The sequence below is a fragment of the Pogona vitticeps genome, chromosome 15 (genome assembly GCF_051106095.1).
Source record: "Pogona vitticeps strain Pit_001003342236 chromosome 15, PviZW2.1, whole genome shotgun sequence".
NCBI classification, from domain to species: Eukaryota; Metazoa; Chordata; class Lepidosauria; order Squamata; family Agamidae; genus Pogona; species Pogona vitticeps.
In genome coordinates this window covers 6,065,001-6,194,227 of record NC_135797.1, presented here as the reverse complement: position 1 = coordinate 6,194,227, position 129,227 = coordinate 6,065,001, and the positions used below count along the sequence as shown (strand labels likewise).

Below are 129,227 nucleotides of genomic sequence, written 5' to 3'. Positions count from 1 at the left end.
TACCTCACCTATTGGCTCAAGTCAGTGCTCCTGATAGCGGAGATTCTTCCTCTCCACCCACCTCAGCAGCCTGTAATTTCAGCCCTCAGCCTCCACCCGAATGGATCTGTGATTCAGAGGGAGCTGCCTCCGTCTTGCTGTTCCTTCCAGGAGCAGCCTTGGATGCAAAAGGGACACTGTTTGGTTTGCATCACTGTTCTCTTCCTGCTGGCAGGTCGTGGGCAGCGGATGCATGCGAGCTGCAGAGGCTGTGGTCTCTGCTCCACTTCCTCTGGAGCTCATTAATGTGAGGTGCTACCTGGGGAAGCGGTGACGTAGACCTGGCTGCCTGTCATTCCCTTGGGCTTGGTGCAATTCTTCCTAGGGAGAGGCAGAAGGGCAGCGTGTACCTAACACAGAAATCCACATAGTGGATTGTGCCTGTATGCTCTGTGAGCTTCTGCGGCTACTTGCAGGCGTCTTGATCATGGAGCTTTGTAGCTTTTGAACAAAAAGCCTCGGATCTTGTGGACAAACAAATGCTCCCCAAGACTGCAGGTTCTGCTGTGGTTTTTTTTTATTTTTGCTGTGTTTTTTTTAAAGACTGGCTGGACATCTGGGTTGTACAGTTAGCGGGTATAAACCAGACCACTGTGCAGCTGGAGGATTGTGCTCAGCCATCCAGCCCTTCAGATGCAGTCCTTTTTGAGACGTCATATATTCTAGTGGTTGAGACTGAGATATGAAACAAAAAAAGTCACAGGTTTGTTCATCACATCAGCACTCGACTCACCTGGTGACGTTACTACAAGCCTCGGTTTTTCCTCCTGCTGTATGGGGAAGATAGTAGTATTAACGTATTTAGACTAGGGACAAGCAACTTGCTGCCCTTCAGATATTATCGACTACAACTCTGCCCACCTGATAAACTAGCTGAGGTAGCACAGAAGATGACTCCCAAGCTTGTAAAGGATAATAATAAGCGACCTTCCCGTACTTTAGCATGTGCTTATTATCATGTAAAGTGGATAAAAATCAATGATTTTTTTAAAATCTAATTGATTTAAATCACAATTATAATTTTAAAATTGACTTTTAAAATTTAAATGGTAAAATAATGTGGTTTTTAAAATTTAAATCAAATCCGGCCTGTTACAATATATTTTGAATATCAAATAGAAGTGTGAGTGGTAGTTTTTCATACTTCCTTGTATATTGAGGAAACTATTATAGAGACTTGTGTGACCAAGGCATGGAAGCTAAAACCTGATATCTATCTATCTATCTATCTATCTATCTATCTATCTATCTATCTATCTATCTATCTATCTATCTATCTATCTATCTATCTATTTATTTATTTATTGCATTTATATCCTGCCTATCTAGTCAACGACCACTCTAGGTGGCTTCAAACACACAAAACAACAATCTAACAAAATTACAATATAACAAAGTTTATAGACATCGTTATAAACGAATCATCCAAAAATAAAGGGGGGAAAAAAGAAAAACAACAAAAAAACACCAGGTATTCACTGGAGGGAAGGCATGCGTAAAAATCCAAGTTTTCAGTTGTTTTTTAAAAATGCCCCAAACGCTGCGACAAACATTCTGTGCTGGGAAAGAGACCATTCCTCTTTCTGACGGATTCAAATTTTAAAGCACAATGTTCTGATTTGGTGACAGCATACTCGGCCTATTCGCTTTGAGTTTACAGTGGCAGCGTATAAAACACGCAGTATAATACCCCACAGGGAGTTGCTCCTCTAGGACACTTTGTGTGTGGCAAGTAGTTCAGTAGAGAAATAGGTTATTTTATTGGGTTACTAGCACATGGAATCCTCAGCAATATTTTTTTTTTTTAAATCTTCCCCAGGTGAATGAATTGAAGGAGAAAGGGAACAAGGCCCTGAGCTCAGGGAACACTGCTGAAGCTATCAAGCACTACTCGGAGGCCATCAAATTGGATTCCAACAATCACGTGCTCTATAGCAATCGCTCTGCTGCTTATGCCAAGAAGGGGGAATATCTGAAAGCCCTGGAAGATGCTTGCAAGACCATTGAGCTGAAGCCAGAGTGGGGCAAGGTGAGATCATCCATCTGGTCCTGTTGGGGGAGTCCTTATGTGCTGAGAGGCTGAGAACTCCCCATTCCTTTTACCGTTTCTGCTCCTCATTGACAAACTCCTGGTTCCGAATGTGAACCTGTTACCTTTGTCTTATACAGTGTCCAGAAGAAATTTACAGTCCTGTGTCTTACAGAGAACTAACCACATCCCAGGCAGAGTGAACAGCCCCCTATTTGATATTTATGCCTGTGGAACTCCTGATTGTGCACAGCCCAGCAACTTAGTAGGTCACCCCCGTGGCTTCCAAATACACGTGGAAACGATACTGAGCAGTGCCGTCCTCTCCATGGGTTCATTTGAATCTTGGGGAAGGACCTTTGTGTTGCAGTCTGTGTTTCGCACGTGGAAGGCCAGAGAGTCAGTCTGCTAAATAGAGCACGCGAAGAGCCGTGCCTGAATCCCTAGGGAGCCATTACTGATATTGAACTGTATGGATCAATGTTCTAATGTGATATAAAGCCTTCCCCCCCCCCCAAGTGCTCCTGATGTGTTTTTATTCTCCAGGGAATTCAGACAGCACATATGTCCCCCAACCAGACGTGCCCCATAATGCTGTGTGGTCAGCCTGGTTGAGAGACAGCAACCATTATCTAGGAGGTGGTTGGTGGTAAAGATTCCAGCTCACAGAAATGGTTCCCTTATCAAACTGTAATCTCTTCCAACCCCCATAGTCAACTGTAGGAGGTGCTTGTCGGGAGGCTTGCAAAAGCTGATGTATAGTTGTGGCCATTGATTTCAGTGGCCACAGAAGACAGGCCTGTAGTCTCCTTGCCTTGTCTCTCAGTCTGCTCACTGGCTTGGCCCTTTCGTCGTTCTGCCTAGGGCTACTCCCGAAAGGCGGCCGCTCTGGAATTCCTGAACCGCTTTGAGGAGGCCAAGAAGACATACGAAGCGGGGTTGAAACACGAACCGGGCAATCCACAGTTGAAAGAAGGGCTGCAAAACATGGAGTCGAGGCTGGCAGGTAAGGACGGGGGAGCTAAAACCTGGTCTGCTGTCTCCTTTGCCAGCTCTTGAGTTACGTCAGTGTCAGAAGGAAGATCCAGGCCAATTTCTGTCCTGCACCTCTGAAGCTCTGTTTGCAGTGGTGTCCCCCATAGGCAGCAGAAACACAGATGATCCTGTTCAGGGTCTGTAAACACACAATGCAGGAAGGATACACAAGATAACACAGGCCAGTCCTACCATTAGGCAAGGGGAGATAGCAGTCTTTGGCAACAGATATAGTGGTGAGATACTATAAGGTGGAACTTGGAATGCAGCATGCTTTGCAATCGTTATGCAAGCTTTCTGTTCTTGGAAAGTGTCCTGCATAGTGTTCAGAATATACTTGCATTTCCACTCCATTCTGCTTCTATATGTGGAATGGTGTTTTTGTTGTTGTTGTTTGCCATTTGTTGTAAGCCAACAGATAACTGGGTCCAAGACTGATACAGCTGACTGAGGTTTTTTTTTTCAGTCTGGGATGTAACTTCCCTCATCTTTTTCCCCCCCAGCAAGAATTCTCCATGGTAGCTTGTCAGTTTGATGATTTCGCTACCAGAACAGCACTCAAGTTGTGTCTCAGAGTGTGTGATTAACTGACTGAAAAAAAGGTGTCCCAATTAATGAGGAAGTGGATTAGATCTCTTCGGTTCAAGTAATTAAAGGGAACATTGCAGATGGCAATCATTATTGGCGTTCATTCTTTTCCATCACATAAAAGAGAATGGCTTTTGTACGTGATTCTGTTACTGTAGCATGGACAAAGTAGTCTCCTTGCTCCAAATTATTAGATTAGCCATCAGCAGATTTAATTGGTAGATTGATTCAAATTCATGTGATTAATTGGGCTGAGCAGAAAAAAGCAAGGGTTAGGGATGTACTATTGTTCCTCACAACAAGCATGCAGTTTCAGGTGTAAAATGTTTCTCGTTCAAATCCTCTCAGGAAAAGGGCCTCAAAATCCCAGTGGAGCGTTGCTTCTCTGAAGCATGTGGCATTATGACTACTCTTTGGGTGCTGAACAATGGGAAAGCCGTTAGTTATATACTCCAGTGGGGCGAACCCACAGCTCACCCATGGCAAGGGAAGATGTTCATACTTCCTTTAGGCGCTGTCCCTATCTTGGGAAGGTTTCCCTGGCTTTAGTAAGAGAAATGCTAAAGGCAGCAAGTCTCTGGGAAGACCAAAAATGAATTGTTATAGCAGAAGCAAGCAGACAAGCAAGCAATGGCTGCTTTTCATTTTGCCTGGCAGGGATGGTCACAAGCTTACATCAGGTCCTGTTGCTAGTGCAGACGCTTTGTTGAATAAGGGGAGATCCTGCAAACGAGTTAGCTGTCAGCCTTGATTGTTGGTCTTGAGTCAGACAAATATTTTTGGGCAACAGTTCTATGTGCATTTGGCAGATTTTGTCTTTCAGGAGACCAAAAGACGTCAGCAGTGCAGGCAGGTAGTGGCAGGAGCTACATACCTTCCATGATGTCATTTCCCTTAAAACGTTTCTCTAGAACTTGCAGTAGTAGATGACATAAGGGGAGCCTCTTGTAAAGATGTGTGCTTTGTTGTCACTGAAAATAATGATTATTCATGTATCCCCTGGTCATCCTTCCAGAAAGGAATCTCATGAACCCTTTCAACATGCCCAACCTCTACCAGAAGTTGGAGAGCGACCCCCGGACGAGGAACCTACTCAGCGATCCAAGTTACCGGGAACTGATTGAGCAACTCCGCAGCAAGCCATCCGAATTGGGGGCGTAAGTATCTGAGGAGAAAGAAATGGTGGGGGTGGGGAAGGAGAATCTGAATTAGGATGAAGCTATTTGCTTAGTCAGGTCAGAAAATCCTTCAATCCTGGAAGTTTGCCTCGTTTGGGGGGGGAGCAGCCACTCAAATCTCCATGGAACCTCCCAAATGACGTCTTCACCTTTTAATTTGTTTGTTTCCAAATATTTTTCCCTATATCTATGCATTTTGAAAGTCCTCAAGCATTTCTTAAAAGGTTACAAATCAACATATCATATGTTTTAAATTTCTCTGAATTCTGCATCATTTTAATACGAGTCATTTAGTTGTGTGTTTTGTACAGTTGAGTTATTTCACTTTTTAAACTGTGTCTGTTTTTTTAACTTTACCCTGGCAGCTGCCTTGGGTCCTGCAAAGAATGAAAGGCAGGATGTCCATTAAAACAGAGAGCTGCGTTAGAAAACTGACAGTAATAAATTTTCTGGACTGGACAAAATGAATTGTGCCTCGTGAAATTTCATAATGTCATTTTTAAAAATGTTTTACATAGTTGTGGGCACAGTGCCTTAATCTGTTAGTAGATCAAGGTCTTAGAAACCTCTGTGAAGTTTGAAGTCAGGAGGGAAAGATTTCTGTCCCCCAGCTGTTCAAAAAAGCAGGGGTGGAAACTGTGAGAAAGACACGTGAACATGTTTCTGTGGCTCGCCACAAACCCCTGGGCTCAGCATGTGCTGGAAACCCCTTGTTTCCCATGTTCGTAATGTGTGTTTTTGTTTTGTTTTGGGTTTTTTTTTCCTTTTCTTTTGTTGGGAGCCGAGCTTGAAAGCCTTCCTTCCTTCACGTGCTACAGGACTTAAGTCATTTGCCAGAAAATAACAAGTAGCGCTGTCGCTAAGGCACTGGCAAGCATCTGCTGGCTTTACAGACGGGGAGGGAAGGCTGCAGATGATTTGGTGATTTGACTCAGTGGATTTATGCCAGAGAGAGACTTTGATCCTGGCTCTCTACGTCTCTGGGTGCCGTTGACCCACCAAATGGCCCAAATGGCCTGTGGGTGAGTGTTGGTTGTCACTCTTGCTTCATGACAGGAAGCTGAAGGACCCGCGGGTAATGACCACCCTAGGAGTGCTGCTTGGCGTAGACTTAGCCGCTGCCGATGATGATGATGAAGCCATGTCTCCACCCCCACCTCCGCCCCCCAAGAAAGAACCCAAGCCAGAGCCCATGGAGGAAGACCTCCCAGAGAATAAGAAGCAGGTATTTGTTTTGTCAAACTGTGCGTATACCTTCCGTCGCACAAAGTCCTATCCTGGCTATTGGTAGCTTTCAGCCCGTCTTGTCACATTGTAGGGCTCCCTGTGCTCTTGCACCCTCTTTCCCGCTGACAGACCGAGAGGCATCGGAGCAAAATGATCTAAAACTCACCAAGTAAGGTCCATGAAAAACTCATCACAAATCGGGTTTTGGCAGTTTCCAAAATAGCCTTGCTAAGCCTCCCCCAGGGGCTCAAGGGAACAAAAGCAGTTTTTGCCTGATGTCTGAAAGGGGCTGAGACTTTCTCAGAAATTCCTAGAGGGGTTCTGTCCACTGCTGGAAATTGATCATCCAGACATCCTGTTTCAAGTAGCCATCCATCTTAACCTGTAAAGATATTTACCGTGTTTCCCCAAAAAATAAGACAGGGTCTTATATTAATTTTTGCTTAAAAATGCATTAAAATCTACATTTATTCAATTACCATCATTTATTTTATTTATTATTATTCATTTATTCCTGCTCTCCTTCCCCTTCTTTGAACATACCTGGTGCCGCTGCCAGAAGGCGCCACGGCGGTGGCTCGGGTTCCTCCCATGGCGGTGCCTGGGTTGAGGCTCCCGTTGGGGCTGTTGGGCGCTGGGTTTGTTTTGGGAAAAACAACGGCAGCTGTGAAGGGGGAGGCGTTAGTGTGGAAGGGGGCATTCATGTGCATTGTGTAGCCATACATATACAGTGGTGCCCTGCTTAACGATTACCCCACTTCATGACGATGTTTTTGCAATCGCAAAATGATGTTTTATTCGGCAAAACCCGCTTTGCAATGACTGGTTCCCTGCTTCGGGAACCGATTTTTCGCATTACGACGATCAAACAGCTGATTGTCGGGTTTTCAGAATGGCCGCCGGCTGTTCAAAATGGCTCCCCGCTGTATTCAGGACGGATTTTTCACTGCATGGGCATCGGAAAATGGCCGCCCTATGGAGGATCTTCGCTGGACACTGAGGTATTTCGCCCATTGGAACACATTGAACCAGTATTCAATGGACTTTTTAATTTTGCTTGACGAGGATTTCGCTCTACAGCGATTTCGCTGGAACGGATTATCCTCGTCAAGCGAGGCACCACTGTATATGTATATTTCTTTGAGTGTATACATTTTCAAAATAATTCGCCTGTATTACTGTTCAGGCTCTTAAGGAAAAAGAACTGGGCAATGAAGCTTACAAGAAGAAAGACTTTGAAGCAGCATTGAAGCATTATGATAAAGCACGGGAGCTGGACCCAACCAATATGACTTACCTCACCAATCAAGCAGGTAAGACGGGAGACAGAGATTTTCCACTTCACATTGTACCCTATCAGGTCTTTCTTTCTGTAAAATAAAATTAAGCTTGCACTAGAAGCCAAAACCTGATGTCGGCAAGTGGGCCTTTATAGAATTTCTAACCAGGCCGTATGAAAAAAAGGAGCAGCCTTCAAGTATCAGAATTTGACTACAGGGTTTCTGTGCCATCCGCTAGGCGGGGAAAGAGTTTCCTGAACTATTCCTGAAAACAAATGCTATTTGTAAAATAAAAATTTGAAAAAACAGAAGCAGAAACAAACGCAGCATCTGAATCTAGTGGAAACAGCATAGCAGAGGGAAAAAACAGTGCAGTCATGCCAGGGACCAGAAGAACTGCGGGATAGATCCGTGGTGGAGGTCTTTGGATGCGGAGCCAGAGGTTGGGAGCTCGATTCTCCCACGGGGCCTCCTTGGCAGGGGGGTGGACTCGATGGCTCATAGGGGCCCCTTCCAGCTCTGCAGCTCTAAGGTTGTTTTTATTTTATAACGCTGTAAGCATGGGAGAATACAACAGTCGTCTTCTCTTAGTATTTGAAAGGCCATGACTTAAGGGCACAGCAGACCTATTTGGAGTGAGTCTTTTGTGGCCTAGATTGAAAAGCTGCTGTCTCTCGTCGCTGCCTGTCTCGTCCCCTTTAGCAAAGGCACATAGAAATTGGAATCTAGGCAGGTTATGGATGGGAGGAGACCAAGGGGGTCTATCGGTGTGTTGTTCCCCTCTTCTTCTTCTTCCAGCGGTGTATTTTGAGAAGGGAGACTACAACAAGTGCCGAGAGCTTTGTGAGCAGGCCATCGAGGTCGGGCGAGAGAACCGGGAGGATTACCGCCAGATTGCCAAGTAAGTAGCCATGCCTGCCACAGCGCCAGATCTCTCTTTGGAAACTCCTTTCTGAGTTTCCTGGCTCCGTTTGTGGTGGGGTTTGGAGGAATTTGCTGAAGGTTCAGCTTTTTCCATCTTCTCTGAACCGAGGGAGTGAGAGGCAGTACCCCCTGAGGGTGCCTTGCGTAGTCCACCTTACTGTTAACGCATATGCAGTGTCAAGGGCACTGTGTTTTAGATCACTGGTTCTTAACCTTGGGTTACTCAGGAGTTTTGGACTGCAACTCCCAGAAGCCTTCACCACCAACTGTGCTGGCTGGGGTTTCTGGGAGTTGCAGTTCAAAAACATCCGAGTAACAAAGGTTAAGAACCACTGTTTTAGATCCATCCGCTGATTTATGTCCATAGGCAGTAGTGCATAGTTCACCTAACACATAGTTGCTGATAACCTTATTCTCCATGTATGCAAGACTCATTTAAACAGGTGGCTGCCTCAAGTCACATCGTGGGGCAGCTAATTCCATAGTTAAACTTTATGCTATATGAAGCAGCGTTTCTTTTGTCTGTCTTGAATCAGCATCATTTTCCTTTTCAGTCCTAATGTTTGCGTGTTTTAAACTATGATTATTTGTACTGTATTACCTTTTCCCAGCACTATAATAGCCGTAAACATTGACATTTTATTTCCAGTCCCTTTCCTAATGATTTTTAGAATGAAGTCTTTTGCGAAATCAAATCTCCTGAGATTTGTGGGTCAGAGTTTCCCCCTTATTATAGGCACTCATTCTTGATATATTCTTGTTCATCTAGAGCGTACGCACGGATTGGCAATTCCTATTTCAAGGAAGAAAAGCACAAGGAAGCTATTCAGTTTTACAACAAATCGCTGGCTGAGCACCGGACTCCAGAGGTGTTGAAAAAGTGTCAGCAAGTAAGATCTTTTAGTTTGACGAACGCATCTGAGTGCACTAACGCAGCATGGAGTGATGTTTAGCGAGATGATGATTAACCTGCCCCCTTTCTAAGTGCTTCTGGAAATCAGTGGGATATAAAATGTGTAACTCTGTTTCTTTCCTTAGGCTGAGAAAATCTTGAAAGAGCAGGAAAAGTTAGCCTATATCAATCCTGAACTGGCTTTGGAGGAAAAGAATAAGGGGAATGAGTGTTTCCAGAAAGGTAAGCGTTCTGTATGTCTGTGTTCATTATCACTCTGCAGTGAGAGAGAGAGGTAAGTGAAATGTTTGAGTAGTTTTACAGTTCCACTCTTGCAGTCAATTTCCGTGGCAATTCGAATCCTGTTCTCCTGAGTCCTAGTCTGTCACTCTATCCAATTCACCTCACTGGGAATCAAGTGTATCTGTTCATTTTCGCTGTGGACTGAGTTACCACTGCTGCTAAAAGAAGCGGTGTGGCGGGATGTCTCCTTGTTAGCTCCTGAGCTCCATTTTGGAAATGTTGAGGGAGTAACTATATTGATCCGCCGCTGAAATATTGCTGTGATACTTGAAGTCTGCAGGTCTTTCTGCTAGGGTTGTTATTAATCTGACTGGCTGCTCCTAATTGGCATATTAGCTGAAGTAATCAATACCGTCTGATCAGAGGCTCGTCTAATGGGACTAGTTTAGCCACTCTTTAGCCTGCAGAATAGCATGGATAGTGCTGGCGAACCAAACGGGTTCATTGACTTAAAATCTCTGCTGAATGAGATAAGAGTCTCGACATTTTATTTCCCCACAGTATCCCACCTGTGAAGCCTGTGACCGGGCAGGAAGGGGACGTGTGTTGTCAAACACGGCTCTTCAACCACTGGTATTCAGTGATACCCTGCCTCTGACCAAGGAGGTTCTATTTCCTTCTCATCCCTGTTGGCTTCCATCTTGCTAGCTTAGTCAGCCTTTGTAAAGATGACCCAACATGACATGTGTAAAACGTGTTGAATTTTTGAAAATGGGAGTATGCACGCTGTTAAATGCCTTCAAAAGTTTGCCTGTGTATAAAGGTATGTGTATATGCAGGTATATTTACATCTTGTCAACCAAGGTGTTCTTTCCCTAAGGGGATTATCCACAAGCGATGAAACACTACACGGAAGCCATCAAACGTAACCCAGAGGATGCCAAACTGTACAGCAACAGAGCCGCCTGCTACACCAAATTGCTGGAATTCCAGTTGGCACTAAAGGCAAGTGTTGTAATTAAAGACTTGGCTCATTAGGCAGGCCTTCCCTCCTGTTAATACTTGACTCTTACTTTTACTTAGTTTTTTGTTCTATTTTCCATCTCGATCAATACTAACATTGTTGATTTAATTCATGGTTTTAATTGTTTTATGAATACTTTTATTGTGAGCCGCCCTGAGTAGACATAGTCTAGAAGGGCAGGATAAAAATCGAATAAATAAATAAATAATTTTTGTGGAAAAAAAATAAAATATAACTTCCCCAAAAAATCTAATAAATAAATTGTAGGCCCATGTTTTTAAGGCTGCAGAGGGAAGGCCTTGCAGCTCCCCAGACATTTCTCAGACATTCCTGAGCCGAGTCTGTTGGGGTGGGAGGCAAAGTTTCTGAAAAAGAGCTTTCCTCCTCGACCACTTTCTCCCTTTGCTGTACTGTGCAACGCTGCAGAAGAGTTACGTCCATGTTTTTTTGTTTGTTTGGTGTTGTGTGTTTTCTTAAATTTTGTTTGGTTTTGGTGGAATTCACAAAAAGGCCTGGGATCCTTGGCGGGTGGTCTGTGTGAATGAAGCATGCCCTTTGAAATGTCCCTCTAGGAGAGGGTGCAGTGGCAGACAAGAGAGGGTTTCTGCGTGAAAGTGAAACAGATTTGTCTGTCACTCTGTTCCTCCTGGTTCCATTCATAGGTCTTAGAAGGTGATCTTGCACTTAGCAGGGGATGTGCTGTGGCAGGAATGTTGCATGTGAAATAATTTCAGGTTGTTCACGTTGCATTTCAAGAAAATGGAGTGCAGACTGAATCCATGCTGAACAGGGCAGTTTAACCCTTTGCCTTTTGGCAGGAGTTTTGGAGGCTTGGTCTACTTCAAGCATTGAGCAGGTAGATGGTCCTCTATGTTTCCTAGCCTCCAAACCACCTTCCTTCAGTAGAGTGGGCTTCTGTGAAGCACCATAAAATGGCCACCTAAAATGCATGTTGTAGCAAATCAGCACTATACAGGACTGCATTATGTAGGGCATTACAGTACTGTATCTGCATGCCATGGCTGTATCTCTGCCCAGGTTCCCATACCCGGGCATGGTGAGGGGCAGAGAGGCACCCAGAATGGTAAACCAGTGGCTCAGCTCGGCTATCAGAGGAGACTGGAAAACAGCCCACTGGAAATGAGAAAGTTGAGCGCGCTGATCTTTCCCTGAACAAACAATCTCTTAAGAAGTTATTTCTTTTGCATTTTCAGGACTGTGAAGAATGTATTCGCCTAGAACCTGCATTCAGTAAGTACACCGTTAGGTTTCTTAACTCTGAAGGACTAAAGCCACAAAAAAATAGAAGGTTGTGTCTGTAGTGTAAAAAAAAAAGCATGACAGGCAGAAATCAGGGTTGACGAAAGACAGATTAAGATGTACCAACTAGTTACCTGGAAGTTCCTGGACAGTTTCGCCCTGGGGCTGCATTTGTCCAGAGATGCTGGAGCTCATTATCTTATACAGTGGTGCCTTGCATAGTGACGATAATCCATTCCGAAAAAATCGTCGCTATCTGGATTCGTCGCTATGCGGGGGAAAAACCCATAGGAACGCATTAAAACACGTTTAATGTGTTCCTATGGGGGGAAAACTCACTGCTATGCGGAAATCCGCCATCTAGCCGCCATTTTCGCTGCCCAGTAAGCAAGGAAAGGGCGCGAAAATGGAGCGGGTGGCCATTTTTTTAACCCGGCGGCCTGATCAGCTGTTTTCTAAACATCACAATGCGAAAATCGGTAAGCGAAACGCTTACTGATCATCGCAATGCGATGTTTAGCCATTTAAAACATCGCAATGTGATTGCTTTTGCGATCGCAAAAAACGTGTCGCTATGCGGATTTGTCGTTAAACGGGGCCCTCGTTATGCGGGGCACCACTGTATATCCCATATCAGCCTGTCAGCTTTGGTCTGGGGACTGCAAAGATGCAGGTTCTAGTTGATTCTAAGCCATGGGAATCACTGGGTCGCTCTGCCATTATGGCTTTTTCAGCCTTACATCTGTTTCACTGTCTTACAGTATGGTGTGGACAAGGTGTTTTCCTTATTGCAGGAAAGGCAGGATAGCAATGTAGCTAATAAGAAGTAAGGGTTGATTTGAAGGGAGCCGGGTGGTGCGTCCCTGGCTCTAGACTGCATCTTTCGGAGCACTAACAGCTTGTTCTTGGCTTCCAGTCAAGGGCTACACTCGCAAGGCAGCCGCGCTGGAAGCGATGAAAGACTACACCAAAGCGATGGATGTCTATCAGAAAGCCCTTGAGCTGGAATCCGGCTGCAAGGTGAGAATGGGCGAGATTTGTTAGCTTTGTTAGGAGGAAGATATAAGGGGAGGATTGCAAGCCACAAAGAGCGATGAGTTCCTTCCATTCCTCCCTCCTTGAAGTCAAAATTGGGTCCTTCCCTCGGAAGCCCTGCCCTCGGTCCCTTTCCTAGGTTGTGGTCCCCCCTCCCCTCTTTCTAGGAAAGGATTTGTAAATACTAAGTGCCTATGCAAACATTGTGCTGTTGTCTATCTTCTCGCATTCATGTCCAGCCATACAGACTTCCCTGTATACGTATGCTAGGCATAAACAATGAGCTGTGCTGGATCAGACCAGACGCCTGTGTTTCCCAGCCTCCAAACCACTGTTTCATGGAGATGTGGAAAAAAAAATCAGACGGGGGCAGCCCATTACTGCTTTATTTTCCCCAGTGTTCTCCTCACCCTAAAGAGTAACTGTTCCTCCAGCTGTTCCAGTTATGGAAATAAAACAGCAAAAAGAACCAGTACGTCTAAAAAAGCTGATTGTGTAGGAGAAACCACAGTCTTTGAGATGTAAGGAAACACACTGTGATCTGTACCCCTCTCTTGGAGATCTGTTGGAGTGGAGGGGGGAAAAGGGAAGAAGTTAACAACCCTGAAGGAGGGTTGCAGCCGAATTGCATTGGACAAGTTTAGAGCTGAGATAAAGTGTTATGTGTTTTCTTACCTCCTGAGAGTGGGGGTTTCTCTTACACAACCAGTTATAGGAAATAAACTAATGCAGAGAAATGCGGTGTTCTCCTGTCTGTGCTACTCTTGCCCAAAACCGCCAGGCGCCTCCCAGCTGTCTCACAATGCTCTCTGTTAATCTGCAGGAAGCCGCGGAGGGTTACCAGCGCTGTCTTATGGCTCAGTACAACCGCAACGACAACCCAGAGGAGGTGAAGCGCCGTGCCATGGCTGACCCAGAGGTCCAGCAGATCATGAGTGACCCGGCCATGAGACTGATCCTTGAACAGATGCAGAAGGACCCTCAAGCGCTAAGCGAGTGAGTGATGGCCGGAAGGCGCCGGGAGGGCTGGGCTCATGTCGTCACTTTCAGGAAGTTGTGGAAGGGCCCATCTTAACAGAGCTGAACTTAAAGGATTCCCCATTGTACTTACGTATATTCACAAGAAGGCAAAATGTCAGCATCCAATAGAACAATTTGCTTATTAAGACGCAGGATGGTGCCATAGCATGCTCTTCATTCAAGAAAATATAGATCAGCACTTGCATAGAGTCAATGGTTCACCAGTCATTGGCATTATTTTGAGCTGCAATTTTCCATTTGTGGACTCAGCTCTTGCATTCTTAAGCATTCGAGAGTGCTATATTTCTGAATTTTGGGGTGTGAGAAGCCTATGGCTCCCTCCAGCTTTGGCATAGCGGGTCATCGGTATTCCTAAGTTTGTGACAAGAGACAGGATGTGACAGCTGTTCTCCCATTTACACTAACATTCAGCCAATAAGGAAGGGAATGGGACGAGGGGTGGTGGAATCCCCATTTTCACTTAATGATTATTTTATGTTCAGTCTGCCAAATAAGAATAATTCTCTCGGCGGATTACACAGTACAAATAGACTATCACAACACAAAAAGGAACTCGTGTCAAGCAGGCTTTTCTCCTCTCCCCATCCAAAAGAACGGGAGACTTGTGTAAGCTTGACAGCTGATACATCTGAATGGGGGAGTTTGTTCAGTAGGTTTATTTGAAGGCCCTCCTCTCAGCACATGGGAAAAAAATTCTCATGGTTGGTGTGTTTGGAAGGCTAGGCCATCGCTGCGTTTTGTTTGACGGGTGAGGTAGGAAAAAGTCCTGATCAAGCCCTCCTCCCTCCTTTTCCAGACACTTGAAGAATCCGGTCATTGCTCAGAAAATCCAGAAGCTCATGGATGTCGGTTTGATTGCAATCCGGTGATGATTCTGACTCTGCGCCCTCCTTCCTCCTTCCCTGTTGAGAAGGGCAGCTGGGACTCCTGGAGACGCTGGCAACGCGGTTTAAGGGCGCGCGCCCCCCCCCCTCTGTTAGAGGCAGAGACTTGTACAGTCGAGTGGGTGTGCCTGTTCCCCACACACACACACGTGCGCACCCACACAGTTGTGCTCACGCCGATCCACCCCGCCAGCTCCAGAGCTGGCCCCTCGATGATCATTGTGGCCTGTCGTTCTGTCTCTCTCAGCAGTTGTTCCCATTTGTGAGCTGCCCTCCTCTCTCTTTTTTTTTTCTTTCCTCTCTCCTCCCCAACCAGCTCCTTGCAGTTTTAAATTCTCTTGGCCAGCGGCTGTGGCGCGGAGAAGTTCACCAGTCATTGGTTGTCTGAATCGGTTCAGCTGTGAAGCTGTGTTTTTTCTTTTTTCTTTTTTTTTTTTTTCTTGTCTGCCGCACATGCAATAAAAGAGCAAAGTTAGTGGCCTTGGCTTTCTGAGTCGCCTCCCTTCCTATTTGTATGTTTGGCTGTGTCTGATTCTGCGTGTACGTGTTCTGGTGCTTCCCCAGACGAACAGGCAAATGAAATTGACTTCTGTCATCATGGCTGGGTGAACCTTTCCGTTTTCAGAGCATGAGGTGGCCTCTCTTTGACCACAAAAACTCCTGATGTCTCGGATCTTCTAAAAGGGGTGCCACCCACCTCTCTTACCTGCGCTGAGGTGGCCGTCTGTACCCCTGGGCTATCTTGACCCGGTTGCATTCAGTCCTGAGGTGGCCATCTGTACCCCTGGGCTATCTTGACCCAGTTGCATTCAGTCCTGAGGTGGCCGTCTGTACCCCTGGGCTATCTTGACCCGGTTGCATTCAGTCCTGAGGTGGCCGTCTGTACCCCTGGGCTATCTTGACCCAGTTGCATTCAGTCCTGCGGTGGACCAAATACTACATGTCTGTTCCACGGAGTGGCCTTTTGTCCATTGCCTGGAATGACAGGGGTTTTGGTCTGGGGTACCAGGAGTGTTCTAGGTTCTGGAAGGGCCACCATGTATTTGTGAATTTGATGATGGTTTTTATGTAGCCAAACGGCCATCATCCCAGTGTGAGAGTAGAATAATTAGCAGACTCGAAGGAACCATTGGTTACCAAAAGTGGAAGGCTGGAGGGAAGACTGTCTGCGGAGTGAGTGTATTCAGTGGCCACAGAGCGCTTCTTATGTTCGGGAGAGGGGAACAGCGTAGCGTGACACAGCTGATTGACTGGAGCACTGAAAAGGAGCAATTTTTAAAATATAACTTTTTGTCTAGCTGAAGATGAACTAGTGTACTGCCTTCACTCTGATCTATTCTGCTTTTTAGTATTATTTAGCCAGGGGGAGAGGAAGTATTTTGACAGGACAGTGAAACATCTCTTTTCCACCCAATTCTGGGAAACCTTACTTGGCAGTGCTTCCAAGATGGTGCCAGTGCATTGCCCCAATACTTTCAAGCCTTGGAAGTCTAGATGCAGGCACAAATGTTATTTCTAAGTGGAAGTGGAATTGTGAAATCTGTGCTGTGGTTGCTGTTTATGCAGGGCCATAATGCACATCAAGGCTAGCCTACCGTAGGCTGTAGTGCAAAATGCTGTGGCTATTTCTCCAGGAGGTGGGAGTAGAGCAGCATTAGTTGTATGTGAAGAAGGCTGTGATTCTTCCTCCCAGTTTCTGTGTGGAAAGGTCTTGTAAAATGCTGTGTCTTTCTGATAGTGTTGAATTAGCTGAAATGTCCAGTGTCGAAGCTTAGAAATGAGAGGATTCCACTGAATTGCATTGAACGGGCCAAATAATGGCACAGATCTCCTTCTATGGCCATGACAGGCTATTTGGTGCTCAGTTTATTCTCGCCACTCGTCCTTCCATGGTTTTAGGTGAAGGCAGAAATAATTGTCACTGATTTCGCTTTGCAGCGGGATGCTGCTTCACTGGTTTGACAAAGCACATTCAGAATGCAGTGTGAAATGCTTCGACAAAGCCACTTCAGAGTGAAGGCGTCACTAGCATTATTCTCTTTTAAGTTGTCTACATTGCCACTCAATATAGTATCAAAATGGTAAACAAAGGCAAAGATATAAAATATTTCTTATAACTACTCTAGAAGGGAAGGGAAGTAAAGTAGAACATTGAGATCAGTTCTGTAAGTCAAGGAAAAAGGCAAACAAAGATTTTAAGCTTGTACAAAGTGCATTTTCTGCAATTTTTGAGATTATAAACAGCTAACAAGAACAGTGGGAGGAATCAGTTTTGATTAAGCCCTTCCACAACATTCACAAACCCTGCATCATTTAAGCAAAATACGATGTATCTGATATGACCGGAGACAGGAAAGACTTCTAAGGGATTCTTGTGCTTTCACTCTGATTTGACTTTGCAAATAGCACCAGTGATTTCCGTGACGGATGGTCCCGCCTGTTCAGGCGACGGGCTCAACCACTGCTGCTCAAAAGGAGGACGAGGATGCACTTGTCATCAGCAAAACACTGGTGAGGGCAAGCAGGCTGCTGTGTCAGGAGAGGGAGTAATTCTGCTGGCGGCACCATTGGTCCATGCGTTCCAGGCCCTAAATGATTCAGAGAGAAGATCTGCCAGTTGTTTTTTCTTAGCACTTCCCGTTTTAAACCTCCTCCTCCTCCCCCCTCTCCATTTTCCATTCAGAACGAGAAGGTCTTGCAACAGTATAGGGTGGGAGTGTTCCTTTAACGTGCAAAAGGGCAGAGACACACAGTTCCATCCTTTTCCCTTGAAGGGAAGTGAAGGCAGTCCTAAAGCCATAACAAGTCACAGAAACCCTTAGATTAGGGGGAGGAACGTGCAGTGTGTGGCTTGTTTGCAAGACCGCTAGGTTGCCACCCACCCTGGTGGCATGAGCCGAAGTGGCTAATAAACCACTGGGTGGTGGAATCAAGCCAAGACCAAAATCCAAAGGCCTGGAGGATGCCAGGTTTTGTTTTCCAACCCCCCCACCCCCCCAGTGTCTTCAGCAGCTGGACTTAAAATAGCGCCCGCTAAGGAAAGAGAACCAGCTTTGTCTGCCACTTTCACTTGCTCACTTCCTGAGATCCTGAAGCACAATTCAAGCACATGAGCAAGAGCTGGCTCTGTGTGTTCATCATGAGCCAGAGTGTGTGTGTGTGGGGGGGAGAAAAAGTTACTTCACACACGCACACCCGATCACCTCCCACAACTTTCTCCATCTTAGGACAAAAGTCCTCTTTTTTTCTATATGACTTACTTGAACGGTTGTGTGTAGAGTGTGCTTTAAAATACAAGAAAAACTGCATCTAGCCTCTGATCGTGGTTTTGGTTAATGAACAATTTGATTTTTCAGACGAATTGAGTGGTTGCGACACCACCATTCTGTTTATCCGAAGACGCGTGCTCACTCAAAAGCTTATGGAAAATAAAAACTTACTGTTTCATCGTTAAGTCGTGTCTGACTCTTCGTGACCCCACGGACCAGAGCATGCTAGCCCTCCTGTCTTCCACTGCCTCCCAGAGTTGGGTCAAATTCATGTTGGCAGCTTCAATGACACTGTCCAACCATCTCGTCCTCTGTCATCCCCTTCTCCTCTTGCTTTCACACTTTCCTAACATCATGGTCTTTTCCAAGGAGTCTTCTCTTCTCGTGAGATGGCCAAAGGACTGGAGCCTCAGCTTCAGGATCTGTCCTTCCAGGGAGCACTCAGGGTTGATTTCCTTCAGAATTGATAGGTTTGATCTCCTTGCAGTCCAGGGGACTCTCGAGAGTCTCCTCCAGCAGATATGGTAATCATCTGAATTGAATCCGCCCATTCCCGTCCATTTTAGTTCACTGACGCCCAGGATGTCAATGTTTATTCTTGCCATCTCCTGTTTGACCACCTCCAGCTTCCGAAGGTTCACAGATCTTCCATTCCAGGTTCCTATGCAGTATTTTTCTTTGCAGCATCGGGCTTTCCTTTCACTTCCAGGCGCGTCCACGGCTGAGTGTCCTTTCGGCTTTGGCCCAACCACTTCATTAGCTCTGGAGCTACTTGGACTTGTCCTCCGCTCTTCCTCAGTAGCATGTTGGACGCCTTCCCACCTGAGGGGTCCATCTTCCAGCGTCATATCTTTTAGCCTTTTGTTTCTCTTCATGGGGTTTTCTTGGCAAAGATACTGGAGTGGCTTGCCAATTGCTCCTCCAGGTGGATCACATTTAGTCGAAACTCTCCACTATGACCTGTCCGTCTTGGGTGTCCCTGCACGGCATCTCCCAGAGTTTCTCTGAGTTACCTTTGTCAGAGGTGGTTTTCCAACATCACACATTGATGTCAGTCTGACACCTTTTTTGGCCGTGGGAAAAGCACACCCAGGTATAGGCAGTGCTGTAACCTAGAACAAGGTGACTGGGGCTTTGACCCAGGGAGCTGAAATATTATAATAATAATAATAATAATAATAATAATAATAATAATAATAATAATAATAATAATAATAATAATAATAATAATAATAATAATAATAATAATAATAATAATAATAATAATAATGAGGAGGAGGAGGAGGAGGAGGAGGAGGAGGAGGAGGAGGAGGAGGAGGAGGAGGAGGAGGAGCCAATTCTGACGTACAGTATGTTGACCATTTTCAAGGTTTTCCTGGCAGAGGGTACTCAGAAGTGCTTGCCCCTTCCCTTCCTCTAGGGGGAGCCCTGGGACTGTGCAGCTTGCCCAAGGCTACACAGGCTGACTCTTCTCCTAGCAGGCCTGGTGGGGGGAATCAAACTCCTGACTTCTGGCTCTTCAAACAAATACATAAACTGGTCTGGTTAGCTGCTGAAATTAATGGGGTGCAAAAATTTGCTGGTAGAAGGGAGTGAACCCATCTGCCTTGATGCATCTTTCACCTCCAGCTCCTCCTTCCTTGAGAGAAGGAAACCTGGAATGTGGGGCTTCAGGGTGGAACTTGCAGAACTTTCTCGTGCTCAAACCCAGGAGTGGTACCCATTTTCTTCACTCTCTGCTCATAAATGTGGGCCTCGTGCGATCAAAGCTTGATATGGAACTTGAAACCCCCCGGCATCAAAATGGCTAGTTACGGAATCTGGTTATACCTAACGCCCAGGTTCTATAAGATTACTGGGAAACTTCTGCAGTTTCTGAAAGATTACTGGGCCTTTCCTGTGCCCTTCTGAGCACATTTCGGTGATCATGAGGCCTAGAAACTTGTTTTTTAAAAAAAAAATAATATTCAGCCCGCGAACCATAGTACTCAAAATAACAATACCAAAAAAGGTTGGAGGCCTTTGGAGTCTTGAAGGAGGCCTTCTTTCGAACCGTATGAAGCTCAGTGGGTTTAAAATCGCCACTGTGAGTTGTGTATGAAGCAGCTAGTGAGCCAGAGTAGATGCCATAGGACGAGACTGACAAGTCAGAGTTTTCATTCATTTATTGTTTGCAAGACGGGAACGCGTCCCTTTGAAAACAGGATTATTTATTTATTAATAAATACTTCTCTGATTCACTCCAGTCTTCTGCAGAATTTCTCTGCAGCTCACCCTACTTTTCTTTCCCCCCAAACTTTTATTTATGTAGGCCAGATCCCCTTAGGCAGAAACGGCAGGATCTGACCCCTGCCCGGCTGTGTGTGTTTGAGTCAGAAGCAATGCGCCCACGGGCCAGGCTGCAAAGAGGGAGGGGTATGTGTGTGTGCGTGTGTGTCTTAGACAAGCCATAAACTTTGCAACAAGTGTGTGCGCTTCCGCTCTCTCTCTCGAGCAAACACGAGGTTGCACAAAAAAGGAGTTCCACATTTAAGCGCCTTGCAGTTCCGGCGAATGTGTATGTGTCACCCACAAGGAGGAAACTGATAAGGTGGGGGAGAGCGGGCAGGAGCGCCTAAACTGGGAGCAGGACGAGGGTGCCTGGTAGGCGTCGGGGAGACAACAAGTCCCATCAGGGAGGCCAAAGGAGGCTGATTGTACTTCACTCTGGTGTTCAGAAAGATCTTTTGACTCTGGGGACCTCCTGAAGGTACGTCCTCTCTTTGTCTGGGGCCGTCTGAATGCTTCCTCCCAACCTGGGGACAGAGAACGTGTGGGAGAGCAGAAGTTGATGGATCACAACTCCCATCACCCCAACCCCTGGAGCTGCTGGCTGGGCAGATGGGCCCGGTAGTCCCTCTATACCTGGAAGGCCACCGGTTTTCCTGCCCGATAGTAATCAGTAATCGTCACCATCATCTTAGAAAAGCAGAGCTGGACCGGATTGCTCCTTGAGTTTGAGGATTTTCATGGTTCTCCTTACTTGGAGGGATGAGACACCCCCCCCCCCAAAAAAAAAACCTGAAGGGGAGCTAGTAGAAACTTCAAGACTTATTTCTGGGCTGGCGTGTTTCTCCTGGGGGCATCTGGCTGACTATTCTGGGAATTTGGGTTCCTGAGATCTCAGATGGCTTAAAAATGCTAATAATTTAGACAGAATTACTGTAAATTTCCACTTAATGGGAGAGGCCGTGATCTCACTTCTTTTGGTTATTTATGTTTAAATCCAACGTGGACTGGACCAGCTTTTCGAAGATAGGAGATATTTCCAGTGATTGGTTTCTTTTTGATAGACCTTCAAATAGAGGACCATGGTGCCTCGCTAGACAGTTACCCCACATGACAGCTTTTTTGCTAGACATTGACTTTTTGTGATCGCTATAGCGATTCGCAAAACAGTGATTCCTATGGGGGAATTTTGCTGGACAATGTTTGGTCCCTGCTTCGCAAACCAATTTTCGCTAGACGACGATTTTGACAGCTCCCTCCGCGTGCGCAAAATGGGTGTTTTCGGGACCTAAGCTTCGCAAGACAGAGATTTAAACAGCTGATCGGTGGCTCGCAAAGCAGCTTTCCTATGGCCAATCTTCACTAAACAGCGACGATTCTTTCCCATTGGAACGCATTAAACAAGTTTCAATGCATTCCAATGGGGAAATGCTTTTCGCTAGACAATGATTTTGCTAAACAGCGATTTCAGTGGAACGGATTATAATTCACTGGCTGTACATCTTCAGCCAGTGAAGTGTGCCAGGGGGGAATAGTGGAAGAGAATTCCACAGGTAAGGGGTAACCGCCAGAAGGCTCTGCCTTGTGCAAATCGCTGAATTTTTTTTATTTATTTATTTATTTATTTTGGTCCTCCGGATATTCTGGATGTCAGCTCCATAGAAATGGACTGGCAGCGTTGCAGTAGAAAGCATCGGAAAAGCCAAAGATTCTTTTACCTCTGAAGAGAAATCCGGTTAGACATTTAGGATTTGAGAAAAGAACGTGCCGTGTCTATAGGAGGTGTTGCATTTTTTCTGGATACTGAAACTCCGGGGTTCCCTGATTCAGATGTCTGGCATCTCACTTTTCAGCAGATTTAATTCTAGACAAGAAATAACTTTTCCCTCTAGCTTTAGATTTCCAGTTAGGTTCTGTTTGTATACTTTGCAATAGAGTAAATATACCCCAGACATTGTTAAGGTTCTAACTTTCTCATCCACAGAAAACAAAAAGTCAACCCTCAATGGTTTTTCATTCAGTACATGAGGTTGGAACCCTCAACTGTATTTCAAAAACCTGATTCCTTGTTGACGTCACTACCACGAGCAGCAGAGAATTAACATTTGTTGTGTCTTCCTTTAGAACAGTGGTCCCCAACCTTGGGCCTCCAGATGTTCTTGGTCATCAACTCCCAGAAATCCTGGCCAGCAGATGTAGCGGTGAGGGCTTCTGGGAGTTGTAGTCCAAGAACATCTGGAGGCCCCAAGGTTGAGGACCACTGCTTTAGAAGATAAGGAGCAGGGAGATCGAAAGGGGAAGATGGTCACAGGAGGACAAAAACAGGCCGGGTTATCCCGGACTGATGCTTCCGGCCACCATGATTCAGAGTGACATGAGCAGGATGACAAATTTAGCAGGATCAGCTGGGGGGGGGAGGCGAAGCCGCTCTGCTATGCCGAGAATGGAAGAATGACACAAAAGTGGAATTACAGTTGTCTAGACAACTAAGATTTGGCAGGAAATGAAGACAGGAGGAGTTGCCAACCTATCGCTCTCTGCCCAGTTCCCTTGCTCGTTTTCAGGGCCGGCTCTGTCATTAGGCAAAGTGAGGGGAGCTGCCTTTAGGTGTGAGATGTCATAAAAGGGAAGCAACCTGTTAATGCTATTTACATCAGGGTTGCGTTGCAAGTTCCTTCGGCCTCATAGACTAAAATAAGCTTGGCCGGTTTTTGAGGCCATGCACCGTGATGAGGGTGGGCATCACTGGCCACTGTGCCTCAGGCGGCAATGCTTTGTGGGCTGGCCATGCCCATTCAATTAACAGGAGTAAGGTCTTCACAGCTCTCAAATAGCCAACTTATGTTTAGGCACCACGGCAAAGACCATACAGAGTGAAAGCAGGAAGTGTTGCCTTCACTGTGATTTGGCTTTATGGTGACGATTGAGTTATCCAACGAAGACTTTTTCCCTATGGGTTTTCTAAGGACATCTGTTTGATCAATATTAGAAAGAAATGGTTGTTGTGGGTTTCTCGGGCTCTTTGGCTGTGTTCTGAAGGTTGTTCTTCCTGATGTTTCACCAGTCTCTGTGGCCGGCATCTTCAGAGGAACAGGAGTACCAACTCAGCCCATGCTCTGTTGCTGTTTGTTGGATAGTTGGGTATTTATAGCTGTGGGAGCAGCTTTTGTCCTTTTCAGGAGATAGGGTGATTATGGTGATCAGCGTGTTTTTGTTGTGGATGTATTGTTGTGATAAGGGGGAGAGATTATCTGACAGATAATCACAATCACAATCACAATGACAGATAATTTCTCCCCCTTATCACAACAATAACACGCTGATCACCATAATCACCCTATTTCCTGAAAAGGACAAAAGCTGTTCCCACAGCTATAAATACCCAACTATCCAACAAACAGCAACAGAGCATAGACAGAGTTCCTACTCCTGTTCCTCTGAAGATGCCGGCCACAGAGACTGGCGAGACGTTAGGAAGAACAATCTTCAGAACACGGCCAAAGAGCCTGAAAAACCCACAACAACCATTAGATCCTGGCCTTGAAAGCCTTTGAGAATACATTAGAAAGAAAAAATCAGACCTTGCAAGCAGCGACCATGTGTGATTAGGGCAGTGGGATGTTCCACCCCAAATCATGGTCTTTACTTGGAAGTAACCCTTTGCAATACAAGTAGCTTCTTGATGCTAATCCAGTGGCTGAAATCTTGACGCAGAGCTAAGCCTACATCATGCGAATGCTGTAGAAGCAGTGGGGAAGAAGTGCTATTCTTGAAGTACTTCCACGTGTGCATCATGCAACTGCTGTGATGTGAAACGTTCACCTAATTGCGCCACCGAATTGCACAGGGATGGCCGCTAGGGTGTAACAGCTGGCACGCTTACACAGGTGTGAACAGGATTTCAGGCCAAAAAAGTATAACTGTTGTACTGTATTACCAGTGGAAGCAACGAAGTGGACCTTCAGCCTTTCTGCAGTAATTACTATAATTGTAACAAAGTGTTCATTCAGTTACTTTTTAGAAAGGATGTTACTTTAAAATACTTAATTACTTTTTAGGAAATGTGGCCATAGCAATAACTAGCTAACTTTGTGATCAGATGGAGCAGGGGAACATTTATGGGATGTCCTTATTCTTGGCTTATAATGGAAGCAAATTGCTTTTTTAAAAAAGTAGTATTTCAAGCTGTAAAGGGAAAGGAGTTTCAGTCCCATCAGTCAAGGCTCCTTTTAACCCCTTGTATTCATTCCCTCCCATTTCTTTAGGGCTCATTATGGCTGGTCTGAAAACAGCCAGTGGGGAATACATTGACGACTCCTGGGAGCTCAATGTCTTTGTGGAAGATTTGGGACCCGAGGCGGATCCAGTCACACTCCGGATCTCTGGCAGTATGCACATCGGAGGCATCATGCTGCAGATTGTGGACAAATTAAGTAAGTCTGCCAAGGTCTTTTCCTTGACGGCTTTTTGGTATATTTGATACGTGTCCATGTATGCATGCAGATGGCTGACATTCCTTTTTAAATGTCACATAGGGCATTCAGCTGGCCCTATAAAAAGAGGACACGTTAGCTACCCCTGCTAAAATGTCTGCCATCCTACTATTCAAGAAAGGTGGTGGAGCCTTACCCTCCTTTTTATGTGGCTGCCAAGCTTCCCAGGAACAGTGCAGTCTATCTCACCTTTGGGGCTTTGGTCTCTCTAAGCTCACATATCTGGATGTTCAGTTGTCGCAATGCAAACTGTGTCCAAAAATCCTGGATTGTACTAGAGCAAGCCCCAATTCCCCAATCAATGGGGATTTACTGAGCCAACGCTATAAAGTCCCACTGATTCGCATGGGCCTGCTTTATTTACGACTTACTTTAGTGTATTAAATTGCCGCTAGAGTAGGCTCATGTGAATCAGTGGAATTTATGAAGCAGCCGACTCTCTAAATCCCCATGGATTCTATGGACCTGCCCCAGGACCATTGATTATGTTTAAGCAGCAGGATTTTGGCCACTGTAACATAAAGTTTAGAGAGGTAGCTAGGACTGGAAGAATTCGGGTCCCAATCCCCATTCGCCCATTATGTTTGCTGTTGGCCTCAAATCTGCCTTCCAGGATGAGCCACACACAGGTGGGTGGACGATCTAGTAAAGCTGCTTTGATTTCTCTTTGGATGAAAAAGTGGAATAAAAAAGGGAATGATATCAACAATTTTAACTCTCCATTTTAAACAAGTTTTGATTATTCATTAGCTCAGAGCAGGGAGTCAATAGCAATTCGCCCGCAGGCTGCATTAAACTCCTTCCCAGTTGACCATTCTGGAAACCCGGGGGGGTTCTGGAAGCTATCTAGTCCCCCTATTTGTTTTAAAACCAATAAATAAGGATCACACTTTCTCGAAACCTCCCCAAAGAGCAACCGCTCATTAAAACAAGGTGTACAGTCTTAGCATACCTTGTTTTAAGCCAAAAAAAAGAAAGCGAGAGAGACAGAGACTTTTTTTCTCTCTCCTTTGAGTGGAAATAGACTTTGTCACTCCTGCCAAAAAAATTTCAGTAGTGCACTGAGGTGTGTGGAAACTTTTGCAATGTTTTGAATGTTTGGTCCCGCTCCTCTAGCTGTGCAGCAGAAGCACCGGGATCCACAGAGCAGAATAGCTTCACGTTCCCTGGATTAGTCCACCCCTCCTTCTCATCAACTAGCACTTATGGTCTCAATAAGTCACTTTGAGGCACTAGTACAGTAGGAGAAAGAATAAAAAGGTTTAATTACTTACAGTTCTAAGCGGATCAGCAGTAAGCTGACAAGGACTGCTTACAGCAGATTTCAACAGCTTCTTGAGAAGGAAAGAGGACACTTGGCAGAAGGATGGGGGCTCTCTTTGACTTCTGAGGCAGGAGAGAACTTTTGGTTAGAACTGGATTTGATAGTCGCCCAGAAAGGCCCACCCCCAGCCACACCTACTAAAGGCGCCTTGCGAGGTTGTAAAAAGTCCAACAGAAACTCACCCCCACACCTAAAAGCTGAACCACCCCCCCAGTGGCTCAAAGGATAATATTTTGCCTTTAATAAGCTTGACGCACGAGTATGTCTTTTGCCTGAAACATCCAGTCCCTTTTCTCTCTGCTCATGAAGATCAAAACACTTTAATTAGCTCTGAGTTCCCATTTTGTAAGGACTGGAACTGCAGTTACCAGCTTTGGAACAAGCTAATATTCTTGGAAATTGTTGGAAAAAAAAGAGAGCTCTCCCAGCCAAAAAGAGAGAGAGGTCATGCTGGTATGAAAGCATATTCGAATATTTGCTCTGGTTTCCCCTACTGCCATTTGAATAGAATAGATGTACTGTAGTATTTTATGAAGGCTATATCATTTGATTCTACGAACAAGCCCTCTCCCAAATGTCCTGTCCTTTAACGGCCCTGCTCAGGTCTTGCAAACACAAGCCTGTGGCTTCCTTTATTGATGCAGTCCATCTCATGTCCGGTCTTCCTCTTTTCCTGCTGGCTTCAACTTTTCCCAGCATTATTATTTTCCAACAAGCTGTGTCTTCTCGTGATGTAGCCCCTGTTTTTTCCCCCCATTTTCGCTTCTGCAGAGAGTCCAGTCTTGATTTGATCTCGGATCCACTTCTTCTTCTTCTTTTCTGGTGTGGTGGTAGTCGTGTGTGTGTCTGTGTGTCTGTGTGTCTGTGTGTGTTTGTGTACTAACCCTAGGCACCCAAAAGGGGCCAAAGGGCAGAGGAGAAAGTAGGAAAACACACAGTACAAGGAACATCTTGAGGTCATGGGGCAAAATTCTCCGGGTCCTATGCATCCTGTATCCCTCTCCATACTGGCCCCTGGTTTCAAACTGAAAAGAAGCTGCGCCACTGCCGTGGATTTGTTCCCCAACATCCCATTTTCCAGGCGATTCACATGTCCTGCCCTATATGGGAGCCGGGCCTGTATCTGAGCCCCCTCATTGCCCCTTCTGCTGGTTTGTTCCCCTTCTGAGCCCCTTGTTCCTGATGCGTAGATGTCTTCAGGATAGGACCTGAGCAACAGTTATAATTTTTTTAAAAAATGCGCCATCAAGTTGCTTCCAAGTTATGGCCACCGAATGAATTTGTGGCCTCCAAAAAAAGGTATTTTCATTAAGATCCCCCTTCAGGTCTTGAAAACTCAAGGCCTTTACGGAGTTCATCCCTCTCTCCTCCTTTCTCCCGCTTCCACTTTCCCCCCTACTAGCTCTGCAGTCTTTCCCAGCTCAGGATGAGACCCTCTAAAATGAAGGAAGAGAAGAAGACGCAAAGGGCGGGCCCTGGATGTCGGTTGCTAATCAGCGGGCTGCCTGGAACCCACAAAAGGAAGGGGGCCTGACCACAAAGCCCATGCGGAGTCACCCATCATCTCCGACAGGCGTGGCTGCTGGACGTGGGGGTGGGGTGGGGTGGGGGGCCTTCCTGAAGCTCTCCCTTGGTTTTCGACCTGCTTTGGAGGGAAAAAAGGGGCCACAGGATGGAGGAGAAAGGAGGAAGACGCACGGGGTGCCTGGAAACCAAGCCCTGGGAGGAAACGAGGGAGACGAACCCGGGGGGGGGCATGCTTAGCCTTGGGAAAAGAGGACTGTGGGGAGATCGGACCAGGGACGTCGGCAAGCCTTCGAGTCCCGTGTGCGAGTCTTTGGTACAGAGTCCCAAGACCCAAGTCCTTATGAAAAGCAAGCACTTTAAACCCCAGAGAAAAAGGAGGGTTCTGAATATAAGGGGGAAAAATTCTTAACTGTTAGAGCAGTACGACAAGGGGAAACATGACCTCGGAATAGTAGTAAGCACTCCAACACTGGAGGCGTTCAAGGGGAAACTGGACAATCTTCTGTCAGAATCTGCTTTGATTTGGATTCGAATAAGGGGTTGGAGTCGATGGCCGTATAGGGCCCCTTCCAGCTCCATTATTCTTATTTGTTTGTTTGTTTGTTTGTTTGTTTGTTTGTTTGTTTGTTTACTGACTGACTGACTGACTGACTGACTGATTGATTGATTGATTGATTTGATTTATTTGATTTATTTATTTATTTATACCCCACCCATCTGGCCTGTAAGACCACTAAACTGAGAAGGGAATGAATCTGTCAGGGTGCGAAGTTTTTCTTCCTTTATGGGCTACATTCCCTCCTGGCCGTCCTAATAGCGGAGGAGGCCGAAGCTGTATTTCGACACACACACCCCATTTAATCGCACACATAGATAAGATACGGTGGGTGGGTTTGAGAGACAGAAAACGTTTGCATGGTGGCGTTAGAGCTTTAGAATTCGCTCCCTGGTAAAGTCTACGCAGCACTTCCTCTTTGAGAACCTTTTTTTTTTCCTTTCAATTTTGCTCACACTTTAAATGAGTTTGCAAAACTTTCGAAGCCAAGCTTCTAGGGCCTACGATCTTCAGTTCCAGCTGCCTTTCTGTTTGGCCATGAGGGAGCCTCGTTTCTTGTGGAACTCATCCAGAACTTGGAAACCTAATTTTTCTTCTGACTACGAGTCCCAGAATCCTTCAGCCGCCCATGCCCTGCGCCCACCTTCTGTCATGCTCTCCTTCCACCGTCAATCAATTTGCAAAGCTGTTCTGTTTTTACATGTTTATTACGAAATATGTTTGCCTCCCTTTCCTCTAAAAAACCATGAGCCATTTGGAAAACATTTCTATGTGGGCATTTTCAAAGAAGGAGCCATGTCTCACCAGAACTAAATAAGTTTAAAAAAAGATATTTGAAAAAACAAACAAAACAAACCTGATTAGTTTGGATGAAGCAATAGAACTGGAGGATTTCGCCTGCTCTGTTCCCCAGCTATCTAGCAGCAGCCGTTCCATCTAGCTACCCACAAAAAGAGAGATATGAGACAAAGCCTATTCCACTGGATCTACAGAGGGATCAGTTCTTTAAAATCTCTTCTCTTCCTCAGCTAATTGTGTTTTACCTGAACATTATAACAATTGCTGTGTCATTTTAGGAACCAGTGCTGGAGTTTGCTTGTTTTCCTCTTCTCTCCTCAGCCTCCTTTCCTTTTGTGCTATGTCTTTTTATATTGCAATTTTTCAGGAACGGGCAGGTACTTTCTTGCTTCTTATTGATCTCTTGCAAGCCACCCTTGGAGTCTTTTTAGCTAAAGCACAAGGGGTAAATGCTTTAAATAAACCGAGAGATTGCATTACTATTATTATTATTATTAATACACCTCATTGCCATCAACCTGCAATTTTGCATGATGATGTTGGATCCTCCTTCATTCTTTCCTTCAGAGCTGCAGAAAGATTGGTCGGATCATGCCCTGTGGTGGGAGCAGAAGAAACTTTGGCTGCTGAAGACAAGCTGGAGCCTGGATAAATACGGGATTTTGGCCGATGCCAAACTCCACTACACTCCGCAGCACAAACCGGTTCTCCTTTCATTGCCCAATCGCCGCAGCGTTCGAGTCCGGGCTAATTTTGCCCAACCGGTCTTCCGCACAGTGGCGGACATTTGCAAAGTTCTTGGTGAGTAACGAGTAACTATACAAGATTTGGCATTGTTATCAAAGTGTCAGCTCATCACATTAGTCAATGGTCCAAGAGCAAATGAAACTAAGGAGGTAAGAAGATGTTCAGGGCATGGATAGAACGTTTCCCCTCCCCCAGAGCCTCTTCCTTGCAAAGAAGGGGGTGTTGAGACTCATCAGCCCATAGACGGGAGGATTCCTTTTCAGTGGTACCTATTCTCTTCCCTGAAACCAGGAGACTACAGTGGTGCCTCGCTAGATGATGATAATCCGTTCCACTGAAATCGCTGTTTAGCGAAATCATTGGCTAGCGAAAAGCATTTCCCCATTGGAATGCATTGAAACCTGTTTAATGCGTTCCAATGGGGAAGAATCATCGTTGTCTAGCAAAGATCAGCCATAGGAAAGCCACTTTGTGAACCACTAATCAGCTGTTTAAATCACTGTCTTGCGAAGCTTAGGTCCCAAAAATACCTGTTTGTCAGCATGGAGGGAGCTGTCAAAATCGTTGTCTAGCGAAAATCGGTTTGCGAAGCAGGGACCAAACGTTGTCCAGCGAAATTCCCCCATAGGAATCACTATTTTGCGAATCGCTATAGTGATCGCAAAAAGACAATGTCTAGAGAAAAACTGTCATGCGGGGTAACTGTCTAGCGAGGCACCTCTGTAAATGTTTTTTAAAAGCCCAAAGCTTAAAATTTTCCCTCCTTTTTACTAGCCAAGGAGATTTCTTAAATGAGTGTGGAACGCCTAAGGTCCTGGGCAGGATGGACTTTATCTAGGAAAAAAGGGTTCAGCCTTATCCCCTATTAAAGAACCAGAAGTATAAAACATTCCGGAAAAGGATCATACAAAGGCAGAGCAATAACACAGGGCTCCTTTCCTTGGGTATAAATGAAACATGTGCCAGCGTTTCTGAAGAAGTGGTTTTTGATCCATGAAAGCTCGTATATTGTATGATGATTTTTTAAAGTGATCTATAAAGGTATTGCCTGCGAATTCCACGTCCTCCAACAGAAGTTCTAGGAAAGAAGAAATGGAAGGACAGATGTGTAAATAAAACATTGGCTCTCAGTAACTCCTATTCCTTAGCTAGTTGTCCAGGTAACTCAAATCTCAGGAGGACTTGGGGACGCCTATTTTAAAGAGTTGTATACATACAATCCTGTCCAGAAATTATGAAAGCTGGAACTGCTGAAATGTCTTCCTCTATGTAGTTCCCCATTCCTTGAAAATAATCAGTTACAAGTGACATAAATAACAGTAACTAGTTACTTTTGGAGGTTATATGGACATAACTACGATGGGTAGTTACGGGGCTAGTTTTGGCATATTACATACATACTTTCAAAAGCTGCTTTTAAAGGTCTTTTTAGAAGTGCCTTGCTATCGGTTTTCCAAGTTTTAGGCCACTGTCCGTCCCAAGGGAGAAAGGAGGCTCCATGTTGGTGTTAAATATTCTCAAGATGCAATATCGAAATTGGCCACTAGAGAGAACCAAAGAGCATTTCTTTGACTGGCTAGAAGCCAGCCTGTCTCCTAGCCATCTCTGCTACAGGAGGCAGTTGTTATGCTCAGTCAGCAGCAGGGCCGGCCCTGCTTTTGAGCTAAGATTTAGCCTGAATGAAACCGTGAGGGGGAATTAACTTGAGCTCCTTTTTTTTCCCCTGCCGTAGGGATTCGCCATTTTGAAGAGCTGTCCTTGTTGAGAGCCCCTGAGGAAAAGGAGAAGCGGAAGCAGAAGGAGAAAGAGACGAATACAGTAGAAAGCTATGACTTGACGGCCGTGCGGCTGCCAGCAAGTGAGTCCCTGGGAGGAGTAGGGGGGGCTGAGTCAGAAGGAATGACTCTCTGTTGTTTTTTTGTAAATGATGTGATGTTTGGATTCTTTGAACTACAAATCTCATCGTTCCTCATTTCTGGGAGTTCTACCTGACTCTCACACACTGCACAGACCCCTGTTGCTCACCTGGGAGAATAAGGTGTCTCTGAAGACAGGTAGAACTTCTGGAATGGAGAACGATGGGGTTTGTAGTCCATGAAATCCAAAATTCCTATCGCTCATGAGCGTACATGTGATGTGTACATGCACAAAATTGTGCCCCGTCTCCAGGGGTAGGCTTACAGAAAAATGTCAGTGGTCAGTTTTAAGCTAAGACAGAAACGTACACTACGGAGAAACAAAATGGTAGACGCTGGTAAAATCAGTGGTACGTCAATTCAGAGCGGCTGTAACCAATGGTAAGCAAGCTCATTGCCCAAAATACTCTGGTCTCCTCTCTGTTTTCCTCCCTAACTATATCAGGCATTATCCTCTTCACCAGATCAACACACATACCGTTGTTTGCAGTGTGCAGAGCAAGTGATTTCTGTGCTCAGACCAAGAGAGACCGGCTGAAATCCTGTTGCTCCACTCCGCGTATGGAATAGGAAATTGCGTAGGTAGAAGGAAGCACTGCATGGAGAGCCTCCCTAAGTGTGCGCCACAATCCTTGTGCCACAAATTGTGCGATCCGTTGCATCATCTGCTTGCATGGTGCGGGACTGCATGGGTGCCAAGCTGTGTGCCGTTCCACAGACGGTCATTGTGCCTTATGCCAACTTCAACAGGATTTCAGCTGCCCTGTGAACGCTCTGTTCTGCTCCTTTATACTGTAGGACCCCCTTATCCGCAGGATCAGTATCTCCTGGGGAGGCTCTCTGAGTTGGGAATCGGTGGCCAGGCATTCTCAGGTAGGGCCTTCTCCACAGTGGCCCCTTGCCTTTGGAACAACTTGCCACTGGAGATCCACCTGGCTCCCTCTCTGGGTGTCTTCTGGAATAAACTTAAAACCTGGCTATTTGGGCAGGCTTTCCCTCCTGCCATATCTTAATTACTTATACTTCGCCATCTTGGATTTATAATATATGTTTTTGGTTTTATTGTTTTTAAATTTGTAAACCGCCCAGAGTAGACCCTTGGTCTAGATGGGCGGGATAGAAATTTAATGAATGAATGAATGAATGAATGAATGAATGAATGAATGAATGAATGAATGAATGAATGAATGCTTTGTGGAGAGCATTTGGTATTATAATAATGTTCACTATAATCTATGTTTTCCAGCATCCGTGGGGGGTGGGGAGCTTGCAACCGTTCCCCCATGGATACAGGGGTCCTACTGTACACACAAAGAATCAGGGACCGTTTTGGGAGGGGAGGGATGAAAAGCATCTCCTCCCCCCCCCGGCATGGCCATTACCCTTTGTCCACTTTGCTTGGACGCCAGGCGCAGAGCAGCAGCTGTTCCGCGGGATGCCCGCTCACTTCTCGGACAGCGCCGAGACGGAGGCGTGCTTCCGGATGCTGTCCATCAGCCAGACGGGGATCACACCCGAGCAGATCATGAGGATGCAGCGGCCGGGATCCGTGATAGAGAAGGCGCAGATCAACAGCAGGTGAGGAGGGGAAAAGAAGCAGGCGGCGTCATTTGGGCAGCTGCAGAACCTAGACGGAAAGTCATAGGTCTGAATCCATGACTCTAATTCCAATTAGAGTAGGCCCATTGAATCAAACACTAATTGATATGTCATCTCTTTTACATCAGTCCCAGGAATTCAGTGGTCTTACTCTAGCTTAGATTAGCTGTTGGATTTAGGACACAGAATCATAAAGTTGAACGCGTGGTAGTCCCCTCCAGCCTCTGATGACATGGGAAATATCCTGCACCCTTGATAAATTTGTTGGCAGGATCGAATGCAGATCAGCCAGCTCTTGTGAGTGCCAAACTGTTCTTCCGTTCAGTGAGACCCAATTTTATCTAAGTCTTCTGTCTCCAATACTAGCTAATTGGTTGATGTAATGTAGCCAAGAAGGAGATGCCATTTCCTGTATTGTTTGCCTCTTGTTGTTGATAGCTAAAGATATATTGCTCTTAGATATGGAGGTTCTGTTTTTTTAAAAAAACTACTTCATTTGAATCTTCTTTCTCTCTCTCTTCATTTTGCTCCTTTCACCCTTTTCTAGGTGGCTGGATTCATCACGGACATTGTTGCAACAGGGAGTGAAGGAAAATGACCGTTTATGGCTACGTTTCAAGTATTACTCTTTCTTTGATCTGGAGCCCAAGGTCAGTGCTGCTTCATGGATCGGGGCCCCCTGGGTACCAGTCTTTTGTTTGAGGGTATGCTTTCAAAGAAGTTTCTAGTCCTCAGGACTGAGGAACAGGACTCTGAAAAAAACCTCCTTCTGTAAGGAGGATAATTTTATGCAGGATGTAAGACAGCTGCCTATTATTCATGTGATAATATTTAGCATTTGGTGTTTCGAAACATGTATACCTTTTCCAGGTACAGTATATATATATTTGTAAAGGGTTTCTTAAAGAACTGATATATATTAGTTATTTGTAAAGGGTTTCTTAAAGAACTCATAGATATCAGTTCTTTAAGAAACCCTTTACAAATCTGAGTTTTATACAGGATTCAGCTCAGACTTAATCCATGGCTGTGCTTGTTTTCCTCTGAAACGGAAGCTGTCATGCTCTCAAGTCACATCGTTCAAAACCTCCCACCCTTTACTCTCCAGGAAAAGGAAACGAGATTGAAGAATAAAATCATTTAAAAATACAAACAGCAACTCTTAAAACCACTTGGTCTGCTGTGATGATGTTGCATGGTGTAATTTTTAAAGGGAAGAGGCTCTGTGTGAGAATCTCTGTGGGTCCAAAATGCTGGATTGATTTCATATTAATAAACCAGTTCCAGAGGTTCTCCTCTCCACCTCTCCACCTTTTGTAAACATAAGGGATCTTGATTGCTCATTCAAGACCCAGCCAAAGCAAATGCTTAAAACTCACAACAGTAAACGGATGTGGGCAGACTCCCTCCCTCCCTCATCCTGATGCTGCCACTACTGTGACGATGGCAGCTAAGCTCACACACGGACTGGTTTGCTTGGCTGTGCAAGGGACAGGCGACATCACTGCTGCTCGGTCTGCGCAGCTTGCCCAAGGCTTCACAGGCTGGCTTTTCCCCTCCAACTCCTTATCCCTGTACTCCAACTCCCTGAGCTATCCGGCCAGCCCAGGAATGTTTTCGCCGACTTCCTTGTATTGTGAGGGACTTGGACCAAATGACCCTTGGATCCCACTCCAGTTTTGCAATTTGACGCCTTTTTGAACTTTGGAAGCAGAAAAATGATACAAAAGTAAAAATAAACCCACTAAATAAAGTCTACACTAACCAGATAGCTCAATGAGTTAAGTTTCTGGCTGCAGAGACAGACGTTGGGAATTCGATTTCCTCGCATGGGACCTCCTGGGAGAAGAGCCAGCCTGTGTAGCCTTGGGCAAGCTGCACAGTCCCAGGGCTCCCTCTAGAGGAAGGGAAGGGTAAACCTACTTTTTCTCTACCTAAAAAGGCTGCTGTGAGTCAGAATGAACTTGATGGCATCTAATTATTATTAAATAAATTCTACCGTAGAAGTGAGAATCTAATCTGGATCTGTTACTCAGTTTCTCACATTGTGACTCCGTTTCTCTCTCCGCGTAGTATGACACCGTGAGGATCAACCAGCTGTATGAGCAGGCCCGCTGGGCTGTGCTTTTGGAAGAGACGGATTGCACCGAGGAAGAAATGATTGTGTTCGCAGCTCTGCAGGTAACCTTTTCTGCCCCGTTAAGCACGCCTAATGGCTTGGCTGGGTCTTGTGAAGGTCTCTGGCAGCCTTTCCCCACCTGGACTCTGGTTCCTATCATGCTGGGCCTAGCTGTCTGGGATAGAGGTGGCATGCACTCCAATTCCCATCCGGTCCAGACAAGGGCCGGTTTATGGGATCTGCTACTTCTAGAGCTAATTATGAGCGTTCGGAGAATTGACTTAAGACCTCCACATGACTCTCACTTTCTGTCCCGAACACATGAGCCAATGACACCTTGTTTGTCTGGTGCTTCCTTCCAGTACCGCATCAACCAGCTGTCTTTAAACACCAGCCCTGCAGAGCAGTCTGCTGAGTCTGGCCTCGACGACTTAGACAAGGCTCTCGCCAGCCTGGAGGTTAAGCTAGAAGGGACGTCATCGCCTCCGAATGTCCTGGTAGGTGCCTGAGAGGGGCAGCGTTTCTCCTTGGCGAAGCTGACCCCGGTGTTTTTCTGATGGGGCTTGTTCTCTGAAGACATGTTGTCTTCCACTGGTTTTGAAGGCAATTCAACTCCGAAGGCTCCATTTTTATTTATTTATTTATTTTTGGTGGTGGCCACAGCCAGTTGGGTCAGCCTTCTTTTTCTTACTTGTTCTATTAAGTTTTTTATTTTTAAACTCCTCTTTTAACTGTATTTTTTTTAATATTCTGTATTTCATTTTTGGGAACTCTCGGTGCCTGTCTAATAGTTTGTAAATACAGTAATTAAAGTTGCTTTTCTTCCTCCCTCCCTGCTCCATAGGAAAGCCTCACAGCCATCCCAGAACTGAAGGACTATCTTCGAATATTCAGGTGAGCTCCGAAACTTTCATCTTCTGTAAGATTGTGCACCTTTTGCTATGCCATTTCAAAAGACACCAGGACTGCAGCTTTTGAGTCCAGACCCCTGCTTGGCAACATGGCAGTAGAAATTTAGCATTTTGCTAAAATAGCCTTCTCAAACTGGCGTCATTCAGATGTATTGGGCTTCAGAGCCCATCGTCCCCAGTTGATATGGGGATCATTGCCTGGAGAGTGACAGGCTCTGGAAAGCTGCCTTGAAGGGAGGGACAGAGTTTCTCGCTGCTGTTTCCTAATAATATAGTGGATTTTTTTTTTTTTGGTAGCTGTTTATATCGTTGGGCCAGGATTAATAATTTAGTGGATCTGTCCCTGCTAAGATAATTGGTTTGTCCATGGTCTGTCAGCCTCTCTTACAAATTTGTTGTAAGGAGGATATGTATCCTCTTGAAGAATTGCAATTTTATTTAGTTCATTGTGTGGGCCCTTTTAAAGGGCAGACGTTTTCAGCCTCAGATCTGGAATTTTACCAGGGTTTTTGATGTTTTGCATTTATAATCCTGCAATGTTTCATAGTGCTTGTGTGTTTTCTTATACAGTGGTGCCTCGCATAGCAACGATAATCCGTGCAGCAAAAATCGCTGCAAAGCGATTTCATCACTATGCGATATTAAAAAGCCCATAGGAATGCATTGAAACCCCTTCAATGCATTCCTATGGGCTTCAGACTCACCTTTAAGCGAAAATCCTCCATACGGTGGCCATTTTCGCTGCCTGGTAAGCGAGGAATCCGTCCCAGAAAACAGCGGGCGGCCATTTTTTTTACCCGGCGGCCATTTTGGAACCGCCGATCAGCTGTTAAAAAACTAATCGCTTTGCGATGATCAGTAAGCGAAACGGGGTACCAATCATCGCAAAGCAATTTTTCCCCATAGGGAACATTGCAAAGCGATCGCAAAAGCGATCGCAAAAAGTTAATCGCTATGCGATTTCATCGTTAAACGGGGTGCCCGTTAAGCGAGGCACCACTGTACATACCGCACACATACAGAGAGGGAGAAAGAGAGAGAAAGGGAAAAGGGATAAAAGAGTTACCTTATGCTTCAGCATCTGTCCAGAAACACCCCCCAGTGAACTTTTGGGGAGAGTCCAGTTTTCATTTTTTTGACCTTTAAAGGCAAGGATACCCTATGGTTTTAGAGAGATCTGGAAGGAGACACCTGGCAGTGTGTCTAGAGAGGTGGGGTCGGATGTAAGAGTCTTTTTTTTTTAATGTGAATCCCTACACAGGCCTCGCAAGCTGACCTTGAAAGGTTACAAGCAATACTGGGTGACCTTCAAGGAGACCACCGTCTCCTACTATAAGACGGCTGAGGATTCCCTCGGAGAGCCTGTGCAGCAGCTGAACCTCAAAGGTGAGTCCAGCAGCCTCCCTGCTATCTGGAACTGGTAGGGTTGGCTGGGGGGTTGTGGGAACTGTGGTTGAAAAAGCCACCTGTCTAAGGTCTGGGCTTAGGGATACTTGACATATTCCCAGCTAGGCACTGCATCTCCAACCGGGTTGGCCACATGCTCTCTTCTATCGAGGGCAGTCTTTTTTTTTTTTAATAGATTTGGAGGGGGAATCTTGGCAGACGGTAAGAAATTAGGCAGATAAAAGTTCTGGGACCTATAGAGCAGAATTAGCTTAAAGTAGACCACCCTTTATTGCATAGTTCTCAACTGGCACTTATTCTTCGATAATTCATTCAGAGACACTGGTAAGAAAAAATAATAATGAAAATGTTCCATTTTACTCACAGTTCTTCATAGATCTAAAACAAACAGCATTCTATAGAAAAATAGTGACTAGCTACATGAACAAGACTTAACTGGTTAATAGTTTCATCCTGACTAACAGTATGGCTGACTGACTCTAACTGACTACTTTACCTGTCTTCAGACTGTCTGACTAAAAAGTAATGTGGAGGGGGGGAAGACTTGAGTGGAGAGATGTCGCTCTCTTCAAAATTCTGAGGCAGAAAAAGAACAAATGGTTGCTGTTAGACTGATTGACATTCACCCCACTCCAGGAAAAAAAAATCTCCCAGACAAAACATCTTAAAGGCAATGTCTGAGGGGTGCAATAATTTCAACAGAAATCACTCTCCACTCTCAGAGAGAGGAACCACTCCTGCTGTCTGGAGAAGACACCCTGGGCTAGAATCCTTAGAATTACAGTCCCCATGTTTCTCGCCAGACAGCAGGATTTAGTGGTCAAGGATGGGAGAATCTTGAAAGATCAGAATTGGAAGAATACAGTGGTGCCTCGCATAGCGACGATAATTGTTGCAGCAAAAATCACTGCAAAGCGATTTCATCACTATGCAATATTAAAAAGCCCATAGGAATGCATTGAAACCCCCTTCAGACTCACCTTTAAGCGAAAATCCTCCATACAGTGGCCATTTTTGCTGCCTGGTAAGCGAGGAATCCATCCCAGAAAACAGCGGGCAGCCATTTTTTTTACCCGGCGGCCATTTTGGAACCGCCGATCAGCTGTTAAAAAACTAATCGCTTTGCGATGATCGGTAAGCGAAACAGGGTACCGATCATCGCAAAGCAATTTTTCCCCATAGGGAACATCGCAAAGCGATCGCAAAAGCGATCGCAAAAAGTTAATTGCTATGCGCTTTCATCATTAAACGGGGTGCCCGTTAAGCGAGGCACCACTGTAATGGCAGAGTTTCCAATTTTAGCCTTTTGGGGACTACAACTCCCATAATCCCCCAGCCAGCATTCAGGGGGTTCTGGGACTTGTGGTCCAAAACCAGCCCCCTTTCTAAGCCCTGATGAACGGGCAATCTCTCCCCCACCCCTGTCAGGCCATGCGATAACATTGGGGTTTCCCCATTTCTCACCCTCTTATCTGCTCCGCTGCAGGCTGTGAGGTGGTCCCCGATGTCAACATCTCCGGCCAGAAGTTCTGCATCAAGTTGTTGGTGCCATCACCCGAGGGGATGAGCGAAGTGTACTTGCGCTGCACGGATGTGAGTCGGGCATCAGGATGGGGGTCAGCTTAGAATCATAGAGTGAAGTGGGACCCTTAGAGGTCATCCGACCCAACCTCGACATAGGGCAAGGGTTTTGTAGCTGCCACGTTTCCCCCCCCCCCGATGACTGTCGAGTCCCTGCTTTTAAACACCTGCATGGAAGGCAATCAAACCCCTCCTCTATTCAGAAGCAACAGGAAGTTCATCCCAGTAGGAAATTTTTCCTAAAGTCTAGCCCAAAAGCTACATCCTATCATCTTTGGTCTGCTGCTACTTAGCTTCGTCCTTTATTCCACCTTCTACCTCTTCCAATATTTCCAGGCTGCTATCAAACCCTAGATTAATTGCCCACCTCTCTCATCCGTTTCTCAGAAGTGGGATGGGGGAGAAATCTTGTGACCCTCCAGTTGTTGGAAAATCATAGCTCCCATCGGCCTTGGCCAGAAGGACCAGGCAGGGAGGACGATAGGCATTGTTGTCCAGCGACCTCTGCAGGAATGCCTCCTTTCCCCAACCCCTCTTACGGGCAGCTTTCCTGCCCTTTTTGCTCTCCTCTAAATATTTATAGATTTATATAAAATATGTTTAACCCCACCTTGCTCCTTTTTAAAAAGGACCGAAGGTCAGTTGCATGATCAGAATCCCAGGTTTAAAGCAAAAAAGATCATGTCTACAAATTATTAAAAGGATCAATCAAAGATGGTAAACAAAAGCAAACGCCAAAACACATTCCAAGCAGCAAGGCACAACCCTCCATTTGAAAAACCCCACTCATGGAGGCAGTCATTCAGGGAAAGCCTGCCTAGAGAGAAACGTCTTGGCTTGCTTGTAGAAGAACAGCCAAGATGGGGCCAGCCTGGCCTCCAGTGGCAAGGAGTTCCAGAGTCTTGCTTTCAGGGAAGGGTAGAGCCAGCCTGTGTCTTCATGCTATTTGCCTCCCTTCTCTGCCCAGGAGCAGCAGTATGCCCGCTGGATGGCCGCTTGCAGGCTGGCGGCGAGGGGCAAGACCATGGCTGACGCATCATATCAAGCTGAAGTGGAGAACATCCTTTCCTTCCTGAAACTCCAGAGGACCAACCCGGATGCGCCCCTCGCCCCGGAGGCAGAAGGGGCTCAGTGGCTTGTCTCTCCACGCTACCAGAAGAAATTCAAGCCTAAGCAGGTAAGATTTGGCCATTATTTTCCCCCATCCACGGGTTCACATTTCTGTTGGTGCTTACCTGGCAGGAAGGGGGAAAAGACCATTGTTGTTGTTGTTTAGTCGTTTAGTCGTGTCCGACTCTTCATGACCCCATGGACCAGAGCACGCCAGGCCCTCCTGTCTTCCACTGCCTCCCGGAGTTGGGTCAGATTCATGTTGGTCACTTCAGTGACCCTGTCCAGCCATCTCGTCCTCTGTTGTCCCCTTCTCCTCTTGCCTTCACACTTTCCCAACATCAGGGTCTTTTCCAGGGAGTCTTCTCTTCTCATGAGATGGTCAAATTATTGGAGCCTCAGCTTCAGGATCTGTCCTTCCAGGGAGCACTCAGAGCTGATTTCTTTCAGAACGGATAGGTTTGATCTCCTTGCAGGCCAGGGGACTCTCAAGACTCTCCTCCAGCACCACAATTCAAAAGCATCAATTCTTCAGCGGTCAGCCTTCTTGATGGTCCAGCTCTCACTTCCGTACATCACTACAGGGAAAACCATAGCTTTGACTATTCGGACTTTTGTTGGCAAGGTGATGTCTCTGCTTTTTAAGATGCTATCGAGGTTTGTCATTGCTTTCCTTCCAAGAAGCAGGTGTCTTTTAATTTCGTGGCTGCTGTCACCATCTGCAGTGATCATGGAGCCCAAGAAAGTAAAATCTGTCACTGCCTCCATATCTTCCCCTTCTGCCATGAGGTGATGGGACCAGTGGCCATGATCTTAGATTTTTTGATGTTGAGATTCAGACCTTTTTGGCACTCTCCTCTTTCACTCTCATTAAGAGGTTCTTTAATTCCTCCTCACTTTCTGCCATCAGAGTGGTATCATCTGCATATCTGAGGTTGTTGATAATTCTTCCGGCAATCTTAATTCCGGCTTGGGATTCATCCAGTCCAGCCTTTCACATGATGTATTCTGCATATAAGTTAAATAAGCCGGGGGACAATATACAGCCTTGTCGTACTCCTTTCTCAATTTTGAACCAATCAGTGTTTCCATATCCAGTTTTAATTATTGCTTCCTGTCTCACATGTAGATTTTTCAGGAGATGGATAAGGTGGTCAGGCACTCCCATTTCTTTAAGAACTTGCTATAGTTAGCTTTGGTCCACACAGTCAAAGGCTTTTGCGTAGTCAATGAAACAGAATTGATTGTAGGATTTTGAGATTTGCCCCAACCACTTCATCAGCACTGGTGCTACTTGGCCTTGTCCTCCGCTCTTCCTCAGTAGCATGTTGGACGCCTTCCAACCTGAGGGGCCCATCTTCCAGCATCATATCACCCCTTCACGGATTGCTGCCTTGTTGTGGCAAAGGGGCTTGAGTCACTCAGAGAAGCTATGGGCTATGCCGCGCAGGGACACCCAAGACGGACAGGTCATAGTGGAGAGTTCTGACGAAACGCGATCCACCGGGAGCAGGAACTGGCAAGCCACCCCAGTATCTTTGCCAAGAAAACTCAATGAAGAGAAACAAAAGGCTTAAAAAGACCATACCTGGTGGGAAAACCATTAAATGGTTGCAGGATGTACAAATTTCTTCTCTGATCAGGGTGGCGTATTATGACCATTCTCGGATAAAACTGGTTTCGGAACCATCGGTTTGAATGTTCCGGATGTGACGTGCGCTTTCTATCTGTGTCCGCGGCTCCCACTAGGCAGAGGACATGACCTTCGTGAAACAGTGGCTGAAATCCTGCTGTTTCGTGCATGGGGGGGTCCCATTGAATCAGTGGGGAGTCAGCTCCATAAATCCCATGGATTCATTGTGCCTACTTCACTCCCGACTTACTGTGCGAAGCAGCAGGATTTCAGCCAATGTGTCAATGTAGTTTCTACAACAGAAGTCTTGATTTGTCCTTCAGCAGTCGATTCAATGCTGGCTGGATAGCTCAGTCAGTTGGAGCGGCTGGCTTCAGAGCAGGCGCTTGGGCGTTTGAATCCCCACCGTGTAGCCTTCGGCAAGCTACTGTATGTGGTCCCAAGAGGGAAAAAATGGTTATACACCTTCTGGATATTTTATACCTAGGACGGCCCTGCAGGGACTCACTGTAGCTCAGAATCAACTTGATGCTGCAAAGTTAATTACTAATATGTAATTGCTTCAGTGGGCCTCCTTTAGTTTGGGATGAGCCAGTTCATCTGGGCATAGACATCCCTCTTCCCATGCCTGTTTAGGGCTGGGGTGAGGACGTGACCCACTCAATGCTGTTGAATATCATGTCCTTTAAGTTCCCACTCATACAGACAAAGGCTAGCTATGATAGCAACTGTAATACAACATCTGGAATACTATAATAGGTTCTTTATGCCTTTCAAGGCATTGGAAGCTGAAACCCACCAACTCACGCCATGCACTCTTAACATTTTGAGTGTAAAGGAATGTGTTTTAAATGCATTTTCTAATTAACAATACCTCTCTCTGCAGTTCTGGAGGTAGCTCAGTCATGGTGGGAAACCCTTCACCTTCCAGATGTTTTGGCCTATGGTTTGGTCAGGAATGGTGGGAGTTGTGGTCTAAAACATCTGGAATATCAGAGGTTCACCCCTTGATGTAACGGGATCTAATCCCTCCACCTTTTTCTGAATACAGTGGTGCCCTGCATAATGAGTGCCCCGTTTAGCGACGAATCCGCACAGCTATGGCTTCTCTGCGATCGCAAAAGCAATCGCATTGCAATGTTTTAAATGGTAAAACATCGCTTTGTGACGATCGGTAAGCTGTTTCGCTTACCGATTTTCGCATAGCGATGTCTTTTCTAACAGCTGATCAGCAGTTCCAAAATGGCCACCGGGTTAAAAAAATGGCCGCCCACAGTGTTTTCGCGCCCTTTCCTCACCTACTGGGCAGCGAAAATGGCGGCCATATGGAGGATTTTCGCATAACGGTGAGTTTTTTGCCCATAGGAACGCATTAAACGTGTTTTAATGCATTCCTATGGGCTTTTTTGTTCCGCATAGCGACGAATCCGTATAGCGACGATTTTTCCTGAACGGATTATCGTCGCTATGCGGGGCACCACTGTACCTGCAGAAGGAGCTCAATCTGTGCTTTTCTTTCCATTCTGTCCCCAGTTGACTCCACGCATTTTGGAAGCCTATCAAAACATGGCCCAGCTGTCTCTCGTGGAAGCCAAAATGAAATTTATTCAGGCCTGGCAGTCCCTCCCAGATTTTGGCATCTCTTACTTTGTGGTCAGGTGAGAAACTATAATAGTTGCTGGTTGGATAACTCAGTGGTTGACGTCTCTGGCTGTGGAGCCAGAAGGTTGGGGGTTTGATTGCCCTTTGTGCCTTCTACAAGGAGAGCCAGCCTGGGTGGCCTTGGGCAAGCTGCACCGTCCCAGGGCTCCCCCTAGAGGAAGGGAAGAGCAAAACACTTTAGAGTACTACCTCCTTGAAAAACTCTGAAAACTTCAATCAGCCTTTTGCACCCACGGGCAAACAAACAGGAGGGCAGGAACTGGTTTATTTCTCGAACAGATTGAGTAGCAACGCCGGGTCTCTGCCATCTTAAGCTCTTAAGAGGACTAGTGTTCATGTATTGATTTAAAATATTCTACTCTGCCTCTCTCCTTAAAAAGAGCGGCTTATTTTCTTTTTGAGATGGGCATATCATTTGGGGAAGATGATACGGTTCCTTTAGCTCCTTAAGTCAGTTTCTGTCACCTGATTAAAAGGGACTCCGGTGTTTACACCAAAAACCTGCCATCTTTGCACAGATTCAAAGGCAGCCGGAAGGATGAAATCTTGGGCATTGCCAATAACCGCTTGATCCGCATCGACCTGGCGGTTGGGGACGTGGTGAAGACCTGGAGGTTCAGCAACATGCGCCAGTGGAACGTCAACTGGGATATACGACAGGTTGGCCTGGGGAGCAGGAGGGTGGGGATTCTGGCCATTGGACGTCTCAGCCGCTCTCCCGGGAAAGGGGGGGGGCTCGCTCAACTCCTTTGGCAGGCTGTGATTAACCTCTAGATGGCAAGAAAACCACACTTTTCCTTGCTCCCATCCGTAACGAGAACTACCCTGAGGTTTCTCTGCGTGCTCGCCTGTAAGCCACAAACGTGCACCCCAGGGGGACCCCCCTAGGAGGGGACACGCTCAAAAGCCTGCTTCTGCGTCTCTTCCCACAGGTGGCCATAGAGTTCGATGAGCACATTAATGTTGCCTTCAGCTGCGTCTCCGCCGGTTGCAAGATCGTGCACGAATACATCGGTGGCTACATTTTCCTCTCTACCCGCTCGGCCGACAAAAGTCAAAAGCTGGACGAAGAGCTTTTTCATAAGCTGACGGGGGGCCACGAAGCCCTCTGATCTTCCACCTTCAAAAGGTGACCCTTTCCCCTTGAAATCCGCACACAGGCCTTTTCTGGCCTCCTTAAGGGACCTGTCTGGCCATTATCATTGCACCCAGATCTGAGTTGGAATCTGGAGCAAAGCTTTAGAATGTTACTTTTAAAAGGAACTTTTTGTGTGATTCATTACTTCTGGACGTCTGGGATGTAGCGATTGCGACTTCGGTTTGTGCAAATAATTCTTTTTTTCTTACAAGTTGTGGTAGTGATCCACAAGAGGCCAGAACAATACAAGAAAATACTTCTTGGTCCCCTCTCGTGGCCAATTCTAATGTTACGCCTTGCAGACATTTGAAAAATGTACAACATGAATACTTCCCTCACCACCTTGGAGTTATAAGAGAATGGCATTAAGCCTAAAAATGCCTTTAAATATAACTTTGGAACATAAATAGAAACCATTAGTTATTGTACCTAAAAGTATTTTTTTCCTAGTTGCTAGTTATAGTACATTCACTGTAATTTTAATAGCTTGTCACCCAAATGTAACTAGTTATGGCTAAATGTTACTTGTAACTAATTACTTCCCAAGTTGCTGCTGTTCGCAAAGTGCCGTGTAAAGGTTTGCAAAGGGCCATAGAGAGGTTTGCAAAGGAACCAAGAAGGGTAGGTGAAGAAGTAAACCTTTCCTAGCCCAGGCCGGCGGGCCAAGGGAAGCCTTGGGACCGATCCCTCGCGGATATGGGGATTCTACCGTATTTGCGCCTTTTCCACCATCTTGGAATAACAGTTAATTTGCAACACATTCCCCGTTCCTGAGTTGGCTATTAGGGCAAGTTGGCTTTACTTACTTGCCGTTGCATTTTGATGAAGGTTGTGTCTGCTTCTTAATTTTTGTTACAATAAAAAGAATAATTTAAAAAATGCATTGTAAAGGAACTCCTTTTCTTAAATTGACCTCCCCTGTGTTTGCTCATCATGATTTGGACAAAAATACCAGGTTGTGCCATTGTGGTTCCTTACCTCCAAGAGATTTTTTTTTTTAACAGATGTACGCAAGTACTTTTAGAATGAAGTTCTCCCTTGCACGACAGCTGATGGACACAACACTCCCTCTTTCAGAGGTGCAGGGTTGTTTGAAAACAGAAAAACACCATGCACACAACACCCAGATGAGTCAGCGCTCAGAGAGGAGGTTAAGGCTTGGGTTCGAATTCTCGTTCTGCCACGGAAACTCAAGGATGGAGGTGGAACTGGTAAAACCACTCCTTAATATCCCGTTTAGCTTGAAAACCCTGTTAGGGTTGCTTTAAGTTGGTTTCGACGTGATGGCACACAAAGGATTATGAAAGTAACATCTGGAGAGCCACATGTTCTCAAACATGGTTTAGGCAAGGGGGAAATGATGATGATAATCATGTGCCATCTGACTTTATGGCAATCCTTTTCAGGGTTTTTCTCCATGGAGAGAATACTCAAAAGCAGTTTCCCGTTTCCTTCTTCTTGGGGGTATTTCTGGGGCTGTACAGCTTAGCTGGCCCAAGGCCACCCAGGCTGGCTCTTCTCTTGGGGGGAACATTGGGGGGAATCAAACTCCCAACCTCTGGCTCCGCAGTTGGGTACCTAAACCACTCAGCTATCCAGCCAGCCTGTGGATAAAAGCTGCACAGATAAAGTATAACTGCAAATACATGGGAAGATTTGGAAATATGCCTTTTAAAAATGCACAGTGAGGGAAGAAAACACAAGATCTCACAATCCAATGCAAAGCAAGAAAGAGAAGGAAAGACAAGTGTATTTTGGAAAGATACAAAAAGTTGGAATGGATTGGTTTTCATAGTGTGGCACTCATATAAATGCCACCTCAACCAGCAGATGACAGACATTAACAAAGATCGGAAAACTTGTTAATTTATTCCGACAAGGAGCTGGAGATATATAGTGTCGGTGCTCGTCGTGGTAGCCCCTTGTAGCCCCCTTGCCCCATAAGGAGAGTCCTAAAGTCTAGGCAGCTGGATCGGACCAGATCAACACATGAGAAGCAGGTCTTTTGTAAGATTACTGGCTCTTAACAACCAATTGTATTTTATTGTATTTTAATTGTTGTAAGCCAGCCAGAGACGTTTGGGTAGAGTGGGTGGCATATAAGTTAAATAAATAAATTGAAGACGGAGCTGCCCTGAAATAGTTTGCATTACAATAGAGACACTTTGCAAGAATTTACTGCTCTTGAAAGCTCCTGAGGCTTTCGCCCTCCTTGTTCCATTACTCCACTTAGGCAGAAGACACGGGGGGGTTATTTCAAAAGCAAGGTTTCTTGTTTGGCAACAAATAGTCCATGCAAGCCATAAATTCTTCTCTCAGGAGGCACGGAGGTGACGTAGGCGCAATGAGATTCCGTGGCTGGAGACCAGATCACTCGGGAGGCAGCCGACAGCCTGAATGGGCAGGGGAAAAGGCAAACGGTGAGAATGATCTTCAGAGGGGTTTACAGATCTCAGTGCCCTCCTGAGCATGTACAGAGCTCCATGTGGTGCAGCGCAAGAGGTGGGCAGAAGAGAGATCAGGGTCTTCTAGCTGATTGGGAGGGGGCGCAGCATGTCAGCAAGGGGGAGCCGCCAGCAGAAAACTTACGCGTAGGTCGAAGCTGCAGGACTTCCTGGAAGTAACAGGGGGGGAGGAGTCCGTTTTCGTTGCCTGGCGTGAGGATGACGCCGTTCGCCGAGCGGAAAAACGTGATTCCATCTGTGTGAGCACAGAGGGAACGGTAAGTGAAATACAAGGCATGAGAGGAGTGAACTGTAAAATGGGACACGGCAGAAGGGCCTGATCCCCCCCTCCTCACTGTGGATCAGTCCTTCCCTCTCTTAGCTTGACTTCTTATACTTATTCAACTGAAAAGTGGAATATAAAGGATTAAGCCATCAGCCAGGCCTGCTCTGGCCCAGCTTGGCGATCTGGCTTTCTCCCTTTCTTGATTCCCTGACAGTGTGGCCAGGAAAGGCCCCTGGTGAAGAGACAGGGCAAGAGAGGCAGCCAAGCCCACATCGGCAACCTCAGCAGGCACGGCTGTCTTTCCGTGGCGGAATCCATGGTGGGGCGAAAAGCGCTGGGCTGCAGCCGGTGTTCACGAATGATGCTGCTCACCTGCCAGAGCTTTGGCGATGTTGATGACTACAGCCACCTCGCAGTTCTTCCGCATTCCTGCAAAGCAAATAACCAGGAAAAGGTGGCCCTCGGCCTTTCTCCTTAGTGCAAACATTCCCGATTACAGCTCTCTGCCTGCAGAGCGAGAGTTTGGGAGTTTGATCCCCCCGCTCGGCCTCCTGGTAGAAGGGCCAGCCTGGGTGGCCTTGGGCAAGCTGCACCATCCCAGGATGCCCCCCCCCCCCGGAAGAAGGGAAGGGTAAGTCCCTTCTGAGTTTTCTCTACGTGGATGGGAAGCAAAAAGGGATGGTCTACTGGGGGGGGGGGCTTGCAGGAACTTGAAGCTACTGTAATTCTGCTCTGTAAATCCCTGCAGTTCTTTAGCTAAAATTCAACACTCAGCCCAGAGAATACAGGCCAGGATGCTGGATAAATGTTGGATATAAGCAGATAGAAGAGGGAACACACGGCAGAGGAAAAGGCCTACTCACCGCTCAAGACCGTTGTATCCCCGGGCAAACCCGGAGCTAAGTGGATGTGAGCTCTCCCCATCCGGGAGAGGCCACTCCGGCGAATTGCTGGCCAGTGGCGCAGGTAAGTGCCATGGGCCACCACCTCTGGGAAATCTGACAGGTGCAGCAGTGGGATCAGCTCCAGTTCAGAGACCTGGCAGGGGCACAAAGTGGAGTCATAGGAGAGATCTTGCCCCCATTAAAGAGGGATTCCTATTTATCCCAGTTCACATTTTAGGCCAGCCTATTTACACATTTATAACAGGTTGATCCCCCTTTAATTGTCATCGTCCCATTCCATCCCACGGAATCCTGGGATTGGTCTTTGGAATTCTAGCGCTATTGCTATGATTCCTGGAAAGGCACAGCCATTGCCTAGCAGTCACGGTGAGGCGCCTCTCTAGATTACCAGTCCCATAAGGTGGAGTCGCGACACCTTTGCAGTATAGACACACCTTTAAAAAAACAAAAAAAACAACAGAATCACAAAGACATTTCCCTGTCTCAAACGGATGCTCAGGTGAACTGAACTTCAATCCACAGCAGGATTTGCCGTCCCTCCTGGTGCGGATGAGCACAATGACAAGAGGAACATACGGAAAATAGGCAATATCCTCAGTGATGGAGAAGGTACCGTACTTCCATTGGTATCTAATCTCACACGGAGTATTTAACTGGGGAGAACAGACAATCTTCTGCATCAAATGTTTAAGCTGCTAGTCCTCTTGATGCAAACCTGCCCCCTGTTCACCATCCCGAGTGCTACGTCTCCTCCCCTGTCTTCACTCCCTTCTCCCTCACCTCCAGCGAGTGCCCCTGATTGGCCCGGATTTGGAGGTGCCCACTGGAAGAGTGCGGGCGCAGGGAGAAACGTTGCTTGTCGTTTGTTTCTACAACCCGCTGGACGTCTTCCAGGGACCACGGCCTAAACTGGGGCAAGCGGAGGACCTCGGCCACGTCCACAAAGCCATCTGAGATGCAGGAAAAGCAAGACAGTGAGAGACTCCCTCCCACCCACCCCTTGACAGCTCCATTAACCAAACAAAATGACAGTTAAGCTGTGTGATACTGTAGGCAATGCTAACGATGCAACTTTGACAATGTACTCTAATTGCCTGAATAGCTCAGTTGCTTAGGTATCTGGCAGTAGAGCCAGAGGTGTGGAATTCGAATCCCCACTGTGCCTCCTATGAGTAGAGCCAGCCTGGGTGGCCTTGGGCAAGCTGCACAGTCCCACAGCGCCCCTAGAGGGAGGGAAGGGTAAAACCACTTCTGGATACTCTCTACTCGGAACACCATGAAAAGGGGCGCCCTAAGTTAGAATTGACTGGACGGCACTCTACTAGAGCAAGAGCAGTTTTAATGTGCTAGAAGGCTATGTCTGGGATCCATTTAAGAAATCAAAAGTAAACCCATCAGTCTGCAGAGATCCTCTTGCTGACATCTTATTTTGTGGTTTGCTCTGTAAACATGACTGGTTTTCCACTCTTCGCTCTGCAGGTGATCTCTTGCAAAGCTCTCCCTCTCTGATTAGGATATATCAAGGCCTGGGTCTGCCCGAGGGGACTCCCACTGGACTATTGAATATCTCCCCAAAGTAAGGCAGCATCTCCTTTGCTGGACAGCACCATAGCCTAGATCTGATTTATAACCCACTCCCTTTCCACCAGTTCATCATGGAAGGCGTTTGATTCCACTTTAAATGCTACGTCTCCATCCGGTGGAATCCTGCTATTTGCCATTTGGAAAATATACAGAATTCTCCGCTAGGGAACTCTGATATACCTTGAAGCGCAGAGGAAAAGACTATGTTCATCGCTAAACCACAGCTCCTTAGGATTCTTCCAGGTGGACCCATAGATGCTGCAATGCTGGATAGCTCAGTGGTTTAGGTCAGAGGTTGGGAGTTCGAAGACATTTGCCATTTGGAAAATATACAGAATTCTCCACTAGGGAACTCTGATATACCTTGAAGCGCAGAGGAAAAGACTATGTTCATCGCTAAACCACAGTTCCTTAGGATTCTTCCAGGTGGACCCATAGATGCTGCAATGCTGGATAGCTCAGTGGTTTAGGTCAGAGGTTGGGAGTTCGAAGACATTTGCCATTTGGAAAATATACAGAATTCTCCACTAGGGAGCTCTGATATACCTTGAAGCGCAGAGGCATGACAGGGGTTGGATTTGCTGATCCATGGGGTCCCTTCCAGCCCTGCAGTTCTAAGATGACGACGACGCTATCTATATCAAACTGATTTAATTGTGGTGTAGAGACACTCTTACAAGACAAAAATAACATATGGTTGCCATCTCTTTTTCTTTGATTTCCAGTGCCCCAAAATGCCCCAGGCAGAGGACATGCTGGCAAAGTTTCTATTTTCCAATTATGGGGGGGAGAGGGGAAAGGATAGATAATGGCTACTACACTCACCAGGTCCCATGCCTAAACCCAACTTGTCTGCACCGTGACGCAGGGCATAAGAGAGGGCTTTGGACAAGCGGACGTCTGGATCCTGGGAAAAAAAAAACATTTGGAAAAAAATGACAGCAAAATGGTCAGGATGTCTGATGCATTTCTATCTCCTCTTTTATTTTGTTCTAGTCAGAAATACAGTGGTGCCTCGCTTAACGATTGCTTCGTATAACGAAAAATTCACTTAACGATGGCTTTTTCAGAGTGATCTTGTGCTTCACTTAACGATTTTCCCTATGGGCGATTTTCACTTAACGATTTTGGGACCATGCTTCACTTAACGATGACAGTTTTAGGTCCCCTTGTTTCGCTTAACGTTTTTTTTTTACAGCCCCGTTTTTGCTATTTTTAAAATATTCTAAAATGTTTAAAAATGTTTAAAATGCTTGGAATCGTTAGTGCACCTAATAAAACCTTCATTAACTTAATTTGGCTTTGTTCTGAGTCTTTTTGATTTTTTTGTGAATTTTTTTCCCCCATTGAAATAGGCTTCAATGCATTTCAATGGGTTTCGCTTAACATTTTTTCCTATGGGGATTTTCGCTTAAGGATGGTAATCCGTTCCAATTGGAACGGATTATCCGGTTTTCAATGCATCTCTATGGGAAATGGTGTTTCGCTTAACAATGTTTTCACATAGCAATGTTTTTTTTGGAACCAATTAAAATCGTTAAGCGAGGCACCACTGTAGTCTAATTAACATTTTAATTTGTCTTTAATTTTACCTATATTTCATATACGTCTGTAATTTTATATTGTGTAACCCTTTGATATGAATACAGAAAGAAAGATCTGCCGTTTTCCCCCAAGATCATCATTGCAGGGTACGTTCCAACCCCACCATCTATGTCTCGATCAGCACAAACTGGGAGGTAGCAGTGAAGAGTTGGAGGTCTGCGGTATGGATACTTAAGGCTTATCTTGAACCTCCTGAAAAATTAAACTGCTGCCCTTGGGTACAGAAGAGAACACTATCCCATCACAAGTGTTTAAGAAAAAGTCAGCCTGCCTATCAAGTAAGCTTTTCTGAAATATTCATGCAGGAAAAGGCAGGATATGCTGCTATTTTATTGATTTGATTTGATTTATATCCCGCCCATCTGGTATATTCTACCACTCTGGGCGGTATTTAAGAGTGCTTAAAATGGAAAACTGCACATGATGGCAGATTTTCCAACACATGCTGGAAAATTAAAAGGTTGTTATTTTGCCCTTTCAACTTGGAACTAACGGCAATGGCATAAAACTCAGAATGATGCTGGCAGGGATGATGTACGGAGACAAGAAATATACGGTGTGTGCTCTGCAGATGAAGTGATATTAACCGCCCCTTAAACCCACTATCAGTCCCAAAAGACCATTAAAGTTAGAGCCTAAAATGATCTAGTACCATCCTTCATAGGCAGCAGACCAGTAACAACTTGTCATCCGTTAGACCTTTTTTAAAAACTGAAACTCAGGCTAAAATGCAAGAAAGAATATAAACTTCAACCCCCCAAGTCATGTTGGCTCTGTCCCCCCCCTTCAGAAAAAACCTTCCTCCATCTCATCAAGCACTCCTTTTAGATGCTGTAGTAGTAGAACAGGGAGCTGTGTTAATCTGTGCAAGTGTTATGGGGGAAAATATAAAATAAATAATAATTTGCAAAACAACCAATAAAAAAGACAAAAATGTGATGGTACCTTAAAGACTAACTGTTGTATTTTTTAACGTGAGCTTTTGTGAACATGTCCATCAGACAAAAGAGAAAGAAACATAACATGGCAACAATTTATACCTGGCATCAAAATATAGGTATCAGATTCATGTTACTCTACCACTGTTATTTTATGGCACAGGTTTTCACATCTTTTTTACAGCACAAGCTTCAGTGAAATAGCTGCATATCAAGACACTATTATCACCCCAAACACTGACTTTCTTACCAACCAACCACAATCTCTGCATTTTGATGCCAAGTATGAATATCTGCCACGTGAGATCTCTTTCTATTAATAGCTGACGAAGGGGACTTGACCACAAAAGATCATATTAAAAATATATAAAAATTCGGATTAGGCCGAGCAGATTGGGGGGGGGGGGGGCGGACACAAGGCAAAACGGGACGTGGAGGGGGGGGGGAATGGGTGTTCCTCCTAACCTGATCTCTGTGTCTTCTCCTGCTTGGCTGCTTTTTGCCTTTTTTGGAAAGGTTTTGCGGAGCCCCCGCGAATCCGGATCCTTCTGGATCCATTGCAACCACAGGACAGGGAAAAGACTCAGGCAGGAGCCCCCGGGGGGGGGCACTTGCTTGATCTGGCCCCTCCGGTTCGCTCTCGCTACCCACTAGGGGTTTCCGAATTAAGTCTCCTGCCTCCCCTTCCCCTTCCCCACCGCTCGGGGGGGGGGCTCCCCTTGGCCACCCAGCCCCACCACCCTCCCAGCCCCAGGAGAAGAACCGACTTGCAGCCCAAAGGCAAGACTGGCTCTTGAAGTCCTGGCTGTCAGCTGACCAAGCGGGAGCCACGCCCTCCCGCGAAGGCTTCTGGGAGTTGTATTTCTCTCCACTAGACACCGCCTCCTTCCTCCAGCCGAGGCCTGGGGCAGCCCAGCGGCCTTGACTACCCCACACCCCTTACCCCTGGCCCTTCGGGGTGGGGCTGCTGGGAGTTGTGATCTGAGGGGGGGGGCGCTGCCCGGTGCCCTCGGAGGGCCCAACTCAAGGGCCCATACTCCCCTTATGGCCATTGTCCCTGGTTAAAGAGCATGTGCAGAGTGCCTTTCGCTTAGTAACTCTGTGGAGGCTGCCTTTGCCAGGGGCCAGATTTCCAGGCAATAAAATTGACATGAACATGAAAGAAAAACGTACATACATATCCCATGAAAAACCCTGCCCTTCTCAGATTGCGAGTTGTGGGAAGGAACTCCTCTTACATTTAGTGCACAGTATTTGTGTGTTTGAATGTGAGTGTGTGTATACACATACAGTATATGGGTTGCAGCAGTTGCATTTGCCTATTTATGGCACTCCCCGAGGTGTGGTAACCCAGTTTGTTGTGGTGACTCAGATTAAATAAAAGTCCACAAAAAGATAAAAAGTCCCCAAAGAAGTAAAGTCTACAGAAAACTAAAAACCCAGAACAAATTCTGAGGTAAAATTAAAAAGATCTCAGTCAGGAAAGCAGAGCCGAAGCTATAATCTGAGGTTAAATTCTCAGGAAAGTCAGTCCGAGGAAATTTGTGAGGTGAAATAGGAACTAAAAAGTGTAACTAAGGCGGTTTTAACTCTTCCTTGTAAATGAAGTGTGGCCAGCCTATATGAAAGAAAAATTTAAAATGGATTTAATTCAGAAAAAGGGAATTCTGTGGCAAACTTTGAGAATTAACAAAGATGAATTATAAACAGTTGACCAATAGACGACCGATCATTAGAAATAGGTGTACAGTACAAAGTAAAGGCTTGTAATTAAGAGTGTTAAAAGGGGAACAAAATTACAGAATGGACTGTCATATATCACAGTCTCCCAGATATTCAGTTACGTGAGGAATTCAGAGACAGTGAGACAAATGCTTCCCAATTTAAAATATTTTTATGGTATTTCTATTCAAACATCCATCATGAATCTTTTTAGGCCATTAGGCCAATTTTAATATTTCACTTATTGTGTGTTTTAAACTGTGTGAATTTTATTGTTGTGAGACGCTTTGGGTCCCTTGTTGGGAGAAATATGGCATCATCATCATAAGGCAAGTTAAGTTCAAATAAGAACTGTGAGCAACATATAAATAAGTATTTAAGCATTACAGACAGTTTACAAAAAGCAGGTTTTGAAATGACAGATGAATTAAAGGGTTTCTTCTGTCATCACTTGGAGACAGTTCTGAGGTGTTTATATCTTCAAACATAGCTAAAAACTCAACCTTTCCATGCGACGATGTTCACAGATTATTCACAAGGTGGCACTGTCTGTCGCATTTTTGTGCCTTTTTTGCATTGTTCTTGGTTCAGCTGCCTCAGAGTCTTTGGAAGGTCCTGCAATTTCAAGGGCAAATGTGTGGGAAAGTGGGTGAAGGAAAACAGGAGCGATTGTCCCCAAGATTCAGGAAACAGGCTGGAAAGTAGGGTACATGAACCACGTCAATTTAAGGCAAGGGGCAGCATTGTCAAGGCAACTGAGGTTTTTTTTCTATCTTGTATATTTGAATGTATATTTCTCCACCTAACCAACACAGTTGAATGCTATTATTTAGCACAGTCTACATGTTTTATAAAAGGTTCTTGATGTAAAAGAAAAATAATTTAACCAGATTCTCTCATGGAATAATTTTGGACTTTACACTTCAAGCTGTTTGGAGAAGGAACCATTTTTCTGTGCAGAGTGCATTGGTGATACCATAGGTATATAGGAAATGCAATGTGTTGAGCTGTTCCAATCTGTGTTCTAATACTTCAAGAATTATATGAATCTGAGGTTGCCAGCCTTTGGAACTGGCCTCATTACCTGTGCAGTTCAACCCCAATTTGAGCTACAAGCCCAGGCCAGGTGACAGAATGGGCTAAATGCTGCAACAATTTTTAACCTGCCAGGCCTTGCAGATTAATTTCTTTGTACACATGCAGGATCAAGCAGGGACATTTCCTTTGCATCCCGTTGGCGACCTTTCATGGCTGAGAGCTGCATCTGTCATGTCAAGAGGCGGGTAGGTGAGTTGTTCCCTTGTCAAGTAGACATGAGCACGTCAATGCAGCAGCTGAGCCGCTCGGGTCCCAGCTCAGACGCTAATCTGCTCAGGTGATGAGCGGAAGGCGAGGGGAACCTGGATCCCTGCTCATTAATTGCCTCCAAGCTGCCAATAATCCAGATAATCTCAGCTCTGGGCCAAGATCAACAAAATCCTTGACATTCAGCTCCTCTCATGCCAGCTTTGCTCCACCTCCTCCCCATTTCTCAGCCTTAGGGGGTGTCTATTACTCTGAGGTATGCTAATCAGCTGTAGCTGGGGAATGGGAACCTAAGGATCATCAAGTCCTGCCTCTGGCTCCACAGTCAGAGACCTAAACCACTGAGCTTTCCCAGAAGTTGTCAAACATTCAGTACTGAAGGCACTGCCCTGAGAGACATCCCAGGCAGTGGGAAGCTCACACAGAAGCCAACCTGATTTGCAGATGCAAAGAGGAAATGCAGACACATTCAAGAGCCTCCATACACGCTTAGAGTCTGATTCTCTACAGGCACCCACCAGTGAGGAAGTATTTCAAAAATACACATTCTTTATTGAGAAATGGGTTAACAATAGGTCCACTGCTGGCAAAGAGTTAAAGCGGGTGTCTACTGATTTGTTGTTTGAGGGTGGTGTGTGGGCAGAGAACCCTCTCTTTGTACTTCTGGTGGAACTTCCCCGCTTTTCCCAAAGAACAGCTGGTGACTGGGGGGCAGCTGGTGCTTTGTGTAGCCGTTTGCCACCGTATAGAGCCTTACGGCTCCCTTGGCTGATGGGCAGAGTTCTTTCCATAGCTCCCCATTCTGCTCCAGAGTCAGGACATCCTGGAACACAAATAGCAAGTTAAATCATGCATTTGAAGAGATGTGTAAATGGCAGAATGTGTGTGCATTTGGGGGCTTAGGGGATGTTCATGCCCTGCTCTTAAAAGGAATTGTGATGGAAGGGATTTTCCAAGAAATTTTGAATGACTGTAGCAGCCCACTCCACTTGGCTCTTCATAGACACACAAAGGAAAGCTTCTTTCTCTTATAACAAATATTATTTTGGCTACTGTGGCTTCCCTTGAACACCTGATTTATATTAGCAATTGCATGTTAAAGAAAATTAAATGTAAGGTACTTCAGTGCAGTTTAATGAATTCTGAAGTCAGCCAGGACTATGTGTTAACTTTAGAGAAAGCATATAGATACTACGATCTCATTGTGAACAGCAAGATGGAGAGCCATGAATTCCATCCATGGTTAAATTTCTGCTAGTTAGGTAAAGGTTCCCCTTGACATTTAGTCCAGTCGTGTCTGACTCTAGGGCGCGGTGCTCATCTCCGTCTCCAAGCCATAGAGCCAGCGTTTGTCTGAAGACAATCTTCCGTGGTCACATGGCCAGCGTGACTAGACACAGAACACCGTTACCTTCCCACCAAGGTGGTACCTACTTATCTACTCACGTTTGCATGCTTTCGAACTGCTAGGTTAGCAAGAGCTGGGACAAGCAATGGGAGTTCACTCTGTCGTGTGGATTTGATCTTACTGTCTAACTCAGGCTCTTTAACCCAAGCAACTTTCTGGAGGGAGGCTATCCCTACATTTTCAAAAGTTTCAGATGTACCTCTCTTTTGATAAAGATGATGCTGGTGGATTCGTGAGCTTCAGGACCTCCAATAGCGTAGCAGTGCTTTGCTTGTTCACACGTCAGGCTGCACCTGAAGGACAGAGTTGAGACAGAATCAATCAGAAACCTTTTTGATTTACTTTCGTTGTTATTTTTACAATTCAGAACCTGAAGAATACATCACACTAGTAGAGTTCATTCGGCGGATCAAATAAAGAGAAACTGGGATCATAACCTGACAAGCAGCAAATCAGAATAGAGGAGAAAATACTGGACAGATTATGGAGAGAAGGCTTTGGTGTGCTGGATGTAAATCCTCACAATGGCTAGACAAACTTTGACCACACCTGACAGGGCTTATATACTGTATAGGACTCTCAATCAATCACAAAAGACTTAAGACTTCTAACCCATCACAAAAGGCTCACCAGGATGCGCCTGAGGTCTGCGGAGGAAAGATCTGAGATATCATAAGGTCCTTCAGACCTTGAGGCTTCTGCCTCAAGATATGGAAATATTTGCTACTAGCTGTCGGAATGTCAAAGTATTGTAAATTTTATAGGCCTGAACAGGTCCAGACTGTGGTATTGATGAACTGCCATAATGAACACCTGTGTAACTGCTGAGTCACAGTGACTATGAAGAAGATGATGCAACATTTGTGCAACACCCATGTAAAGGAAGATGATGCAACACTTGAAGTGATTGGACAGAAGGAGCTGTTCAACTGTATATAAGTGAACACTGTAGACATTAATGTATCTCTTTCTTTCCTCTTATGCTATCCTCTATATGCTGCTTTGCTTATATTTTTGCCTGCCATGCGGAAGGTCTGCTACTTTGTACATTTGTATATATTTGTTAGTACACGTGTCTTTTTGCAGAAGAAGTGTGTGTGCGTTTTTCTTCAATCAGAGAACTCTGCACATTAAACAGCAAGAAGGTGACACGGAAGGCTAGGGCTTCTCAAGAGGCCTGAGGCAGCCTAGAATGCTAGAAGTGACAAAATAAAGCATGCACTTTGCCTTCAGATAAAGTCTGATTTATTTATTACTCCTTTGTTACATTGTATCCCATTTCCCATCAAATGGCCACAGAACCAGCCTCATGCATCCATACATAAAGCCAAGCTGGAGATCTGAACTGCAGGAAAAAGGAAGACCCATTCCCTTCCGAAGCTGGAGAAGTTCCATTTTTTGGGAGGTGTATTCCCACCCAGTATGCCCAGTGGCCATGCAGCATCCAGCTTTGCTCCTTCTCTTTTCAGAACAGGATTCAAAGTATTACCTGACATAGAATTCCACGCTACAGCGGCCGGCGCTGGTCTCGTTCCGAGCTATCCCGAGCAACACCGGCCTGCTCAGTGAAGACGCGGGAAGGTTCACCTGGGAAGCATCAGAAAAGCTGCTTCAGCAATGGGCAGCGGCTGGCAACCAAAAATCCACTCCTGCCTCCATCGCTTGTGACCCGCCTCACCTCATCCTGGATCTCTCGCAGCACAGCAGAGAACAACTCCTGGACCACCAATTCTCCCCGAAGGTCTTGGTGGCAGATGGGTCCCTCTGAGGCAGTTTGGTCCTTCACTACCTGCAAAGCAGGGGGGGGCAGGGATGGAAAGGCTGTTTTTATTCCCAGGGACCTAGATGTGTCACAGATCTAACTGAATGGCCACAGAATCATAGAGCAAATGAGTTGGAACAGCTCTATCAGGCCATCAAGTCCAACTTCCCTGCTCAACGTAGGAACTGAAATCAAAGCAGATCTGACAGATGGCTGCCCAATTTTCTATTGGATGCCTCCAGCGCTGGAGCACTCACCACCTCCCAAAGTAATGGGTTCTATTGTCGTACTGCTCTAAAAGTCAAGAAGTTTTTTCCCCTGATCATCAGACGAAATCTAACTTCCTGTAGCTTGAGTCTATTATTACATGTCCCGCACTCTGGGATGATCAAGAGCAGATCCTGCCTTTCCTCTTTATGACTACCACGATGACTCAGGCATGCTAGTCACAACAGGACCTCTGCAAAGTTAAGAGCTGTGTCGGCATTGCAGTTACTGTGGACTGCAGAGACCCAGGTTCAAGATCATGCAAGGCTGTGAAATTCATGGGGTGATCTTGGGCCACACACTGCTAACCTCACTTAATTGTTATAGGAATAACAGTGTGAAAGTACAGTAGATCGTATCTATGTCCTTGGAAGAAACATGAGGCATACCTTTAACAAACAGGTAGCAAAACATCAAGTATGGACCATGAGGATATTTTGTAGAAATAACCCTCAAAAATCAGGTACTGACCTCTCAGAAATTTAGCTCATAGCCTGTCTTGTACCTTTTTCATAGGCGTATAATTTCCCCCTTTCCTTCCACTTGTCCAGCCTCTGATTCCTCAAGCCCCATTTTCCAACATTTTTTCTACAGCTTAAACATTTGGCCATGTATTTCGATTTGACGTCCTTGCCCTTTTTTTGGCATTCTTTTTTTTAACCCTCCAACTGTAGGAAAAGTTCTGTTGAACTCAAAAGCTTACATATTTTCTGTATTTGCAATTAATCCTAGTAGAGGTATTAGCCAGCAGTGGATTTGGGATTTTTCTCCTTATCAGAAGGCATTTATGCAGAGGTTGGGTAGCCATCTGTTAGAGAGGCTTTAGCTGTAGATTTTGAATGGGGGGGGGGGTCAGACTAGCTGCCCTTTGGGTGTACTTGCAACTGTACGATTCTATGATACAAATAGATATGAACTACAGAAGACCTACCTGTGGTTCAGGATGACCCCCTGGAATATCCATCTTCCCAGGTGCCTCGGCAACACACAGGCTCCGCCGCAAGAAGACAAACTGATCATCTGCCATGTGCAACATGGCGCCAACCCCCAGTGGATGGGCAAGATAGGCCTGGCTGTCTCCGAAATCTTGGCGCCCTTGTTCCTGGAGTTGCCCTGCTGTCTCGGACAGGTTGGTACCCACAAAGTCCTTGTAGCAGGTGAGCCCAAGGCAGAAAGTCACAATACCCTCGTCGATTCTCAAGGAATTGAGGCGGAATTTGGATCCATCAAAGAGCCAGGGGCTTTCCTGGCGACGGGCCTCCCAAGCGGTCTCAATCTGGAGCTGGTCCCCAGGGAGCAACCGCCGGTCGTAGAGAGGGGAGACCTCAGCTCGGACCTGAGATTCCGTGATTCCGTTGGGAGATGGGCACTGGAACAAGATGGAGATTTCTGGATCCATCCTTCCCCTGCTTTATCCATCGAAGGGTACCTGGAAAACAATCCACACAAACCAAATTACGTCCAAGTCTGTTGTCTCCAGATCTCTCAGGTGGGGGCATTTTTCTGATCCTTAATGCACAGCTGCCAGGCATGCAAACATTCATAAGAATTAACAAACAGTTCGGTTGCCACCTTTATATGGGCCTGACCCCAATCTCTATGAAAAGCAGCTAGACGGAGTGAAATTAAAGAATATTTCTCCGACATGGAAATGTAAAGAGCGGGTGCATGCTGACAGCACTTTCTGAGTCTTAGATTCCTGTCAAAAGGTCACAACCAGTAAAGCTGGTAGTCTGATTTGTTTGCAAATTTAAAACAAATAAACATTCTAGTTGAAAGCACCAAATAAATATATCTCTGCAAAATTTGGTTGGCGATTCTAACTCTCAAAGGAAGTAGTGATTCTGGGTCAGAGTAAGGGCCTGTTGCATCTCTTGGGAACTCTTCCCAAAAAACTTCGCAGCTCTTAGTCTTTAACAGTGTGATTTCTTTTTCCACAAAGCCAGTATAACTAATTAATCCCGGCCAAACTGACATGTATCTGTCAAAACAGAAGCTGGAGGCTGAGCTTTTCCTTGAGCAGTTGGAATTATCATGAAGATTCTTTAACTTTTCTAGAGCTCAGCCAATAACAGTTGTGGAGGCGGAGCTCTATTCGACTTCCTGAATTCCAATTTCTGTTGTGCCACACCAGCAGGAAGGTCTACCTTAGCTAAGGTTTTCCAAAGCCTGCAAGAGGAAGACAAATCTGAAATCGTTACTTAAGTCTCAAGGAATCAAAGATAGGCTACTCTTATATACAGAGGCTCTCTTGTAACTACCATTCTAAAACAGCCCACGACTCTTAGCTGCACTCTGGATCCAAGCAGCATGTGTGGCTTTTAAATGATGTTGCATCTTGCCTTTTTGTAATAAAACCTTATTTTCCCCTCCGTTCCTCGAGTAAAATCGCAGAAAGGGACGAAAAAAATAAGGTTTTCTGTATCTCTGCCCTTTTCCAGTTTAATCTAGCGAGCTGGATAAATTAATGACTTGATTTAAAAAAAAACACCGCTTTTTTGTCTCCTATCTACGCGGCCCACCAGCAGCCGCGATGATTGTCGCTTGGGATTACTAATTGTTATGTTCATTATCGCCCTGATTGCCCTCTTTATTCACGCGCCGGGAAGCGCCTGCCTCGCCCCGGACAATCAGGCCATTTAGTCGGGCAGGTTTCTGGGCTGTAGCCCTGGCTCTCACAAATGAACATTTCCATAATAGCTATGCTAATGACGCCAAGGCTGGGGAGGGAGCTGAGGCTCATTTTCGGGGCGGCTGAAAAGAGGGGCCGACGAACACGTGTCGCCGCTGTCCTTTCCCACGACCGCTGTGCGCGCGCCTCCAAAGAGATCGGGGTCGGGGGAGAAGGAAACTTAAGGGGGAAAAGCCGGGCAGATCCTTTTGGGGTGGCCGGCTTCTTACCTCCTGGATGCCTGCAGCTGCTGCCACCTCCCGGAAGGAAGTCTCCGGCTTTTGGTTTGTTTTTCCCCCCGTGTTTTTAAAGCTCCGGGCAGGAGCACCGCCAGCTGTTTTTCCGTGGTTCTTACCACCCCCCTGGCTTCGCTCTGCTGTTTCGTGCCCAGGACCCAGGTTCCCCCCCCTCGCCAGGATGAGAGTGGCCAGAAATAGACCGCCCCACAGTTTATTCCGACGAAGGCTATCACTTATTTGTTTGTTTGTTTGTTTGTTTGTTTATTTATACCCCCCACCTTTGTCCTAAAAGATGACGTTCAGGGTGGCATATAAACTTTTTAAATTACAGTAATCACAACAGAGAAAACAACAACAGCAATAACAGCAGCAGCAGCAGCAGCAGCAACAACAACAACAAGAACAACAACAACAACAACAATGCGCCCCCAGTAGACATTGTCCAGAGGGGCGGGGTAAAAATTGAATGAATGAATGAATAAAAACGACGCCGACAACGACGACGACGACGACGACGATAATAACAATAACAATAACAATAACAATAACAATAACAATAACAATAACAATAACAATAATAATAATAATAATAATAATAATAATAATAATAATAATAATAATAATAATAATAATAATAATAATAATAATAATAATAATAATGTCCCAATGTGGCTTCTCCATTTTACCCAGATACTCTTGGAGAAATCAGGCCACAAGTGAGTTTCCTTGAAGCCATTGGCCCCCAAACTTGGGCCTCCAGATGTTCTTGGACTTCAACGCCCAGAAATCCTGGCCAGCACAGTTGGTAGTGAAGGCTTCTGGGAGTCGTAGTCCAAGAACATCTGGTTTACAATTCCTGGCTTGTTCTGAAGTAACAAGCGAAGAAACTCAATTTAGATGACATGCTAAACATTCCTGGTTTGCTTAATGATTGTGTTATTAAAACCAATGTAGAATTATTTCACAAGAAGCCAGGATTCACATGAATTCTACCTAATTGTGTCTTCTGGACCCCAATCTCTTTCAGACAGGGGTGTCTTGCCCTTCTTTGCTGACAAAGGACTTCCCAAACCTCCGTGAAACACTCTAAAAAACTATACTATGCTGGATCTCAGTACTTTGCTTCATCACCAAGATGTTCTGGAGAATTCACACTGGGAAATGCACAATTCCTGCAATTAGCCTTTTCTTTCTGTGACAACACATTTTCATCAGAGGGAAATCAGACATGCAAATCAGGCCTGTGTTCATCTTCCAGTGGCCAATCACAAAACAAAGTTTGCTGGACTGACTAAGAGTACATGATTGACAATCATATGTCTTTCAATTATTAAATTCGACACCAATGCCATGCTAACTGTACCATCAATGATTTCAATACAAATGATGTGCTAACTGTCTCATCTAATTTGAGCCTCTGTTATGATAAAAGGAGGAAAGATAAGGACAACCAACCCCATTTCTATATCCAAATTGGCCTTCACTGTGTTGTCTAAAAAAATATTAAAAAATCTTGTTTTTCCTCTTCAGATGCATCTGTCTCATATTGTAATGAAATTATAATGACATGTAGGCACAAGTGATTAAAAATCATGCATTTCGTTGAAATCAGGTTGTTAAATTTATTTTCTTTCCGATCGAGCGACTTGCCCTAGTTTTCTTAGTGGCTGCTGCTCCTGCAGAAGGACATTAGGCTTGCCATAATCTTGTTCTCAAATCCTAGGATAAAAAATAAAAAAAGAAAGAAAGTGACAGGCAGCTTTGCCTGGCCATAACTGCAAAGTTATGTCACATAAAAAAAATAGAGAGAAGAAAATTGATGCTGAAAATAATTCATTTGGGATTCCAAGGAAGAGGAGAAAACAAGACATATGCATCTGATTAGGATGTAGAGAACATTAACAAGGAAATGGATGACGCTATCAAAAGGGACCGAGAAAGAGATCCTTGCAGACAATCCACCCAGCTAGCTAGATGGCTTGAGGCCTTATGTGCCCCGCTAGATGATTACCTCGCAAAACGACGAATACACATGACAATGCGTTGTTGCGATCGCTATAGTGCTTTGCAAAACAGTGTTTCCTATGGGCAATTTTCACTATATGATGTTTCAGACCGTGCTTTGCAAGACTTTTTTTTTCGGGACCGGTTTTCGCAAGACGACGATTTTGACAGCTAGGTCTGCGACTCGCAAAACGGGTGTTTTCGGGACCGATTTTCGCAAGACAGCGATTTTAACAGCTGATCCGCGCTTTGCAAAGTGGTTTTCCTATGGGCGATTTTCGCAAAACGACAACAATTTGTCCCCATTTGAACGCATTAAACGGATTTCAGTGCATTCCAATGGGGAACCGCATTTCGCAAGACAATGTTTTTTCAAAACAGCGATTTTCACGGAACGAATTAACATCGTCTTGCAGGGCACCACTGTACTAGCAAAAGCTTTATCCTTTTAAAGTCCCTGGCTTGCTTTGTGCCAGATTCTATAAAAACACCCCATTTCCCCTTTGTTCTTTTTACTGTTGTCTGCTCTGAAGCAGCCTTTTCCAACCAGAGAGCCTCCAGATGTGTTCCGCTCCATGGCCAGGATGCCCACATCTGGAGAGTGACTAGATGGAGTAGGAAGCTGCTTCGGAAGCATCTATATTTCTCCCGGTGGATTCCCCAGTTTTATCACACCTCAAATAAGAAGTAACAGATAACTCAGGAGGGATGCAGTTGTGAACAACATATGTAGATGGGGGGGGGGAATATGCCTTTGGAAACCGATAGCCAAACCATGTTCCTTCACTACTGGAACTATCCTATTTCTTCTGCGTTGATCTCTATCTGATTTTTGCAGTTTATTTTTCCTGAGTTGCTCATTTTGTGTCCAATTGTACTCTTAAAAAAAAATACAAAGAGTTAATTATTTACAACTAGTGGGCCCCCAAACGCTGAGCTGGGGATGTCGTGAGTGCCAGATTTAATTCCTCAATTAATTTCTCATGTCAAAGGAAGGGATTAGGATAGTTTGGAATGTGTGGAAATTAAGAGAGCTTTGCCATTGGTTTGTGCTAAACCCGTTAGCCCTAGTTGCAATAGCTCCATTCAGTAAGAGATTTGATCCCGTCGAGGGGATGTATATAATCTGATTTGTAATTGGCACTAATTAATTTTAACCTTTGAAGGGGAACATATAATAACTGGGGAACTAGGGGAGAAAGGGAGAGAGGGTGCACAATCAGTTCCTCAACATCTGCTTTTTTTCAGCCCAAAAAACGGAGGTGGCCAAGCCAGCCGGCCTCTGCTCCTCTGCCTTGTAGCTAAATCTGCAGGCATCGACAAGTGATAATGGTGTGCAAAAAAAATTGCATGTTGTGAGAAGATCTTCTTCTTTTAATTCACGTCAGCGCAAAAGTGCTGTTAGAAGCCGGGGCTTTTTCCTGAGGAGTTGGCAGCCTTAAAACCAACTGGGGTGGAAAAATTTCCCTATTCCCCTAAAATGCTTGGATCAGACACAATTTGCATCAGAAGGGGTTGGCCACTTTAACGATGCTGGGTTTTTTGGCACAAAAGTATGGAAAACAGTGAGAGGCAGCTTGGAAGAATTATCTGTTTACGTGCATCTTCCAGGACAGGAGGAAGCGTTATGGGTGCTGTGACCAATAATAATTATAATTATGTAGAAGTGCTGGATAGCTCAGTGGTTAAGGGATCTGGCCGCAGAACCAGAGGTTGGGCATTCCATTTCTTACTGTGCCTCCTCGTCATAGGCCGGACTTGATGATCCAGAGTCCCTTCCAGCTCTGCAAGGTGATGATGATCTGCCTTCCTGTCGATTTTGATTTATGGCAACCCATAAAGCACTCAGAAGTGGTTTTGCATTCCCTTCTTCTGAGAGAGGGGTGTGACTCTTGTACAACCAGCCACATCCGTACTCTAACTCAGCAAACTCAGATCTGGCCTGCCGAACTGATAACCCCAAAGAACACACACACTTCACTTCTCAGATAAGAACGGTGTCTTTGCCTAAGATGTCACAATTAATCTGAAAAGGGAAACAAAAGGAAAATGAAGGTGGATTTCTCTCATTAGGATGCTACTTCATTTTGTTACCTGCGACATCCCGCACTGTGGGGAAAACATTCAGGCTACATGTTTGTTTTCCTCCTATAGATGCCAACACAATTTCTGGGCTGAATTAATTTTTTTTTTCTGTGGCGCTGAAGGGGTATTTCCTTGATATCCTATTTCAGAGGACAGCATGGAAAATATGGTGCCAGCAAGTCACCAGACGGCCCTCGCCACTACTAAGAAATAAAAGACAGCGATGCAGAATCAGGCCGACGTGTCTTGCTAATTAAGATTCTCTTCATTATTGGGCTGTGGTCAAAGCCCTCAGTGATCAGCCCTAATTTTGGCTCTAGCGAGTGGGCCGGCTGGGTGGCCGCCCGCCCGAAGCAAGGGCGACAGGAACTGGGGTGGCGGAGCAGTGGGAGAGGAGCGTGGCAGCAGCGCACCTGAAATGGTCAAGCCGGCTGTCTAAATCACACAAGCCCTTCGGCCTTCCTCTGCTGACACCAAGGCAAGGCCATTTTGATGGGACCGGGCACGTGGTCGCAGGCTTTTGCTGGTGCCACGGGGACCACGTGAGGGAGGGCTGAGCGGCAAGCTGGCTGTGGTGACAAACGTGTCATGATGATCCTCTTTAGGCTGAAGCTTGGGTTCTGAGGTGGAATATGGAGCCTGAGGTCCGATGGGTGTGTGTGTCTCCACTTGCCTCTTAAGACCTATATTTGAAAATAAATCCAATATTATAAAAAATGCTAACAAAGGTTGGAGGAAATGCAAATTTGAGTTGTGGCGCTCCTGGATCTTCTCGCTGCTCTCCAAGAGACGGGGCGGGGGGGGGGAGAGAGACAATCATCACAACAAGCGTTACTTCCTCTTTCAAAGAATTCTTTTAGCCTTCCTTTCACACCATAGGGGGGGAGAATCCTGCCCCTCCTAAACCAGGCCGCTGGTGACCCTGGAAACACCATTTCCGTTCATTGTAGGAGGGAAGCATCTCATGAGAAAAAGGCGCAATTTTCTTCCCTGCATCGTTTAGCGAGTGGGTGAAATCTCCCGTAGCAACTTTCACAAATCGGCTTTTGTTGGCGAAACCCCTTCTCTCCCTGGGCTCCCGGGCACCCTTCCCACAACCTCTTCTTGTTTCTGGGCCTTTGTGCCTCGCCAATTCCCCGCTCTGTCTGTCCGGGTTCCTCTCTTGCGTCGCTCCTTCTCCAGTCAAGAGAGGAACCCCTTCCAATTCCATCCTTTTGCCGGCCTTTGATCGGAAAGCAAAGCATCCCCAGCAGAGTTGGGTGTCTTGTGTGGATGCATCCACACATCTGGATCGGACCAGGGTGTTGTTGACCTGAGACCTCTCAGGACGTTTTTTTGATCCAGAGGGGCCGTTACAGGTCAAGAGACCTGCCTCCTGCCCCTGGCCTTGGGTTGCCAACTTTCCCGCGAGCCCCTGCTCTTCTGCCTGTAACCAGTTGTATTTACAACATTTTTTTTTGCTCGGAGGTTGACCTTGCTCTCTTTGCATCCCTAGCTGTGGGGCAGCTTTGCAGAGCGAGGCAGGCAGAGCAAGGTCAGCCTCCCAGCGACTCCCTCCTCTAGAGGAAGCCAATCCTAGAGTCCTGGTTGTGGCTCAGAATTTATTTCTTTATTTATTTCTTTCTTTCTTTATAGTATTGTAATATACAATAAAAAGACAAAAGAATTAAAATGCAATTAATTTTAATTAATTTTAATTCCTGTTCCAAATGGCTTTTAACTGAAATAATATCACCTGTAGGTCTGATGGCAATTTTTAGAATATATATTTTAATTGCATTTTAATTATTTTGCCCTTTTATTTTGCCTTTTTATTGTATTTTAAATGCTGTAAGCCGCCCAGAGACCTTCGGGTAGTGTGGGCGGCATATAAGTTAAATAAATAAATAAAATAAAATAAATAAAATATGTACTCTAAAATTGCCATTAGAGGCCCCACAGCTGATATTACAGTACATATGGCCCCATATATGGTATATGCTAAGAGAGCCCTGGCGAAGAGCCCGGATGTCGCTCCCTCCCTCTCTCCCTCCTCCCGTCCAGAAGGGGGCGGGGCTAAACACCCCTGGGGGCGGAGCTGAGGGAGAGAGCGGACCTCAAAATGGCGCCTGCGAGCCGCGAGGGGGGAACTGTAAGTTTCCATAGTAACCTCTCTGTGTTCCCCCCTCTCCATAGCCCCTCCCCTTTTCCCTCCCGGGAGCCGCTTTCTTCGGCCGCTGAGACTGGATTCGCCTTTTCAGTTCTTCCTCCCAATTGACCCGGCTCGAAACTTGGGTTCCCCTTCCCCCCCGGTGTGGCGTTTGCCCCGCCATTGCTGTGCGTCTTTGTTTAACCTTCCCCCCCACCTTCTCTCGACCCCGGTGTTGGGAATGGGTGTCACCCCCTATTTCGTACCCCTGGAATCCGCTGCCCGCCGTATTATAGTTCCGCCCTGGAAATCGTATTGATCTTTCTCTCCATACGTAGGTCGTGATCCTGCAGCTTTGGGGGAAGCTCGATCCGTAACAAAAAAAATATATAAATGCACGATGGATATAGTGTGAAATCCAGACGTAGTTATGCTCCGTGAGGATTGGGGCAGCTCCAAAATGCCCTGTCTTTGACAGCCCTGCTCAGTTTCTATTGATTTCAGTGCATCTCATATTTTGACTTCTTTTCCTGCTGCTTCAACTTTTTAAACCACCATCATCAGCATCTTAGAACTGCAGAGCTGGAAGGGGCTGTATGGACCATTGAGTTCAGCCCTTCTCAAGGAAGGCACAGGGGAATAGAACTTCTATCTTCCTAAACCACTGAGCTATCAAACAGTTCTTCAACATTGTTGTCTTTCCTAGTAAGTCTTATGTTCTAATGATGTTCCCCCAAAATATGACAGCCTCAGTTCTATAATTTTTGCTTCCATAGAAAGTTCAGGCTTGATTTGCTCTAGGACCGGCTTTTTTTGTCTTTCTGACAGTCCAGGGTGTTAGCAAAGCTCTCTTCCAGAACCATATTTCAAACAAATCAGTTTTCCCCCTACCACTGTCTAGCTTTTGCACCAATATGTAGCAGCTGGGAATTCAAAAGGGCGGGTGATCATGCTTAGTAATGGTTATGTTATTATGTACCATATAATCAAGTCACTTGTGAGTCATGGCAACCCTGTTAATTAAGGATCATTAACAGCCCTGCTCAGATCTTGCAAACTGAAGTTTATGCATCTTTTCTTAATACCATTAATTACTTTGATATCAGTTATATTTCCTATTTTCTTCCAGTTGCGCTAACTGCAGCAATCAATCTTTATGAGCAATGTTCTTTGCAGGAATAGGTCCCATGATGGATTGAAAGTGAGAATATAAACCTTTGGTTGGAATTACAAACAAACTTTGTAATTGTGGTACACTTTCCTGCCAGCTCACCTCCTCATTTCCCCTCCTTCTCCATTACTCAACCTAAAACATTTGATTAATCTGCCCGTTTAAATTGTTCAACTTAGGTTTAAATCCATGGTCTACCTATTGTAGTTTTTGGAAGGAGATAAGTGGTTATTTTGAACCCTAAAATTTTTATTTGTATGTCTTGCTTTTCATCTGTTTGTCTGGCTTTCTCTCCATTGCTTGCACACTATTTACTGTAGAGTATTTGAGATTTCTGTTACTTCTTCTGTTGGTTGTAAGTTTTGCTGTGAAAACACTTGGTTTTCTAGATCAGCCATTCTCAAGGGGCAGCATCCTGTCACATTTGGAGGGGCCACAGACTGAAAAATGTGAGAAGGGGGCTTTCTATTCACCTGATTGTATTGTATCATTGTTTGGCAAGCAGCTGTGGAACCTGAGAAGCGTTCCTAAAAGGGCTGTGGCCAAAGAAAGCCGTTGAAAATGGCTGTTCTAGATGTTTTGGATGTCAGTTCTGGGCAGACCCAACCAGGATGACCAATAGTTCGGAGAGTATGGAAGTTCTTGTGGAAGAAAGGAGAGAGGAATAATATGCTGAATCTTAAAAATTATTTAACTGAATTACTTCATCTTGAACCCATCAGTATATACTAAGACTGCTTGATAGCTCAGTGGTTGAGGTCTCTGGCTGTGGAGCCAGAAGTTGGGGGTTAAATTCCTGACTGTGCCTCCCTGACATAGAATCATAGACTCATAGAAAAGTGAAGTTGGAAAGGGCCTACAAGGCCATCAAGTCCAGCCCTCTGTTCAGTGCAGGAATAGAATCAAAGCAGATCTTTGAGGTGATTATCTAAGTTTTTCTTGAATGCCTCCAGTGTTGGAGCACTCACCAACTCCCGAGGTCAATAGTTCTACTGTCATACTGCTCTAGTACGGCCATAGGCTGGACTCAATGATCTATGGGACCCTTCCAATCGTGGTGGCGCTGCGGGCTAAACCGCAGAAGCCTGTGCTGCAGGGTCAGAAGACCAGCAGTCGTAAGTTCGAATCCACGCGACGGAATGAGCACCCGTTGCCTGTCCCAGCTCCCGCCAACCTAGCGGTTTGAAAGCATGCAAATGCGAGTAGATAAATAGGTACCATCTCGGTGGGAAGGTAAACAGCGTTCCGTGTCTAAATCACACTGGCCATGTGACCACGGAAAGATTGTCTTCGGACAAACGCTGGCTGTATGGCTTGAAGAGCGGGATGAGCGCCGCCCCCTAGAGTCGGACACGACTGGACAAAAATTGTCAAGGGGAATCTTTACCTTTAAGATTATGATTATAGGTTCCTGAGTGGCTAGCAATTCAAATCAGCTGTGTAAAAAAAATGCTGTTGTCTCATTAGAACAGCAGGGCGTGATAAAGTATGAACAAGGTGGATGAAGATTTACATTCAGTGATCAAAATCCTGTTATGACTTATGCAAAAGGCATATATTTTGAAGCGAAGTTCGCTAGATTAAGAAATCTGTAGGCATGTTCTGTTGCTTACTGAGTTGTGTGACTCAGTGGGCAGTAGAGCATGCCTACAAAGATTTCTTAACTGATGGCAATTCACTGCTAAAAGCTACACCTTTTGTATTTATTTATTTGTTTGTCTATTTGTTTGTTTGATTGATTTATATCCCGCCCATCTGGTCTGATCGGCCACTTGTATAACTCTGCAACAGGATTTTGGCCAGTGTAATGTTGGCCTTTATTTGTGCTTTTATTTTTGAAGTTGCATTTTGTGAACTGTCTTGCCTAAACATGGCTCAGAAAGTGTCAGTTACATACGGTATGTAAACACATAATAAAATCTAGGCAAGGGCAAACCAAGATAGTGGCTCAGCATTGCAAAAATAACAGATTTACCTTTGTGAAGGGAATTCCAAAGATAGGGTGCCATCACTGAGATGGTCCTATCACTACCCTCTACCCGCCTTATCTCAGGTAGCAAAATCCTAGAAAGGTAGTTTCTGTTTATAGTTTTGTTAATGTGCTGTTCGACTAATACATCATCATGTCAACTTCTGCAGGATCTTAACGAAGACTGTCTGTGCAGTTAACCTCTGTGATTTTTCTGTTCTCTGGATGGAAGGCGCAGAAGAATCTTACCATTCCTGAAATAAGTTAGGTGAGTTATTACTTATTATTTCCAAATCATCACCCAGCAAAAATCCCCCATAGGAAACACTGTTTTGCGAATCACTATAATGATCGCAAAAAGTCATCGTCTAGCAAAAAAACGTACTGCGGAGTAATCGTCTAGTGAGGTACCACTGTATGTTATGGAGAATTTTGGAAAACTGTCCCTCTTTCCTGGCACTCTGCAACACTTTAAGGAACTCGCCAGCTTTACAGTAAATCATAAAAGGAGAACCAGAGATCAGCAAAAGGTGGGATCAAGGGAAGGGGGAGGCTGTGGTGTAGATCAGACTGCATCAGATTGAGAGGCTGGTGTGGACGCTGGCCCTGAAATAACCCAGTCTCTGTGATCCAAACGGAAGTTTAAAATAGGCTGCCAGTCAAGCCTCGGGAAAGCCGAAATACTCTGATTCAGCCTCAGTCTCCTTAATTTTTTACGTTTCTAGATTAAAAGTAATAAATAAATTATATCAGAATTAGCCACTAGAGGGTACTGGAGATACAGTACTGTATTTTGCTTCTTTTTTTTGGTCTGCTGATCATAACAGTACAATACGGTGTTGCTTTTGCAAATGAGTCAACTATAATATTAATGATGTTCTTGACGTCTCAAAGTAACACAACGATGTCCTTAAAAAAACCAACAATGCTCAAAGTGCTGATGGAGCAGCATCCTAACCGTTTCCATGCTTTTGCCCTTTTATCCTTGAAGGAGGAAGGGTGTGTGAATCCAGTATACCAAGTTAAACAATATGATTGCCCTGTTGGCTGCTTTGATAACCAAACGGTGACTGGGCTTACTAAACGGCAGTATCCCTCTGGTGACTTCTCTCAAGTAGGGCTGCACAAACAGATAAGCGCTGAAACCAAAGCTGCAGAAGACTACACTGGGAGGAAGTGGGTCATCCATGGGTGGGTGGGTGCCACCCTTGCCCCTTTGGGTGGGTTGCGTTAATTCTTCCCTTATAAATTCCTGTTTCTGGTGATAAGGGAGCTTATAATGGAACTGTGCCACACCTGGGTGTAGCCTGATGGTTACCCCTCCTAGGTTTTCACATAGGAAGCCAGCTGCCTGCCCAAAAACCTCCTATTTCAAACCAGGAAGCCACCACCAGGTTGGGGGAAAGTTGACCTCTGTGCAGTTTGCGGAGTGTTATATGCAAAAGTCGCAGGCCTGATTCTTGGGCATCTCTCAGTAAGAGCCGGTAGGTTTTCTGCCTTGAACACTGCAGGCCAGCTGCCGGTCGCCGAGGGATCTAGCTGTAGTTTTCCCTGGCCCTAGCAGGCCATATTGGAACTTGAACTTGGGATCTTTTGCATGGAAAACAAACGCAGTGTGTGGAATTTGGTGGCATGGGGGAGAACATGATTCATGGAGCATGCTATGCTTGTAGGCTGCCTGTTGTGAGTGCCCGGTACACAGGAGAGGCCCTTCTCTGTGGCTGCTCCTAGACTTTGGAACTCCCTCCCACAAGACGCCCAGCTGGCTCCACCTTTTCAGTCCTTCCGCAAGCAGGCCAAGACCTTTGTTTTCAGGCAAGCTTTCCAGGAGTGACTGGCTTGCCTGAGTGGGGTTTTTAAAACAAATTGTTCTACCTTACTGCTTTGAATGTATTCTGGTGTTGTTTAAAGATTTTTTTTAATTACAGTAGTTGTTTGATCCTTTTTCGTTTCCCTGTTGGTAGCTTTATATTGTCTTTTAAAGAGGTAAGTGGGTTTGGTTCCTTTTAAGGAGAAAGGCGGGGGGTAAAAATATTTTAAATAGATAAATAAATAAAAATGACTGCAGGTTGTGGTTCTTCTTGAGCATCCCCTGGGTTGGGCATTCCAGGCCTATCCGGTTGTCACTTGCTTACATGCCAGGTGGAAAGGCAGCTACTTATATGGTATGAATCCGTCAGCACATGCCCTGAGGGGCCTGAGCATCTCTGCCTTTTTAAACAGCAGCCACAAGCTTGGAATATTATTTCCCTTTTCACACACACCTCCCCACTGTTTTTGCATTTCCCTTTTGTTTAAATTAAGGTTGCTTAAGCTTATGGGGTTTGTGATTCTTGCATTCTGCTAAGCTGCAGAAGCTCTCCCTAGGGCAGGCCTAACCCTGGCCTAGTTTAATAGATGGCGGTTTTCTTGTAAGTGATACGGCTGCTGTGAAAACGGGCCGCCTGCTGCCGCAGCTGCTTGCAAAAGGGTTCCAGCGGTAAAAACTACAGATGAGCTGGTTGTCCTTTGCTCTACCGAGCCAAAGGGAATGGTACTGTTCTAATTAGTGTCGGTTTTCACCCATGGTGGGAAAGTTGTATGTTCCAATCTGCTTGTGAGATGCCCTTGGATTTGAAATTTCTCCTTGGAAAAATGGGGCATGAATTGTTCCGGACTTTTAGATGTTATTTTATTTATTTATTCTTATATACTGTGGTGCCTCGCATTATGATTGCTTCGTTTAACGACAAAATCGCATTACGATGAACTTTTTGTGATCGCTTTTGCGATCGCAAAACGATGTTTCCTATGGTGGAATTTCGCTTTGCGATGATCGATTCCCTGCTTCAGGAACCGATTCTTTGCAAAACAACAATTTTCCAACAGCTGATCGGTGGTTTCAAAATAGCCGCCGGGTAAATAACATGGCTCCCCGCTGTGTTTAGGGATGGATTCCTCGCAAGACAGGCAGCGAAAATGGCTGCCCTATGGAGGAGCTTCGCTGGACGGTGAGTTTTAAGCCCCTTGGAACGCATTAAACGGGTTTTAATGCGTTTCTATGGGCTTTATAATTTTGCTTTACGATGCTTTCGTTCTACAGTGATTTCGCTGGAACGAATTAACATCGTAATGCGAGGCACCACTGTACTTATATACGCCACCCAATAGTATGTGATACGCACTCTCTGAACAGTTAACAACCAACATATATAGGCTACAAATAATGCCGCAATTGTAAACATCAACAAACAATAAATGGTAACGTAACATGCCAAATCCTATTTAATCAGATTTAAACCACAGTTGGACACCAGAATGGCACACAGTTAATAAGAGGCAGCTTTAAATAGTTCCGTTTTAAGTATCTACTTAAAAAAATGAGAGGGAGGTCACTTGGCAAACCTCTGCTGCTAGTTTGGGCTCCCAGCCTGGCAACCTTTTATCCTTCAATTTATTTCATTTTTGCTCCCCTGCTTAACGGTGTAAAAATGATTTAGTGGACTATGAGCAGTAATGAGCCAGATGGTGTTTGTGCGAACGCCAAAACGAGAACAAATAAACACCTAATAGTGCTGAGTTGACAGGACGGGTGGAAGAAAGAAGCAAGGTGATGGGGGATGCGGATGTATGGAGAGAGGAGGGGGTAGGATCTGGCCCTTCAGAGATTAGTGACACATGCCCTGGCTACAAACTGGCCGGATTACTGTAATGCACTCTATGTGGGTCTGCGTTGAAAAGTGTCCAGAAACTTCAGCAGGTCCAAAACCCGGGAGCCAGAATGCTAACGGGCTGGATACAGGGATCACATAATCCCTCTGTTACAGCAGCTTCATTTCTGAGCATAATTCACAATGCTGGTTCTCATCGATACAGCCCTCAATGACTGGGGTCCAAGCAAACTCAAGGACCGTGTCCCCCTTGATGAGCCTGATTGAGTGTCGATCATCAGGGAGGCCTTTCCCTTAGCCATTTTCACAGGTGCCCTTGATGGAGACCCAGGAGAGGGCCTTCTGAGAGTGGCTGCTCCCAGACTTTGGAACTCCCTGCCACTGGAGGCTAGACTGACCCCATATTTGCTATCCTTTGGCAGGCAGGCAGAGACCTGTCTCTTCAGGCAGGCTTTCCCTGGGTGAATGGCTACAGAGTGAAGTTTTTAAAATGGATCGTTGTGCCTTGCAGCTTTGAATGCGTTTTGATGTTGCGTATGTGTATTGTATCGTACAGTGGTGCCCTGCATAGCGACGTTAATCCGTTCCGGATTAATCGTCGCTACGCAAAACATCGCTAAATGGATAAAAAAACCCCATAGGAACGAAGTTTAATGCGTTCCTATGGGGCCCAAACTCACCGTTCAGCGAAGTTCCTCCATAGCGCTGCCATTTTCGTGCCCTCGGTAAGCGAGGGCAGGGCACGAAAATGGTTGCGGTGGCCATTTTACGCGTCCAGCGGCCATTTTGGAACCGCCAATCAGCTGTTTTAAAAAACATCGCAGTGCGAAGATCGGTAAGCGAAACGCTTACCGATCATCGCAGTGCGATGTTTTACCCATTAAAACATCGCAATGTGGTTGCATTAGCGATCTGAAAAAACAGATAGCTATGCAGATTCGTTGTTAAACGTGCGCTCATTAAGCGAGGCACCACTGTATTTGCTTGATACTCACTGTTGTTAGTTTTAATATTGACTTTTAATGATGTAAGCCACCCTGGATCCCTTTTCAGGAGAAAGGTGGGGGTAAAATATTTTAAATACATACATAAATAAAAATTACTGCAGGTTCTGCTTCCTGAGCATCCCCTGGGTTAGGCATTCCAAGTGAGTGAGTGAGTAAATAGTGGGCTTTGAGGGGTTGGCTGGTTGAAAATCATGGAAGTAATCTGTGTTATTAGCAAAACATTTACTTTCCCCATAAATTCCATCAATGAACGGCTTTCCTGCTGTTATCTTCCAACACACTTAGCCACCTCTGCACGCTGTATGCTCTTGATGCTTCTTTGTGGCCTTTATAATTCACACAGACGTTCTTGAAATTTCTTTGCTAAAGTGCTAATTAGCGGAGTGGAATCTAATCAGGCCAACAGGCAAATGTCTTCCTGGAACAAAAGCTACATAAAGCCTTGTGGCAGCTTAATGATGAACATGTTTTGCTTGGCGTAAGCTTTCGTTTCCTGTAGCCTGATTTTTCAATTACGTGGCCTCAGTAGGCAGACATTTATACCCATTTGGAAATCAAGGGAACGCAAAATACAATAGAAATGTAAAAAGACTGGGATGGTGGCCGTCTTTCTGTCTTTGTGTCAGGAGCATCACAATCCAATTAATAAATGTCACGGTTCCTTTCCATAGCCAATTAGCCACACGACTCTGCACTCTCAAGGTGGGGGAGTCCAAGGAGAGTCTGTTATGATGATGACTATAACCCCTGCTTGGCACCACAGACCTCCCAACATAGCAGTCTTCCAGATTTGGCCACTCTCAGAGCTTATCACTTTAATCTAACTTATATCTATCACCCACGGTGGTTTTGAGGATAAAAGAGGTGCATGATTTGAGTCACGAACTTGAAGTCTTGGGTGGAACATGTGACCTATAGATAGGACAAAAAAACCCACAAAATACTTGATATGTTGAAAGGATTTTAACAATGGCGAGAAGGCGAACCAGGGGGTCCCGAGGTCAAATCAAGTTTGAACGGTTCCTAGAAGCCAAAATGGTGAAGCTGAGGCTGTCCTATTTCGGGCACATCCTGAGAAAGCAGGATTCTCCGGAAGAGTCGATCACGCTGGGGAAGTCGGAAGGCAGCAGGAAAAGAGGAAAGCCCAATACGAGATGGATGGACTCCTCTAAAGGAAAACACAGGGTCCAGTTTACAGGAGCTGAATAGGGATGTCAAGGACAGATTTTGGATATTTTGTTATGTGCGGTCAAGGCAAGTCGAGGGCACCTCCACCGCCCGTAACAACGACAGGCTAGTTTTGCATCAAACCTCTTCCATGCATTCTTGTGCGAAAGGGCTGTTGCCCAAGGACTCAAAACGAGTTGCTAAAAATATACCGACCGTGGCATCCGGGCAGTCGGCCGGTGCCCTTTCTTTCCAGGTACTTAGTAGAAACAGGCCATTAGTTGGTGCCCTTGATTTAAAAGCGTCCCCTGTCATCTGAGCTCTGCGCTGTGAACTGTTCTCCCCAACTTTACAGCATCCGGGCAAGTAGGAAGGAAGGAGGATGGTCTGGAAAGGCAGGGGGAATAGAAGGTGGCCCCTCTTTCCAGACAGCCCTCCTCCTGCCGTCGCCTTGAGCGTTTTCTTCCTCCCTGAACTGTCATGTTGCATTTCTGACTTCAAAAAGGCCAGGCACAAGGGAATTGTGCAAAAAATGGCAGAGAAAATGACAGCGATCCGTGACCGCCTTTCCCCTCTTCTTTCTCTTGACAGTCCTGCTTCAGAGGGGAGACGGTTCCCCTCCGCCTTGTTCGTTCCGTGTGCTCGGGCCCCGTCGCGGTGAAAGCCGGCCGTGCATATTGATCTCGAGACCCATCCACATGGCTCCCCGTCCCGTCAGCTCAGGGACATGTGGGGCGGCCGGCTAGCCTGAAGGAGGCTGGCAGGGATCTTATGGGATGTGACAGGAAAAAAAGAGGGTCACAGGTGGTTCCCTTGGCAACCGATAGGCTGACTGGCGGGGATGCAGATGGAAAATTGCGTCCGTCTAATTTGGGGCTCTTGATTAAAGTCGCGCCTGACTGAAGACGGCAGCCCGTCTGCTCTGGGTGCTTCAAGGTCGGTGTGCGATGCAGCCGTATCCCCTCCATTAAAAAAACAACAACAACCCTCCTTCATTGTGGTCCTCGTGACACACGCCCATGTAACGCTGAACGAGCCTCGTGACGCAGTGGTTAAAACTGCAGTACTGCAGTGAAGATTCTGCTCATCACTTGGATTGAATCCTGGACCCAGGTCACCGGCTGGCTCAAGGCTGGCTCAACCTTCCATCCTTCCGAGGGGCCAGTTCGCCATCGGTGCAGGCAATGTATGTCCTGCATCATTATATTGCAAAACTGCCCAGAGAGAGCTTTAAGCACTATGGAGCAGTATATAAGCAGCACACTTTTTGCTTTTAAAGCTTAATATCCTATTTGGGGCTGGCTGCGTCGCTCGGTGGTTTAGGTACTTGGCTACGGAGCCAGAGCGTGGGAGCTCAATTCCCCTCTGTGCCTCAGGAGAGAAGAGCCAGCCTGGGTAGCCTTGGGCAAGCTGCAAAATCCCTGGTTCCCCCTAGAACAGTGGTCCTCAACCTTGGGCCTCCAGATGTTCTTGGACTTACAACTCCCAGAAATCCAGGCCAGCAGAGGTGGTAGTGAAGGCTTCTGGGAGTTGTAGTCCAAGAACATCTGGAGGCCCAAGGTTGGGGACCTCGAAGAAGGGAATGGGGAATCACTTCTGAGTACTCCCGAGGTAGGAAACCCTGAAAAGGGTCATCAGTCAGAATCAACATGATGGCACATGATGATGATGATGATTAGCAGAGTGTGGGGCAGGTGTGCCCACTGGAGAAGGCTTCAGTCGCCATTGTTTTCTGCCTGCCTTGTTGCTTTTTTTATTTTCCGGGAGTGGAGGCGCATTTTCCTCCGCCACTTATATTGCACATTCAAACCCAAAAGCCCAGCTGTCACAGGCAGAAATGAGGGTACACAGCACGGCCCGCATCCATCAGCTGCCCAATAAGCCAGTTTTCCTAGGCTGTCATCTTAGAGTTTGCCACCTTCCTTTCCTCTTTCTCTAACAAACACCTCTTTAGCTCCAACGGGAACTGAGAGGTGAACCGAGAGCTCTCCACAGGTTTGGGATTCTGGCAGGGGTCATCTGTAAGAGACGGATTTGCTGAGCTGGGTTTGCAAAGTTCTTAAGATCCGGGGAAAGGTGCTGCTGTTGCTCAGTGGTGGATTTGAGGTCCTGCCTTTTGAACGGCCAGCAGGAGAAGCCCGTCTGCCCCTTATTCCCCTTTCTCTAGCTGGGTGCTGAAAACTGTTGTGTTAATCTTGGCTCCCTTCGCTTTCATTGTTGGCGGAGTTGTCTTTCCTCTTATTTGTTTTATAAGCCACCTTTCTCCCAGTAAGGGAGACCCGAGGCAGCTGGCAGTACTAAGAAAAAGAACAAAATAAAAAGCATACTAAGTCCAACATTTAAAAAATAAAACACATTTAACTGTACACTTATTTAAAAACAATCAAATCATTAAAAGCAAGGACACCTTTTAAATAATCTTTAAAAAGGCATTGAGGGAACTCAATGTCAAAAGCCTGCCTGAAAAGGAGGGTCTTTAGCTTTCGATGGAAGGATAAAGGGGAGGGCGGCCAGGCTGATCTCCTGAGGGAGAGCCTTCCAAACCGGGGAACTGCCCCAGAGAAAGCCGTCTCCCCGTGTCCCCATCAGCCGTGCCTGCACTGCCCTTGGGACTGAGAGGAGGGCCTCCTCTGCGGATCTTAATGGCTGAGATGGTTCCTGCGGGGCAATACGGTCCTTCCCGTAGCCTGGCCCCAAGCTGTATGGGACTTTATAGGTACAGTGGTGCCTCACTTAATAATTGCCTCACTTAACGAGGAAATCGCTGTACGATTGGGTTTTTGCAATCACGTTTGTAATCACAAAACAATGGTTTAAATGGGGTTTTTCCGCTTTGCAATGATCGGTTCCCTGCTTCGGGAACTGATTTTCGCTTTACAATGATCAGCAAACAGCTGATTGTCGGGTTTCAAAAATGGCCGCTGGCTGAAGAAAATGCCCCCCCCGCTGTTTTTAGGAAGGCTTTTTCACTTAACAGGCGCCAGAAAATGGCCGCCGTATGGAGGATCTTCGCTGGACGAGCAAGTATTCAGCCCATTGGAATGCATTGAACGGTTTTCAATGCGTTTCAATGGTGTGTTTTTTCGTTTGACGATGTTTTCGCTCTACAGCGATTTTGCTGGAACGAATTAACGTCGTTAAGCGAGGCACCGCTGTAATCAGCAGCACTTTGAATTGGGCCTGGAAGCAGACTGGTAGCCAACACTCTTGTTGTAACAGGGGCGTTATATACTCCCTATAGCTGGCCCCGGACAGTAGTCTGGCATTTTGAACCAGCATTTTGAACCAGCTGCAATTTCCGCCCCGTCCTCAAAGGCAGCCGCCCCGGTGGAGCCTCTTGCAGCGACCCAAGGGAGACAGGATGGAGGCCTGTCCTCCTGAAACCAAGTCTGGTGTCTCAAGGAACAGGCTCTTCTCTCCCGAGGGCAGGTGTGTGAGAGACCGCGAAGGGTGAATTCATACAGACTGAAGACGACTGGATTTTTCTCCTGGCGGGGTGGTTTCCAGAGATGAAGCTGCCTTCGCCCGATTCGTTCAGGACAAGCCGTCTCCCGGAGTGGGGCTCTAAATCAAGAGAGCCTGTGTCACAGTCAAAGCGGTTCTTTTCCCCTTTAGGGGTAAGTTTGGTCGTGACCTGGACAGGAGGGATCCGCTTAATAAAGCTACTGTACATGCCTGGGAATTTGGGACCGATTTTCCCAGCTCTTAGCCTGACACTTCCGCTGCAGTGCAAACCGTGAGGTCTCCCCCAATTCAAAGACTCTCAAAACTCTCCTGCTGGCCTTAGCCACTCTGCTTTTATTTTTAGTCTCACCTTCTCCGCCAGCGCCGTGGAAGTTTTGGATCGTGCCTAGTGAGAATGGTTGTGATGATCATGGAAGGCAATGCGTGCAAAACCTTTTGAAAGTCTCTGAAACAGGGGTTTCCAAGCTTGGATCCTTAGGTGTTCTTGGACTACAACTCCCAGAAATCCTGGCCAGCCCAGCAAGAAGTGAAAAGGCTTCTGGGAGTTGTAGTCTAAGAACATCTGGGGACCCAAGCGTGGGTCCTGACGCGTTAAACAGAGCAAAAGCAGCCGCCACCAAATGAAATAGCAAGTACTGTATTCCAATCTCACCAACCTCCTCGTTTTCTTCTTTGTAGGCCAGTGTTTTCCTAAAAGCAGGACGCTGGGCTCCCCGGAAGCCATCTGGACATGACTTTAGCTGTTCCTTATTTCATCTGCCGCTGTTGCAAACAGTGTCAGAGTGCCAGATACCGTCACCGAGCATTTTCAACCACCCCGTACACTTGGTGAGTGCTCTCCTTGGGGCTTATTTAAGATGTCAGGGGGGTCAGAAGAAGGAGCTACGGAGCCATGAAACGGGACTGGAGCCTAGTATTGCCACTTGTGGCTTGTACAGCTTCCTGAACCCTAGATCTGTCTTGGGCTTCAGAAAAGGGATAAGTAGCATCTCAGAACTGCAGAGCTAGAAGGGACCTTATGTGTCATCAGGTCCCGTCCCTATCCAGGAGGCTCAGTGGGGGAATCGAACTCCCGGCCTCTCGCTCTGGAGCCAGAGACCCAAACCACCAAGCTATCCAGATTAAGTATGTTTGTGCAACATTGCATCTTAAGGCATAGTCGCTGTCTGGGCCTGGCACAATAGCTAGGAATGTATCTGCATTTATTATTATGCATTTATTACAGTCGTGCCCCGCTTAACTATTACCCCGTATAATGACGAATCTGCTTCACGACAATGTTTTTGCAATTGTGATCGCAAAACAATGTTTTAAAGGGGTCTTTTTGCTTTGCAAAGATCGGTTCCCTGTTTCGGGAACCGATTCTTCGCATTACGACAATCAAAACAGCTGATTGTCGGGTTTTCAAAATGGCCATCGGGTGCTCAAAATGGCTCCCCACTGTGTTTTTGGACGGATTCCTTCTCTTCAGGCACCGAAAATGGCCGCCCCTATGGAGGATCTTCGCTCGACGGTGAGTTTTTCAGCCCATTAGAACGCATTATGCGTTTCAGTGGGATTTTTTATTTCACTTTACGATGTTTCCACTCTACAGCAATTTTAATGGAATGAATTAACGTCATTAAGCAAGGCACCACTGTATTTTCAGTTACATGCCATTTGTCTGTCTGAACACACCCAGAACGGAACCCACACAATAGAGACGGTCCTTATTCCATAGTGCGGCAGTCAAGTAATAAATAATAAAAATGCAAATAAAATTTTAACAGCAACCTGACGCCCACCAGACAATTTATTCTGGTATCCATTACCATTTAAGTGGCAAAGCAGCCATTTCCTAACATCCAGGGGCCCGCTGAAGCCATCCTACCTTACCTCTGTATAGTACCATCTAGGCCAGCGATGGCGAACCTATGGCACGCGTGCCACAGCGGGCACACAGAGCCCTTTCTGCGGGCATGCGAGCCATAAGTCGCCAGATTGCTATTCCCCCCCCCCTTGCAGCCAAAGCTGAGGAGGTGGCTGCAGCCATGGTATTAGCGCTTTGACAGGGCAGCGGGCCAGGATCCGGAGCATCTGGTGCGGGCAGTGAATCCGGAATGGGGTCTCAAGGCACCTCCGTGCCCGGGATTCCCCCTTTCTCCACCACTTCCGGTTCTGCCACTGTCTGCTGTTTTGTTTTGTTTTCCCCCAGTTTGGGCACTTGGGCCCAACAAGGTTTGCCGCCACGGATCTAGGCCGCACAGTTCTGTCTAATGAATGCTGCTTTAACGGTCAAGGCATCCTGGGCTTTGTAGTTTGAAGAGGGACTTAGAATTCATCACTATAGAACCGTTGCGGATGCCCTAGACACGACAGCAGAGGATTTTAATCCTCGTCATCATCAGCTTAGAACTGCAAGTACCATACACCAAACTACAAATCCTGTAGGATGAAGACGGTGACAACAGAGTCAAACTGTGACAACTGCTCATTCTGGATATACAGCAAGACCCTGGATCTGTGCAATCAGTGTCCTCTGATTCACTTATCCACGGTCTGAAAATATTACAAATGTCAAAAGAAAAATCTCCCCCCAAAATACATATATTTTTAACGATGAAGGCTTCAGAACTGGCCACTAGAGGGAGCCAGAGACCATGCTATGGACCGCTTTTGCTATTAAGATAGTATTCCGTGTTTTTTCAGCATCCGTGGAAAGGGTGTGTGTGTCTTGGAACCAATCACCCACAGATATGGGGTGTGTGTGTGTGTGTGTCCTACTGTATAGCGTTCTCTATAACCCATGTTTTTCGGCTGACGTCCCAGGGTACTGGGAGTAGCTGAAAAACAGGATTTGGGTATAGATGCTCGGGGTGGGCTCCTAGTCCCCCCCCCCGCTGTAGGTTCTCCCATCTTGTTTTTCCAGGGTCCTAAGACTGTGTCCCCCCATCCTGGCTTGTCTTCAGCTGCAGCAAAGGCTGTGGAGCATGACAGGGCTCATTCAGAGGAGCTGCACCTGTTTCCACTTTCCCCCAGAAATATATTCTGCTTGCATTTGCGGGATGTATTCCCCAAACAGGAGTGAAGTGCAGGAGGGTGGGGGTGGGGAAGGAGGAAAAACCTGTCTTCTTCCCCACCCGGTTCCTCCATTCAGAGTGTTTCTGACAATAGAGGCAGTCTCTGGTTAGTGATTTTTCGGGGACGTTACACGCACAGCTGGTGGATGCTATGCCTGCACTTTCAGCCCCGCTCCTCCTCTTGAGTTTGCAACAAGCCTCCCGTTCCTTTAGTTTTAGAGGAAGAGAGATGTGTTCTCACACACATGGCTTAGCCAGCATTCTAGATATTTGGGGTTTTTATTTCTGCGTCTTGTCTAGCAGGAGGCAAGAATGGAACAACCATCCTGTGTGGCATCTCCCATTCCTCCCCCCCCCCCAATTTATCTCTCAGGGCATATGGACTGCAAATTACTCAGAATGGCACCTCAAATTTGGTATGTGGGAATTGACCAGAATTGTTGTCCCAAACTGGCCGGTCGGGTATCTGTGAGAAGCTTGCTCAGCCCTCTTGTTGTTTTATTTGCTACTTGTATTCTGCTTTGTATCTCTCAGATGCTAAAGCTGCTTACAGAGAGTCATCAGATCTCGCCGAAAGTTAGTACAGGAGCATAAATTGTATTGTGTCTGTAAAAATGGCCCAGGGTGGCCCTACTTGCCTTCTCTCTTTCTTTCCCAGCCTGCAAGAATGGCTAGTGAGTGACCTTCCCCTGTTATTTATCTTCTTTGTCTCTGACTCAGGTAGACTGCCCCTGTATATAGAGGATTATATGTGTATCACGTATCTGCACGCCTTAAGTAACCACATCGCTGTAGAGTGGGCTGCTGGCTTCAAGGTGACTTAAGTTTAAAAGTCCCATTACTCTTTAAGCCAGCCAGCTCCAGCTGTTGGGGCCAGTTGCCCGGAACGATGGTACTTGTAGTCCAAAACATCTGAAGGTCATTGGGCTGGAGAAGGCCTCTTAATACATCACATATATGCCAGGGTAAAGAGTGTTTGGCCCTCCAGGTATTTTTAACTCACGGGAGCCCTCCTTAGCATCGTTGGTGGTAAAGGTTTATTGGAATTGTAGGCCAAAATCTCTGCATAGCCAAAAATTCCCTACTTCTGAAAATACAAGAAAATTAAAGAGTGGGTAATGCATTTCAATGCACTTGCAGTGGGTGAAAAAATTACTCAAAACTCAACTCTTGTGTTCGCTTTCTTGTTTTAAATCTAAGTTGCAACAGTGTTGAGTTCTTCGGGAAACAAGAATATCAAGTTAAATTCCTGTTTATTGTTTATAAATGTTTGTTACAGGAATTTTTACAGTATGTATTCAATGCGATGCTCAGTGTGGTATAAATAGATAGAGTGACGGGCTAGGTCTCAGGAGTCCTGGGTTCAAATCCTCGCTCTGCCATGGCAGTTCACTGGGGGCTCAGAACTGGCAAAACGACTCCTCAACATCTCACCTTCCTTGAAAGCCCTATTAGGGTCCCTATAAGTCGGTTCCGACTTGACAGCCCTCGACAGCAACATTCAGTGTACATCTTAGCTAGCCATGTTCATGCACCATAGTAAAGCAGAATAGGGACAGATGGAGACAAAATTATCGGGTGTGGGGCTAGGAGAGATTGTGGGTCACCAAGCAAAGCCTACGCTTGCAATGCAGAACGTCCCCATTGTGTTCCCCCCCCCCAATCTCCAGCCTGAAGCCTTGGAGAGCTATAGTTCCAAGAATTCACAGTACAGTATTAGGGTAGGTGGACTAGTGGTTTGATACAATGCAGAATAAGTTTCTCGTCCACAGTTTCCCACTCTGCTTCTTCCTAATGGGGCCGCTGCTAAACGAAGCAGGAAAGCATGTGACCCATGTTGGGGGGGGGGGGTTTCCTTGCTTGTTGCTTTCAAATGTCAGAAATTGCAAGCGGCGCCGAGAGTGTGAGAGAGGTTTGTGATTTTCATTTAGGAAGGGAAAAGTCTGTCTCTCCTCAGTGTCAGAGGGCAAAAGCAAACTCGATGAGTGCTAAATTTCCATGAAGGGTACATTTTGGTTGAATATCCAAAGAATTTTCTTGAATAATATAAACAGTTAAGTGGCAGGTCCATTTATCCAGGGGGTTGGTTAGGGTCTCTCCACCCCTGGAGAATATTTATTTTTTAATTTTATTTAATTTTATTTTATTTTATTTTATTTATATCCCGCCTATCTGGTCGGTTAAGACCACTCTAGCAAGAGGGTAGGAGCTTTCATGGTGGATCTCCTGCCTGATTGATTGATTGATTGATTGATTGATTGATTGATTGATCGATCGATCGATCGATCGATCGATCGATCGATCGATTGATTGATTGATTGATTGATTGAGCTTATATGCCGCCCATTTAGACATAGTCTACTCTGGGCAGCTCACAAAACGCAGAATAAAAACAATAAATATGAAATTACAATTTACAACATTTACACAAAACAAAGTACCCTATTTGCTGGCATATAAGACTACTTTTTTGCCCTGAAAAACATGCCTCCAAGTGGGGGGGGATCTTATACGCCGGGTGCACTTCAGTTGGGATAGACATAGCTCTGTGTGTGTGTGTGTGTGTATATACACACAAACTCTATATTTTGAGTGGAAATGTTGGGGTCGTCTTATACGCCCAGTTATCTTATATGCCGGCAAATACGGTAGTTAAAGATAGAGAAAAAGAGAAAGTTACGTAGTGGCTGGAAGGAAGGCCTGTCTACATAACCAGGTCTTGAGTTGGTTTTTAAAAGTGCCCAGCGAGGGGAGGCAGACGAATCCTTAAAATCAAAGGGTTGGACTTGATGACCTTCAAGGATCCCTTGCCAGCCTCGTGCCAGAGTAATGACAGTTGTACCTGCTTCTTTATAGGTCACAAGCCAGGAACAGCAGCTACTATGACTTGCTGGGGATCAAGAAGGATGCTACCCAAGAGGAGATTAAGCGGGCCTTCTTCTGCAAGTCCAAGAAGGTACGTTACAGTGTTGGGTTGGGGTGGGGGGAGCATTCACCTGAGCCAAGGCTAAGGTAGGAATACCTGTAAAAGGAAATGGCAACCCCTGTAGGTGAGGAGGAGAGCAAACACAGGGATAAGTGGATCGGCACGCAATGTTGCCAAGGGTTTCTGCCTGCAGCTGCATCCTCGTGAGGGCTAAGTGGGGCTTAGCAAGTGTAGGGGGAAAGGGATCAAAGCGCTGCAGGATCGCTTTGATCCCTGCTTTCCCTTCCATTTGTTTTTGTATTCTCCTCACCTTCCTTCTGTGTATAAGACGACCCTCAATTTTCAGTCTAAAGCTTTTAGACAAAAGTATAGTCTTATACACGGAAAAATATGGTAACGACATCTGACCGGAAATCCAGAACCCCCATTGACTGTAAAAACAAATAGTTTGAGGTGGCCACAGCTAAAGCCAAATTTCAAAGAGCCGGTTTAGGGAAAGCGGACTCCAGGAAGCCCATCTTAAAAAGTGGACAGGATCCTCCGGGAGAGCAGATGATCACTTGCCTGTTATGAGACTTCAAGGATTAAAACCATCGCTTCAGATGGAACTTGGAAAGAGAAAAGCAGCCACAGGGACACTCAAAATATATATTCCGCTCTCTGCATAACAGGTACTAATCTGGTGCATAGTTTAATTCCTAGATAAAATGCCGGGCTGTCAGGTGGAAAGATGACATTCATAAAAATTGCAGCGAAAAGGGCTATTTTGAGATCTCGCACGCTTAGAGACAGGACAGACTGCCTGGCTTCTCTTTGATATTATAATTCCTCGACGGATATGCCTCGAGTCCCGTAGCTTTGGGTGGCTTCCCAGAATGAGCCCTCTGAAACGGTCCTCAGTTTCCCATCCATCACTCCTGGTCCCCTTCCTCTCCGATCACCGCAGATTGCAGTCCCAAGTTTTGAACCATGTGGGGTTGGGGGAAACAATTTGGGGCAGAGACTCTGGAAGGACGACGGAGACTCGACATCAGCCCCCGTGCTGCCTCTTGTTGCAAGAAATACAAGAAGTAAATCGCAAGGCGCTAGTCCTCCGTTGTCTCCCAACCCAGCAAATCCACATCCTTGGAATAAGGATTCTTAACACCCTGCCTCTGATTCCTGCCCCCTCCCCTGGCACTTTTCCCTTATCTCATGCTAGGAACAAAGGCACCTCGGGCGTTTGCAGCTGAGACACCATCATAAGGTAAATGTTCCCCTTGACATTGAGTCCAGTCGTGTCTGACTCTAGGGCGCGGTGCTCATCCCCGTCTCCAAGCCGTATAGCAAGCGTTTGTCCGTAGACAGTTTCCGTGGTCACGTGGCCAGCGCGGCTATACACAGAATGTGGTTTACCTTCCCACCGAGGTGGTACCTATTTGCATGCTTTCGAACTGCTAGGTTGGCAGGAGCTGGGACAAGTGATGGGAGCTCACTCTGTCACGTGGATTCAATCTTACGACTGCAGGTCTTCTGACCTTGCAGCACGGAGGCTTCTGCCGTTTAACCTGCAGCGCCACCCACGTCCCTTTTAATTCCTACGGCCTCTCCCGTCGTTCAAACTCCAGCACAGAGCAGGGGCTTGATCTAGCACAAACCTTTTCCCGCTCAAGCCCTCCCTTCACCTCCGGGATGAGCTTTCCCCAGACAGATCGGAGAGGAGCTGATACAATAGTGGGCCAGGAACATTGGGGGGGGGAAGGAGGAGGAAACGTTGGACAGGAGGAGGGCAATGAAGTTTTGGGCGTGTTTGTACCAAGGGACCCATCCGAGCCAAACTGAATTTATCCCTGGCATCCTGGAGAGTTTTCTTCTTCCTTTTTTCTCCTGAAGAGGGCAGTGTTGGGCCAACAGAGTGCAGGATGGCCTTCCCTATGGAAAACGGGGTGGTGGCTGTGCTCATTTGAAACACCACTCCCACCCACCCCACCTCTGTTTGGTTTAGATTTTCACGCCTTCATGTATCGGAGATGGGGCGGGGGCATTCATTCGATCGCATCAAACACCTAGGAATGTTATTGCTAGAATTATGATGTGGCCAAAATCATAGAGTTGAGTGGGAACCTCAAAGATCATCTAGTATAACCCCCCATTGTTCTCCCAGTGCTTGACTTCTGTAGTCATGAAGTTGTCTTGTGTTCAAAGTGTCCAAAGCTGGCTAATGTTATTCACTGGTTTCTGAAACCTGTCTAGTTTAGGAGCAATGAACCCAGAGCCATTGGTTCTGGGTGCAGAGTTAGAGGTTGGGAGTTCGATTCACTCACTGGGCGGGTTGAGAGGAGAGCCAGCCTGGGTGGCCTTGGGCAAGCTGCACAGTCCCAGGGCTCCCCCTAGAGGATGGAAAAGGTAAAGCACTTCTGAGTACTCTCTACCCGGAAAACCCTGAAAAAGGGTCACCATCCGTCAGAATTGACTCCACGGCACATCATTTTTATTACGGGTTCTGGTAGTGTCTGCTCAGCTACCGTTTCTTGGTTTATTGACTTGGTTCCAAAGATGGAGAAGCAAAACCTCTGCCTGGTTTAATAAGCAGGGAGCCGTGGGCTTATACACAGCGATGTGCGGATGCGGCCAGAGAGGGGAAACGATTTATATCAAGCAGTTAGAACTGTCTCGCAGCCTTTCACCGTAGAGGCCGCTTTGGCTGCTGATCAAGGCACCATGCTGGGGGGAAAAAAAGAATGAAGTTCTGAGGTTTGACAGGCAGCGCTGGAGCAAATTCAGGCACGGCAGGGTCAAAAGCTCAGAGTCTTTTGCTTCAACGGGAAAATGACATCATCTGGGACCTCTCCGTTCCCTCTGAATGAAGCCCGCATCCCCCATGGCAGCCAGGATAGGAATATGGGCTGGAGATGTATTTCCACAGCAAGACAGTATCATTGGAAGCTGTTGCCGTGCAGTCGTTGAAGGATGGCTTGATCTTGAATGGACAGTTAAGGCTTATTAACTATACAAAAGATCCGTCTCAGGTGGAGATGAAAAAGGCAAGAACTGGTTTGTTGCTATGGATGAACACAGAATCCTTGCATTTTTTGGATTTCTCTGAGGCCGAGGCTGTGATGCACAACTGTCATGTCAACATCTAGCGCTATGTCACTCCTGATCATCTGCTCTTTGTTTTTGTCCAGCTGAAATGAGAGGGTGTTCTAGCATCATGCTACAGATCATCCTTTGGAGTGAAGGAGACACTTGCAGTGCAGGTAGTCGGTGAATTCCATAGAGGTGTTGGAAACTTCTAGGGTCGGAGTTGCCAATCTTGGCCCCCCAGGTGTTTTTGATCTAAAACTCCCAGAAGCCTTTTCAACTCTAGCTGTGCTGGCCAGGATTTCTGGGAACACCTGGGGACCCAAGATTGGGAACCACTGTTCTAGGGTATCTAAAACTTCACTCTTGTTCCAGGCCCTTAGATTGTTCTGTGAAGGGTGTCCTTTCTTCATTCAGGAAGATTCATAGAATCCTAGAATACTGGAGTTGGAAGGGCCCTATATGGATTCAAGGCAGGAATCCAAATCAAAGCACATCTGGCAGATGGTTCTCTAATGTCCTTTCGAATTCCTCCAGCGTTGAAGCGCTCAACACCTTCCAAAGTAATTCGTTCCGTTGTCGTACTGCTCTAACAGTTGAGACGTTTTTCTTGATATTCAGCCTAAATCTGGCTTCCTGTAGCTTGAGCCCATGATTATGTGTCCTGCACTCTGGGAAGATGGAGGACAGATCCTGCCCCTCTGCTGTAGGGCTGGCTCCCTTTCAAGTATCGTATCTCCCGTCCGTCGTCTTTTCTCAAGACCAAAAAAGCCCAGTTCTTGCCGTCTTTCTGCCTAGGGGCTTGGTTCTTCATAGCTCCAAGGCAGAGCATTTACTTTGCCTCTAGAAGGCCCCATGTTCTGGCCCTGAAACTCTTGGCCGTTCCAGGCTACATTGACCTGTATTGACAAATACAGTCGTGCCCTGCTGGACGGTTACCCCGTTTAACGACGAATCCGCTTAACGTTGAAATTTTTGCAATCGCAAAAGCGATTGCAAAACTATGTTTAGATTGGGTTTTTTCGCTTCACGATCGGTTCCCTGTTTTGGGAACTGATTTTTCGCTTTACGACGATCAGCAAACAGCTGATCGTCGGGTTTCCAAATGGCCGCCCGCTGTTTTCTAGGATGGATTCCTTGCTAGACAGACACTGAAAATGGCCGCCGTATGGAGGATCTTTGCTGGATGAGCAGGTATTCAGCCCATTGGAACTCATTGAACAGTTTTCAGTGCATTTCAGTGGGTTTTTTAAATTTCGTTTGACGACGTTTTCGCTCTACAGTGATTTCGCTGGAACGAATTAACGTCGTCAAGCGAGGCACCACTGTACGGTGTCCCCATCAGATATTTCTCCCAGCTTGTCCGAGCTGCGTCAAGAAGGAAGCTGTCCCTGTTCAGTTCTGGGATGTGGGGGAGAGAGAGACAGAGAGAGGCTCCGTCAGACCCTTTTGATGTGGTTGCGAGATTTTTTGCAGACCTGCTGGGTCGTCCCTGCCTCCCACCCCTGCTGTCGTTGCTTTGCCTTCCAGAATGGATGAACTGGGGGACTCTTCCCTCTCCTGTCCGGAGTCTGCTTGGTTTCTGGGCAAGCGTTGCTGCTGCTGCTGAGCAGAAGGGTGGAGGCAGCCAGATTTCTGGGGCAAAGAGTTTGCAACCTCTTCTGCTCAAAACTTAAATTTTGATTTATTCTCTTTTTAACACTGGCATCTCCGGGTTGCAGAATCCTGGACATGCCAGTGTTAGAAAGAGAATACATTGAAACACTTCCAGGTCTCGGAACTGAAAAGGAATGGGTTCTAGTCTTTAGAGCGTCCCTCGTCGCTCAGTTATATCATGCGGAATGAATGTCTGGGAATCATATAAGCCACTCCGGGCCAAAGGTATTGCCCCCCTCTCTCAAAATGCTAGGAATGTTGCAAAAAAGCACCAAGCCAAACAATCAAGAAAACCCATCTGAAAAATGCAGTATTGAAAAGGGATTATTTTATACACATTAGTGCTTTTTCACATCAACTGTTAACACGCTAGCGTCTGTAACAGGTTCACTTGCTTCTGGTTTGTTCGGTGGGAGGGGGAACCCCGGCCGTGCCACGGAACCCCTTTTCCTAACCTTGCACATTCTTAGAAATACACCTCCCATCGTCCCAAGACAGCCCCGGTTGACAGTCTGGATGATGGGAGTTGTAGTCCAGCGCATCGGACGGGGAGGGGGGGGGAAGCTGCAGAAGTCAGCGGGATCAGCGCCTGGCAGGGCATCCACTTTGAGGATTCTTGTGTCGCTTCTGTTTCGTTCCTTGCAAAACGGGGGTCTGTCCGACAGGGAGCGCAGCGCCAAGCGAGAAGGCTCCCCACCATCTGCGCACAGCTGTTCCTTTTCCCTGCGGATCCCGGAGGGTCTGGGAAGAAGCCACATCCCGGACCGGACCTCGTCCTTCTCCCCCCTGCCGTTCACAAGGTGGCCTCTGGCCCCCAGTGTTTAAGTGATGACTTCCAAGTGGTGTTTGGCTTGGCTTGATGGTCAAGGAGATTCTCTGAGCTCCTGGAAGAGAGGCCAGCCTCCTCCTCTCTCACTCTCCCCCCCCCCCCCGCCCGTAACAGCCACACTGGCTCAGAACCGAGTTCTCATTATCTGATGGAGGAGGAGAATGTCAAGCCATCGTTGGTGTCCAGGGTGGGGACCGTGTGCGACAAGGGTGGAGTGAAGGCAATGTATTCTCTGGTTCCATAAATTGGGGATGGATGGGAGGGATGTCGCTTTCCCCTCCTAGAACGGCAGAGCTGGAAGGGACCCCTTGAGATCATCCAGTCCAGCCCCTCCCCAGGAGGCTCAGTGGGGGAATCGAACTCCCAATCTCTGGCTCCACAACCCCAGAGCTGTCCAGAGTTTCTCGTCTAGCCTGCGGCGCCAGAGCCCTGACTGGAGGCACCGAAAACCTAATAACAGAATTAGGCCATTTGAGATTCTGGGTGGAATGATCTAATTGAGAGAACAGGATGCTCTTAGCATGGTCATGGGTATTGCTGCACTTAGGTCAAATTATGCTAAGCTCGCCTGCCGCCGGGCTTTTGTGCTCCAGCCATCCTGCCCGTTCTGCTAAATGGGGCCCTGGATCTCTGCCCTCAATTTCTGCCCGGCTGGTGCCAGCTCTGAAAGCTTTTGTGCAAGAATTGAGAAAGACCGGCCCTCCGAGGAACTGCCGGCAGCCCTGGGGCTTCTCCAGGATCCGACCCTGCCTCCTGGATAGGGTGGAGGCTGGCCTTGATCGAGCGAACAGGGCTGGGCGAGGGGGAAAGACCAGAGGGTGCTGATGCTATGCATTGCATGGGCAAAAGGAGACTGGAATGGTTCTGCCTGAAGGCGTGACCGTTTCTGGCCTGAAAACACAGACCTGCACCTCTCCCTTTGCAGACTAGTTGGGATGGGCAGGCTTTGTCGGAGGAAAATTGCTGGGGGGGGGGCTGAAAATGCCAGGCCCTTGTCCTCATGGCACCCCTCTTTATGCAAAAGGCACACAAATGAACGTAGCTCAGGGGTTTTAAGTATCTGCCTGTGGAGCCCAAAGTTGGGAGTTCGATTCCCCGCTGTGCCTCCTTGATTAGGGGGCTGGACTCGGTGATCTACGTATAGCAGTGACGGCGAACCTTTTTCGACTCCCGTGCCCAAACTTTTGGGGGGGGGGGGGGGAGACAGCAGACGGCAGCAGAACCGGAAGTGGCGGCGGAAGGGGGGAATCCTGGGCACGGAGGTGCCTCGAGATCCCCCTCCGGATCTGCCACCAGTGCCAGCCGCTCTGGATCCATGCCTGCCACCTGTCGAAGCGCCATCCCCACGGCTGCAGCCTCTGTAGTTTGGCTACGGGGGGTGAAGTAGTGATCCGGCGATTTATAGCTTGTGTGCCTGCAGAGAGGGCTCTGCACGCCCTCCATGGCACGCGTGCCCTAGGTTCGCCATTGCTGATCTATAGGGTCCCTTCCCACCGTGCAGCTCTAAGAGGACAGCGATGATGATGATGGTCTGGCTCGCCCTCGTCAGGTGCTGATTAGAACTGTGAATCGTCCACAGGCAAACTAGAGAGGTTCCTCTGTGTCTAGATGATACGGAGTTGGCAAACCCCTTTGAATGTTATTCATCCGCTTCTTGTTTAGATTTGCACTTTGTATGCACAGGATCTGGCTCCATGTCCTCCCCTTGTTTGCACAACCCAACCAGGAGGGGAAGCGCATGTACTTAACCAACCCAGTCCCCTATCATACAATCTCTCTTTCCCAGGAACCCTTCCAGGAAACCCCTGCCCTCGTTCCCTCCCCGTCCACAGCTCCCAAACGTGGCCACAGCTTATGAGGGAAGGGTTACCGGCCGCTGGCGGGTTCCCTCTTTTACCCCGTCTCCAGCCCCTTCTGTGTTGGAGGACAGCCCAGAATCCTTAGCATTGGAAGTCTTTATCTTTTTGGGGAGGGCCGCTCTCTGTCCCGGCCAGCCTCGAGCCCATTTGCTTATTTCTTCAACACGGGCAGGAAATAAACTGGCCGGAGGGAGAACGGTGATGTTGAAATGTCCGATCAACGAGCAGCACTTCAGATCAATCTGTAACCAGGGTCCTTTCCCTCTTTTTCTCTCCCCCCCCTTAAAAAAAAAAACTTTGGCGTACTTTATTCCCAGTAGATTTTTAACGCAAGGTTATCTGCGGGGGGGGGCACATAGTCCTCCCTTCTTTGCCCCGATCCCAGTTTCCTCTTCACCAGTCATGCAATGATCCCCGGATCCCTTATGTGGCACGCTTTTGGCAGGAAGGGCAAGTGACGCCAGGAGGAGAGAGGGAAGAGGCTGCTAGGGAAGGTTTGGGACAGACCAGATATTGTACAATTGGGGGGCACGGGGGCGTTCCAGGCCCTGTTGCAAAAGTTTCGGAGGAAGCTCAAGGCAGGGGACAAACTCCAAAACCTCGAAGAGCATCCTTAGTTTGCTAACATCTTTCACCTCCGACCGGTATCTTTCTAATGGAAATGCCTCCCTCCCTCCCATCTCACCAAAACCCGTATCTGTTTTTCAAGAGCATTTCCACAAAGGCATGTAGGGGAGCTTTTAATTCATCAAGTTCTAGTGTATTATCAGATGTCTGTGTCACATTTGCAGTTGCTTCCTGCGTTAATTGTTTTACCTTGTGCCAGGGTGTATTATTGGCAACTGTGTTGGGTCGCTTTCTGCCATTTTATTCCCCCACAACTTTTTCTACAAGTCCCAATCCTGAGGCTTAAAAGCATCCGGAAGCACCCGTTAACTCTCGACACCTGCCGTGCTGGATGTCGCCAATACAACGTTGGCACCACTGTGGGTTTTCTAATCGCCAGTGGCGCGCTAAAGCGCTGGCATGCTTTAGCGCTAAGCAGTTAACAGGACACAGGTTTCAGCAAATTCTGGGCCTGCTGCAGAAAAATTAACGTTTCCCTGAAGGAGTTAAAGTCCGTCCCGTGCTGGGTGCTCAAGTTCTTTTTGCCACCTGCCAGGTTTCCTGTAAGCGTTGGCCCACACGGTCACTGTTTGCTCTCTAGCGCCATTCCCAAAACCCACCACTTGCAAGGTAAACAGAGAGGGAGCCTGTGCCCACGGCCAGCAAGACATTTCTAAAATGCCATGTGAGGATACAGTGAAGGCAACCCAGCCCTTCAGATGTTGTTGTATTCCGGGGGGCTCCTTCCAGAATGAGGGGGCATGACATCCCAGTGCTTGCAGCAGCCCATAATAGGGAATGATACAGTGGTGCCTCACTTAACGGCGATAATCCGTTCCAGGAAAATCACTGTTAAGCGAGAACATCGTAAAGCGAAATAAATACCCCCATTGAAACGCATTGAAACCCGTTCGTTGTGTTCCAGTGGGGTAAAAACTCACTGTCCAGCGAAGATACTCCATACGGCAGCCATTTTCACTGCCTGTATAGCAAGGAATCTGTCCCTAAACACAGCGGGGAGCCATTTTAATCACCCGGCGGCCATTTTGAAACCGCCGATCAGCTGTTCAAAAAACATCGTTTTGCGAAGAATCGGTTCCCGAAGCAGTGAACCGATCATCGCAAAGCGAAATTCCCCCACTCAGACCATCGTTTTGCGATCGCAATTGCAATCGCAAAAAGATCGTCGTTAAGTGGATTCATCATAATGTGGGGCAATCGTAAAGCGAGGCACCACTGTATAGGGAGAGTTTAAGTCCCCACTCAGTCATAGTCAGACCTACTGCACAGGGTTGTTGTGAGGGTAACGTGGAGAAATGGAGAGACTGGTATGTCATCCGGGCCTCATTCGATGAACAGCAGGGTATAAATGTCACAGATAGAGAGACAAAAAGCTAAGAGACCCTTGACTTGGGGGGGGGGGGCTTTTGTATTTAAGAAGACTCTTGTTTCTTTCTTCCTACCTTCTGTGATCTTAAATGCTTACACAGAATTTTGGGCCGTTTTGGGTGGCCTAAGAAAGCGATGACCAAAATACGGATTTTGGAATTTGCCCTCTGGGGAACTTCGCTGCCTTTTATATACATCTTTTTCCTCCTGTGCCAGGGTGTTTTCTCACATGGAGCAAGAATCCTGGTTCTGGGTTATGTCATGTTTACCCAACAAGGGGAGCCTACAGAGGCTTGCCAGGTAAATCCAACCTTTTTTTAAAAAAAACCCAAAGCCTTGATCCCTCAAATAGTATAAAGCCTTCTGTGGGTTCTTCTCCTTATCTGGATTTCAGGTCCCTGTTGTCGTCTTCTGGCTGTTTTCACAAGGCACGCCCTGCTTCTGTATTTCTTGATCCCTTTTTTTGGTGTGTGTTTTGTCCTTCACCTCCTTGATTGCATGGGTCTCCAGAGAGGCCTGCAAGTGTGTAAAAAGAACAACACCTTTAAAGCAAAGCTCTCAAACACTCGGCACTAGGCAGTGAGCAAGAGAAATAATAATAAAAAGATTTGCATCATAACAGCAACTGGGTGACAGCAGACCTCTGCAGAACTGGAACAGCTTCATACCATTTTCCCAGAATGTTTGCTTCTGAGACGGAAGGGTCCTTCACCCCATACCAGAGTGTGCTCCAAGATAAGGAAGGCCAGGCCTCCTTGAGGTCTGGCGTTGGGTGAGACACACCTTCTATTCCTCTTCTTGTTCAGGATTAGCTCCTTAACTGTCCTCCCTGGCTTTGATACCTCCTGTTGTATAACCGTGCCAGTTTAGGACGCTGGCATTTAAAGCCAGAACCTTTTTGGGACACAGTCTGAATTGGACCTTCTTCGTCCAAGGAAGAGCTTTGAGAGTTTGAAGGAAACTTGCACCTGACAAACCGGTCAAGTTATGATCTCACTGGGTTGCTCGCCGGCATGGTTCAGAATAGAGATGGGCACAGACTGCTTCAGCTGTTTGTGCCGGTTGGTTTCTCTGCCTCCTCCAGCAGCTTGCCCACTCAGAGGCAGCCCCCAGCTTCCTTACCCCGCCTCCTCCAAGCACTGCCTCTGAGGGGCTGCCTGCTGGAGGAGGCGGGGTTGGGAAATGTCAAATTATTGGCTGAAAAATGAACTGGCAGTTGTTGCCCATCTCTAGTTCAGAACCTGGAAGGATCCCCGTATGGTAGTGGTCCCCAACCTTTTTGGGGCCGCGGACTGGCTGGGGGAAGCGAGCTCCAGGCACCGGGGGGGGCGGGACACGCCTGCCACGAGCATGACATGCCCCCCATGAGTGTGACACACCCACCGTGTGAGCAGGGGATTGGAGATCCATATCCACAGCCCAATTCTGGGAAGCCCACGGACCGGCACTGGGCCGTGGACCAGGGGTTGACGACCCCCTCCGTATGGCACCATATTCATTCTTATCCACCCACCCAGACATGAGCAACCTTCAAGAACTAAAATAAGGACAGGCTTTTAATCCCCAGTGCCCTTGTTTCCTTTGGTTCCAGAGTGTCCCCATCAGACAGCAGGTTTGAGGGTGGTGGGATTGAGAGAAAGGCCTCCCCTGATGATCTCGATCCTCGGGCAGGCTCAAGATAGAGATTCTCAAACTGGCCACTTTCAGAAGCTGCGGATGTGGCCCAGTATCAGCCCTTATAGGATGGCTTTCAGAACAAGTCTTGTGTGCCGAGTGAGAACCGAACCTCATGTGAATTCTTGGGGGGGGTGTCAGAAGAATTAGTGGAAGCACCGTCAGCCCCCTGTAATAAGCAGGCAGTCCCAGGAGCTTGACTTTCTGTCCTGGCCTGATCAGTAGAGCCGTATCATCTGCATGCTTGTTTTTGGGGCATCAGCCTTCGTGGGGCCCTGAGCCGGAGAGACGTGACCTCTGGATCCGGCCCGTCCCAACCCTGGCCTTGACAATGACAGCACGAGGGCACCCAGCCCCGGGAGGGAGCCTCTGGTGCCCACAATCGGTTGTGTGTCAGGACAGGTCCCTTTTGGCTGATCCCTCTCCAGGGTCAGTGGTGCAGACTGGGCGGTAGACGCATGCGGTGAATGAAGACAAAAGGGGAGGCCCCCCAGGCAGGGGCAAGTTCTGGATCCCCAGGCTATTCCAGGAGGGATAGATCATCTAGGTCACAGCTGGAGCCTCACCCTTTGCTGGACACATTCCTCTTTTCCAGCACTGGGGGGGGCATCAGTCCATCTGTCCCTTCCTTCCTCCCCCCACCCTTTCCTTTTCTCTGCTGCCCTGGCATTTTTTTTCAGGAGCAGGGGCTTAAGGTCCACCCCTGCTCCTTTGACCCGCTGCTCCGAAACCATCGCCTCCCCCTCCAGCTCCGCTTGCTTTCTTGCGTCAGATCGCTTAATTAACCGTCAGGGAGGATTTATTAGCTTGTCAGGCCCAGGGTTGCTGAGTTAAACAGGGAGGGTGTTCACAGTTCTGTATTTCTTTGGAGCCACGGGGAGGGACAGCACAGAACAAGCCCATCTTCCCTCTGAACTCGGTCCGACGGCCTCTTAAACCTGCGTTTAAGAGGAGTTTCGGTAAGCAGGGGATGGAGTGAGGTGTTGTTGGTCCTTCCTTCCCTCTCTAAGGGGGGGGGGAATGCAAGCAGCCCCCAAAAGATACAAGCCCCCTTTATCATTCCAAAACATCTTCTCCCCCTCCAGTTGCTTCAGCCTCTGCTGAGCAAGGCCAGCTTTGCTTGGGAGGGAGGTTTATATCAGGGGGTTTGCCGTGCGGGCTCGTAGAGCGTCCCCTCTGTTTTGGGAATGACAGACCTGGGCTCGGGCAGGGTTGTGGAGGGCTGAATGTGAGGCGATCCTGAACTGAGATCAGTAACTTTACGGAGCGCCTACTGAAGGTTCGCCAGGTAGTTTGGGTCCATTCTGCAAAAATAAAGAAATTTCACCTACTTATTTGATTTCTCTCGCCCGCTTTGTCCCGGAACTGGGGATGGAGGTCGTTCACCACCCGATTTGAAAAACAGGCTCAAATAAAAACCAAGATCGGCTATAACAGCAGAGCGCCATCCGACAGGTTACAGTGGTGAGGTTCAGTTTAAAAAGCATACACCCGTTCATTGTCATGGATGTCTTGTTTTCAGCTTCCATTCTGATGTCGTTTTCGTTCCAGATTTTTTTAAAAAATGCAGATGGGCATGATTTCACTTAAAGGCTTCATTCTGAAGCTGCTTGAGCACTCCAAGTACTATAAACAGTTTAAGCACTGCAAATACTGTAAACAGTATAAGCACCGTATAAGCACTTTTTAAAAAAAAGGAGGAGTCGTAAACTGGGGAACTGCAGGCGGGGGAAAGGGCTCCTTGCTATGGATGCCATTTATCCTAGAAGTAGGAGGTGATGTTCATACATGTCCATGCAGCCAGAATGTGGGTTTTGGAACTACTGTATTTTTCCGTGTATAAGGCTATACTTTTGTCTAAAATTTTTAGACTAAAAATTGAGGGTCGTCTTATACACGGAAGTAAGCTGAGGAGAGAACAAAAACAAGTGGAAGGGAAAGCAGGGATCAAAGCGATCCTGCTACGCTTTGATCCCTTTCCCCCTGCAATTGCTAAGCCCCAGTTAGATTTCTTAATTTTGGATTAGAAAAGTGGGGGGGGGGGTCTTATACATAGAATAATACAGTAATTAACCAAAAATTAACTGGGCTTGACTTTTGGGAGTTGGTTACATTGTTTCCACTCCACAATCCTTTGCATGGCTGGTTGAAACTTGCTTTGTTGTGATGTGTGTGACTACCCTGTGAACGAGCCATAGTGCCATTTGTTGAAATCTGGCTTGTCATAAGATCTAAATTGGGCTATGCTAATTAGCTTTGGTTTGTTAACCAATGTGCAAATCACAGGCTGAACCTATGGTTTGTTCTTGGGTCTAGGACTCTGGTTTGTTTAACTATAGTTTGTCGTGACCCCCATAAACAGCAACTCTGCCTTGTCCCTGGCTCAGGTCCCCAGCTGCTCACCCTGAAACAGGAGTGAATATTGAGAGAGAAGCAAACCATAACTGGGAAAGACAAATAATGGTTTTCTTGATCCTCTGCTGTGCAGTTTATGGCTTAAGCAACAAACCATCATGGCTGACATAAGCCATGGTTTATCATTACACGTGAACATGCCCACTAAACGTTGATGGATTTGTAACAAAACTAAATACTGTATATGCTTTTTAAATAAACACACACAATTCAGAGAAATGCCTTGCAAAACCAGTTATTTAAGATTACAACATGCTTTCCTTATTTCCTTCTCAAGAAAGGCTGGAGTGTTTCGGCTTTTTTATTCAGAGAATGGCAATGGAATTACATGTCAGCCGGTTTGGAAATCTATCATGGTGTGGAACAAATGAAAGGGATAGTGTTTCGCCCCTGATTCATATAATTCAGGGTCATCCCATAAAATTGATGAACAGCAGATTTAACATCTACCAAAAAAGAGTAGTTTTTAATAGAAAGATTTACCAATAACATAGCTACATATTTGTTTTTGAAGCAGCAGTTTTCAAGTATCATCCTCCCACTTGATTATGTGTTGGATGAATCTCACTGAACTATGTAATAACGTTTTCCCTTAACAAATCAAAGCACAAACATAACTCATCTTTTAATTACTTCACTCCAGCCTTTAACTCGCAGATATTTAGAGAAGATTATAGCCTGCACTCGAGCGATGTTTTGAAAACCACAGCCTTTGAGCCTGTTTGATACCTTGGCTATCTTCAAAATAGTTACCGTGGCCAGATCTAGATGTTGATCTCCACTGTGGAACCTCTGCTGCATGAGGACCTCCTGAGTTTTCACTGATTCGTTAGCCCTAATTAGATGTCATAGAAACCAGTGTTGTCAGAGCAGTGAGGGGGGGACCAACTGTCTTCATCCAGAGCCAAAAAACATGGATGCTATAATGCAACTTTGGGTCGCCAGATGTCCTTGGACTGCAACTCCCTGAAGCCCTGGCCAGCACAGTTAGTGGTGGTGGCTTCTGGGAGTTGTAGTCCAAGAACACTGGGTGTAAGTCTATTTAGGACGAACGGTTTGGTTTAGACCCTGTACTGTTTGGGAAAAGAAGAAACCAAGTCAAATAGTAGGGCCGTGTTTAGATCACTCTTGCCACTTCACAGACCACCTGAATAGGGCTTAGGAACCACCGTTTAAGAAGTTCTCCTTTTAAAATCTGTACCGTGCTTTCAGAGGGCAGGATCCACGCGGCTGTTTTTAATTCAGTCCGTGTAAAGCAGTTACCGTATTTTTCCGTGTATAAGACTCCCCTGTGTATAAGACGCCCTCCACTTTTCTAAACCAAAATTAAGAAATCTAAGTGGGGCTTAGCAAGTGTAGGGGGAAAGGGATCAAAACACTGCAGGATTGCTTTGATCCCTGCTTTCTCCCTTCGTTCTAAGCCCCGCGAGGCTTAGGAAAAGGAGGGGGAAAGGGATCAAAGCTATCCCACGACTGCATGATCATTTTGATCCCTTTCCCCCTTATACAGCCATGGGATTGCTTTGAGCGTTTCCCCCTCCTTTTGCTAATCCCCATGGGACTTAATAAGCAGAGGAGAAAGCAAGGATCAAAGCCAATCTGCAGCACTTTGATCCCTGCTTTCCTTTTGCTAAGGCTTAGCAAGTGGATGAGAACACAGGGATCAAAACCCTGCAGGATCGCTTTGATCCCTGCTTTCCCCTCCACTTGTTTTTCCTCTCCTCAGCTTACCTCCGTGTATGAGAGGACTGTCAATTTTTAATCTAAATATTTTAGACAAAAGTATAGTCTTATACATGGAAAAATACAGTAATCATCTCCTGGTGGTAGAGCAGCCGAGTTTGTTGCTGGGAGAATGTGATGCTAAAAGCTTTTCCCGGCTCCCTGGTTCTTGGATCCTGTGCTCTTTATGGGATCCTTGGCAAGTCTTCCTGGGAGCACAAATGTTATGATCTTCCCAATGCAGTAAGGCAACTCTTCTGCTGTGTTTTGAGCACCTTCCTGCTCATTCTATGGAGCAGTCCTAGGTTTCTCTAACAGAATCTCTCTCTTTTTTTAAATGACACCCATAGATTCCATGTCTGGATAAAATGATCTTAGATATATTCACAGGAGACCCTTTAAAGCAGCCCTTCTAATAGTGAAATGGAACCCCCCAAGTTCCGAACCATCCCACATCTGGAATACTGGTAGCTGGGCAGCCACCGCTATAGACAGCCATTACCTCTAAGGTCTGCTTTTGAGTTTTGCAAAGAGCCCTTCTAGGAAACCAAAAACTGGACTAGAGCAGGTCCCCGAATCTCCCTGTGGCATGGCGGACCGGTGCTCGACGGTGGGAGTTGTAGTTTGTAACTGTGGGCTAGATTAGAGGTTCCCAACCTTGGGGGTCCCCAGATGTTCTGGTCAACACAGCTCGTGGTGAAGGCTTCTGGGAGTTTTAGCCCAAGGACATCTGGAGACCCAGAGGGTCTTTCTGTCCGATGCTATTCAGAGGGATAAGCAAGAAAAGCTAGCCGGGAGCGCCGAATATCTGCAGCAAAGCATCACTGCCTGTCTCTCCCCAGGATCCTGGTCAGATGGGATTTGGAGGCAGGATTGTTTTATGGGTTTCTCATTCCCGTTCTGCCCTCTGGTTAAACAGGTTTGTCGTTTTCTTTTTCTTTTTTAAGGGGGAGAACTCACAATAGTTTCAATAACCTACTGGAACTCTTTGACCTAGATGCTCCCAGGTTTCAACTCTCTCAGAACTCGTTTTGCGTTTTCAGGTTCATTGTCTCTGTTGTTCTTACATGCTGGCAAGTCGTCTCTCACTTATGGCAACCCTATGAATGAGTGGCACACACACCCACACACCCAAATGTCCTGTCCTCAGCAGCCCCCTCTTCATTCTTGCAAACTCAAAGTCGTGGCTTCTTTCAAAGAATCAGCCCATCTTCCTCTTTTGCTTCTGCCTTCAGCTTTTCGTAGCACCATCGTCTTTTACAGTGGGTCTTGCCTTCACAGGATGCGCCCAAAGTAGGACAATCTTGAGTTTCATCATTTTTTTTTTGTCTCCAGAGAGTTCAGGCTTGATTTGATCTAGGACCCACTTCTTCATCTTTCTAGCTGTCCAGGCTATCCACAGAGTTCTCCTCCAGCACCATTTTTTCTTCCTGTCAGCTTTCTTTACTGCCCAGGTTTTACACCTGTACGTAGTGGTTGGGAATAAAATAGCACCGATGATGGTCTTGCTCTTGATCTCGAAGTGACACATCCTTACCCTTGACCTTCTCTACACTATTTCTCTCATCGCTGCCCTTCCAAGTCTTAGCCTTCTTCTGATTTCTTGGCTTCCATCTCCTTTTGGGCTAATGTCTGAACCAAGGTATACAAAATCTTTTAACCATTTTAATTTCTTCATTTCCTCTTCAAGGGTGTCAATCTGGGCTAACAAGGACAAGTGATGGAGGCCAAAAGAACAGCTTGTTATATGGTTTTGTAGTCGTTGAGCGAAAAGTTCTCATCCACCCCCAAAGCAAGGATTTGGAAACGAAATGGCAAACTTTGAGCACCTCCTAGCTGTTGGGATTTTTCATAGGTTGATCAGGATAGCACGGCGTATGGAAGGAGCTGTCCCATATTTCCAGGCCCTCTCTCTTTCTGCATCCCCATCACCAAACCCACATCGTGGGAGTTCATCTCCGTTGAAGGATTACCTCCCGGGAAAACAAACGGGTTCATTCTGAATCCCCCCCCCCCTTTCTTTCTTTCTGTCCCAGAAAATTCCCCCTCTCTTCCTCCCCTTCCTCTTCCCAGCCGTTGCTTCCAGGGTTTTTAATTGCAGGGCTGTTTTAATTGCGGGCACTCAATGCTCCGAAGGCTCCTTTCGATTCCCCGCCATGCAACTTTCCACGCAGCCCCCTTGAGCGCTATGTTATTCCTGCTTCACTAAATCAGGATTCCAACACCCCCACCCCCACATGGAGGGCTATAACCACCGCCCAAACAGGTTTCTGCTTCCATTCTTTTCAGTAAAGCTCATGTTAAAGAATGTAGGAATTTGTTTTGTACCAGATAAGACCAGAGGTCCATCTTCAGTGTTGCCAAAACTGCCCAGCAGCGACGCTGAGATGCGGATCTTATGGAGGGATTTCAAGGATCACATCTGGGACCTTCTGCTTGCAAAGCTCTGCTTTTGCCACTGAGCTAAGATTGGCCCGAAACGGGAGAATAGGAGCTTGATTTGTTGGCCACAAAACAAAAATACGTATTATAATCCCTCCCTTCCTTCCTTCCTTCCTTCCTTCCTTCCTTCCTTCCTTCCTTCCTTCGAGCTTACACTCTGCTGAGTCAGGACCCCCTTCACCTCAATTGGGGGTTGTGTCCTGTTTAAATTAAGAAGAACTCAGGTGGGCTGCTTCATTTTCCCAGGACTGAAAAGCTGGCTCCCCCCCCTTGCTAGCAGAGCATCGGTCGGGGGAGTCCAGAGTCTCCAAGGGGCTGGAAGGGCATTCACTGAAGATGGGTCTCTCTTGCCACCCACTGCGGACGAATGCTTGCGGGGGGCATTGCAGGAGCCGTCGGCCCGGCAGTAACAGAAAACGGCAGCCTCGGGCGGGCCAGGCCCTTTGTCCCAGGTTATTGTCTTTGGAAGGAGGCCTCCAGCCACTTATCTTCCTCTCTGGCAGCCTCTCCTGCGATCCCTCGGCTGGGAGCCGGTTGCAGCTTGCTGGCCAGCTGGAATCAGAGATTACGGCTCTCTGGCACACCCCCTGCATCCGGGCCAAGCCACCGCGGCGGTTTGCTGGCTCAGTGGAGGAGCAGCGCTGGTGTGGCTTTGCCCGAGGAACGGGGCCCGCAACCTTTTAGGTGGCGTCTCCGATTGCTGTTCAGCTAGAGAGCCAGCGTTGGGGTCGTGACTGAAGTGACAGGCTTGACCAATTTGCTAAGCCGTGAAACTGGCCAGTCGCTCTCTCTCAGCCTGGTCTACTTGGCAGGGGAGGCGTGAGGATAAATCCGGGGAGGGGGGAATGAGAGCCCCGTGTGCCACCTTGGCTGAGCTCTTTGAAAGAAGGGCGATGCATTCGGTGTAGCGGGTTAATCAAGACTGAGACTTGGAAAGGCATCCGTGAAAGAATTAGAAAAGCTCTTCGAGTGTAAGGATGCGTCCCTGGAGGCCGAGACCGAGGTTGCCCGCACGCTTTTGTATTTTTCGCTATGGATTGATGTGAATGCTGTATAGTAGAGAAAGCTGGCAGAAAAAAATTGATTCATTTGAAATATGATGCGGGAGGAGAGCTTTTCGGATACATCCTTGACCTCCAGAAAGAAGAACAAGTGGGTCCTAGATGAAATCAAGCCTGAACTATCTCTGGAGGCAAAAAGGTTGAAACGGAAGCTACTTTGGGCCTATCAAGAGAAGGCGGGAGGATTCTGTGAAAAAGACAAGAATGCTGGAAAAAGTGGAAGGCAGCAGGGAAAGAGGAGGACCAGATAGGAGATGGACGGACTCCCTCAAGGAAGCCACAAGGTTTCAGTTTGCAAGAGCTGAGCAGGGCGGTTGAGGACAGGAGATTTTGGAGAGGGCTCATTCCTAGGGTCACTTTGAGTCGGAGGTGTCTTGACCTCACAGAACAACAGCAATAAGTAATTTTTTTAAAAAAAATAAGTGACCATTGCTTTTATGCCGCTAATTTTGTATCTTCCAAACACTGCTGTTGGTTCTCTTTTCCTAGCTTTGTGTCATGTTTTTTTTTTAAGATGTGCAATCCCAGAACCCTTATATTTGGGGCCAGAACGGAGGAGTCGGGCCGGCGCGTGTGCGCGTGCGTTCACCGGAATCACAGGTTGTCGTTGTCTCCTCTCTCTGCAGCTCCATCCTGACAGCAACCCACGTGATCCTGATCTGCACAACCAGTTTGTGAAGCTGAACGAGGCCTACACAGTGTTAAGTAAGGAGAGCAGTCGGAGGCAGTATGACAGCATGCGAGCCGCCCGAGCCGCCTGGGGACCTCCGCCCGGCTATGGAAGGAACCCCGATTTTCAGACAAGGTATGGTGAATGGGCTCCTTCTGCAAGAGAAGCTTTCCTGTGCAAGGCCAGCTTTATGCCTGGCTTTGAGGGAAAAGGGCCCTTTTTCTGCTTGAGGGCCGAATTCTGATTTGCAGAGGTCCTCAAGGGCCCAAGGGAAAGTAGTGAGGCTGCAAATACAGTGGTGCCTTGCTTTAAGATTGCCCTGCATTACGACGAATCCGCTTAACGACAATCTTTTTGCGATCGCAAAACGATGGTCTGAATGGGGGAATTTCGCTTTGCAATGATCGGTTCCCTGCTTCGGGAACCGATTCGTCACAAAACGACGTTTTTTGAAAAGCTGATCGGTGGTTTCAGAATGGGCGCCGGGTGATTAAAATGGCTCCCCACTGTGTTTAGGGACGGATTCCTCGCTATACAGGCAGCGAAAATGGCCGCCGTATGGAGGATCTTCACTGGACGGTGAGTTTTTACCCCATTGGAACGGATTGAACGGGTTTCAGTGCGTTTCAATGGGGTTTTAATTCTCGCTTTGCGATGTTTTCGCTCAACGGCGATTTTCCTGGAACGGATTATCGTCGTTAAGCGAGGCACCACTGTACCACCATGTTTCAGCTTCAGGCTTTTCCCTCAAGTAGCCGTGGTGGCGCTGTGGGCTAAACCGCAGAAGCCTGTGCTGCAGGGTCAGAAGACCAAGCAGTCATAAGATCGAATCCACGCAATGGAGTGAGCTCCCGTTGCTTGTCCCAGCTCCCGCCAACCTAGCGGTTCGAAAGCATGCAAATGCAAGTAGATAAATAGGTACCATCTCGGTGGGAAGGTAACAGCGTTCCGTGTCTAAGTCGCACTGGCCATGTGACCACGGAAGATTGTCTTCGGACAAACACTGGCTCTATGGCTTGGAAACGGGGATGAGCACCGCCCCCTGGAGTCGAACACGACTGGACAACAATTGTCAAGGGGAACCTTTACCTTTACCTTAGCTAAGTCTTAAGAGAGAGAATTCCCGAGTTGTAGAATCAGACAGGACATCCTCCAAAAACATTGGGAGATCACTAAATAATGCTTTAATGTGGAAAGGGGTGTGGACACCTGGGAGGGACCCCCCTCCAAAAACCCTCACTGGGTCCGAGAAATATTGGATACCACCTCAGGGTCCGAGGTGCCACCCATCCTGTCTTTGTCATTCTCAAATATATACCCCATCCCCGAGAGGGCAAGAAAGACTTTCACGCCTTTCTGGGCCGGCCCTGCCATCCGACGGAGTGGGCAGAGCTTGGAAATAACCCACTAATTGAAAACGTTAGCATTACAGCAGTTGCTTTTGCGTTAAATAAGGTAACAGGGCAAACGATGCATCTAGAGAATAACATTTTTAAAGCAGTGTTTGGGCTTTTAACATGTAAAAAAATGAAGGTCAGTGCATTCTTCCTGTTTAATGCAGAAGCAATGAGTTCCACCCCGACCCACCATTTTTCTGAGCCTTGTGGCTGTTTCCTGCTTTTGCCACCCAGTTCCTGCACCTCCTAAACTGCCTTCAAGTGGAAGAACTTTTGAAGTATGAGTTGAAATATGACTCAGCTATCAACCCAGTCATACATGAAATGGAGGGAGTGTCATGCCATCTGAACCTCTGCCTCATCCATCCATCCATCCATCCATCCATCCATCCATCCATCCATCCATCCATCCATCCATCCATCCATCCAAAATATTTTACCTCACCTTTCTCCTAAAAAAGGAACCAAGGCGGCTCATATCATTTTAAAAAAAAGACAATATTTGGAAGCGAAAAAGAGTAAGTTGTTCAAATATTTAAAAAGAATTAAATAAACCTTATATTTATAGGGTTAGATGAACGCATTATAGAAATAGATTTAAAAGCAGCAAAAAATACAGACCGTCCCCTTTAAAAAAAAAACCCTCTCAGGTAAGTCAGTCACTGAGGGAAAGCCTACCCTGAAGAGGGAAAAAATAAATAAATCTCAAAATCTCTTGGGACAGCCCTGCTGTTTTTGTTCAGCAAGCGGTGGTGCGCGGCCCCCTCCCATCCTCCGGGCTCCCCTGGTCCGGTTTTTCAGCGAGATGCTCCTCCTTTTTCCCCTCAGGAGCAAAACGGGGCCCGGCAAGGAGAAGGACTTTGACGAGTGGGCTCAGCAATTCTACTACAGGGATCCATTTTCGGCAGAAGAGGCCGAGAGGAGACGGCAGGGAAACCACAAGCTGGTGCGGTACATACTGATGATGATGATGGGCGTCGCGTTAATTCAGTTCGTAGCGTACAGGTAGGTTTCCCAGGAGATTCCCCTACCCGATCTTCTTCATCAACCCCAAATGGTAAGTTGAGTTGGAGAGACGGGAGAAGACTCTCCCTTGTTTATGAAGCTTCTGAGGGGAGGCTTAGGCAGAAGTACACGAGGTTGTACTGGTAGGTTTCCAGGTGATTCATGTAACCATCATCACCATTTTAGAATTTGAAGCGCTGTAAGGGGGCTTGTGGATCCTTGAGTCTAGTCTCTGCCAAGGAGGCACCGTGAGGGAATCAAACTCCCAACCTCTGGCTCCACAGCCAGATGCCTAAACTATTGACTTATCCACCCAGCAGTTCCCCGGTTGCCAAGGGAGCTGCTGCTTAGGGTTTACTAATCATGGCCAGAATCCTCTTGCCTTGCTACCCTAGCAAAGGGGAAATGGCGTAACACACAGCAGATTAGCAAGTCCCTGCTTGGATTTCTCGTCCGCTGGTCAGTACTGTCCAGCAAGGCCCAGGAATTGAAACAAAGACGCCTTAAGAAGTGGCAATTAGTTGCTGCGAGTTACGCCGTTTCCCATCCGCCAGCAGAGCTACCCAAGTGGATTTGGGCCAGTGACGACACCTCGCCCTAGCTCCGTCGGACTGCTGACATTGAGAAATCTCAGGCAAATAACAGAAACAGGTGCGGTCGTGGGAAAGGAAGCCTGCGAGCTTGTGCTACCAAAAAAATTAATGGATGGACGCAGCGTATGCTCAGAGGCACCCTTGTTCTGGCAGGCCTTGAGGGCCAGGGAAAAACAATAGGTTTTCCAGGCCTGAAATCTACCCAGACCCATCTTAGGGTATCTAACTTGCCATAATTGGAAGACTCAAGACTGGGAGGCTTTCCTTTATTCATTCATCATCTTAGACCTGCAGAGCAGGAAGGGAAACGTACGGATCATCGAGTCCCGCATTGTGACTTGCCCTTAGATCTTCGTTGAGCCTGCTGTGTTCTTTTCGTTTGTTCGTCTTGTTCTCCTTGTATCCCTCGGTTTTATTAAAACCAGCCCTGGGCAAGACTGTGGCGCGTGCCCCTTTTCGTGGCACAGGACGAGCCCGTCCGTCCCTGTTGTGGGATGTGGGCAGGGGATTCTAAGAACAAGCCCAGGATTGGCTCCAAGGGTGCCTTGTCTCCTACCCATGCGTTACCACCATGAGAACTAGAAGCATGACTTTCAAAGAGGGAAATGGGACCGCCGCAGATCTTCTGCAGAAGCGTCTCCAGCCACCAGGTCCTCTTTTTTCAGCGCCATAAAGGCTGATCCTTCTAATGCTTTGCTCTCAAGCCGTCCATCTTTTAACTCCCACCGTCTTCTTAATCTTCTTCTGCCCTCAAAGGATGCTTTTGCTGAGAAGCCCTTCTGCCTTTCTCCTCTGAGGTCACACATTCCAAGCCCTGGGCAACCTTTGATGTCCTCTTCCAAATCCTTCCTGGTCCTGCGTCCTTTTTACCGCAAAGGAGGCAGGGCTGGGCTTGTGTCGAATAACTCCAAGAGATCCATATCTCTTCAACATCCCTACAAAGGGGTTTGAGACTATGTAGGATCTAAAGTCAACCTGTAGTATAGGAGTCACTGCTTTGATAGCTTGTAGAGGAATCATGGAAGCGGTCTCGTATCAGTTTGCGGTATTTCTCCTGGAGCCCATTGCTGCTCCTCTTGACGTGCAGGAGCGGTCTATGACATTAAGCAGAAAAATTATCTTCCCCTATGAAGATGGGCAAGAGGCTAACATGTTACCACCTACCTCCTCCTTTGCTAGGCATCTCTACAACCACTGATGGATCTTTTCACCACAAAACCAGATTTAAAGGGAGCAGGATCAGTGGAACCTATGTTTAAATTTGAGACAAGGTGCATGGGAAATTGGCGGCTTGGTTTGCATTATGGTGGGAAGCACGATCAGGCCTAAAAACAAGATGTGCACTCTCCCTGCTCCTTATTTTGGGAAGCACAATCAGGCTTAGAAATAAGACATGGCACCTACCCGTTGAAATCCGACATGGGTTCAAAAAATAAAGTAAACCAAGTGGATAATGGGTTGGACTGCTGGTGGTATTAGCTAGACATAAAAATGCAATAATGAGCCAGGGAAGAGATTTACGTGAAAAGATAAAAGATATGTAATGTAAACAGTGTGTATATGTGAAGGAATGAGTTTGTGAATAAGAAATGTACTATTATTATAATACAATAGGTATTGTCCTGTTATGCAGTTTGAATGGATTTATAAAATAGAAATTTTTAAAACAGAACATATATATAGAAACAAGTTGCACACTCTCCCTGGCTTATTACTGTAAAGAGAAATTGATTTTTGCATTGCTGTGCCACTAGCATTCCACAGTGGAGGGGCAGGAACAGCCCCCCTACATTGATGGAATTTGAGTGAGAAATCTACTCTCTAAAGTATTTTTAAATGGTTTTGCCCCGGGGGGGGGTCACCAGCCCTACCCAGAGGCTGACGGAAATTTGTTTATTTATTTATTTGATTTATTTGATTTATACCCCGCCCATCTGGCCTATAAGACCATTCTAGGCGGTCGTTACATTTCTGAGGTTCAGCAAAAGAAGGCAGAATCACATCTGGCACCATGCACATGTTTGAAAAAACAGGAATACTGTATACAGTTGCAAAATGGACAGCCGACACAGTTTAGTCCATGGGGGCATGGGTATCAAAATGCCACACAGATAAAAGCATATCAAATGGCTGTGAATTTCTGCATGTAAGAAAGAAAGAAAGAAAGAAAGAAAGAAAGAAAGAAAGAAAGAAAGAAAGAAAGAAAGAAAGAAAGAAAGAAAGAAAGCCTTGTGTAGAATGGGGTGGAAAGCACTAGGAGGTGGGGGAAAAATTAGACTCTTGATGAGCTTGAATCCAGCTGTCTATTGCCATTCTTCCTCGTATGGCATCTCTCTTTGAGTGCTCCTGGCTGGTCTCCATCACACTGGGGATCCGTGTGTGGCCGATGGGCCTGGTGGGTGCTGGTTTTTGGGATCAGAGGGCTTCCCCCCCCCCCGCTTCCCCTCCTGGCTGAGTAGACAACACAGCCTGCCAACCGCACGCCCCCCATGCCAACCAGCCTGCTGTAATTCTAATCCATTGCCTAATTAGCCAGCCATGGCCAGGGAGAGCTTAATCGTGAGAGGCCTTTAATCAAGCCTAATGCAATTAAACATGCCCACTTAGGCCAGGGAGGAGCCGTTTAAGGGACATGAGAGGGGAAGAGAGACCGGGGGGGGGGAGGACCCTGATAAATCAAATCCCATGCCCAGATGGGGACATGAACAAGAGAGACCGCCCTCCTACAGAGCATCTCCCAGTGGCATAAGCCTTCTGCGACGGCCTGGCATAAAGGGACGTTTTTCGTCATAAATCTTCCAAGCCTTTTTTTTGTTGCTTCTCAGCGTGGCAGGGAATCCCAGGGGTCAGCGGGTGCCCGTCAGTTCTCCAAATGGGGAGAAGACCGTCCTTGGCGGGGTGTGCTCTTCGGTTTTGAGTGTTAGGAGGACGAGGTGACTTTGGTGGGGCTGATTTTAAGCCAGAAGAAAGCAATTTGTTTCCCAAGAGATTCCCCCACCCCACTACCTTTCCACTTTTTTTAAAAGCTTCACTGCTGAAATTCTGCTTTGACAGGCCACAGAAGTAGCCGTAGTCCTGTAGCAGCTGACCACTAATACAGTCTACAGATAAACTCTCCGAGTATGGAAAAGAAAGCAGGCATTGTGCAATTCTATATTTTCCATTTTTAAAAGGCATTATTTCTTCCTTCTGGCACAGAAAGCTTCCTTTGATCCACCACCCCAATTAGCAGCAAAAAGTCAGAGGACACTCACATCCACAATCTGCATTCAAAGTGGCTGAAGTCTTTTCATGCCAACGCACATCTGATCCGCGGTGGGAGGGGTAGGTGGGCACCTTTTTCGCCGATAGCCACCGGCCATCATCCTTCATGTAAACAAGCATCTCTCTTTGTCAGTGTGGAAGAGGCTCCTCTATGTTTACGCTGTCCAGATGTGCAGAGTCGGATAGGGCAGCCTGCATGTGCTCTCTCTCTCACCCCTGGCTGTTTTCGAGCTCTCTGGCTCGCCGCACCTTCTGTAAGCAAAGTGTGCTGTTAAAAATGGTTGGCAGCCCCATGGCAGGAAGAATAGAAGTCTCCCCATATGGAAGAGAAGGAGACACTCTGCTCTGAACATACACAGGACTCTGTGCTGCTGTGGGACCCCCTTCTGCACCAGAGAGAGCTGAGTTAGGGCATGCCCACGGTGGCAAGCTAAATTGGACTCTCCGTCTCTTTTGCTTTCGATTTGGGGGACCCCGTGGAGACCCTGAGTCTTTTCAGTGCCAATGTCCACACTGGCCCCTTAATCCCATGCGGTTCGATCTGTGCCCACAGCTCCACTTCCTTTTGAGATGGCCTTTCTGGCAGTCCCAACCTCTCCCTTTATGGTCTGCCATCAAGCCGCTGGGACTGTTGGAAGGGTAGCAGGGTGGTAGGGAAAAAGCAAAGCGTGCTGCTCATTTGCTCCACCCTATAGTGCTTACAGGTTTCTCTGGATGGTTTACAATTTAATGAGCAGAATCTTCACTGCAGTACTGCACTTTAACCTCTGTGCCACGGGGGACAGTTTTCTTAAGTTCTCCATAAAATACAAACCTGTACATATATTCCAGCTTTGGAGGCGTTCGAGAGAAATTCGGAAAACCACCTGTTGGATCTGCTTTGGTTTGGGTTCCTGCCTTGAGCAGGCGGTTGGACTGTATGGCCTTTGATGCCCCCTTCCATCTTCATTATTCTATGAGTCTGTGATACCATGGAAACATTGTAGTCTTCTGAGTTTATCAGAGTTGTTTCGATTTTATATTGATTTTTTTCTCTATATAAAGCAATATCATTTTTTCCTTCCTCTTTTGTTTGTGCAAAGGTGATCTAATGCCAAACTAACAGAGCCATGCCGTGATGACGTGATTTAGCGCTCGACTCAAATCATTTGTTTTTAAAAATTAACAAAATACCAGGGAGAAAGAATGTGTGGAGGTGGCCATTCCTGCTGTCCCAAAACAGAAAACCACCCATAGTCACACCTCCTGATCTTTTGTAGAACAAACAATCGCCCAGGCAATACCCCATTTCAAGCTTTTGCTGTTAGGAAAAAAGTTGAAGCCCCCGGCGGTGGAGGGGACAAAGTCCAGACTGGAAATGGGTGGAGGGGGGAAGGATGGCTGATTTGCATTGTGCTTGACGTCGCGTAGTGGTTGAAAAATCGCCCGTGCTGATTCTGGAATAAATTGTGGAAGATTCTCCCTTGTAGTTGTTGGCTCAGTTGCCAGAGCCTCCGAGAGGGTGACCCCTTTCTAGCCCTTAGAAGTTGCAAACTCCTGGCCGGGCACACGGAATCGGTTTCTCCCATTCCCTGGTGTCAGTGAGGATGCACGAGGTCCCCAGAATCTGTCCGCAAAGTTGCAACAACGGCAGATAGAAGGTTTCCCATCGCTGTTACTCTGCTCTTTGCTGCTCGGTACCTCTCGGGCAGATGAGTGCCAAGAAGACCGGGAGCATTTTAACAGTACAACTCTCCTCACCCCATGCCAGGCCCCTGCTCTTGCCAGCTGTTTTCCTCAGAAAGCTGCCAGCCTTTTTTTTTTTAGCTTGCTTCCAAATCCTCTGAGCCATTTCCCCACAGATAAAGGGCTGGGGGAGGACACCCGTCAATCAATCTGCAGCCTTCCTATGGACACACACACACACAACCAACCCCATCATCCTTCAGCTCAGAAAGAACAAGAGGTTTACAAAGGACTGTGGGAGCTGGCGAGGTTGGCCAGCCTGAGTCCCTTTCTCCCCTCTCTTCACCTCAGTTTTTCTGCAGCTCGGTGTAAAACACACAAAGAGACTAAAAGAGGCAAAACTATTTAAAAATCCCTTTTAGTCATGATAATTGGGGAAAAGATGAAGGATGGGTTCTCATCAGCTCTTCTTCCTGCCTTGTTGAAGCTGGTATTTTTCTGCTGACCGGCACCCCCTCTTTGGCGATGTCGGCTTTTCTTCCGGCAGGGAGGTGATGGTACTAAAACCAGCAACCGTCCCTTGGCTTTCTTGGGAATCCCAGGACACGTGGTCAGGAATGCAACCAGGACCTCATTAAGGAAAGGCAGTTTGGCACTGCAACATACTCCGTTTCCCTTATGCAGGCATAAATAGCCAAGAGGATTCTGGCCAGTGGCAGTAAAGTTGCATAGGAACCAATGACGCCGTGGTGCATTTTGATGTACAGTCAAGCCATTGTGGTTATCCCAATAGCAGAATTTGCTGATGAGAGAGACTCAGAATGTTAGCATCAGCGTTAACGCATATGAACAAATCCGTGCTTGTCATTTTTATCTCCACGAGGGGTAGGTCTTTTGTGAATCTAATGGGTCTTAACTGCCCATTGAAATTAAGCTGTCCCAAAATATTTTGCCCTTCCACAGGGATAGTTCATAATAACATAGGGCTGCAGAAATTCCATCATCTCCCTCTGCTACCGTGAATATTTTAGCTGTACTCCGAGGAACAAAGAAGGCTGAGAGAATGACAGATGATGCCAGCATTCAACCCTGGGAACTCTGGCTCACCTACAACACTGGGAGAAATATGGATTTCTGGTTTTTTTGTCCTTCTAATCACACCGTTCACTTAAACATGTACTGCTTTCCTTCTATTTCTCCCTCTCTCTAATTTCCTACAGACAGTTTTCAGAAATTAGCGCAAGGAAAGTGGCTGAGAAGAATGAACAGCTCACCCGGATATATAATGAAAGCAAGGAACGAGCAAGGTATGAATTTATGCAACTCCAGCAGTCTTTCCTGCTTTTGCTTCCACGGAGAGAAGTACGTACAGCCCTTATCTCTGATACCCTACGAAGATGATCTAATGAGTTACCATGAATGATTTAGGGGGTGAGCGGATAAAATCACTGTGAAATGGGAGAATATGTGGAAATGTATTTTTTAAAAGTTAACAAAGAGGGACGAACCAATGGTAGTGGTGGAAGAAACTGCGCATGTTTGCTTGATCAAGAAGTATCTCCCACCATTATGGGTCCTCCCACGTGATCCTAGGAGCGCAGAATGCTCTCTTTGACATCCGTAGCCCAGACATTAAATTATTTCTTAGGTGTAAAAAAAAAGGCGATTAAACTACGTACTTCAGACTTTCCCACTCCCTCCGCATCTCGAGGTTGATCCGGGGGGGGGGGGGGGAGAGATAGATGTGTGAAAATCTCCTTAATCCGTTCATTTTTGTTAAGAAAGCATGTGGAGTACTTCCTAAGCCCCCCCTATAATTTTTCCTCGGCTTGAGCCCGTAAATAAGACAACTGCTTTGTGGTCTTAGGATTTTTGTGCAAAATGCCCCTGCATAAATCTAGTGTTTCCCCCCCTTAAGAAGATGAGCACGCAGGTGCTTTTGGACACCGAGCTTCAGAGGGCCGACGGATGGCTTAAAAACAGGCTCTTCGGTGCTCCAGATTTTTAAACATTTGTGCAACAAGCCGGCAGTGACCGTACTCTGGCACAGCGGCATGCTTTGTGCAAAAAACCGGTCTCTCGGTTGTCCAGAGGCCAGCGGAGACCCGCAGCAGTTAATGGGGATGTCTTGGAGAAGAATTTGCAATACTCCTTGTTTCTTAACACAAACATGAGACAGACTACATTTTGTGGGATATGCTGCTCCTGCGTGGATGTCCACAGCACGGCCCAGTGCAACTGTAGGATAAATCGGCAGACAGGCCTTTGTGTTGTGGTTGGGGCTGCTTTGGAGAATGAGTTCTTGGTGTGAATAAATCCTGAGTAAGTCACGCCTTATTCCTGGCATTGGGGAAAACAGGAAACGGGTCCACTGGACTTACCTGTACCCCTTTTCCTTCCCTGCAGGGCTAAAAGGAAGAAGCGGCAGCAGCTGGAGCTGCTGTATCAGAAGCAGAACGAATTTGTCCAGCGGTATTACACGCGCTGCAAGCGGTTCGCTGCAGCCCCTGGACGCTTTGGATCGGTCACGGATCCTGCGGCGTCCCTCCCCACTGCCAAATAAAACTGAACAGGAGCTGAGATCCCAGTGTTTCACCGTCTACCTTCAGCCCTTGCCAGATAGTGGGGGGGCCACTCACTACAGGAGTCTAGGGGGGTCTGTGAGCAAAACAGGGTGCCCTAGGCTGCGCCCCCCGCTTTCCTCCGGCTCAACTTCTCCACTTTTTGGCCTTTCCGAGAGAAGCGTCGTCCTGCAGCGAAGCAAGGGCTTCCGCGGTTACTTGCATCGATCCATTTTTTTCTCTGTTGCGGTAAAAAACAGAACGAGGTGCTCGTCTCCTCCGTTGGCGTGGTTTCAGCGGAGAGCTCTGTGTGACCCATGCGGCCTGCCCCCTGCCCCCTAAGCTCACCCACTGTCTTCAGGTATGGCAAAGAATACCATCCCGTCATCTGGGACAGTGTCCCGTCGCAATGAAGAAAAGATACCAGTGTCGCTCTGGTTGGGTTTGATGCTTGGAATTTGGGGGGGGGGGGACGAGCCTTTTGCCCTTTGCCTCAGGCAGCGAAATCTCCTGGGCTAGCTCTGCACTCCATTTAGGAACTGGGACGAAGGCTCGGCGTGTTGGATGGGGTGGCGGGTGGGGATCTTTGGCTGCTCAGCCAAACAGAGGCGACCAGATCTCTCGACCCAAACTTCTTCAAGTCTTTGCTGGGCCACCGCTAGAATTAAAAAATATTCTTCTCCTAGCCACCCCGAGTGGGTCTCAGAGGATGCAGCAGGGAGCTGTCGGTCATGCATAAAATAGAGCAAAGCAGCTGCTTCCATGTCTGGGTGCTTCGGGACTCCGTAACTGCATTTCCCACCCCGTCTGCCCCATAACACGCGCTAAGGGTGCAATCAGAGAGCGACGAAGCGGCTGGACCGAAAAGGTCCCACGCGGGCATTGTTTGAGTCTCCACGCAATGCTTTGCAGAAGGGAGAGACCGTAAGAGAAAGAGGGGAGAGGGTGTCACGGCCCCCCTTTGGAATTAAAGCAACCTCTGTGGCAAGGATTCTGTTTTCCTCCGGTCGGTCGTTGAAGAGAGGGGACGCCCAGGGAGGATTACCCAGACCAGAGCCGCTCTCAAGGGAAATATGTGCGAAATGTGGGTTTAATCTCGCCGTGCGCAAGGACCTGAGCCGGCAGAAAAGGCTCTCGCAGCCATGGAGGGAGGGGGGGAGAGTGTACACAGCCATGGAGGGAGGGGGGGAGAGTGTACACCCGAGCAGCCCCCAGAGTTTGTCCCCATGTTGTCCGCACCGGGTGTCCGTGTGGACAGGCTTACACAAAGTTTGGGGAGTATGGCCTGTGGACGGGAATGTGTGCACAGAGACGGAAAGGAAAGAAAGCTGGGAGACGTGAGGTGAGGCCTGCAGAATCAGATCACGGCACGGACACCTCCCCTGCCTGGCACATGGAACTGCGCCAAAAACTGCTCTGCCTGTGGAAAGCTAGCATCTCAAGGACGAGGCAGGAAGTCGAGCCCTGCTTGATGAGCTAGCTTTCTGCATGCAACCACCCTCTGCTTACAAGCTTTGTTAGCCACCCAAGGATTGGGTCGCTGAGCCTGCCCTTTGTATCCCTCTCCTGTGCCGTGTGGCTTACGCTGTTGTGACGCTATTTCAGATTTCGTGGAGCAGCAGAAAGGGGCTGAGAAATCCAGCATGAAAAGGGCTTGCGGTGATAAAAGGAGGTGTTGGCCTTCTCTTATCCCAACTGGAATGTCCTCCACCCCTCCATTCCCCCCCCCTTCTCAGCTGATCCAACCCTGCTCTCCCTTTGCTGCCTGCCGGTCAGCAGGATTGATCGGATCCTGCCTTGAGCAACTGAACTCGGGAGATGCTGGGGCTTCATTTTGCTTGAAAATGCAGTCCCTTGCCGTTTGACAGCGCTGGCAGCATTTCAAGTGAAAAATTAAGACGATCCATCGGTCAGATATTCTTGGAGGTGCTTTCCCACAGGGAACAGGGGGTCGGAGCCGATGGCCTTACGGGGGCTTTTCCTGGATAAAATATCTCTTCTGGGTTGAGGGTCTGTTTCCAGCTGTATTTTAAAAATAACATACAAAGAAAATGGAGCATACACTTCATGTGTGAGATTGGGCCATGTGCATTTTTGTACCACGCGACCAAAACTGGCAGAAATGGGTCAGGCACTCTGTACATGCTCAGAGATGGAGTCAAGATCGGCGCTCTTGTCTTGGGCTAGAGGAGAGCAGTGGTGCTGTGTTTCTTAAGCTGACATCAAAACCAGAAACGGCCTTCTGTGATGTAGCGATCCGTCAAAAGTATTACAAGCCCCATCCTCCCCATCGTGATGGTCTAGTGTCACTAGTTAATCTGGACAGCAGCAAGTTGGAAAGCGTCTATTTTTTAAAAAAAAAATTGCTGGTTTCTTACTGACTGAAGTTCAATATTCTGCCATTTGAAAAGGAGCTTCTTATTTCCCTACATTTAGTTCGAAACCTCGTGTTCGGCTGAGACGTTGGTTCCAGGTGGAAGATCTGAATGACCGAACGAACGGTGCTTTAGGGACCCTGATTGCTCCTAGGCCAGATGGCACCGAGATCTAATGGGCAATGCCAGATGCGAATAATTTTTTTCACATTTGGCTATCACAGAATCATAGAATAATTGAGTTGAAAGGGGCCTCTAAGGCCATCCAGTTGCTCAAGGCGGGAATATAAGTCAAAGCAGATCGGGCAGAGGGTGGTCCCATTTTCTCTTGAATGCCCGCCTCCAGGGTTGGAGCGCTCGATGGGTTCTGCTTTCAGCCTCTATGATAACACCAGAGCTTCTCTAAGGCACTATCCTTTCTGTTGAAACCCTTAAAAATGAGTAATGCTTCTTTGGGTCAAGATGTTCTTTAAGGCCCGTATGCAAAGTGGCGCAGCTAGGGAGTATTGGATTTTTTTTAACTGAATATCTTCTCGCGCCTCCTGTTCTTTCGACACCCGTGATGGAGAACGAATCCCCATCCAGGACTTTTGTTCCCATCACACCTCACTGAGGCGAGGGCTAGATCTGATGGGAACGGCGCGCCAGTAATAACTGGAGGTTGCATCCCCTTGCTTGTCCACCTCGGGAGAAGAGACATCCACCTTGGAAAAGACAAGATTGCTGGGAAAAGTTGAAGGCAGCAGGAAAAGAGGGAGACTGAACGTGAGGTGGATTCACTCAGTAAGAGAAGCCACAACCTTGGTTTGCAGAGAGTGGCTGTTAATAAAGCATTTTGGGAGGTCACTGATTCTTGGTGTCCCCCTAAGTCAGAAGAGGTTCAACAGTACATAATAACAACCTTAACTGGAAGGTTTTGGGTTGCCTTCCTGGGCTTTAGAAAAATCATGATACTGTACTTTAAAAAAAAAATGCAGATGGCCAGCCCTGGTGCAACCTGGTGGTTGTAGTCAAGAATCTAGACTTCCACCCAAAAATCCTGTCCTGATGTGGACACCCCTGTTCATCTACCCCGTGTCTGATTCTGTTTTGGGGTGGCGTGGGGTCTTTCTCTGCAACCCACCTTCCTTTGGGGGGGGTGAGTGCATCCTTGCCTGATTCTCCACCACAAGGTGTATGTGTGAGTGGTGTTTTTGTGTGTCTTCTTTTATAAGAAGGTGCCCCTTCCTCTTAAAAAGAAACAAAAATTGGCCACAGGATGAGAGAAATCCTTTTTCTGCCCGGGGTGTGCCTGTTACTCAGTTATTTCAGCACTGGATGCATTTCCACAAGTGCCTCCTCCTCCTCTCTGAACTGCCAAACTGGAAGGGACCCCCCCCCCCCGATCATCCAGTCCAACCCCTGTCCAGGAGCTCCAGTGGGGGGGGGGACTCGAACTCCCAACCTCTGGCTCCACAACCAGAGAGACCTCAACCCCTAAGCTCTCCATGAGTCCCAACTTTTTTTTTCTTTTAAAAAGCAGCAATGACCAAGGAAGTAACGAACAGTCCGCTACCCTCCAAGGTTACTGAAACTCTGCTGCCTTGGGGGGGGGTGGAGGACTCGGAGTGGAGCCTCCACGTCCAGGAGTAGCCTATCTTGCAGCGCTCTCTCTTCTTCTGCGCCCTCATCTTTTGCGCAGCTTTCCCTCCCGAAGCCTCCAGGTCGTGGCTTTGTTAGATCACCTTTCCCACCCCCAGCTAAGGGCTTAATTTTGAGAGGTGGGGGTGGGTGGGAGGGCTGCCCTTAGCAGCATCTTCCCCCACACACACACACACACACCCTCCCTCTCCCTCTGGCTTGTCCCCAGCATCTGCTCTGCCTGCTCCAGCGGCTCGACTCTCCCTCCCCTCCTTAGGGTGGGATTGGAGCAGAGTCACATGAGCCGGCGGGAGTCCCCCTTCTCTCTCTTTTTTCTCACTCTCTCTGCCAGCAGCAACAGCAGCAGCTCCTCCCTGCCCGCTCGCTCTCCTCTATTCCGAGCCCAGTTCGTCCCCGGGCACCCCCAGCTCCGTGGGCATCAGCTGCTGCCATGCACCTGTAGCCCACCACCACCTCCACCACCCCCTGCTTGGGATCCCCAGGTGGGAACAGCATGGATTTCCCAAAGGAGAAAGGGGCCTCGGTGGGCAGCCGGATCTGAGCGCCCATGCCCTTGCCCAGGGGCCATGCCCAGCCTTGGCGCTGCCAACGCCTCCCTCTGGCCGGGGGGCGCCTGCTCTGACTTCTTCATTGATTGGGATCCTCTTTGGATGGAGAGTTTCCTTCTCCCCTCCCAGCTGGACCCCGCCGGTGGATTGAAGGGTGCCCCCTGAAGAGGTGCCAAGTTTGGCAAAGGGTGCCCACCCCCGTCGAGAAAGGGAGCCACTCGGAGTGTGAGCACGCTTCTCTGGCAGGGGCCCCCTTGGCACGGCCATGAATGCCCCCTGCAGCGCCCTTCCGCTCCTGCTGGCGACCACTCTGCACCTCCAGTATTGCGCCGCGACGGTAAGGTGGGCACCGGGGTCGAGGGTGGGTGGGTGGGAGGGAGTTGGCGTGGAGGAGCCCCTGGCGTTGGGCAGGGGAGAGCTGAAGGAGCAGAGAGAGATCGAGAGAATGAATGCCATAGGATGAGCATGAGGTGGCAGACCTTGGCAGGATGATCTGGGGGGTTGGCAGTCTTGAAAAAATGCAGTGCCCACCCTCTGGTAAGGTGGAGCAAAGAGAGGACAACCAGGATGCAGGGGACCCTCTTCTTCCCCCCCCCCCAGTGTGTCATTAGGGGCACTGGATCGTAAGCAGGGGGGTGCCCCCTTCCTGGAGATACAGAACCCCAGATGTTGTGCCCGGGAGGGGGGGCAACCACTGCTCGGAACAGAACTTCTTGAAGTTACAGTAGGCATCTCACAGGATCTGCTCCATTTTTTGTAAAGCGTTTCTCCGTCTCCTTAACCTCATCCTCCATTCCATCTGGCCACCGAAGACGGCAGTAGCTGCCCCAAAAAAGCCTACCGAATAAAGCCTTTGAGTTTTTTAAGGTGCCACAGGGCACCTCGTTGGTTTTTTTGGCCGCCGCCTCGCACAGCGGCATGTCTGGGAAAGAAGAGCCATAGTAATAATATAGTATTAAGCATCTTCCCGCAGCCCGCATTTGGTGTGAGCCGATCCACCTCCTGGAGAGGGGTGGGTTGGACCCTTGTGATTCCCTGGGGGTGCCCTCAGTAGCCCCCCACCCCACCCTTCTGAGGTGTGCGCTCGGCTGCACACATGCTCACATGTTCGGGCTCTGCACTATGAGAAAGACAGCCGGCCGAGGGCATCTTGCGGAATTGTGGCTGCCACAGATTAGTGACCTTTTAATGCCCTTCACCACATTTTCCACATTCTTTCCCGAGCATGATATGGGGGGGGGACAGAGGGATGAAGAATGACATGTTCATGTTACATGCGAACATGTGCCAGTTGTGGTGGGAACTTACAAGGTACAGTGGGAGAATCTGGTGACACCGTATCTGGGAAGAACTTCGGGGTAGACGTTGGAACGGGGGAACGGAAAGCTAAAACAAGCAGGCTAGGCTCTAACACATTTTGAAGGAAACAGAAATTATGTGTGCTCCCCCCCCCCAGTCAAAACCAGTGACCAAAATTCTCCCACTGTCCTGCTGGGTGGCAGGAGCTAGCCGTTTTTAAATACAGAATCAATTGGGTTTTTCCAAAGGTTTTCAGCGTGGGCCTCTGTGTGTGTGTGTGTTCACCTTGAAATGTCCCCAGCATATCACAGATTTCCTCCGTCTGCCTGTCTCTAAACAGCGGCTAGAGAGATTCTTAGGATTTAACTGTTATAAAATAAGATGACCCTGAATCTCCAAAATGGATGATGTGGCAATATTTCTTCCATTCCCCCCCTCCCTCAAATGTACAAAAGTGCTCGGACGAAGCTCACAACAGTCCTGTAAGGTAGGCTGCTGTACATGCACCTGTACGGCGGACGCAGGCATGTCATTGTTTAATGCTAAGTGTCATGCACAGAAATTGTGTGATAGAAGACCATGTTCAAGCTCTCTTACAAAGCATGGATGCTACCCATGTTTGCCCGCTCCCAGTCCTACCTCGCCCTGTGAAACTGTGCGCCCATATTTTCTGCCCTTTATGGGTAGCGCTCAGGGCCGGTCCTACCTATAGGCAGAATGAGGCACTCAGATCATAGAATAGTGAAGGGGCCTATGAGGTCATCCAGTCCAACCCCCCTGCTTAATGCAGGTATACAAATGAAAGGATGCTGAAAGGCATTGGATGCGAGGCTTATTTACCACCTGGCCTGTCCCGCTGAACTAGAGCTAAATTCCAAAAGATCTGCCAAGGAAAAGACCTCTGAGCATATGCAGAGTGTGACGGGTCACCCCTTTGGATCCAAATTCACTCCTAAGCCATTTCCCTTCGTCGGCACAGAAATAAGATCCAGCCGCCATCTGGTTGATGTTGGGGGTACAGAACGCGAGGGCCGCGGTCTTCTTAACTTCAGGTAGCCGATGATCTTGGGTTAGCCGTGGGTCGTGTTTCGCACACATCGTCACAGACCGACACCCTCCCGGCCACCGCGGTGCTGATACCTCCTGTCTCCTGTTCCCGGGGATCAAACTGGAATCGCGGTTTTAAGACAGATTTCCAAAAGTCCTAGAAAAGCAGGAGGAACACGCAGGTCAAATAAACATCAAAGTGCTTGTTCGTCAAAGAGCAGCTTCTACAAGCAGTTTGACTAGATCATCCAGAGGGATATATACAGTATATATATTTTTAAAAATGGGAAGATGATTTTGAGATTCTCAACATGTGCTATGTGTTTTGCCTCATGCTAGCGGCTTGCGTCTGAGCCTCAGTATTCCTCATCTGCAAAATGGGGATATTCATTTGTCGTTCTGACCCAAGTCATTGGAGCCCGTCTGCCCGCTATGTTGAGAGAGTTTTGTATACGAATCTTTGCGGGAGTCTTTCTTCTGTAGATAAAAAGTGCGGTTCATGGGACGCAACAGCTAATTAAACGCTTGCGTTTGGTTCCAGTTTGGTGGATTGACTCAGATGGCTTGAAAGGAAAGGTTAAGCAAATTCGTAGAGAAGGAGTGAAATCCATGAACCTCAAAGCCAAGAGAATGTCTTTTAGAAAAGAGGAAATTGCTGTGGAGAAACAGTAAACACACAGTCTCATTTTCCTTATCATAAAAATCTGAGTTTTTCGTAGGAGAATACATTTAAAAGTTCACCTTTTCGGATTCTAGAATTCACTTGTCCTTGGGGTCTAGAAACTTGGTTTTCTTCAAAACGAAAACCGAGCTTCTCAACCTGATGTCCTTCAAGAGACTCTGAACTTAACTCAGACTGTTTCCCAACCTCTTTTTTTCTCCCTCTCTTCCATGATTCAGTCAAACTTTGCTTCTAGGTCTGTGAAATCTGGTTCTTTGAGTAACTTGGCTTTAGGCTTTCAGCAGATCAAGCTGCTAGTCCTTAAGATCAAGGACAACCGTCAAGAAACAGAATGAGGGAAAACAGGCTGTGTTTGCCTCCCTCACAGGAGAGTCCTGTCATTATTTGTTCAAAATGTTTTTAACCCACCCTTCATCTGAAGGTACCAGGTGCGAAACACACACCCCTCAAATGATCTTGGCATACAATATAACAAAAAATGCAAAACATTGCAATGAAAACAACGAATACGTTTTTGCTATCAGCTCCAGTTTGGCAAAGGGCCAGTATAAATAATGCCATTTGCCACCCTCAAGACCCGCCTGCGTTTAGTTTCCTGCTGACCATCCTGCCTCACCTCAGCCTCTCAGCGCTTGTTATTGTTTATACATGCCTGAAATTCTGGCTATCATGTCAGAGAGTTAATATAGTGAGCTTTAATTCACAGAAAGCTAGTGCTGTAATAAATGTATTAGGACCAACCAACCAAGCGCTGGACAAATGTGCAAGCTTCAGAGTTCCCCAGAACTATTCAACAGGCATGCCTGCCAGTGCCTCGTTTAATGATCTTCTCCTTGGGACTGGACTTAAGTGCTGCATATCTCATGGACACACCGCCTGGCCAATCCTTTTAACATTCCTCCCGATATCCCTTATTTTGAAATCCTACTTAGGTTGATGAAGAGACCTGAAGCATCTGAAAACTTGCATGCTTTTATGACATCCCTTATTTTGAAATCCTACATAGGTTGATGAAGAGAGCTGAAGAATCTGAAAACTTGCATGCTTTTATGACATTTTACTTGCTCCTAACAAAGACATTTGCACTGGTGTGGTGTAATGGATAGGACAGACGGACTAGGACTCTGGTAGAACAGGGTTCGAATCCCGATTCAGCCATGGAAACTGACTGGGGAAACGGAACTCCTTAAATATCTCACTTACCTTGAATGCCCTATTAGGGTCGCTATATGTCGGTTCCAGCTTTTATTTTTATAGCAAATGTGTTAGACTTCGAGGTGTCACCCGAGTTTTTGCAATGATAAACAGGGCTTGATGCAGTTTGCCGGCCAACCTGTTCAGAAATGGAGGACAGACCGATTCCCAGGTATTTCTGACCTGATTCAATTTCTCTTTCTCACCTGTTTATAGATGCTGCTGAAACAAATCAACAAGACTCACCCATCTGAGGAAGGTAAGAGCTAGAGAAGGGCTTGATCAAGCGCTTCCTGCTAGACATGGTGGGGTGGGGGGGGCGGGATTTGCAAAATAAAGTAAACCTTATTTTAGGCAGACTTAACAGAAGTGTTGTCTCCAAATCCCAGGAGGTATTTACTGGTCCCTGCCCTTTGGCACAGGTTGGGCCTCATCTGGAGTCCCGTGTCCAGTTCTGGACAGCACACTTTAAGAAGGATGCTGACAAACTGGAGCAAGAGAGAGAGAGAGAGAGAGAGAGAGAGAAATTTCCCCGCTGTGAAAAATGCTATTTCCAGCATAGAGAAGATAACGTCGTACCTATCTTCAATAAAGGGAGAGCAGGCTTTTGTAAACTTAATGGCCTTTAATTATTCAAGACCATACCACCTTAACTTTTTTTCTTTCTTTTTTTGTATTAGAGCAGAAATATATTGTTCCCAAGGAAACCTATTTCTGCCCCAGCGATTCTGCAGTTGAGCTTAAAGGGAACAGAAAAGCCTGGGAGGAGGGTTGGATGATGTCACAACTCCAGCTAATCAGAAAATCCCCCCCCCCCCCGTGTGTTGACCCTGAATCTGTCACACTGCTGAAGGCAACCCTAATTCAAACACTCAAAGCCCTGGGCTTGGGTGAAAGAATCTGCCCGTTTCGGTTTCTCCGAGGTTGTTTTTCCACGACAAGTTCTTTCATTTCCCGCATAGAAATGTTTGCAAAATGGGGCACAGCCTTGTCAAAAGCGAACTATCATAAACCTCTCACCCTGACAAGGAGGATGGTGAAATAAACTTTGTGGAATAGGCAGTAGAGATGGGGGTTATTCATATTTGGTCAGGAAGAGGTAGGAAAAAGGTAGGGGAAGGGCTGGGGGGCGGGGAACAAGCCAGGAGAGGGGTATGATAATCATCCTGAAAATAAAATAAAAAAATCAGTGCTTCAAATTCAATTCATGCCCAACCTGTTGAAGGAGTCCTGGGGGGGTCAGAAGGGGGCCTTAAAGGACGCAAGATGTCCCCAAAATGTTGCTTCCTTCTCCCACGATTTGCCCCAATGTCAGAGCTGGCCCGTTTTTCCTTTGAATGGCTGGGCATCTTGAAGACGGAAATAAAGAAGGTAAGCCAGCTGGACTGTGGTTTAACTCTCTGACTGCAGAGCTGGACGTTGGGCGTTCGATTCCCCCCACTGGGCTTCCAGGGAGAAGCGCCAGCCTGGGTGGCCTTGGGCAAGCTGCACAGCAGTCCCAGGGAAACCCAGAAGTAAAGAATGATAAAACCACTTCTGAGTATTTTTCTACCAAAAAAAGAGGGTTGCCATCAGTCGGAATTGATTTGACATCACATGGTTGTTATTATTATTAGAAGTGGCACAAATACAGTGGTGCCTCGTTAGACGATGATAATCCATTCCACTGAAATAGCTGTTTAGCGAAATCATTGTCTAGCGAAAAGCATTTCCCCATTGGAATGCATTGAAACCTGTTTAATGCATTCAAATAGGGAAGGATCGTCATTGTCTAGTGAAGATCGGCCATAGGAAAGCCGCTTTGCGAACCTCCGATCAGCTGTTTAAATCGCTGTTTTGCGAAGCTTATGTCCCAAAAACACCTGTTTTGCGAGTGTGGAGGGAGCTGTCAAAATCGTTGTCTAGCGAAAATTGGTTTGCGAAGCAGGGACCAAACATTGTCCAGCAAAATTCCCCCATAGGAACCACTGTTTTGCAAATCACTGTAGCGATCGCAAAAAGCCAATGTCTAGCGAAAAAAAACTGTCATGCGGAGTAACTGTCTAACGAGGCACCACTGTAGTGAGCATGGAAGGAGGTGTAACTCAGATCATCGCCTGCCCCAAATTTGGAACCAGGCCGAGAGGCGGAAATGCTTGACTCATGAAACCAGTACCTTTCCCCCCACAGTGGTCCGGTTCTTAGACGTCTATAACCGCAGCAGCTGCCAGCCAAAGGAGACCATGGTGCCTGTGACGGTCGAGCACCCGTATATGGTCAACCACATCGTCATGCCCTCGTGTGTAGCCCTGAAGCGTTGCGTCGGCTGCTGTGCAGACGAATCGCTCGAATGCGTGCCTGCCCAGACCCGGGACTTGGTCATGGAGGTAAACCGGATGGGGTGTGGCCAGTCGGGCAAAAAAATCAGATTAGACTGTTGCGCAGAAAGAGACATTAGAGGTATCCCATCATTAGAAGAGAAAAAATCCTTAACTTATTAAAGCATCTGAGTGTCACGGAAGGATATTATCCTCCCTCCATGAGTCAGTGGTGTAGTGATACATTTGGAAGCATGGGTCCTCATCATGTCAGGCCCTAAAGCCTGCTGCCTCGCGTAATGAGAATCCAAGCATGTAGGCACCAGACTCAGGCTGTATCATCAAACAGGCAGCTGGTATCTTTGTAAAGTCAATGGGTCTTGATTGCCCATTCCAGACCTAACCCCTTACACTAGTTTGCATTATAACATGGATAGCTTGCAACAATACCTATTCCTATGAAAATCCATCTTTTTCAGGTACTCTACAATGAGGATTATAGCTAACCTTCCATCGGCAGGCAAATTTTCTCTTTGGACTGCCTTTCTTCCAATAATTGGCTGCCTATACCTCTTTCTAATTTTTTCCATGTGCTGTTAAAACTGTTTCAAACTGTTTTTACGGCCTCATCTTAATAGGGTGCCAATTTAATGTGTGTTTTTTTTAATGGTGCAATAATTTACTGGCCGAAATCCTGTTCAGCAGCTACGCCTGCATAATTTAGCATTGCACAAACAGTAGGCTCTAATTGTGCCAAGTCAGATGTTCTGTTACAACCAAAATATCAACATCAGATTCAATCATAGGCAGAAGCCCACCCTAGGACATTAGCCTAGAAGATATATGAAAATCTAGGCTAATGGTAACAAAACAAAGACAATTATCCCATAAGCAACAGGTCATCAGTAATTAAAGGAAGGACTGCTGGATAGCTCAAGGGTTGAGATCTCTGGCTGTGCAGCCAGAGGTTAGGAGTTCGAATTCCCCACTGGACCTCCTTGACTCCATGATCCATTCTATCCCGTCTAGCTCTGGAGTTCTGAGGTTATTATTGTTATTATAAATAAGCTTAAGCAGGCGTGCGACTGTAGAAAGCCTGGGTAAAAAGCGACATCTTTGCTTATTTCCAGATTTTAAGCTGCCTTGGGGTCCTCTTGGGGAGAAAGGCGGGGTGCAAATGCTAAAAACTGAAATGAAATTGACATGAAAAAGCGATGCCCTCGTCAGAGTGGATCTGATTTATATCGCATCGGTTTAAGTCACAGTTTAAATCACGGAAGGGTGGACCAAAAGCAATTATTTTAAATGTATAATTTTAAGAAAATTTTAAAAAAACAGGTTTTTTAAAAAATGAAAGCAGATTTTTAATTTAAAAAAGAAATCACTGATTTTTTTCCTCCATCCTGCCCAGTTCCCCACTCTATGGCTTCTGAGAGGCTACAGATTAACTTGCTTTCTTTGATTATTGATCCTCAGGACTTAAGTGCCAAAATCCTTTAGAGTTCAAAAATGCAGAAAGACAGCCCTCGATTTCCTATCTGCAAGAATTTCTCAGCTCTGCTTCTGGGCTATCTTGAATATCTGTTTCTGGGTTGAGTCATACCCTGCAAGGTAATTTTTGTATCTTTTAAACATTCTCTTCTTTTCTCTTTAGGTAATGCTAAGTTTATTCCCTCACCATCATCTAAATCGACTGACTTTTGTGGAACACACAGCGTGTATATGCAGGTGAGCACCACTGAGGTAGGCATGAACACATACACACACCC

General features: G+C 46.9%; 6 protein-coding genes and 1 long non-coding RNA gene across 12 annotated transcripts in view; 4 read left to right on the top strand and 3 right to left on the bottom strand.

The window, feature by feature from the left end:
* Positions 1-15,165, top strand: part of STIP1 (stress induced phosphoprotein 1) — a 17,920-nt gene extending 2,755 nt beyond the window's left edge. The window contains exons 2-14 of the mRNA XM_072984228.2: positions 1,859-2,068; positions 2,933-3,074; positions 4,707-4,848; positions 5,926-6,094; positions 7,283-7,409; positions 8,175-8,277; positions 9,070-9,190; positions 9,339-9,435; positions 10,316-10,440; positions 11,674-11,710; positions 12,636-12,739; positions 13,578-13,750; positions 14,592-15,165. Of these exons, the coding sequence (XP_072840329.1) occupies positions 1,859-2,068; positions 2,933-3,074; positions 4,707-4,848; positions 5,926-6,094; positions 7,283-7,409; positions 8,175-8,277; positions 9,070-9,190; positions 9,339-9,435; positions 10,316-10,440; positions 11,674-11,710; positions 12,636-12,739; positions 13,578-13,750; positions 14,592-14,664 (1,623 nt within the window). The 3' untranslated portion in view covers positions 14,665-15,165. The remainder of the gene's footprint in view (positions 1-1,858; positions 2,069-2,932; positions 3,075-4,706; positions 4,849-5,925; positions 6,095-7,282; positions 7,410-8,174; positions 8,278-9,069; positions 9,191-9,338; positions 9,436-10,315; positions 10,441-11,673; positions 11,711-12,635; positions 12,740-13,577; positions 13,751-14,591) is intronic.
* A 5,316-nt stretch (positions 15,166-20,481) lies between these two features.
* On the top strand, positions 20,482-45,092 carry FERMT3 (FERM domain containing kindlin 3). Its single transcript, XM_072984226.2, has 15 exons — positions 20,482-20,697; positions 24,482-24,649; positions 29,482-29,715; positions 31,394-31,519; positions 32,987-33,155; positions 33,724-33,826; positions 35,250-35,357; positions 35,658-35,792; positions 36,140-36,189; positions 37,468-37,592; positions 39,100-39,206; positions 40,162-40,371; positions 43,471-43,595; positions 44,118-44,259; positions 44,532-45,092. The coding sequence occupies exons 2-15, from the start codon at positions 24,490-24,492 to the stop codon at positions 44,709-44,711; spliced, it is 1,974 nt and encodes a 657-aa protein (XP_072840327.2). The 5' UTR covers positions 20,482-20,697; positions 24,482-24,489; the 3' UTR covers positions 44,712-45,092.
* A 1,668-nt stretch (positions 45,093-46,760) lies between these two features.
* TRPT1 (tRNA phosphotransferase 1) lies at positions 46,761-53,213 on the bottom strand. Its single transcript, XM_072984227.2, has 7 exons — positions 52,965-53,213; positions 50,782-50,863; positions 49,153-49,322; positions 48,331-48,505; positions 47,840-47,896; positions 47,327-47,437; positions 46,761-47,130 (listed from the first exon to the last, which is right to left on the bottom strand). The coding sequence occupies exons 1-7, from the start codon at positions 53,055-53,057 to the stop codon at positions 47,108-47,110; spliced, it is 711 nt and encodes a 236-aa protein (XP_072840328.2). The 5' UTR covers positions 53,058-53,213; the 3' UTR covers positions 46,761-47,107.
* Positions 53,214-56,055: 2,842 nt separating this feature from the next.
* On the bottom strand, positions 56,056-62,009 carry NUDT22 (nudix hydrolase 22). Its single transcript, XM_020801710.3, has 6 exons — positions 61,865-62,009; positions 59,895-60,392; positions 58,613-58,723; positions 58,424-58,521; positions 57,134-57,227; positions 56,056-56,349 (listed from the first exon to the last, which is right to left on the bottom strand). The coding sequence occupies exons 2-6, from the start codon at positions 60,360-60,362 to the stop codon at positions 56,134-56,136; spliced, it is 987 nt and encodes a 328-aa protein (XP_020657369.3). The 5' UTR covers positions 60,363-60,392; positions 61,865-62,009; the 3' UTR covers positions 56,056-56,133.
* A 5,987-nt stretch (positions 62,010-67,996) lies between these two features.
* DNAJC4 (DnaJ heat shock protein family (Hsp40) member C4) lies at positions 67,997-116,396 on the top strand. Of its 5 annotated transcripts, none has more exons than XM_020801770.3 (8): positions 67,997-68,093; positions 71,401-71,498; positions 81,198-81,347; positions 86,435-86,534; positions 105,847-106,025; positions 108,116-108,292; positions 115,035-115,121; positions 116,221-116,396. In XM_020801770.3, the coding sequence occupies exons 3-8, from the start codon at positions 81,250-81,252 to the stop codon at positions 116,375-116,377; spliced, it is 798 nt and encodes a 265-aa protein (XP_020657429.3). In that variant the 5' UTR covers positions 67,997-68,093; positions 71,401-71,498; positions 81,198-81,249; the 3' UTR covers positions 116,378-116,396. The 5 variants fall into 5 exon arrangements, with proteins under 5 accessions (XP_020657429.3, XP_072840155.2, XP_078238081.1 ...); XM_078381955.1 differs by lacking the exon at positions 67,997-68,093 and adding an exon at positions 69,656-69,710; XM_072984054.2 differs by lacking the exon at positions 71,401-71,498 and having other exon boundaries at positions 68,041-68,093.
* On the bottom strand, positions 96,280-112,255 carry LOC144584834 (uncharacterized). Its single transcript, XR_013539307.1, has 2 exons — positions 112,140-112,255; positions 96,280-96,422 (listed from the first exon to the last, which is right to left on the bottom strand). It is a non-coding gene; the product is annotated as an uncharacterized LOC144584834 (long non-coding RNA).
* A 4,669-nt stretch (positions 116,397-121,065) lies between the features above and the next one.
* Positions 121,066-129,227, top strand: part of VEGFB (vascular endothelial growth factor B) — a 13,360-nt gene continuing 5,198 nt past the window's right edge. For both annotated transcript variants that reach the window (XM_020801790.3, XM_072984056.2), the window contains exons 1-4: positions 121,066-121,276; positions 125,378-125,420; positions 127,331-127,527; positions 129,113-129,186. In XM_020801790.3, the coding sequence (XP_020657449.3) occupies positions 121,205-121,276; positions 125,378-125,420; positions 127,331-127,527; positions 129,113-129,186 (386 nt within the window). In that variant the 5' untranslated portion in view covers positions 121,066-121,204. The remainder of the gene's footprint in view (positions 121,277-125,377; positions 125,421-127,330; positions 127,528-129,112; positions 129,187-129,227) is intronic.

What these genes read in the sequence shown, in the direction of transcription:
- FERMT3 (XM_072984226.2), top strand. Translation starts at nt 24,490, where the DNA reads ATGGCTGGTCTGAAAACAGCCAGTGGGGAATACATTGACGACTCCTGG. An exon ending in TCTTTGATCTGGAGCCCAAG is followed by an intron (nt 33,827 to 35,249) that starts GTCAGTGCTGCT and finishes CTCTCCGCGTAG; the next exon opens with TATGACACCGTGAGGATCAA. An exon ending in GACTATCTTCGAATATTCAG is followed by an intron (nt 36,190 to 37,467) that starts GTGAGCTCCGAA and finishes ATCCCTACACAG; the next exon opens with GCCTCGCAAGCTGACCTTGA.
- TRPT1 (XM_072984227.2), bottom strand. Translation starts at nt 53,057, where the DNA reads ATGGATCCAGAAGGATCCGGATTCGCGGGGGCTCCGCAAAACCTTTCC. An exon ending in GGAGAAGACACAGAGATCAG is followed by an intron (nt 50,864 to 52,964) that starts GTTAGGAGGAAC and finishes TTTTTTTCCCAG; the next exon opens with GATCCAGACGTCCGCTTGTC. An exon ending in CATCGCCAAAGCTCTGGCAG is followed by an intron (nt 47,438 to 47,839) that starts GTGAGCAGCATC and finishes GTGCTCACACAG; the next exon opens with ATGGAATCACGTTTTTCCGC.
- NUDT22 (XM_020801710.3), bottom strand. Translation starts at nt 60,362, where the DNA reads ATGGATCCAGAAATCTCCATCTTGTTCCAGTGCCCATCTCCCAACGGA. An exon ending in GGGGTCATCCTGAACCACAG is followed by an intron (nt 58,724 to 59,894) that starts GTAGGTCTTCTG and finishes CCTGCTTTGCAG; the next exon opens with GTAGTGAAGGACCAAACTGC. An exon ending in TGCGAGAGATCCAGGATGAG is followed by an intron (nt 58,522 to 58,612) that starts GTGAGGCGGGTC and finishes GATGCTTCCCAG; the next exon opens with GTGAACCTTCCCGCGTCTTC.
- DNAJC4 (XM_078381954.1), top strand. Translation starts at nt 81,929, where the DNA reads ATGGCCATCGGGTGCTCAAAATGGCTCCCCACTGTGTTTTTGGACGGA. An exon ending in TGGAGGATCTTCGCTCGACG is followed by an intron (nt 82,033 to 86,434) that starts GTGAGTTTTTCA and finishes GCTTCTTTATAG; the next exon opens with GTCACAAGCCAGGAACAGCA. An exon ending in AACCCCGATTTTCAGACAAG is followed by an intron (nt 106,026 to 108,115) that starts GTATGGTGAATG and finishes TTTTCCCCTCAG; the next exon opens with GAGCAAAACGGGGCCCGGCA.